General features: G+C 48.3%; 4 protein-coding genes across 6 annotated transcripts in view; 2 read left to right on the top strand and 2 right to left on the bottom strand.

Annotated features, from left to right (window-relative positions):
* Positions 1–1,955: 1,955 nt before the first annotated feature.
* Gsdmd (gasdermin D) lies at positions 1,956–7,006 on the bottom strand. 2 transcript variants are annotated; one of them, XM_051189136.1, is made up of 11 exons: positions 6,910–7,006; positions 5,419–5,639; positions 5,006–5,198; positions 4,331–4,499; positions 3,818–3,920; positions 3,532–3,585; positions 3,158–3,247; positions 2,891–3,063; positions 2,672–2,816; positions 2,510–2,583; positions 1,956–2,374 (listed from the first exon to the last, which is right to left on the bottom strand). In XM_051189136.1, exons 2-11 carry the CDS (start codon positions 5,633–5,635, stop codon positions 2,132–2,134), a joined length of 1,461 nt encoding a protein of 486 aa, XP_051045093.1. In that variant the 5' UTR covers positions 5,636–5,639; positions 6,910–7,006; the 3' UTR covers positions 1,956–2,131. The 2 variants fall into 2 exon arrangements, with proteins under 2 accessions (XP_051045093.1, XP_051045094.1); XM_051189137.1 differs by lacking the exon at positions 2,510–2,583 and having other exon boundaries at positions 2,163–2,374.
* Positions 7,007–22,334: 15,328 nt separating this feature from the next.
* On the top strand, positions 22,335–101,693 carry Zc3h3 (zinc finger CCCH-type containing 3). The gene is made up of 12 exons (XM_051189135.1): positions 22,335–22,437; positions 23,722–25,024; positions 26,567–26,763; positions 53,006–53,156; positions 77,306–77,490; positions 83,041–83,083; positions 83,158–83,316; positions 83,406–83,475; positions 85,849–85,980; positions 98,453–98,637; positions 99,195–99,541; positions 101,211–101,693. The coding sequence occupies exons 1-12, from the start codon at positions 22,359–22,361 to the stop codon at positions 101,240–101,242; spliced, it is 2,883 nt and encodes a 960-aa protein (XP_051045092.1). The 5' UTR covers positions 22,335–22,358; the 3' UTR covers positions 101,243–101,693.
* Positions 101,694–107,511: 5,818 nt separating this feature from the next.
* Positions 107,512–108,670, top strand: Mafa (MAF bZIP transcription factor A). The gene has a single exon (XM_051189134.1). It carries the CDS (start codon positions 107,530–107,532, stop codon positions 108,580–108,582), a length of 1,053 nt encoding a protein of 350 aa, XP_051045091.1. The 5' UTR covers positions 107,512–107,529; the 3' UTR covers positions 108,583–108,670.
* Positions 108,671–139,150: 30,480 nt separating this feature from the next.
* Rhpn1 (rhophilin Rho GTPase binding protein 1) overlaps positions 139,151–139,909 on the bottom strand; it is a 10,114-nt gene continuing 9,355 nt past the window's right edge. The window contains exons 14-15 of one of the 2 annotated variants that reach the window (XM_051189133.1): positions 139,818–139,909; positions 139,151–139,454 (exon numbers count right to left, since the gene is read on the bottom strand). The exon at positions 139,818–139,909 is cut by the window's right edge and continues 73 nt beyond it. In XM_051189133.1, the coding sequence (XP_051045090.1) occupies positions 139,281–139,454; positions 139,818–139,909 (266 nt within the window). In that variant the 3' untranslated portion in view covers positions 139,151–139,280. The remainder of the gene's footprint in view (positions 139,455–139,817) is intronic. The other variant, XM_051189132.1, reaches the window with a different exon arrangement.

The following is a 139,909-nucleotide window of genomic DNA, read 5'->3' as shown; positions in this document are numbered from 1 at the left end:
ACTCAAGCCCTGTCCCATTTGCATCAGTCTCCCCTGCTGTTTTTCAAATTAAGACAGTTTCTACCCTTCAAGGAAGTTCCTTAAGGCAGGAAGTAGGCCAGATTTACTGGGTTCCTCCCTCCCCAAGAGTATACAAGCAGTAAAGACACAAACAGTCACTCCCAGACAAGCCCAGTTTCCAGCAGAAGCAGAGCCCAACAGAATCTCCTAGAAGAAAACAAAGCTGAGTGGCCTGGAAGAGGCACCAACTGGAAGGTCACTCTCCAACCTGTGGAGCCGCCTGCAGGCTGTGCAGTGTGCTCCAGATTCCCAGCTTTTGTGAACTGTCACCATGCTGGCTTGACCCTGCCACTTGGCAGAATGCATTCAGTCAGTACTCTGGTCAGCCCAGGTGCAAAGGACCCCTTTAAAAGAAAGATTCCCTAAACAGGGTGTTGGTGGCACATGCCTTTAATCCCAGCACTTGGGAGGCAGAGACAGGCAGATCTCTGTGAGTTAGAGGCCAGCCTGGTCTACAGAGCAAGTTCCAGGACAGGCTCCAAAACAATACAGAGAAACCCTGTCTCAAAAACAAACAAACAAACAAACAAACAAAAAACCACAAAAACAGACAAACACAAAAGAATGACCCCTCCACACCCAACCCCCTTTTCTCTGTTTTCCGATCCTCTCTCTCCTGTGTTTTTCCAACTGTTCCCCTGGGGCAGACAGGACTTTTCCTATCTCCCTCTTCTGTCCTTTCTCTGTCTCTGTCTCTCTTTACATCTTTTCTCTTTCCTCCCCCTTCCCTCCCCTTTCTAATAAAACTTCTCACTTAAGCTTTGTCTGCCTGACATGACTGCACCTCAGCCTCGGTCACCCTCCCGTGCCATGGAATCCACCAAGGTTCCTCACGCATTATTCATATCAATGATGCCTTTTGGTACTGCAGCTGTCTTTGAGTCATTTTTGCTCCTGTAGATAATTTCTTGCCCATATTCCTGTGAGTAATCCTAATAAAATTCACCAAGTTGGACTTTAGTCCTATCCATGTTTTGGTCTGTTGTGGTTCTCTAACTGGGGCGAGTAGACGCTTGTTCATGTCTTCCAGAGACAAGTCTGTCACAAAACAAGGCTCACTTTGGCCTCACAGGTCAGCAGGAGTGGGGATGATGGCCTTCATATCTATCTTACTTCTGTGTGGGAAGACCCCATCCCTACCCATCCTACTAATGGTCCAGGACACCCCCTCAAAACAAAACAAACAAAAAACCCTCAGTCACATGTGTGGGGTTGCACATGCCTTGGGAGACAGAGGCAGAGGCAGACAGATCTCTGTGAGTTCTGAAAGACAAAAAAGTAGAGTTAAAGAAACCCCCCACTTGAAATGAAGGACTAACCTGGAAACCAATATCTGTTCCTTGGAATTTGCTAACTTCCCCTCACAAGGCCCTGAGATAACAAGATACCAAGAATTCACACTACCCCTCCTTTCCTGTGAGTCAACAGGTGGTGAATTAGGGTTCTTAGGAAACAAAGAGATAACTGCAGCTCCCGTTTGCCCAGACAAAATTAATTAGCACACCCTGAGGCCCTAAGGTCTGTTGACCCTAATAGCAGACCATCCGGCCTCAAAGGGTCTCGTACTCAATGGACAGAGGGTCCCACCTCCTCCCTAAGCTAGTGGTTTTGCCTTTAAAAACACCTGTGCCCGGGGGGAGGGGCTTCTCTCTAGCCTGCATGCTGGAGGAGCCCGTTTGTGCAAACGTTTCCTGTTCATTAAAGCCTCTTTCGTGTTGCAGCACTGGACTGGACATTGAATTCTTGGGGGTACCAACCGAAATTGGGAGACTCCTCATTCTGAGGGTCTTACAGTTCAAGGCCAACTTGGTCTACAGAAAAAGTTCCAGGACAGCCAGGATGTCACAGAGAAACCCAAAACCAACCATCCAAACAAACAATAAAAGCAAACTCAGTTGCTAGTCTTTTCTTTGTACATTTATTGAATTTTCCAACTCCTGGGCCTGCCTCATTTCATTCTAGCCCTGTGGTTGAGTTAGGCTCTTGACTTTCCTAGAGGCTTTGTTAGGCAAGATCCTGCCCTGGCTGGAGGGTAGGACAGGAGGGTGTTGGGGGAAGGGAGGCATGCAGGCTAGCAAGGTTTCTGGCTTAGATTTGACAACAGGGCCAGGGAAGCATAGAGTGCACAAGTGGGGCCCTGAGATTTTGGTTCCCAATGCACCTGGGGGGTGTCCACCTGCAGTGTTAGGCCACATTCTTCTAGCAAGATCCAGGTGGGAGCCTTCTCATCCCAGCTGTTCTCAAGGAGCCTGGGAGGCAGGGGCACAAACTTCTGCTCCTGCCATGGGGTGCTCTGCTCCAAGATATGCTCCACCTACCAGCAGAGGAGGGAAAGGGGTTTCAGATGGCCAAACTGCAGTTTGAGCCCCAGGAATGCAGCACCTGCCCATGTAAATCTTTCTGGATGTACTCAGGACCCCACAGCATCCCCAATGCCAAGCCTTCTCACCAAGTCCAGCTGCTTTGACAGCACTGTTGCCTCCAGGGCCTTAGCCAGCAGCTGCTGCTGGGTTTCACTCAGCACTGGGGAGGGGGGAGAGATCTGGAATGCCCAAGATGGACTTGAGTCATTCCTTCCTGTCCCATACTAACCCGTCCTCAGGCTACTCACCAGTCAGTGCTCCCAACAGGTAGAAGATAGAGGCAGCGAGTTCTAGCACCAGCTCTCCAGAGGGAAGTACCAGATATTCAAGGATGCTGCCTGCTGGGCCATCCAGAGGTTCCACCCGTCCGCCATGGCACAGGCCCTGTTCCAGCTGAGGTAGAGGTGGGGTAAGTGAGGCTGGGCAGACTTGGGCAGGCCTTGCCCACTTCCAACACTCTGACTCACTGAGGCCTCCAAGGCTTCCATGCTGGGTTGGTCATATAAAATTATCCCGATGTCCATCAGTAGCTGCTGTCTTAACTCCATTCCTATGTGCTCCAGTTCTGTGGCGCCAGCCTTCACCTCTTCACGCAGGCCTTGGAAGTCTTCTCTGGTCACCTGTTCCTCATGGATTCCGTCTATAGGGACAGAGGGCAGCACCACCCGATGCTTATGAGGAACACAGGGTAGGGAGGTAGACCCAGGGAGCAGAGGCAGAACCCAGGTACTGACCTGTCAGGAGCTTGAGCCGTTCACCTGCGGATCGTAGTGTGGCAAGCAGGCTAAAGGCATGCTGCTTCTGGCCATCCTCTCTTCTGTGGCCTAGGCAAAGCATGAGTATGGTGTGAGGGGGAAGGGCTGTTCTGTGTAGGGACCCAGGGACCACTGATGCTGAGATTTTCCCTGGGCCCTCCCAGCTTCATCCCTCTCCTATTACTGGAACCCCAGGGGCAGATGAAAGGATAACAGGCCCAGCAACATCACCCACTGTGTATGTGTGTGTGGGGGGGGTGCCCACCTCCATTGGAGGCTGACCACCTTGTGCACTGAGCACAGAACATCTTATAGATAAGGGATATATGGGGCCAGAGGATCTGGGCCCTCACCTGACAGGGGTAGCTCAAAGGTCCGCTTCTTTTCATTGGGGAAGAGAAGGATATCTGGCAGCAGGAATAAGCAGACAGGTCATCAACTCCCTTATCCACAGGCTCCAGGGGCCTCATGAGAGACTGACCCTATCACCCACACATCAGTACCTGGCACATTTGACCATCTTGTCTGGGAGATAATGTAGCCAATGCCCATTGCATCCCTTGGCTAGCTAAAGCCCCCCATATTTCCTGCTTCTCTGTCACATAGTCTGGGCTCTAGAAACAGGCCCCTGCCACTCACCCCATTTAGGGTCAATGAGCAATTGGGCCACCCGGAATGCAAGGATGCTGCCTGCAGGAATGGTCACCATCTTCTTCTGGCTTAGGTAGCCCTTTCCTTCACCCTGAAGGAGGATATAGGCTCAAGCATATAGAGTGAATGATTCTGAGTGAGTGCTGGTGACAGGCCTGGGCTATAGCAGTTGTAGCTCACTGGGCAAATGAGGCTATGGGTTGCTTCTGGAAGGGTCTTTTTTTGTTTGTTTGTTGGTTTTATTTGTTTGTTTGTTTTCAAGACAGGGTTTCTCTGTGGCTTTGGAGGCTGGCCTGGAACTAGCTCTTGTAGACCAGTCTGGTCACGAACTCACAGGGATCTGCTTGCCTCTGCCTCCCGAGTGCTGGGATTAAAGATGTGCTCCACCACCGTCCGGCTCTGGAAGGGTCTTATAAGAGCTGCTGCTCCCTGGCCCCTTAGATTCTTGCCAATGCTATGTGTTCAAATGAGGTCAAGCAGGGGCTAGGGCTAGCCACATACCTGTAAGCATATGGCTCCAGGCAGTGCAAATTGGCCTAAGCCCTCTTTGCTGTGGGTCTGGGTGACCTGCACATCCTTCTCTGTCTGTAGCACCTCTGTCACCACAAACACATCATCTCCACGACTCCGAAGCTGTTGCAGGATTTTGTGTTCAGGCGTCTGTAGTTGCCTACAGAAAGATTGCCAGGGCTTGCCCATGATGGACTAGCTTCCTTTCCTACCACCGTGATGTCAGGTGGGATGAAAAGGCTAGGAAATCCAGGAGTCTGTGGATACCAGACTTGGGTACTTTCCCAGGATGTTCCCAACAGTGTCTAGGAGGTTGGAGGAATATGACAAATTCAAACAGGGAGAGGCTCCATTCTATACTAATCATAAATGTTCCAAGTCCACTTCATTCTTTTCCCAAAGCAGCTGGGAGTTTGGCCTGATTCCAAGGGTCTTGGCCCTGCCTGGATATCATGATCCTCAGGATACAGGCCCAGCAACTGAAGCTTACTGGCCCAAGTGACATCCTTCCCAACCTGCCAGTTGATAGCACTCCCTTCCTCTGGGACTTCTCTTCAGTATCTCAGAGATACTGCTTCAGAACCCTCCTGATGCCCAGTACCTAACAACTTCCCAAGAGCATGGCTGCTCAAGGTCAGAGGGCCCTCATCCCTTCAAAGGGCTCACCTCTCATGCTGCATGACATCCCAGGTGTTCTGAGCCACACGCAGTATACACATGTTTATGGAGGCACTGCAACTGCCAGACACTGCAGCTGCACCAGAAATCTTCCCCTGTCCTGTGCCTGCCAGCGCCACATGGCCCTGAATGTTCCCATCAACGGCATCAGAAACGCAGAAGCGGCCACAGCATTCAGGTTCTGAAGCAAGATGGGCTCTAAGATTTGGTTACATTAGCCACCCACTGCCTTGCCTTTCCTCTGCAGCAGTGGGACCTTTAAAGAACTGTCTCCTCTAGAAACAGGGCCAGAGGAGCAGAGCTGGTATAGTCCAGTAAGAAGGAAGGTTGGGCTTAGCCTACTCCCTTCTATTCAGTCTTTGAGCTCAGGATGGGGAAGAAGGGAGCAGGAAGGCAGATACCTGGTTCTGGAGCATTGGGTTCCAGGATGTCCTTGATTGTCAGGTTGACACACCTATAACGGGGTTTCCAGAACCACGAACTTGAGAGTTTCCTGCTCAGGAGGCAGTAGGGCTTGAAGCTGGTAGAGTTCCGAAGGCTGTCCACTGGGATTAGCTCTCCTCTTCGGTCCACCTCTTTGATCACATTCTTGACCACCTCTTCAAAGGCTGACGGCATGATCCTGAGGGCAGATAGATTGGTCCATACTTAGTTGACTCCAGCACTTTGGGAATGCCATCCCTTCAAAGTGGCCTTGCCTTGCTAGTCCTGACACATTCTGGCTGACCACTACACCAACAGAGACACAGTCTTCACTTTGTGGCTCACTTGTCTGTCTCTCCCTGAAGCCATGGGCACTGGAGACAGGGGGAAGCTTACAGCAGATCCTGTACACCATCAATTCCTGTGTGTAGCCATTGGCCAACTGCTAAAGTCTAGGACACCTTGTTGCACTCCTTGGCTGAGGACCAAGGCTGGAGGGAACACAATGTGGTGATATATTATTTATGATTTATTAAAGCCTGACTGAGGACTCAGAAAGCAAAGCCAGCCACAAGCTATAGAACCCAGGCACACACCTTTAATCCCAGAAGCGAGAAGCTAGGAGGTGCTACTGGTACACACTTTTAATCCTAGCACTCAGGATTAAGAGGTAGTCATATCTCTCTGAGTCCAAGGCCACCCAGATCTACACAAGTCTAAAAGAGAATTATAGCTCACACCTTTAATCCCAGTACTAGAGGTGTATAAAAGACAGGAGGAAGTATTCAGTAGAGGCATTCCTTCTCCAGCCACACTGAGGGGAGGCAGCAGTTTGAGACTTGGTGAAGAGCTAGAGGTGAGAGCTAGTGGCTGGCTTCCCTGATCTGAATACCTGTCTCTGGGTCTTTTATTAATTCGTGTTACAACACAAGCCCCCACTTCTGGGATACTTGGCACAGGAGCCCAAAGCAAAGCCAGTGTTCCAGGTTTGAGTGGTTTCCTTCAGAGCTCTCTCTTGTGCACAACTCCATGAGCGAGCTGTCCTGGATGAACCTTCATGGGTCAGAGGCCAAAACAAGCCAGGGACAGAAAGACAACCTGTGCATTGTGAAGGAGCAGTTCTATCCCTAGGAAACTGGGTTCTTTGGGGCCTGTTGATGGTGGAGAGTGAGCCAGGAAGGCACTTGGGAGTCAGGGAGGAACTTGCGGACCAAGAGATCAGCATGAAGTCCAGAAGCCTGGAAAGTTTCCATCAGCATCAAGCCCAAACCGCCCCACTGTAGGTTAGTGGGCTGCCTTCATAGAGGCTAGGCCCTAGACACTAGGCTTCCTAAAGCTGTCTGGAATAGCCTGGCTTCTGGGTAGGGAGGCATCCTCCACCCAACAAACTGGCATCCAGGCCATAAAGCAGACCAAGTCAGAGAAGGGGCAGCTAGACTCCAGGAGGGTTGAGTAGCAGGGTAGCTCACCTCAATCTTCAGATTTTCACCTCTCCTGAGCTGTCTGGACCCACAAAGCGAATTGAGGACGCGCTGGGGGCCAGGGAGGGGTCTCTCGTCAGTCCAGCCCAGGAGCCACGGAAGCTCACTGCTAGGAGGTGCCAGGATACAAAAGTGAAACTGTGAAGCTGCAGCTCTGGACTGACGCAAGGAGCCCTCCCTCTTTCCCTCCCGGAACAGTGGAGCAACTGAGCAGGCTGCCCCAGACGACTCCTCCTCTCGGGAGCCCACCCGGGCTTCAGGAAGCGCCTATGTTCTCAGTAACTGGGAGCTTCAGGTTCTTCTGGTCCTGGTACCTAAAACTGCACAGCATTTTTTCTTTTTTAAACATCTGGGCTGTAGTAAAAGATCTGAATGGATTTCTGTAGAGATACATAACTGTACAAATTGCCCAATAAGCACTTAATTGGTTATCAGAAAATGCAAATCAGAACTAGATAGCATCAAGGCCACTAGGCTCTTATTCATTCATCCTAAGTAACTAGTAGTAAGAATGTGGAGAAACAAACTGGTGTCCTTGCAGGTGAATACTGCAAATGGCCTGGTGCTGCTTAGAATACATTGGCAGTTTCTCAAACAGGGGTATACTTAGTTTACAGGTGGCATTTGCCACCATGCCCATACACTTGTGAAAACAGTAGAGTACAGAATCACGGACTTTTAAATGGCTGGAGGAAAGGGTATATGAATTGCTGCTAACAACCAACTGTTAACTCCAGTTCCAGAGGTTCCATCGAGTTTTTCTGGCATTCACCAGCACTGCACACAAAGGGTACACAGACACACATGAAGGCATCTTGCTTTGCCAGTGAATTTGTAGTAGTGGCCACACCCTTTGGGCATGCATTCAGGTGCAGACATGACCTATTAAGGTAGAGGAGGGGCTGGCTCACACTCTCTAGAGTTTGAGAGCATCAGAAGAGCAGAGACTGCATCTTCTGGAGCATGAAGGCCATTGCGGTTCTTCCCTAATAAATACCTATTTATCATTTATCTTGAGTCTGGTGAATTTATTTAAACCCCTGCCTTCAGAAGGCAAAACATCTATATATAAAATAAAAATAAAGAAATATTTTTATAAATCTGGAGTTTAGTACAACACTCAATCTAGCTACAGGCTCCTTGGGGCTCTAGTGTGGGCACTTGCTGGTGTGTATTTCTTATTCACATTTTCAGTTCTTTTCTTTTTTCTTTTTTTATTTATTTTTGGAGACAGGGTCTCTCCATTTCTGTGTTGTTTTGGCAGTCCTGGAACTCCTTCTGTAGACTAGGCTGGCCTCAAACTCACAGAGATCTGCCTGCCTCTGCCTCCCGAGCGCTGGGATTTTTAAAAGTGTGTGCCACCACTACCTGTCTCACATTTTCAACTCTTTAATAATAACCCAAACCAAAAGTTCTGGGCTTGTTGCTTGTTGGTTCCAGACAGCTGGTCTGAGAGGGTAGGATGTGAATAAGATAGAAAGAAGGCATTTGTATACGTGCAGGGCCAGTCCCATCCCCTCTCCAGCCCCCATTCAGAGGGGGCCTCTAGTTCCTCTTGAGGGTTAAGGAGTCTGGAACACATTGCTGCAACTTCCAGACACTCTGTGTGACAGGCTTCCTCCTTCTGATTAGGTTATGGGGTTTGGGAGGCGATGGGGGTGACCAAGGCTACCCTAGGCAAGATCTGGAGTTTAGAACCAGACAGACAGGTCTTGGGGTGAACTGTGACCAGGACCTAGGAGCCTTGGATGAGGTGAGCCCTTGTAGGGCTGTGCAAAGAAAGGATTCTTACTGCACAGCCACAGCCTGCCAGGATTGGCACTGGGCCAAGAATAGTGGCACTGGACCAATAACAGCAGTAAACCTCAGGGACCAAGGACCCTGGCTATAGAGCAGGGAACACAGGAAGGACAAGGACAAAAGGGACAGACACAGGACTAGACTAGAGGCAAGCCTCGGGGTGGGGGATGGGGAGCATGGTCAAGGTACTGAGACCTGAGGTCCTAGGATGAGGGAGGAGGTGAGGAGGGGCTTCTATCTTGTTCCTTGGTTTAGCTGCCAGTTAGGGCGCCCCCCCACCCCTACACCCCCTCCCCTCCCCGCCCCGAGCTCTTCAGCTTTTAGCAGGCAGCACTGTGTGATGGTGGCAAAGCTGAGCAGACAGCAGCAATGGGAACAATGGGATAGGCCCTTTGGGTTCTGATGCTTCAGAGGGGTCAGACCCAGGTGTTGGAAGGAAAGAGTTCAGGAAAAGTTGAAGCTGCTGCCCCCTGGAGACAGGAAGTGGAGACGGATGAAGGGAGTCCCTGCTCCCTCATGTAACTCAGGTGCCCATTCCTGGCAAATCCTTCTCATCTTATTTCCTTTTGCGAGGATCAGGCCCCAGTACCAATGGGATGGTTGAAAGGACATAGTGTCTTGTGCCCCCCACCCCCACACCCCAGGATTTCTCCTCGGTCTTTCTACCACACACTGCTTTGGGAGTAGGGCTTGTTTTTCAGCAACTAATAGTCCCTGAGGCCTGGCACTCAGCAGGGGGAAGACAGTACAATCTTCGAAACACAGTGCAATTTGGGAAAAGGTTTTCAGACAACTCTTAGTCCAGCTATAGATGTACAGTAAGATTAATCTGTGACTACATAGAAGCAGCTCCTTTACAGAGTACATGGGACCATGAGGGTGGGTTTCATAGCTTAAAGGTCTAGAATCTAGTGTGGTCTCTGACCCAGAGCATAGAGGGCAGCAGGCCATAAAGTACCTGTGACATCTCTCCTAAGGATGGGTAATGGTCTTGGAAGGGAAGAGTCTGGGGTAATCATTCTGGGGAATTTGGGTGAGATATGCCTCCACAGCAAAGAGTAGGCAAGGTCTGTCTCTACCTTTAGAGAGTGAAAAGTCACCAGGTCATTAACAAAATGCACTCCCAGTCTTCTGGGTGCAAAAACAGGTAGTTTATCTCCTCCATTGAGAAGAGGCCCTGTGTGCTTAACATTCTTGATTTCCATAGTGATCTATGGGCACAAAGAACCCAGTATCAATGTCTATCTTGTATCAGCAGTCACTTTCTTGTGGGTCCTGCACATCCAGTTTATATTGCATAAAGTTAAACAGTCCGGACAAGAGCAGTATCTTGCCCAAATGGCTAGTGTTGCCATATTGAAAAACTCCATAATGAGTTTCTTTGATGTCCATCTTCCTTTTTGATGCAGGTGGTGTTGCCAGGAGCAGTTATGTCTCACTGTCAAGAAAAACCCTAAACTATTTTAAATGCCATATTCTATAGGTCTTTGAAAGGTTTGAAGAATGCCTATCCAATTGAAATATATCTCTGTATATCTAGAAAATCTAACCAACCTAACTATAAGCTTTGACTATCACAGGTAACAATCTACAATCTGTACTTAATTATACATTACATTTTTAAATGAGCTATATAAACACAATACTTAAACAAGAGGAGAAATATGAGCCGGGCGTTGGTGGTGCACACCTTTAATCCCAGCACTCGGGAGGTAGAGGCAGGTGGATCTCTGTAAATTTGAAATCAGCCTTGTCTACAGATCGAGTTAAGGGCTACACAGAGCAACCCTATCTTAAAAACCCATCCAACTAACAACCAACAAACAACATCCAAAGACTTGCCCCTAATTCTGTGAGTTAGTAATCTGGGCAGGACTCAGCAGAGATGGTTCATCTCTGTTTCCTGAGACATTGCTCAAGTTCTGTGCTCAGAAGGCAAGCAGTGGCTTCATATGTATGGCAGATGGTCACCTGTTAGTAAGGTCAGTGGCATTAAACAGGTGTCAGTCAGCTGGGGCTGCTCTAGGGACTCAGACTTAAGTATTTCTCACAGTCCAAGGCTGAAATTCAAGAACAGATGCTGTGCCTACTAGTCTGTCTCTAAAGGAAGAGAACTGATCTAGAAGGCTTGTGGGATTCCTGGAAAGCTGCTGGTCTTCTGTCTACTTTGGAGGCCCAAAGAAATTAATTTTAGTATCAGTGAAGGATGCTGCAGGAACAGGAGAGATGTGAGCTTATGAGGGAGAGTGAGGAAAAGAAGGCAAACAGCCATTTCTTTCTCCCACTTCCTTTCATCTGGGCTGCCAGCAGAAGGTACCACCTAAACTTATGGTAAATCTATTTGCTCAAAGAATCTTATCAACAACCCTGGAAGCAGTGCTCAGATACTTGTGCTTTAGTTGATTCTCAATGCAGTCAAGTTGCCAACGAAGATTAGCCATCACAGGTGCTTCACAGGGCTCTTGCTGGTTTATAAAGAGCAGTCTTCTTGCAATATTTTCACATGGTGGTAAATGAGCTAGCTCTCTGGTCTCTTCTCTTAGGCCAACCATTCATCATCAGAATTTTACCCTGATGATCTATTCACCCACCAAAGATTCTGCTTCTTAACACATCACAAAGGACCAAGATTTCAGCATATGAATTTGGAGGGACAGATACTGAGTATGTGCTGTTTATTTTCCAGTATGCCAGCCCTAACTTCTTCACAAGATAGAAGTTGTAGATTGTGAGAAGACCAGGCTAGGCCAATGCACACGTGCTTCTTAAGACTGCAAGTAGCCAGGCGGGTGATAGCACCCGCCTTTAGTCCCAGAACTCTGGAGGCATAAGCAGATGGATCTCTGAGTTTGAGGCCAGCCTGGTCTACAGAGCAAGTTCCAGAACAGCAAGGGCTAGATAGAGAAACCCTATCTCAAGGAAAAACAACAACAGCAGCAACAACAAAAAAAAAAAAAATAGTGCCTGTAGAGGTCTGGAGAAACAGCTCAGAGGTTGAGAGTACTTGTTGCTCATTCAGAGGACCCATGTTCGATTCCTAGCATCCACACGGCAGCTCCTAAACACGTGGCTAGAGGTCCAGAGGATCCAGTGCCCTTTCAGCTTCCTTAGGAATTGTACAGATGTGGTGCATAGACACACATGCAGGCAAAACACTCATACACATAAAAAAAAAAAATCTTAAAGAAAGGCTGCAAAAAGAGATTCCATTTCACACATTTTGGAGTATTACTCCCCTCCCCTAAGCTTTGTCAATGCCTAAGTCTCTTAAGTGTTGAGGTGTGGGCAGGACTGTTCATGGTCATCGGTTCTGGAACATAAGTCATTCATGGGCTTGTCCCCTTGGCCACTCCCTTGGGTACATCTGGTTGCAAATGGCTGGAAAGAACCAGAAATATTCCAAAGTTCAGCTGAGAGTGTGGCAGTGAGGAGGTTTGGAGGTAGAGAGACAGGACTGGGTAAAGAAGGAAGCAAAGATGGTTTTTGATAGATCTAACCTCTCCATAAAAATGTTCTGTTTGAGAGTGGCTTCTCACTTTGATTTCTGAAGCCTCCATGTGAGCCAGCCTCCTTCCTAGACTCCCTAGCCTCAGGTTGTCCTTCTGGTGTGGAAAGTCAGGCCTTTTTAGTCTTGCATGTTGTCTGTATGTGATCACAGAAGTCCTCAAAGTACCTGTTATTGCATGGAGGTGCTCTGGGAGCTCCTATGGGTGGGGCTCAGGCAATGGGATGTGTCCTTGCCTGTGTGAGCAGATGCTTCATTAGAAGCACAATTGACATAAATCTTTGGCACCGTGGCCAAAGCTATTTACTCATAAGAAACATGAGTTTCTCATGTTTATTCATAAGAAACATGTATTTGTGTGTGAGAGTACATGCCCATGGTATGGCATGTGCCTGGAAGTCGAAGGACATCCTTAGAAATCAGTTTTCTTCTTATACCAGGTGGATTCTAGGGGTTGAACTGAGGTTATCAGGCTTGATGATGAACATCTGTAAGAAATGAGTCATCTTGCTGGCCCTTTATACATTTTCAAATTTTTTTTTTTTTTGCTAAAGATATTTAATTGCTTTTGAGAAAAAAAATGCCTACATTTAACTAGAACTCTTCCCACTCCCTGTGCTTTTTATTGTTGTAGAAATGAGTTCCTATCATGGAATAATAAGAATCAGGAAAAACAAATAGGTTGAATAGATGTTTATTTAGGGAGAAATAACTTACAACAGAGAGAAACAGATGAATGCCAGCAGGTTCCTGATCCCAAGGATTCCTCCGGATGCTCTATGCCCCTATCTAGCAAGCAAAAGAGTGCTGGGGGGGGGTGCTTCCCCAGACCTAGTTCCCCCAGGCCATGTCTGCACCTGTCCCCACCCTCAATGGGCGTGGTCAGTGCAACAGGTGCAGACAGTGAATATCTCACTACAATTCCCCTTTTAGTAAAAATAAAAGATTTAGGCTTGATACAAAACTATATACAAAACAATGAATAACAAGTATGCTCTAAGAAAAGGAAAATCAACTTAAAACCTACATGTCTAGTCCTAGGGTGAAGAAGGCGTAAGAGTTTACAATAGAGTTGTCCTAAGCTGGAAAGCTTAAGTCTAGTACCTAATATTTCTAACTAAGAAGAGAGAATAATAATTGTGATAGTTTAATCTTCAACCTCATCAAAGACTTGAGAAGGAAGATAACAATACTAGGGTAGGCAGGATGGGCAACTTAAATGGTGCAGCGAGGACAGAAACAGCAGGCTACCTGGACAGTCACTGAAGGTCTCCCAGCAATGTTGGTGCAACCATTTTTGGCTAAGGCCTAAAGTATCTGACAGACCACTACAGAAGCAGGGAGGCAGAAAGGCTGCCTTACTCTGACTTGGGAAGGTTCAGCAGTCTTCTATGTTTGTCTCCTGTAAGCACATAGGACAGCACATCCAAATAAGTGGTCAAGGTGGGGGCAACTCTTTGCCAAAGAGGTCATTACCCGAGGGGAGGATGGACTCCAGAAGGAGTGATAGCAGTGCCCAACATATTTTCGGGAAAAGCATGGTGCTGTCAGGAGCAACAGTGTCTCATGTCAACAGAGTACTAATATTAAAACATTAAAATGCCATGTTCTGTAGGTCTATGAAGTGTTTGAAGATTAAGCATCTATGTCTGACTAATCTCATAGGTATAAGAAACACAGGTGAAGATAATCTGTAATACTCAGGAACCTAGCTATAAAACTGGTTGAAACTTCTTGAGTAAAGCAGGGACAAATACTTAACCGATATAACTATGTGCATGTATATATACATGTAAATCTCTAAAACAGAGGTAGAGTAGAAATGTCTTGACCAGAGGTAGAACTGTATAGTGCAGTAAGATAAAAATATCCTAAATTATATTGATATACAAAATGTCTTGAACATAAGTAAAAGTACACATACATAGAATATGGTAAGGATATTGTGCACAAAACCTCGTAAATGGAAATATTTTTTACAATATGACAAAATATAATATACAAATCATCTGGTTACCACATGTAAGAATTTATAACAATGTAAGCTGTATATAACTAATAATTACTAAGATAATTCACAAGAAGACAGGCTAATCTTTGATAGGCTATATTCCATCAAAACCATACCTTTCCCAACCATACCCTATACCTGTCTAAAAGAGATACCTGAGTCTAAGCAACACCTTCCATACCCAACCCTAAGTATCTAAAACCAACCCTATGAAGATGAATATTATCCCTAAAAGCCAAGAGGGTGTCATTATTTTAGGATTACTTCCTGCTGAAATGGGATGATGATTTCTCCATGGGATCCCGTAGGAAGAAAATTTTTAGCTACAAAATTTCTCCATGGGACTGGCTGTAACATTTGTAGCTAATTTCTGCGAGGCAGGAAATGTTTGACTGAGGTTCTATCTGAAACTCTGGCCAGGGTGTAATAAGAAGGTGCACTATTTCAGCCTAGTCTGGAGTTGTCCCAAACCCATTTTAGGGTGATGTTTGTAGCCCAGATACATCAGATTGAGTCAAGTGGAAATGACAAAGTGGGGCCCCATCTTCTTTCCAGAGCGTTCAGAGATTGCTGTTAGGAATTGTTATTATTCCTTGTGGAGAACTTAAACAACGATAGCAATGTAAAAGTTTCAACTTTTAAGATATGCATATTGGGAAAGGCAACAATAAGCATGAAAATGTATATGAGGAAAAATAGGATTTCAAAGAGAAAACCACATATAGGCAAATGACAGTCCCCAGATTTTGTTTTCCTCATGCATTATACCAATTGGCTTCTTGATATAAGGCAGAAACTGAATTTAATCTTGACAACATGCTTGAATTTAGAGAAGGAAAGCCAGATCCAACTCCAAAGCCTGCATTGGTTTACATGAACTTGGACTAAAGGAATACTAGATAGTAAAGAGAATTAGATTTCTGTATAAAAGTAGTTCACTAGAATCAAATATTTTTTACCATATATCAGATTCCTCTTCATTAAATGGTTCTTCCTGGAGAGCTATCTTCTCTTCTGTAGGTACCTACGTGTTTAGTGTCTTTTGGCTGTTTGAAGATGGGTGTTTTCTGTTTTCCTGTAAAGACAAGAACAGAACACTTTCCCTACCTTTGAGAGGTCTCTGCACAACTCATGGGAACTACTTTGGTGGATGACTTGTTATTTCTCTTCATTAAGATGTTCCTCTTCTTCAACTTGGATCTTACCATCAACTTAGATGGTATCTACAGCTTTTTTTCTCCTGTAGATACAAAGGCAAAACCCCTATCCCAACATAACACATATCCTGGTTTCCATGCTGAGGTCAATACATCCTTAAAGTACACTGGCTGGTTTCAATTAGACACTTTTTCTATTGTCCAGTGTCTTTCTGCAGCTGTTTTTCCTTTCTCATTAGCATTAAGCAAGTTTAATATTAATAAAGCATTATGTAATCTGTTTGGATGTCTTTGTTCCCTCTGCCTGTTTATAGAGCATTTCTTTTAAAGTACTATTAGATCTCTCAACTATTGCTTGTCCTGTAGGATTGTGTGGTATACCGGTCATGTGCTTTCTGTTATAATACTCAAAAAACTGTTTCAATTTGCTGGAGACATATGCCAGTTTTTATTTGTGTAGGTATGCCCATAATGGCTATTACCTCTAATAATGATATCAGAATCAACCCTTTCAGAGCTTAGAGCAGTGACCCACTGAAACCCTGAAAATGTGTCTATAGTGTGGTATACGTATTTTAATTTTCCAAATTCTGCAAAATGAAAACACATCCATTTGACATATTTCATTCCTATTTATAGCTTTAGGGTTACTGCCTGGTGGTAAAGGAGTTTGGTTATAGAATGAGCAAATAGGACATTTCCTTACTATTTCCTTAGCTTGTTACCAAGTGATAGAAAAATCCTTTTTAAAATCTTTGTTGTTCACGTGGTGTTTCTTATGAAACTCCGAGGCTTCTAGTACACTTCCTATTTATAACCGATCAATTTCATCATTGCCTTGTGCTAGAGGACCTGGCAGACCCATATGGGATCTGATGTGTGTTATATATATAGGATGACTTGTAACTGTATAAACAATGAAGTTAATTTTGTATGGTCAGGAATAAATTCTGCAGTCTCAATGTGTAAGACGACTCTCTCTGTGTATTGAGAATCAGTAACTATATTGAGGGGTTCTTTAAAATCCATAAGTACCAGGAGAATGATGTACAATTCTGCCTTTTGTACAGAATTATAAGAGCTTTGAACTATTTTACTTATTTTTTTCTGATTTGTTTGCATCGGTGTAGAAGGTAGGAACTCCAGAGATAGGTGTTTTTCTTACAATGTGTGGAAGGATCCAAATTGTTTTCTTTATGAATTTGATTCTCTCACTTTTGGGATAATTGTTGCTAATCGTTCCCAAAAAGTTACTGCATGCTCTCTGCCAATATTCATTATCTTTCCATAAGGAGGAAATTTCCTCATTAGTTAAAGATACTATAATTTCTGCTGCGTCTCTTCCTGTCAGTTGACAAAGTCTTAATTTACCTTTTATAATCAAATCAGAGATCTTTTCTATATGTTTTTAGTTTTTTTATTCTGTTTATGTGGTAGAAATATTCATTGTAACATGATATCTTCCCTCTGCATCAAAATCCCTGAAGTATAATCTCTAGATGGTAATATAACCAAAATACAGTCTAGTTTTGGGTCCACACGAGTCTTTAGCATCCTCTTTTTTAACCATTCTAATATTTTTACTTTAGAATCAGCTAACAATATATCATCCATGTAATGGTAAATTATGGATTGTGGAGACTGTTTATGAAATATTTCTAAAGATTTTTGCACAAAATATTGGCACAGGGTGGGGCTATTTAGCATTCCCTGTGGCAAAACCTTCCATTGATACTCTTAATCGGTTGAGAATTATTGTAATTAGGTACCGTGAAGGCAAATTTTTCTTTATCTTTTTCTTGTAAAGGTATAGTGAAAAAGCAATTATTTAAATAAATAACTATAATAGGCCATTCTTTAGGTATCAAAGAAGGCAAGGGCATTCCAGGCTGCAGAGAGCCCATTGTCTGGATAACTTTATTGATAGCTCTCAGGTCTGTAAGCCTTCTCCATTTTCCAGATTTCTTTTTGATAACAAATACAGGAGAGTTCCAAGGGCTGGTAGATTCCTCGATAAATCTAGCATTTAGCTGTTCCTGAACCAGATTTTCTAAAGCCTTCTCAGAGGTCATAGACCATTTCCCTACTCAGACAGGTTCATCTGTTAGCCATTTAAGGGTAGGGCTTTTGGTTCCTCTGTTTGGTTAGTACTTGTATTCTGTTTTTATACAGCCTGGATATTTGGTGTCTGTCTTGTATAGTACTTTATAGTTTTTTTTTGTACAACCATGAGTTCATTTATGGTTCACATCTAATACTGGAGGAATGTTAATCTGTGTATGAAACAATGTTTTATCTGCTAGCTTGCCATTATCCTTAGACATGGAACAGATTCTATCTGCCAGTCTTTCCATCTGATGTTTCAGTTTTTTAACCTTATTAGTAGCCTCATCTGACCAGGAACGAGCTGTTTCTGCTAGCATTGCATTGTTTTTGTTTTGGTCATTGAGGCAGTGGATATGGAACAAATTCTGTTTCCTAGTTGGTCATTTTTATGTTCCATGTTTTGTATTCTACCTGTCAGATCTCTATTGCCATCTTCAATATTTTGAAACTTTTTTCTAAGCGTTCTGTTTTTCAGCTCTCCATTGTAATTTTCAATATTCTGAACCTTTTGTTTTAAGCATTCTATGTTTTATGTTCTGATTTTTAGCTCTCTACTGCCATTTTCAATATTCTGAATCCTTGTTACTAAGTCTCCTATGGTTTGTAAAAGTTCCTTATTTTTTGCTCCAATTTCAAACCATTTATTTAAGAATATCATTGATCATGAAACCCATTGCTATTACAAAGAAAATGTATATACTGGTTAAGTCATGATTTTCTTCTGCTAAAATTCCTTCTATATATGAAATAAAAGGATTCCTAACATTCTGCATTGTAAGATTATCAGCCACAGGTATGGGACAATTGATCTCAGTTATTATATTAGCTTAAATTGGGAAAGATGTTGCAATTACCTTATCAGAGATGGAAAGTTGTAGGCAGTCTGCCATGTGACTGAGTCCACCACCAGAAAAGGAAGAAATCTCAAGCTACAGAATACTAATTAGAGAAGGCTTTGCATCCTGAACCAATAGGATGGGAATTTGGGAAGAAGGCTATACTAGAAGAGTGTAAATATTTTACCTATCTGGAGTATCAGCCTCCTGGTAAGTAAGGGCAGTCATTTCTCACAGTCAAGGCCTTTAAAAATCACTGTCTTGGACAGCAGTGGTTAAGAGCACTACCTGTTTTCCTAGAGGACTAGGGTTCAATTTTCAGAGCCCACAGGGCAGCTCACAATTGCCTGTAACTCTACTCCTAGAGGTTCCAAAACTGTTTTGGCCTCCCTCAGCACCAGGTATGCATGTAGTGGGAATACATAAACAGAGGAAAAAACACCTATACACACTACTAAAGTTAAAAAAAAAAAAAAAAACCCAACAAATCAATGACCCTCCACTAAAGTTTGCAACAAATCAGCTCACCAGCCATTTTTGCCTTTTCTTTATGCTGGCATCCTTTCTGAAATTCTACGGTTGAGCCACCAAACTCAGTGTTCTGCTCAGTTTTTGGTTAAATTGTTGCAAACTATATCTAATGAAAAAAATGTTTTAGCTGCTTCCAAATGTATACAATTCAGAGATACTATCTCAGAATGTTATGTAACCATCACTACTGTCTCCAAAACATTTTCATTGTTCTGAACAGAAACTCTGTATCCTTTTAAGATATAATTTCTTCTCCTCTCCCACCTCCAGATCAATAGCCTGTCTGATCTTTTTCTTCCTTCCTGTTTTTTAGATCCTCTTACTTTGTAGCTGATTAGCCTGGAATTCTCTATGTAGAATATGTTGGCCCAGAACTCATAGGTCCACTTGCCTCTGCCTCTAGAGTGCTGTATTAAGGGCAGGTCCTACTTGCCTTACTTTTCTACTGTTATGATAAAATACTATGGTCAAGGTTGAAGGGATAGGTATCATCTCAGGACCCCTAAGACCAGTTCTTAGCACAAAGGAGATTTATTTACTCCAGAGAGACAAAGGGCAGGAAATAAGAGACAAAGACAGGAGATAAAGGATATAGGAGAAAGGGACAAAGGGATGCCTCTAGAGAGAAGATAGAGATGGTTCATAGGTGGTGGTTTATAAAGGTAAAACAGGAAACCCCGTGTTAGGATGAAGTATTTAATTTTAATTGGGCATGTTAATTAGGGGAGTCGAAGTGAGCTTCTGATTGCTGGACTTCAATAGCTAGACCTCTGTAGTCAGTTTTGGGAGGAGGAAGTGACCAAATAAGGGAATAGGCCTTGGTGGCTAGCTTTAGGAATGTAATCTAATGGTTTTTAACAAGGCAGAGGGAATGGGGGAAAAGGGCAAGGCCTGCCAGAGCCATGTATGCCATACTCAGGCTGGCTAGAGTCCCTTCAAAGGCAACTTACAATAGCACATATTTAATTTGGCTTATGATTTCAGAAGGTAGCATCCATGATTACAAAGGATAGTGAAGAGCTCATCTCAATCTACAACCATGAGGTTGAGTGATCACTGGGAATCCTGAGTCTTTTGAATCCTAGTGACACACCTCCAAGGCCACACCCCCTAATCCTTCCCTAACAGGGACCACATATTCAAATCTGTGAGCCACCACACCACTTTTCCTAGTTAGAGTTACTATTGCTGTGATGACACACCATGGCTTTTATTTCCACATCACACTCTATCATTGAAAGAAGTCAGGACAGGAGCTTATGCAGAGACCATGGAGGAATGCTGCTTACTGACTTGTTCCCTCTGGCTTGCTCAGCAGGCTTTCTTTCTTTTTATTCATTCTAAGTGTCTTTTACCCCATGTATCTTGATCCCATTCATTCCCCCATCCCTTTGTATCTGCCCTCCACACCTGCACTTAACATCTGGGTCATGGAAGCTGTAGTGTGATACAGTGAGTCATACCATGAACCCCTTTGTCCACTTATCTTTACTTGCAAGTGTTCATTGCAAAGAGCATTGGTCTGGTTTGACGCCTCAGGTTTCTACTAACCTATTGATGCTGGGCCCTCACTAGAGCTCCTGCTGGATATCCTGTTCTTGCCCTCAGCAGGCTATCTGATAGAACTCAAGGCCATCAGCCCAAGATGATAACACCCACAATGGACTGGGCCCTCCCATCAATCACTAATTAAGAAAATGCCCTACAGGTTTGCCTACAACCTGATCTTAAGGAGGCATTTTCTTAATTGACATTCCCTCCTTTCAGATGATTTTAGCTTGTGTCAGGGTCAGGCTGACATTAAGCTCTCCAGCATACCACTATACCAGATTTAATCTATTTCCTCAGTTTTTGCCTGCTTTTTGGCTGGGAATGTAGTTTAATTGGTTGAGCACTTGTCTAGCAGCATACACAAAGCCCTGGGTTCAATCCCTAGCATCCTATAAAACTTGGCTTGGTGATACGTGCCTTTTAAATTGTTTGGGAAATGGAGGCAGGATTATAAGTTTAAGGTCATCCTCACCTACACAGTGAGTTGGAGGGCATCTTAAGCTACATGAAGTCCCACAAAATATTTGTTTACTCTAGATATTTCATACAAGTGGAGTTATTTTTACCCTTTTGTAACTTTCATACATTATAATGTATATTTAAAAACTTTCTTTCTTTTCCTCTTCCTCTTTTGACACAGGGTCTTCTATATAGCCCTGATGATCCTGGAACTCACTAATATATAGACCAGGCTGGCCTTGAACTCTTTTAAGACTGCATGCCTCTGCCTCCCAAGGGCTGGGATTAAAGGCATGCACTACCACTGCACAGCCTGCTTCATTTCTTAATACTGGAGCTTATAGGTGTGCACTACCAAACCCAGCTCTAGACTTCATTTTCTTTTTTCAGGCTTAACAATATACTGTGTAGATATAGTTCCATGGTAGAGTACTTTGCCAGAATCCTGGAGCCTAACACCACAAACAAACAAACAAAAAAACCACTGCATATCTGGGTGTAGTGGCAGCTGCCTTTAATTCCAGCTCTTGGGAGAGGCAGGCAGATCTCTGAGTGTTCAAGGCCAACATGGTCTACATAGTGAGCCCCAGGACAGCTAGAGCTACATTGTGAGACCCTGTCTCAAAACAAAACACCGAATAATATCTCATTTCTCACTTGGGTTGCTTTCAGTTAGCTATTATGATGTACAAATATGTTAGAATCGGTATTTTGTTTTAAAAATTATTTATTTATGTATTTTAAATATATGAGTGCTGTCTGTATGCCAGAGGGCACCATGTAGTAGCTGAGAATTGAACCTCAGGACCTCTGGAGGAGCAGCTAGAGCTCTTAACAGCTGAGCCGACTCTCCAGCCCCTGAAGTCGGTATTTCTTAGTCTTTGATTATACACCTAGACGTGGAATTGCTTGATCACACGGCAACTCTTGTACTGAAACGCCTCCGCTATTTTCTCAAGGTGCAAAAGCCTTTCCTACTAACCCCACTCAAGAATTTTCTCGTCTTAATATCTGTTACCAACCGCAAAAACAGCCTCCGATTCTTTGTTGCTGTTTGTTGCTGTTCTCGTGCTGCTGTAGCAAAGGCGTTAAGAGGGCACGCCTTTAATTCCAGCTCCGGAGGCAGAGGAAAGTGAACTTTTGTGAGTTCGAGGCCAGCCTGGTCTACATAGCGAGTAAATAGTGAGACACTGTCTCAAAAAATAAAGTAATAAAAGGGATTCCTGGATGCAAGAGAACTATTATCTATCTCCTCCAAGTCTTTCTTGGAACTCTCAGCTGCGAAACAATGCCAGGAATTAGTGCGGAAGCCAGGTTGTTCTGCCGCCACACCCGGGCGCTTCAGGATGATGGGGCGTTTCTCGTTGTGCGCATGCGCTCTCGCAGGGTTGCCCGGGCGACGGTGCATCCCAACCTCAAATTCACGCAGAGTGGAACCCAATGTTCTTTCGGCCCCGCCCGGAGGAAACAGTCGCGCAGTGATGACGTCACGGGGGACTAGCCGGACTCCGGAGATGGAGGAAAAGGAGCAGCTGCGGCGGCAGATCCGCCTGCTGCAGGGTGAGGGGGCCGCGGCCCGGGAGCGCGTCCACTTGTTTGTTCTGTCCACCGCGGACCCTTTCAGGAGTGGGCGCTGTCGGTTGCGGTGTCCTGACGGTCGGCTTGGGTGGGGGTATGAGCGGCCGAGGTCGGGTGCGGCCCGCTGGTGACAGACCCTCCAGGCTTCGGGGCGAGTGAGCGGGCCTTTGAGGGCGTACTGGCAGCAGCACGGTGGCCTCCTCGCGGTAGTCGCGTCAGCCGCCGGCTCCGGAGCGTTTCTCTTTCTCTGCCGTTAAGAGCTTGCTCTCGGTTGCCTTAGAGTACACAGCCCTTGTACTCTAAGGCTGACTACCCAGGCGTTAGATTCCACAGCTTAAAATGTTAGACCCATGTTGGTCTTTATTAAATTTTAGAATCCTTAACAAAGTTCCCCCTCCCAAAACACCCCAAAACAAAATAAAACAACAACAACAAAACCCCAAACCACTTAGGGGTCTGTCTGGAAAGCTAGCGCTGGGGAGAGCCGAGGTGGCGTACCCCTTTGGGGCTTCTTGGGTTTCCCTCACACCCGACCAGAGGTGCCTCCCAGTGTGGGCGTGGCCTTCCTGTGAGGGTTGCGGCCGGCCGACCCGGTGTATGGGGGCTGTTGTGAACCCGCTTGCGTTCCTTCATTCCTTCAGTGCTCCATGAGTCACTTCACTGGAAAATCCTTGTGTTGGTAGTATAGGCCTTTTCTGTGGGAGATGCTGTTGTTAGCTGGTGGGTTGTCATTGGCTATATTGTGTGTGTGTGTGTGTGTGTGTGTGTGTGTATGTGTTTGCTGGGTTAAAGAATCGGCGGTTCCGAGGCGATCACTAAGATGCAGTCTGGCATCTTTTTCATAAGTGGGCAAACTAGAGGGCCTCCATGGATACTTGTCCTGTTCTTATACAAGCACTACAGGTGTCTGTGATGGTTTCTGGGGCCTGTTTTTTTTTTTTTTTTTTTTTTTTTTTTTTTTGTTTTGTTTTTGTATATGCCCTCAAAATATTGTGGACCTAGGAGACCAATTAATAGAAACAGTTACACTTCAAAAATTGTGTTTTCAGGATAAGCAGGCAAAGTAAGAATGAAGTAGTAATGATAGGGGGAAGAGTTCATAGAATTGACAAGCCTAGAGATTTGGATTGAACTTTCTATGGTTTCCAGGTAACTTGGGTTGCTCTCAAGTCAGTAAGGGGCTCAGGAAGGAGAATGGGTCTGGGCTGTTTTTATTTAGGAGGTTTTTATTCCTAGGTAACTGAGCCTGTGATTCTGACTTCTCAGGTCTAATTGATGACTATAAAACCCTGCATGGCAATGGCCTGGGCACTTCAGCTACTTCTAGGTGGCAGCCACCCACTTACCAAAGTGGCAGGACCTTTGGTGCCCGCTATCCTCGTCCAAGTCGGAGGGGCTTCTCCTCACACCATGGCCCTTTATGGCGCAAGAAATACTCCCTTGTGAATCAGCCTCTGGAATCTTCTGACCCAGCCAGTGACCATGCTTTACAGGCATCCCTCAGGTCTGGGGACAGTCAGCATCCTGACCCTCAGCAATATGTACTGGAGAGACAGGTCCAGCTCAGTCCTGATCAGAATATGGTTATTAAAATCAAGCCACCATCAAAGACTGGCTCTGCCACTGCCTCAGGGGTCCAGCGGGGCTCCTTGGAAGATGAGTCCTCCTGGAATGACCAAAGACCCCAGGGAAGTGAGGTTGAGCTTCCTGGTGGACAGCTGCAGCCTGCAAGGCCAGGAAGAACCAAGATGGGTTACAGTGTGGATGACCCCCTTTTGGTTTGCCAGAAGGAGCCTGGCAAACCTCGGGTAGTGAAGTCTGTGGGCAGGCTTAGTGACAGCCCCTCGGAACATCGTCGGACGGTCAGTGAAAGTGAAATTGCCATCAAGGCACACTTCCCATCCTCTGTTGTGCCCCAGCGCACTGGTGTGGCCCTGGGCCGGAAAGCAGGCCCTCATTCTGCCAGCTATGCTGAACAGCTCATTGGAGACCAGAAAGCATATACTGACCATGCAGACCAGCCATCTTCCTTGGGTTCTGTGGTGGCTCCAGTCAGACCAGCAACGGGAAACAGGCAGGTCAGGGAGGCCTCACTGCTAGTATCATGTCGAACCAGCAAGTTTCGGAAAAACAACTACAAATGGGTGGCTGCCTCAGAAAAGAGTCCACGGGTCACTCGAAGGGCTCTTAGTCCCAGAACAACTATGGAGAGTGTGAACAAGGCTACTTTTGGCACAGTTGGAAAGACAGAGAAGCCACAGCCTAAAGTTGACCCAGAAGCCAGGCCCGAGAAACTGGCTACATCATCCAAGCCTGGACCCTCTCCCAGCAAGTACAAGTGGAAGGCTTCCAGCCCCTCTGCGTCCTCCTCTTCCTCTTTCCGTTGGCAGTCAGAAGCTGGCAGTAAAGACCATACTTCTCAGCTCTCCCCAGTCCTTTCTAGATCCCCCTCAGGGGACAGACCAGCAGTAGGACCCAGCAACTTGAAGCCCCTCTTTGGAGAAACACCACTCTCAGCTTACAAAGTGAGGAGCCGTACCAAGATTATCCGGAGGAGGGGCAGTACCAGGTGTGCATCTTTCTATCTTGCAATATCCTATCTAGGTGGGTGGGGTAGCGCTTATTAAGGCTTTTTGGCTCCTGAATTAGGGAATTTGAAGCTATTGTGTTACCTTAGCTTGTGATCCCTTCCTGGTTTATAGGTTGGGGAAAAAGAAGGCCCATGTTGGGTCTATTCAGCACCACGGATGTGTGGCCTAAGCTGGGAGCTTCGTGTGTGACTTGGGTCATGCTTCTAGTAGGACTGAGGCTGGAGGGAGTGTTGACATGAAAAGGTGTGGTCAGGTAAAGCTTGAATGATTCAGGGTCTTTGCATGGGGCCTTAGCAGGGATGTAGCGATATGAGCTCTGGCACTGGTAATGCTGGCAGACCTTTCTTCTCTTGGTGAGAAATTAGGAAGTCATTTCAGTTAGTTTCCCTTCTGGTTGGGGGCTGGGTTCAAAAACAGGCTGTCATGCCAGGTTAGGTGCTTAGGGAGCACCACCCCGGTCCAGTGTATAGCAGTGTGTAAATGCTGCATGGCTGTTCTGACCTGAGCAGGGGCTGATGTATGTGAGCTGGGTGGTGGACTAGGGTGCTGGGCTCTGCCAGATGTGCCTGGACTTTCCTGCTGCTTTTATTTGAGAGCTTTAGGAAATCAGGCTTTGTGGGGCAGTTCGTCCTGGCCCAGACAGAAGGATGCACTCTTTGTGTAATATTGGGTGATAGTGAAAGGGACTGGAACACTGCATTCCACAGACTCTCCCAGCTTTGAGCTCTCTAGCCACCTTCAAAGTATGCTGAGATGTTGGGAGGCCATCATTTCCAGAGGAAGCAGATTGGTTTTATATCCTAGCTGGTGGTGGCCAAGTGACTAGGCAGGCTGAACTGCTGCTTTATGAGTGCATATTACCTCTGAGATCACCGACCTTGCATGACTGTGGGAATCTGAAAGATGGCATCGTAGCCCAGAATATATGGTGAGGGGTCAGAAACTTCAAATCAGCTGCTGATGGCAAAAATATTGTCTGCTTACCAGGCAGAGGGCCTGCCTATGCCATCAGACAGTGTTCTTCCAAAAGATACTTCCCCTCCTTGCCATGAATGCCCCTAAGGAAGTTCTTCCTGCTGTTTCAATTTGGTCTTTGATTCTGTGTAAGCTCTGTCCTTCTGGCTTTGTGCTCCAGACATGCTGTTTGTAGTTATCTGACTTGAGTCCCACCCTCACAGTGCCTAAAGGATAGATTTACTCTTATGCTGTGTTGTGAGGACCTTGGAGGGGGAGTTTTGGAGCAGCCTTGAAGATGTGCTAGTGAGTTGGCATGCAGGCCTGAATGCAGCTCCTTTTCAGGAATGCAGTCCTCCATCAGTTTTCCCCTAGTCTTCTGCAGGGCCTCATCTGGCTTGGAGAAGGGCTGGGGCAGGGGCAGGGGCAGGGACGGGTGCTGAAATCACTCTGCTCTACTTTACTTGGAGAGTGTGGTAACCTGTGCTGTCTCCAGATGAGGAAGGTGCTTAGGCAGATCTTCCTAGTGAGCCTGTTGGTAGTTTTTTTGTGTTTTATCTCCATAGCCTTCCAGGGGACAAGAAGAGTAGCCCCACAGCTACCACCACCAACAAAAACCATGTCACCCAGCGACGGAGACAGGCCCTCCGGGGGAAGACTAGCCCCATTCTGAGGAAGACTCCCCACAAGGGTCTGATGCAGGTCACCAGGCATCGGCTGTGCTGCATGCCATCCAGCCGGGCCCACCTCTCCACCAAGGAAGGTATGACGGAGAGGACTTTAGGTATTGTCTGAGGATGGGCTGCACTCTACTACAATGGTTAGGAACCATGTGAAGAGGGTGGGACTCAGAGAAAGGCCAGAGAGCGGGCGGGCTGGACATGACTGGGCTCCCCTTGGGCAGTTGAGAAGAATGGGTGGAAGAGGCTTAACAGCTTTGGGTGGAGAAGATATAAAATCTACTAGTATTGCTTGTATATGAGGAAGGGCACGACTTGCTTGTGTCTGGGTCGAGTGTTATATAAACTGGGGATAGCAAAGGTTGTCTTCTGTTGGCTGACACAGATAGCCAGGGAAAGGTGAGGGGTAAGGGGTTTTGAATTTAGTTTCTCCACCTGTGATGCCTTAAATGTGTTAGGGGCTACTGAAGCTGTTGCTGCTGCCTCCACTAGGGGTGGGGAAGTGGATAGCCTCATAATTGTGGACAGATACAATAACTGCATCATGCCCCTGGTATTCCTGCTGTAGGAAGGACTGTGGAGAGTCTATCTCTTCATTTACCTGTTTACCCACCGAGCATGTGATGGGCACCTTGGGGCCAAGAATCATCATGCTGGTTTCTGGGGATGCTGAGCCATATTCCACTGGATGCAGATGACTGCTTGAGCCCTTGTAGACAGCCTGGACATTTGGCTTTGGGTAGTAAAGGTGTCCCCAGAACAAGAAAGCGAAAGAGTAGTGATGGGCTGCAGGGAGGGTGTAAACACACTGGGCAGGCATTGGGGTGTGATTCTTCTTCCTTCTTCTTTTTTTTTTTTTTTTTTTGGTTTTTCGAGACAGGGTTTCTCTGTGACTTTGGAGGCTGTCCTGGAGCTAGCTCTTGTATACCAGACCAGGCTGGTCTCAAACTCACAGAGATCCCTGCCTCTGCCTCCCAAGTGCTGGGATTAAAGGTGTGTGTCACAGCCACCACCACCACCCGCCTGGGAGTGCTTCATGAGGAGACTTAAGTAAGGAGAGGAAATATCTCTCAGGTGTGCACGTGAAGGCAGTGGTGGAACACAGCAGAAGGAAGTCCACACAGTCAATATACTCTATAGGATCAGAAAAGCGGATGACCCTAGTGGAAAGGACACTAGGTCATGAGGGTAGGTTCTGATTGAGATGTCAGGGAGGGGATAGATAAGGGAGCCAGGAGACAGCTTGTGTTGTTGCTTTCAGGAACATCAGGTGGTGGGAATGGGATAGTGGGCTGGAGTAGACAGTGAGTCAGGATGGCTAATATGCAAGACCTTGCATGTGAGATTAAGGGAGGGTCATCATCTAAAGCAGAAAGCTATGGAAATGAGATGCTGAGCCTGTGGTTGGTATGGCTACTCAGGTAGCAGTCCCAGAGACAACTCCAGATAGATGGTAGGCTGTCTACAGGAGGTAGGCCTGGCCAGGTTTTTTTTTTTTTTTTTTGTCAAGGAGATGAGAGTGACAATAGTAATTTCTCTAAGCTGGAGCCTGGATGGATTTGGCTTGCTCCAGGAGGAACTGGCTTATGGTTTCCTTAGCTCCTTCCTGCAAGGCTTCCTGTCTGCCTCATTTCCTTGTTTGTCCAGGAACCCCAGTCTGAATGATGTTCAAGGCTCTGGCCACTCTTTTTCATTCCCTGGCCTGGGGTCTTGTCACATTGTTCAGTGGAGCTTTTCTGTCTCCAAGTGGGTACAACCCCCAAGCTCATGTGGCTGTTAGAGGTCAGGGACTCCTAATACATGGGGTTAGTGGATAAGGACTGCCCCTTTATCTAGTGCTGTGTCTTCTATTTCTGTTTCCAGCCAAGAAAATGCTTAGTTAGCCCTAGTTACAGATCTCTTCATCCCTAGACACAGTGTCTAGGGAGAGACCTGACTACTCTGTAGACTTTGGGTGCCCAGGAGTACTTCCTGACCCACCCCTTCTCCAGGTCACTACTCAGCCCTACTGTGTGACCTAGCAGCCAGCAGAGGGCGCACTTGCCCCTCTTATTCCCTCCATCCACCTTTTTCTGGTAATTGATTGCCTAATTTCCTCTTTATGTGAAAGAAAGCAGATATCAAGTAATTTGCAGCAATAACCTGCTAATGCTAGGCCAGTATTGAAACTCCCCTGTTCATTTCAAGTGGTAGATAAAACACTAATACATAATTATCCTTGCAAATTGGATTGTTTTAAATAACCAAAAGGCTATGGCCAGAAGAAAGCGATCCCATCTCCCTCGAGTTACTCTTGCAGCGTAATTGCCGCGTTCAATCAATTTCTCTGGCATTAGAAATTCCATCACAATCAACATTAAGCTTTATTCATTGTGATGGCTAAGAGCCGGGCCATTTCTCCTCTTTTTCTTAACTGGCAAAATTAATCAGGGAAAAGATTTTAAACATTTACCCGTGCGAAAGAGGTCAACGCTGCCACTATATTGCTCAGCAGATAAGGGGGCTAATAAAAAGAAAATTGAATTACTAATGATTACCAGGAACTGAGTATATAAAACCTGGCAATCGCCAGTTCAGGAGAAGGAGAATCAATTTTCTTGGGACAAGGTGTGCTCATTTTTTATTTTGGTGCGTATTATCAGCAATTTAATTTGAGAGTGCATAAACAGGAGGAAACAGTTAGGGAATAATGAGCCTGGAGGTGTAAAGTGCCACAGGATATATGCTGTACACAATTTATTTGGCACAACAGATAATCGCTTTAATTGAATTCAAAACTGCATTGTTCAGCAGCAGCCATGGGGCTGCTCATGCCTGGGGACTGGGAATGCCAGGAAGGTTCAGATCTGATGTGATCTCTCCCTTGTGGTCAGCCTTTGGCTGTGGGTTGGGCTGAGAACTCCCCCCTCCCCCAGAGACAGTCCTGAGGGAGCCAGGGAGATGTGTACTTTGTCTGCCTCCATGGACAGATGCTAGAAAAGGCATTTTGGGAGGGATGTGGCGATTGGTAGTTGCCGTGTGATGCTCTGCTTTTGGTCAGTGTGGGGATATAGGACCTGGCAGTCTTGGAGTGAGCTCCCAGGCTTACTCACCTAAGGGCATGGCCTAGGTCTAGTATGTGGCTTGGCTCCCTGAGCTGTGTCCATAGGGTATTGTTTAATCTGACATACCAGCCAACTTTTCACCTGCTGCCCTAAGTTTGGTTGCTTCTTACTATCAGTAAGTTGTGGGCTTCTAACCAATAGCCTCTTGGAAGCACTGGCTTTCCACTGCCTAGAAAGAGCCATTGTGGATAGACAGGCTGTGTGTCATCATCTGTCAGAGATAGGCTTGGATAGGAAGACACTTCTCTTTTATCTTCTGTGTATGTGGCCATTGCTTGTCCTTTTCTGCTTATAACTATGTTTTAAAATTTTGGCCTTGAGACTTAGTAGTGAGGTACATTTACTGCTCTTGTAGAGGACCCAAGTTAAATTCACAATTGCTTATAACTTTAGCTCCAGGGGATCTGTCACCCTCTTTTGGACTCTGTGCATATCTGCATGCATGTGTACATACCAACACATGGACACATATAATATTATTTAAAATAAAATAAAAAATATTTTAAAAAAACAGGGCTGGAACAAATGGTTTAGCAGTTAAGAGAGACTTCTATTCTAGAGTAACCCAGTTTGATTCCCAGCACCCATGTCAGGTGGCTCACAACTACCTATAACTCCAGTTATAGGGGATCTAACACCTCCAGCTTCCAGGAGTGCTCACAAACACCCCCCCCCCCCCCACACACACACATACACAGTTAAAAATAAAATGAGCCAGGCGGTGCACACCTTTAATCCCAGCACTTGAGAGGCAGAGTTTGAGGACAGCCTGGTCTACAAAGTGAGTTCCAGGACAGCCAGGGGCTTTTACACAGAGAAAACCTGTCTCAAAAAACAAAACAAACAAACAAAAAAGCCCACAAAAAAACAAAACCAAAACCCCCCCAAAACCCAAAACAAACAAACAACCCCCTCCAAAAATAACAGCAAAAAAAATCTTTTAAACAAACAAACCTTGGCCTTGCTCTGGAAATAGAGCCTTCTTAGGTAAAGGGTTAGTCTGGTAGGTTTTGGGCTGGAGCTTGCTAGAGGGCTGGATAATAAAGACTAGGTGAATTTTCACTGATATTATGCAGATGGTAGGCTGACCTAAGTGAGACCCACCTGCCTCCTAGGCTTTCACATGATGCTCCTGGGCATAGTTACTGCCTCTAGTGCAGAGTTTTTTGGCATGTGGCAGGAACCATTACTCAGTTCACTGTGGTAGCCCTCTGATATGAAGGAATCACTGTTATTGTTTATAGGTAAGAAGCAGAGTGACCACTCATTTGGGGTCACCAGCAGAAGGATAGGTCAGGGTCTTAGCCCCTTGTCTGGTCTTTTGTCCTGCCTGAGGTGAGAATCTGCTGGGATGGGTGCTCATTTCCAGATTCAAGTTTTTAAGGAAGTGCTCAGGAAGTCCTCCCAGTATAAGCACTATTAGCCACTTCACAGCCCAGTTTCCACTCTGCCCAATACTCACTACAAACTGGGTTGCTCTTTTGCCATCCTCAGCCTAGAGCTGGCACTTGTGGAGGACTAGGAACCCCTCAGATGGTCAGTGTTCTCTGGAGCTGATCCTATTCTCTAGCTTCTAGCCATACTGAAGGCAACCTCATCAGAGCTCTGATAAGTCTCTCTTAGTGCCTGGTGAGCTTGCCTTTATATTGTGATAGGATAGCTTCTCCATTGTTCCTCCTGGCTGTATACTTGCCAGGTAGTTTTGGGCATAGGAGGCTTATCCATACCCTTTTGTAGTCATAGCTTCATGCTTAGTTGGTTCACTGACCTGTGGTACTGGGATTGAACTCAGGGCCATGAACATACCCAAGCAAATGCTCTGCCACTGAATTCTATCTCTCTCTCTCTCTCTCTCTCTCTCTCTCTCTCTCTCTCTCTCTCTCTCTCTCTCTCTTTTTTTTAAGACAGGGTTTCTCTGTGGTTTTGGAGCCTGTCTTGAAACTAGCTCTTGTAGACCAGGCTGGCCTTGAATCCCCAGAGAGCAACCTGCTTCTGCCTCCTGAGTGCTGGGATTAAAGGTATGCGCCACGCCACTACTACCCAGCTTCAGATCTCTTTTTGCTTTTTATTTAGAGACCATGAGCATGGCATTGGACTCATGCTATAACCTAGAAAGGCTTTGAATGTTACTCTGCTTCAGCCTCCTGAGTAGTTTGGCTCAGTTACCTTTCTCGCGTCACGTATTTATTTTTAAAGCCTAGGTTATGTATGGGCCTAGGCTAAATCCATAGTTAAGGATGTTCTTGAACTTTCTGCTTCTGCCTCTGCCTCTCTGTGCTGGGATTATAGGCATGAGCCACCATCCTGGCTTTCACTTCTCCTCCTTATCCAAAGTACTGTGGAGCTCTTGCCTCTGATTAGGCCTGCCTTTTCTTTGGCTAGGTTTGGTTTTTTAAAAGCCCTGTCGCTACCTGAGCGGGTGATGGCACATGTCTTTAATCTCAGCACTGGGGAGGCAGAGTGCGAGTTTGAGGCCAGCCTGGTTTACAGAGCTAGTTCCAGGACTCCAAAGCAATACAGAGAAACCCTGTCTCAAAAAAAAAAAAAAAAAAAAAAAAAAAAGGCCCTGCTCCTTTTAGAAGGCCTCACTCCCTGGCCAGGACCTGTTCATTCCCGGCTAGATCCCACCCCTCCCTAGCCAAACCCCATCTACTCTGGCAAGACACTAAACTTTGCCTCTTTAATAGGTCTTACCTCTCAGAAGGCCTTGCCCATCTCCAGCCTGACTTTTCTTCTCTGTGAATAGGCCATATCTCAACACTACCCATCTGCCTACTTCATGATCTTCTTCCCTCAGATATTCAGGGCCCCCTGTTTTCATTCAGGTAACTGCTAAGTGCCCATCGTCAACTTTCCAAGCCTATCTGCTATAAGATTACCATGACATTCCCAATTCTGACTTTTCTGCCTTATGTGAATTTTTTTTTAAAGATTTTTCTTTATACATTGTTTTGTCTGCATGTTTTCCGTTCTGCAGGCCAGAAGAGGGCACAAGATCTCATTACAGATGGTTGTGAGCCACCATGTGGTTGCTGGGAATTGAACTCAGGACCTCTGGAAGAGCAGCTCTTAACCTCTGAGCCATCTCTTCAGCTCCCCTTATGTGAATTTCTGTGTTTATTGTCTGTATTGCCTCACTAGAAAGGTCCCGCATGAGTCTCTTGGTGAAGGGCAAGAGTGGGTTGGCATATTTTATTGCAGAAACCATAGGAAGCACTGTTTAGGACAGAGTTCTCTTCTGCACAGTATTCTGGGTGAAGGTTGTTCTCTCTGATTCTGTTACTTCATCTGTTGGAAGCCAATTCCTGGTCTCAATGCAGAGCTCTTGTTGGGTGAGCAAGCCCTGCTGGTCTGGGGATGCCTGTCTCATCTGACTTAGGCTGGGCAGGGTTTGGTCTGTACATAGACAGGAAGGTGTGCATCGTGGTGTTTGATAGCTTGTTGAGAACAGCACTGCTCACTTGGGAGATCTCAGGTCTTTCAAGGCCCAGGACTGTTGGAGCATCATGATATTTAGCAACTGAGCATGAGAGAGTCCGCAAGGAACTGACCTGCCAGTAGAAATAGGCCTACCTGATGGGATGTGCTTTGTGGGTCAGGGCCAATGAACATTCCATAGCACTGGTTGGCTATGAGATGGCAGTGTCTCACCATTGTGTCACTGAGGGCAGTTGAGGAAATCTAGGTACAGGAGTGTGGCAGATGAGAGTGCTCACAGGCTGGCTGTACAGCGGCACTGTGAGCTGCAGTTTCTCAGGTGCCCACACCTCTGTTTGGCTCTGAACTATGTGGTTTCTGGAGAGCTGACTTCCAATGGAGTTCAGCCAGAGAGCCTAGACTGGTGGTGCAGAGCTTTAGGAGTGGCAGCTTGGTTGTGACAGAATCTTTCCCTACCTGAGCTGGGCCTGGGCAATAGCCCTTGGTGACCTTGGCTGGCTACTTTCTCCAGTGCAGCCCAAGGCATGGGTCTTATCTTGTAGAGGAGCAGAGAGCTACAGTCAAGAACCTCAGGATAAACAGCTCCTTTCTTTCTAGTCATAGGGGTCAGCTGAGGCAGCCAATGGGTGCTGTGGCGAGGACTATGGAAGTACATTGGAGCCTAGGGTACTTGTAGGGGTGCTCAGGGAAAGCTTGCTGCAGCTGGGAAGGGCTCAGAGCCAAGGATTTGGATATGAGAGACCAAGCTTGATAGGCACCATTTAATGCTGAGTGCTGGGATTAGTCACATTAGCCACAAATTCTCGAACTTGGCTGAGATATTGTGCACACAAAGTAGCTCAATCTATCTGGGTTGGTTGGTGTCATTGTCTTGCTGAGGGCATTTGGACCTTCTTGTCCTCTGCACTGCTGCCTTTTTTTATTTAATCTGAAAAATTAGAGTTAACTGCCCCAGGGTTTCTATGCAGATTAAGGAGCTGGAGCCTTCAGGTGTTTTCAGATCAATGTGGTGTTCCTCTGAGCTGTGTGGTTGCTGCTGCTGCCTGGGAAGCCCTGCCCAATGCCTCAGGGGTCTGAGATTCATTGCTGCTCACTGGCTTGCAGCTGGGCTGTTCTATTTTACTGCAAACACTATTAAAGGGTGTGAGATCAGTTAAATCTGTAGTCCTGCTTTCATAAGGGAAAAAAAGAAAATGCTGAATTAGGCTCTGGGAAAGGCATCCACAGTGATAACTTGGATCTTGCATAAATTAACAGGCATGCTGGAGGCCTCCAATTTTATGTTTGTTGAAACTATGCTAATTAATTATTCCACAAGAAGCTTGCCCCTTCTGGCTCCTGGCTTGGGAAGGTGGTGGTATCAGGGTGGCTAGAGCTTGTGTTTCTGAGACAGCAGGCCTCTTCACCCTCTGACTTAGGATAGTTTGGCTAGCTGCTCTGTGGACTGAAATGAGAATAATTCTCTTGTCACTTTCTTCCTGGTTGAAGAACTGCCTATCTTCTATGTGTCCTAACTGACTTTACTACTTTACTACTGAGCATAGACTGTCTTAAGGATCTCAAGAGCTTAACTTTATACTGAGTGCTCGGCTGCAGAGTTAAGTCTAACTGCATCTTTCTAGGCTTTCAGGGCCCATGGAAGCTACTGATGCCCATGAAGATACACTATGGAGCACCCAGGGGTTTTCCCAGGGACCATGGCACAAGAACTGTCCTGGATATCATCCTCCATGGCCTGGTCTGTTCTCAAGCACAGTCCTCAAGACCTTGAGGCAGCATGTAGATACAATTTATTATACTCATCTGTTGTTTGCTGCCTGACAGTGGGGTGGGTGCTAGTTGCAGGTGAATGCCCCTAATGTATAGTTAGAGCTATTTTGTGGTGGATTTCTGACTTTGGAACATAGTGACAGGGTTCCAGGTAGGCCAGGAAAGGGGCCCATACCCAAACCTGTATTATGAGTATAGATTCAGGGGTCAGGGCATAGCCCATGAGCCAGCTTTAGTGTATAGCTCTCTAGGGCTGGGCTGTGCCCTGGTAGTGGGCAGCTTTCCAGGAACCTTTCCGTGTTGGCTAGTCCCCAGTTAGGTGTTGGTGGTCTTAGGAAGGTCAACAATTTCATTGTAATGGGGAAGGTGACAGAACTCTGTGAGCCTGGAGCACACTCCTCTGGTGGAGAGAGGCACTTGATGAGCTCCACCCAGCTTGTTCCTGTGGGTGCTGTTTTGTCTGTGGCACTATGTCTGTAGTGGGTCCCTGCCTGGTATTTCTTCTTAAGGCATTTGGGGCTAGAACCTGGGTATCTTGCATGGATTTGGCAGACTATGCTGTAAAGATTCAGACAAGTCCTCTAAATCCCCAAGGCCAGATGTTTCACATGATGGAGAACAATGTGCCAGACAACCTGGCTTTGTCACCAGTTTATGACTTTGACTGTTCAAGGGTTCTTCTCAAGTCTACTTGTCCTAAGATGGGGGAGAATCTTCCCTCTGGAACCAGGCAGCAGCACTGTGGTTGGTGCTTAGAGACATGAGTCCTATGGAATGATGTTGAAAGCTGCCTGGCTTAGAAGGGTGTGTTCATAATGGCCCTGAGAGCATTCCATGTGGATTTTTCTCCTGCTTAAGATAGCTGGCCTTGGAAGACAGCTGGGTAGTTGGGACACAGTGTTTTAGGATGGGTAGGGTTCCTCTTATCTTCTTGCCAGGGAGTGAAAGGACCTAACCTGGCCTAAGGACACTAAATAAAAAGGGTATTATTCCCTGTAGAATTGCACTGGAGCTCCAGGGCAGCAGTACCCCAGCTGTGGCTGCTCGAGGAGGACAGCCAGGCCTATGGGGGATTGGAGGTGCCTGCTGAGGGTTCTGGGCATAGGTAGCCGAATGGGGAGCCCCTCTCACTCCATGGGCTGGCCCTGTGGTGAGTAGGATATGGCTCCATGGGGCTGGATGTCAGGCTGCCATTGCTGCTTGAGGGATGTACAGAGACCCTGTTTTGTGCCTGTGCTGGAGCCCAACACTGACTTTCCAAAATTTATATAGCTGGGTGTATCTGACATGAGCAGCCAGCAGGTCTGGGCCATAGATCTGACAGCTGTGTTTATGGTCTATAAGGGTGTGCTTTACTCAGAGTCTTTAAAAACAGTCTTTTGCTCTTTCCTTTATGCCTGGTCTTATTTTTAAAGGGAAACACATGCCTGGGTGGGATTCATCTGGTTCTAGCTCAGGATGACTTCCTATCCCCACAACTCCATTTGGGCATCAGGGCTACTGGGCATGACTAGTGAGTACCTGAAGGCAAGGGCTGTAAGTCACTCTGCCTCCCATGCCAGGGAGCCTGGTCTGTCCTGAGAATGAGGATGGGTTGGGATTAACTTTCAAAAGTTAGTAAGCAGTTTTGCTGCTGCCCCTGCGCCGCGCACCCCGATGTATGGGTGATATACTGCGGTGGCGGCAGCAGGGTGAAGGAAGGCCATATTTGCCGGTGAGGCCCGAGCAGGCGACAACAAAAAGTGCCCGGGCCCCCAGTGGGTGCTCAGACGGGCGCAGGGACATGGGGCCGCCCGGCCCGAGCCTCGGCCTCCGCCTCGCTGCCGCCGCAGCGCTCGCGGCCTGGCCCGGCTCTGCCCGGCGCGCCTGCCGCCTGCGGGGATGTCGTACAAGCCGAACTTGACCGCGCACATGCCCGCCGCCGCTCTCAACGCCGGAAGTGTCCCAATATCGGCAGCTGCTGAGTGACTATGGGCTACCATCACTAGACTACACCCAGGGAACTGGAAATAGCCAGGTGCCTCAGAGTAAATATGCAGAGCTGCTGGCCATCATTGAAGAGTTGGGGAAAGAGATCAGACCCACGTATGTGGGGAGCAAGAGTGCCATGGAAAGACTAAAACGAGGCATCATTCATGCCTGAAGCCTAGTTCGGGAGTGCTTGGCTGAAACAGACCGTAATGCCAGGTCCTAGCCCCTGGGCAGTCTGAAGGGGGCAGTCTTGCTACCCCATGGAGATGAGAGGCTTTGTTCAAAATGGCAGTAGTTTACTACCATGGTCATTAAGCTCTGAATCCACATTCAGAAGATTGGGAAGACATTTTGCAGTTACTGATGATGTGCATTTTAAGTAGTTAGGAACCATCCAGCTCTTTTTTTCTTTCCAAACATTGATCTAAAAGTTGTTTGTGAAGCTACTTCATAGCAAGCTGCTGTTTGCCCCCAAATACCAGTGTCCCTTTGGATACATTTGCCATTTGAATCACCCCAGTTGACTTCCTTTCCCTGAACTCACCTGCCTCTGGGGACTTGAGTGCAAACCACAGCACGTTTGCTTAGTAGCTGGCCCGCCTGTGTACAGTGTAGACCCTGCTTCATGGAGCTTCTCTGCTTAAGCGTTTGCATGACTGAGTGCTTTGAAGTCAATCTTTAAAATGCACAAGTTATAAATATAGAAGAAAGAGCAATCCACTCAAGCTACCAAACACCCTGCAAATGTCCACCCTGAGACTATTGATCTCAGTTCCATGTTTACTGTGAGATGATCACAACATCTGGAAGAAAACGACTGAAACTGTTGCATCTTTGTATTACTTGATGTAATAAAGCTTATTTTCATTAACAGTTTGTATTAAAAAAAAGTTAGTAAGCAATGAGGCCAGATAGGGAGGGGCTCATGTTAGGACCTCATCTACCACAGAATCCAGTATCTGGAGTATCTGAGGAAGCAGTGGGTGGTTTGGAGGCCATACAGATGTCTAAATGTGCAGTCTGTTATAATTTTATTCCAGTTGTAGCTTTTCAAAATTATTACGTTATTGTGTGTGAGTGTGTATGGGGGAGGGTAAGTGTATAGTGTACACACATGTACTATACCATGAATGTGGAGGTCAGAGGATGCCCTCCACCATATGATAGCTCAGGTTATCAGGCTTGATGAGAAGAGCTTTTGTCTGCTGAGCCATCTTGCTGGCCTGCTGTAGCTGTTTTTCATAAATTAATTTTGTTTTTCTCCAAATACTTTATAGTTTTCATGTGGCTTTTTTCCCTTTGACCCATGGGTTATAAAAAGTACTTCTTAATTTGGAAACATGGGATTTTGAAGTTATTTTAACTAATGATTTCTTACTTTGTGTGTGTAGTTGGATTTTAGACCATTTGATGTTTCTGCAGATTTGTGGCTCAACTTGTTGTTTTGGTAAATTGCATTTGAAAAAAGTGTTATTCTGGCTGACCTGAAACTCACAGAGATCCACCTGGCTTTGCCTCCTGAGTACTGAATGCCAGGATCAAAGGTATGCACAACTACACCTGGCTTTTATCTAGTCATATTTCTCAAGAATAAGTCTGGAAGAAAACATGTTAGTACTACTTTAACCACTTTGTGCTACAGATTGAACCCAGAACCTCACAACTGTTTTTCATGCTCTGTGGCACTGAGTGGAGCATTCAGTCTGCCACTGTACTTTCTTTCCTTCCTTCCTTTTTCTTTTTTAAATTTTTATTGATTCTTTGTGAATGTCTCATTATGCACCCTGATCCTTCCATATCTGCCCTCTACCCTCCTATGGAAGCTGCAGTGTGTTGTGGTGTATAGCACAGTATACCCTTTTGCCCAAACAAATATTTACTTGCAAATATTCATTGCAATTAGTCATTGGACTGGCTCAAGGCCTCTGGCTTCTGCTACACTATCAATACTAGATTCTCACGGGGGTTCCTCTTTAGATACCCTGTGCCATGGAGACCCTGCAGTTTTGGTTCTTCTCTGTACTTGCTCATTGAAGAGTTACTGCAATCAGTCTAGATTAGGCTGTCTGGAAGGCCATTTGTTGTGCTCTTGGTTGGAACTCCCTAGATTGAGTCACTTGCTGGCCTTCCTCTTGGCAACTGTAGCCCTCCTGGCCTACATCCTCTTTGGGAACATGTGGCCTAGATGGAGATCCACCCTTTCATGATATCTTGCCCACTGGAATCTGGAACTGAATGCCTTCCTTTTCCTTGATGCTGGGATCCCTCTGGTGGTTCCACCAAAAGAAGGTCTGTGGATACAGGATCTATGGGTGTGGCTGCGATGGGCAGGGCTCTTCGTGCCTTTTCTGCTGTCAGGGCATCTAGATATAGGAATCCCTGGAGAGAAGACAACATTCACTGTGGCCTTCTACTTTTCATGGATTTTCTGATTGCTCATCCCCTCTCTTGTGTCCATGGACATGGTGGTGGCTTAGTATTGCCAACAATAACCTGTTGGCTTGTAAAAGGGCTCTCTCGTTCTCCACAGGAGGCTAATGCCTTGCTAGGAGGAGGAAGAGGAGGTTTAGGCAGAACCTGCTGGAGAGGAAGTCTTCAGGGCCAGAAGTGGTCAAGAAAGCATCACAGTCACAGAGCTGGTTTTTTTTTTTTTTTAAGGGCTCATAGCCTTCTAAATTGAAGATTTAGTCTAAATGCATAGAAATTGATGGAATTTACACAGAAAATCTATAGCTAAATAAGATGACTGTAAATCCAGCAGCTTGTGATCATTAAGTGTCCAGTTATTTGTTGCTTTGTTTGCATGTCTGTCTCTCAGGCCTGACAGGAAGGAACCCTGGCCTTAGAGATAAGCCTCTGGGTTCCAATCTTCATTATGATGCTTTTGATCCATGGGTCTTCTGGAGCTTCCTCAGGGTTCAGCAGCTGTGCATGGCCTGCATGCTTATTTCTACTGTTGACTGATCCCCTGCAGAGTCAGGTAGACTGGCAGGTCATTGCTGCAGGGGAGCCTTCTGACTAGAAGCAAACCACTGTCTTCTGATGAAGGTTATGCTCAGGTGGAGATGTTGACTGTATGCAAGCACTCAGTGGGGCCAGTCTTCTCTCCTGGGGCTGCCATGGATGGGTACCTGTCATATAATCAGTCACAGGCTGCTGCCTGGTTTTCTGCTGGTGTGAGGAGGGAGGAGTAGGCTTAGGGGCATAGCTGGTTCTGGGCCTCCTGTTTCATTGGATCTCTCAGCCAGGTAGATCTGGCTGTTGTAGTTCAACATAGGGCCCGGCTAGAATCTTGCCTGTGTCCTTTCTTCCTCTTCCTTGGGAGTATGGCATCTAATTGGGACACCAGAATTCAGGTAAGGACCCCATTGTCCTGTCACCCACAGAGGACAATTCCTGGGTCATGACCTTGGCTACTTTCTGAGTCCTTGCCACCTGAGAGAAAAGTTTTGGAAAGGGTTGGACATTCTGGTAGCTAGCAGCAGAATCCTCATGTGTGTCTCACAGGATGACCTAGAGTTCTGGAAGGCCATTTGTTGTGCTCTTGGTTGGAACTCCCTAGATTGAGTCACTTGCTGGCCTTCCTCTTGGCAACTGTAGCCTACATCCTCTTTGGGAACATGTGGCCTAGATAGAGATCCACCCTTTCATGATATCTTGCCCACTGGCTTACATGAGTGACTACCTTGAGGCTCTTGACAGTCCCAGCCAAGTATTGGGAAATTTGCTAAGGCTCAGTAGATGGCAGGTTCTTGGGAGTTGCTCTTTACCTGCCATAGCTGTACTGAGGGAGTAGATTTCAGACCCCTCCTCCCTGACCTGCTTAGTGTCAACTGCCCTGCTCCAGGGCCCACTTGGGGCATGCTGAGGGAACCCAGTACTACATAATCACTGGATAAAATGGTGTGCCCAAAGATCTGTGTTCTTGGCACATGTACTCTTACCTTGTGAAAGTGTGGTTGGGGGACCTATGAGATATGCTGCTGTCCTGGATGTCTTTCCTGTGGGACAGTCATCCAGAGTCAGGCTCTTATAGCCAGGGCTGTGAAGGTACCTCAGGTTGCAGAAGGTCCTGTGGTTAGATCCTCCAGCCTCTCTCTCGCCATTCTTTGTGCTCTGTTCATATAAATTAGTGCTAAACCTGTGTGTTTCCTTTTTACAGTGCATTCAAAGCTATATGGGCTGTGATGGGATCTCTTAATTGCCCTTTCTGCATCAGTAGCAGAGTGTATAAGTGGTGGGGTGCATGTCTCAGGTAGAGGCTCTGTCTCTGGCAGTGGGGTGGTTATCTACAAGAGGATAAGTCCCAGGTTGTGACATTGGCCACTTTCTGGAGCCTTAGCCACTTGAGAAGAAGGTTTTGCTTGCTTGTTTTAAAAGGGAAACTTGCCCGTGTGTAACTGAGTTCCCTGCGCAGCCAGGTAAAGCTTGAGCAGCCTGGTAAGTCATGACTAGAGAAGACATGGCCATGAGCATCCCACCCATCATCAGGGGTCGGGGTCAGCAGACTGCTGGTTCCCAACAGGTTGGGCAATCTAGCATCTGGCAGCAGAATCCTCATGTTTTCTCTCTCAGGACGCCCTGTAGTTCTGAGTGGTTCACATGAAGACACCAAGCCTGTCTGAGCTGTGGTCATGCTACCAAGTCTAGTTGTATGTACAGTCATTACTGTATGTCTAGAAGGTTGAATGAAATAAGCTTTGCAGATTTTCTCCTGAGACTTGTTTTCTAGGCCTTGACCATCTTATTTGCCCTTCTCCACTCTGTAGTGCTGTGAAGCCCAGCAGAGGAGCCCAGGCTGGACCTGCCTGCTGGAAAATACATTCTAAAATACACCTTCCACTCTTTTTAGGGCCTCACCTGCCCCGACTCCAGAGGTCTGTGTAACATCTGTTTGTCTCCTGTAGGCTCCTCTTTGGGAACTTCTCCAAGGAGAAGCATACATGGCATTGGGCTATGCCTTCTAGATGGGCAGGGGCAGTGGTAGTTCTGCCCCTATATCTAGCCTTTAGACCCCCCAGGGTGGACCATGGGGACAAGTCTTGGATTGTTGATACTGACTTGGGATGGTTCAGGATTAGTTACTACTGTATAAAACTCCTCTGTGGTGCTCTTAACCCAGAGGAGGCATCACTCTGGAGCCCTCAGCCCTTGGGTACTGTGGGTGAGTTTGAGGGCTGCGTCTGGTGGTGGGTCAATACTGTTTGAAGATATATCCACCAGTCTGCCACTGCAGCTGTCTGCCCTGATTCTTATTGACTACCACCTGGTAGGCTTTGTACCCTTCAGCCCTAAACCAGACCACAGCATGCTCTCTTCTTCTCTTCCTGTTCCTTCATTGCTGGAGGGTCCTATGGCCAGAAGTAAGTATTCCTGGCTTTCACAGATGCTGTGCTGTGCTGTTTTGATGACTCTTCTTCAGGACACCCTGTGCTGGCCTTTTAGAGCATCTATTGTTTTCTGGCCTTAGGCCCTAGCAGGTTCTTTGCTCCTGGGGACATTACCAGATGTTGAGGCAGATGGTGTCGTTGCTATTGGCTAAGAGACTCCAGAGGAAAAGGATGTATTTTTCATGTTTTGAGTGTGATGGTGCCTGTCTTATCAGTGGGCTTCATATGATGTCAGAGAGGGAGCCCTGCTGTCTGCTGAGGGTAATGGGAAAGTTCTTGCTGATTTCTCAAGGTCCCAGTCTGCATTGTCAGCTCTGTGGGCAGGCCTTGCATGTGTGCATCTGTGTGCGAGTGTGTGCAGAATCACAGGTGAGCATGTTTTCTGGAAGCTATGATATGAACTGGATCTTTCTGTTGAGTGTAGTCCTTACCTTGTCATCTTTGACTTGCTTAGTGGGCCTGCCCTTGGTGCTAATTACAGTACAGGCTCAGTGACTAACTCTCAAGGACTCTGGTGATGAGGCCTAGCTCCAAGGGTTCTCCTCTGCTGCTGGCTCACTGCTCCATAGTAAAAGGCTAGGGAGACCAGAAGGAAACTCAAGAGTGGCCAAGAAGGGCCTGATAACACAGTGTTAACAAGAGGCATACAGCTCCCATTTAGTTGTGGCTGATTTTATGGAGTGTGGTTTCCAGGCTTTTTTTCAGAGCATCTTTTCCTGGCTCTGACCTGGGGAGTAAAGAAGGGATGCCAAGAGAAGGCCAGGCTGTGGTGAGCAGGATGCTCATGCCCTCTGGGGGAGTTTATAAGATGGAGTTAGGACCTCAGGCCATCTGGCAGCAGCCACACAGCTTGTGATTTATCCTCTTGACTTTGGAGTCTAGCCAGGCTCCACTGATGGGCAGGTCACATGCAACTCACAACTATGAATAGGAGGGAACAAGACCATTGATGGTTCAATCTATGGCTCTTTAGGATAAGTTGAGACTGTTTTCTTACCTGGCCTTCCAGTAGAATCATTTAATAACTTAAGCAACTCAGGTTCTGGGAGCCTCAGAGATGCAGCCTGGCCTTTGCTGCTTCTCCCACCTTGCCATGAACATCATGCTAACAGGGCCTGGAGTTCTGGGGATGTAGCCAGCTGTGACCAACAGAAAATGAGGGGACCTGAATCTGCATTAAAAGTCACTCAGGCCAGTCCCCTGAAATTGAGGAGGGCCTGAGAATTCTGCCTGTACCTCATTCAGAGCCTGGAGGCGCTGTGCTGACACAGGCAGGCCCTGTCCTCTGGTGTGCATGTGTAGGCGAGGTCTCTAGAGGGCATGGGGCCATAAGCATCTTAAGGAAGAGGGGGAAGATCACAGGGTACCTAATTCACAAGGATGACAGAGCGAGGATGAACCATTGGGTGAGTTGGGATTGTAAATATCCTTAGGGATGGGGCATCAGTGTTGGGAGCAGTTTTTCATCTTTGGTGTGTGTTTCATTACGGTTTGGGGGCTATAGGTAGTCTATGGCACAGAGGGAGCACTGTGCCTCTGCATACTTAGAGCTTGTGTCATAGCAGATCAACAAGGTGAAGTCCTTGTGACCCATAATCTAGCCAGGACTCACAGTACCAAAGAAGGTCCTTTTCCTTATGTGTTTGGGGCCTAAGGGCCTGTAGGATATTGAAGTGGAAAAGGCTATTCCCTAGTCTGCCTGGGACCTGAAGTTAATTGGGTACAGCTGCAAGCCAGTCACGGGATATCTGGGAGGCCTCCTGAGGTGCAAGGCAGGCCTACTTGTACCCTGCTGGTGGCAGCTCTCTGATGGTAGGTGGCACTATCTTCCATTCTTCCTTCACCAGCCTTTAAGGTCAGATAGAGTGATGGTTAGATGGGGAGGGGAGTTCCACCCCCCCTCAATAATCTATAGAGACTGTCACACAGCAAACTACTCCCATTTCATACAGGCAGGTCAGGTGTCCTGCACGATCGATGGCTAGTGCACAATAATTACAGGAACTAGCAGCTTGTGTTGCTTGAGTGACTTTAGGAAGAGTAGGATCTCAATCTTCCCTCTAATAGGGCTCTGACAGTCTGAGGCAGCAGCAGCTTTGGTGGCTGAGTGTTGGGCTGACAGTGTTGTCATTAAACACCAGGTAGTGTGGAACAACAGAGAACACGGATCTTGCACAGGGGGACAAGGTGGCTGACAGCAGTTATTTGTCATCACCAAGCTGCCCACAGTCCTTACACTGCAGTGTGAATGGCTGCTTAGGGTGACTTATGGTCTTGTCTGGGGCTGCTATTGTGATTTGATAATCTGTAAATATTTGTCAAAGATAGATTTCTTGTTCCCATGGTACTGCAATGAAAGCTGATGATAAGCTAGCTGTGGGCTTGGGGATTTGGATAGCCACTTGACCATGTTCACCTTTAGGGACCATAAAGCTGAAGTTTCTGGGTCTCAGTTTGGTACCTGAGATGGGCCCAGGATGTGATACCAGAGAGCCACCTCCTCTCACAGGGCTGGGTCTTCCTGCTATTTTTGTGTTGGGTGAGCATATGTGTATGTGTGTATGTACACATGTGTCCCTGTCTCTTGTACAGATTCTGACTGGAAACTAGAAGGCCTGTTGCTATAGCTGCCTGTATGACTGTAAAGTCCTCCTCTGCTGGTAAGGACTTGAGGCATGGTTTTCTACTATTTTGGGATTCTGGCAGGCCTTTCTAGAGGCTAATGAACTTCTACCTGCATGTTGCCTTGCTGCTGTTCCCTAGGAGCTTGTTGGACATATTGACCTTGTCCTCAGAGTATAGAGCCAGGGTGCTCAGGAAGGGCCTGAGATGCCCCATCATGCTGCTTGTGCCCACGCCCAGACCCAAGGATCTAGCTGCTTGTGGCATGTCTTTTCCCTTTTGATTTGCTGGGAACTATCAAACACAGGAAAAGTAGAGTGATTTATTAGACTCATAAAAATTCATACTTGGAGATTCTAGTCACCCCACATCTGAAGCTTGTTAGAGCACAGTCTCTGGCAGCTCCTGCCGTGCCAGTGTGGCAGCGGGGAGGGTTCATCTGTCGCTCCCTGCCTTAGCTGCCATCCTGTCTTATTTAGAGAAATAGACAAGCTCTGGAAGCACATGAATGAGTCTTTCTCAAAGGAGGGTGATTGGGAGGGCAGGGATTTTGTTGTGATAATATAGCTATAACCTTATGGGCTATTTCTTATGAGTGAGAGTAGGTGGGTAGAGCTCCTTGCTCTAATGACCTGGGCTGAAACTGGTCAGGTATTGGAGCACTAAGTATTAGTAGTCTCTAGAGCTAGTTTAAGTTGGCATTACACCTGTATGCAGACAGACAGCAATTTCCCTATAGTTTGTGGGCATAGATGGAGACGTGAGCATAGGTATAAGTGTGTGGACAGGTATAGGAGATCAGGTTCAAGTGGACAGGCATGATTCTAGCAGTTGTCATGAATAGAGGATGCAATGCCTCTGTAGTTATTGACAGGCTGGTAATAGTAGGAGGTGACCCCTGTGTCTATTTTAGAGACTCCTGCAAAGGCTGTTTGGTCTGGTGCCCACATGGCCTGAGCTGGACCCATGTGCTGAGCCTCTGTGCTAGGTGTTTTAGGCAAGCTCCTCTAGGTTCTTGTAAGTATTGCTGTTGTCTTATCAGTATATTGAAGGGCTGCGGTAACCTTCAGTTCTGCCATATGATTAGCATAGTTTATGATTAGCATAGTTTTTTTTTTTTTTTTGAGAGCATGAGAGGCAGAGAATTCTGCTTCTAGTGACAGAGATGTCTGATCATTTGGCTGTTGCCTCCCTAAATAGTTGAGGGTCTGGGGCATGTAGGAAGCTGGGGGCCAGGAGAAGGGGCAGGCCTTCAGCTTTGCTTTGATATTGCTTCCTCTCACAGTTGTTGGTCTCCACACCAGCAGGGAGGCAGGTGTCATGCATGAGCAGACTGGGATGCAGTACTCATCAGTACTGATTACTTCCTGTACCCTAAGAAGCCCTGATGTTGACCATCTGGCTGCCATGATTGAAGGCTATAGGCAGCACGTATTCTATTTGTGGTGTCTGGAAAAGAAAAGCAGTTAGACCTTCCTTGCTGGATGTCAGGGACCAGAAGGCAGAGGGTAGGCTTCCAGTGGGTCTAAGTAGGGTCAGAACAGTGGACAATCATGGGATCCTGCCAAGGACTGACCTTTCTACTGTCTGGGTGAGATAGTGGTATGAACTAATAAGTAGGAAGCAGTGCTGGTTCTGTACATCCATGGTCCAGTGGAGGGTGTTATCGCTGGGTGGAGTGAATGGGCCTGGTAATGTGCCTAAGCTCTCTAAAAGCAGATGCCACACACTAAAACAGCCAAGCCTAGCTACAGACTTCCTTATATAGACAAGAGGTCATGATGGAGATGGTCAGAGAGAAGATAGATTGAGAGACACATACTTGAGAAAGGACCTAAGTTGTCAGGTACTTGCTAAGTACCTGGCCAGTATGCCCTGATTCTTGGCAATCTTTAGTTTATCTCTCCATTTTTACCAGGGATTAGGGTACCCTTGTCGAGGACTGTCCCTGCTTCTTGAAACCTTGGCACTTCTCTGCTCCTGGCCTGTAGCTGTATTCTGTGACCACTTCTGCTCCTTTAGAGCCAGGCTCTCTGGAAAGTTGCTCTGGAATGTCTGAAATGATGTCTTCTGTTTTGCTCACTGTATGTACATATGGCACCAGACCACTATCTGTTGTAACACAACTAATTAGGCAATTAATTGTGAGAAGTCTACTCTCATGGGAGAATGGCTCTGCCTTGGCTCTGGAGCCCTTCTGCAGCTGTGGAGACTTAGGCACAGCTCTTGAGATATGGGGTGGTAGGAATAGTGTGTAAGGTAGACAAGACAAGATGGATTTTCGGGGAAGGTGGGTGGCCATGAAGGCATGTGGCAGTTTTGGGTCACATTATTAAGGGAGCACTTGCCAGGTCAAGGTAAAAGACATAGCCCCATCTCTGTCAACATGTTCCTACAGGCTCTTGTGTCAGTGAAGGGGTCAGACTGGTTCCCTGTTGGTTGCTGCTCATGTTTCTTCTCCCAGGTCAGTTGTAATAGGAGAGATCCTGAGCTGGACTAGAGCTTGCATCTCATCAGAAACTATTGATAAGCGGGGAAAGACCCTTTAGACTATTGTCACTGACAAAAGAGTTGGGTGTGTAAACTTAGCCAATGCCACTGTGAGCTGTTTAGGGACTGCTCATGCTGATCGTGAGGTGGGGACCATAGAAGAAGATGCTATTGATGGATAGACAGGACAGCTAGCCAATGAGGGGAGTGGGAAGGGAGCATGGGTTATGGAGCAGAGTAGAAGTCATTGTGGCTTCTGGGAGATCTGATCCATGATGATGTCTTAGAGGCCAGGGTAGCTGTTGATAAAAAGCAGATTAGGCAATATACAAAGAAAGTTGAATCATACAGAATTAGGGGCAGCGAGTCTGATTGGGCAGGATACTCTCAGCCCTGTAGGTCTGTAGCTTGGTTGGTCCCTTGTCCTCAACTATGAAGGGTCCTCAATTCAGGTAGTACTATAACAGCTCTAAGAAGTCAGTTCCAGATGGCCTCTTGTCTCTGCCCTCTCTCAATGCATCCTGGAGTGTTGGAGTCTTCTTCTGTGTAGATCTGACCCCTGCCTGCCTGTTCCCCAGCATCTTCACTGTCAAGAACTTGGAGTAATTTTCAGAGTCCTATCAGGCAGCTCATATTCTTTGTAGGCCCCACTTCTTTTCCACTAGCATGTCTGTCTGATGGCTGATCCTGGCACATTCTGTGCTTGGGTGCCAGTTTCTGGACTCCTTCCTAGCTGACCTGGCTGGAACTGACTGCTTTTTTCTTAAGGCAGAATTTACTCTGCTGAAGACGCTAGTGTCCTGTGATAGCCACCACAACAGAAGCTTGCTGCTATTTGTGTGGCCCCAGCTAGGGTTGATGGATGCCGTTCTTGGGCATGGTCAGAAGTCTTTTGGCTCTCTGCTCCTGTGAGTGGGACATGATTCCACCTCAGTATCCTTTGCTTTCCTGAGGGAGCTTGTGTGGCTTTTGTGCCCAGGATGCTTGCCTTGGTTCTTCAGCTGGCTAGAGCAAAAGGTGTGGAAGCAGCTTTTTCCTGGGTTGCTTTAGACATTTCTTGGCACAAAGTGCTAGTTCCCATATCATCCTGTTTACTAACTGGTTGTGAAGTTAGCATTTTCCCCTTGACATTTTGTAGCATCTGAACTGCTTCTCAACTCCTGCCTTAAGACATCATCAGAGGCTTCTGCCATCTGTGGTGGAGCCACCTAGAGAGCAGTGCTGCTGTGACTGACTGCTAGGCCCCCTTGTCAGCCACCTAGAGGCTATTCAGGTTTTCTGGGCTGAGTGTTCTCCCTTCTTCCCTGCTGATAGCATGCCGTTGGGTGAGGGTACAACCATGCTCTTGAGGGTACCTTTGAGCTGCCCAGCCTGGGAGTGAGGGTGTTGAAACTCACAGCCAGAGTTCAGTCTTGGGCAGGAGCTGGAGCCCTGCTGATAGATGGGGCTCATATCCCATTCAAATATGATGCTGGCAGTTTTTTTTTTTTTTTTTTTTTTTTTTTTTTTTGTAGTTTGTCTTCCATTGCGGTAGTAAAGTTTTTAATTAGGAAAGCTAATGAGTTCGATTAGTCATTAGAAGTGACCTCTGGATGGCGGGCGGAGAGGGCTGCATGTGTGGGTCTGATAACACAGCTAGGGCATCGTAGGCAATAAAAGCACAAGGGGCTTGATTTGAGTGAAGTGTGCCACAGGGGATACATCATGAGGAGAAAAATTACAGCCCTGAGAGTCTGTAATGAAGGGAATTAAACCAACATCCTATCTAAATAATATGATTATCTACACAAAACCCTTCAGCCTGCAAGGCCGGGTGGGCTGCCCCCACCTGTGTCCTCTGGGAGGAGGGTCCAAGCTGTTTCTGACAGTGAGTCTGGCTGCCCAGTGGCTCTAAGTCTTTATCCCAAGTCTACTAGGGAGGGGCCCATCCTCCTTTAAGCCTGTCTGGTTCCTGTGTGCTAAGCATAGTCTTAGAAACCCTTATTCCTGCTAGCTACTGCATTTGTTAGTTTGTTTGCTTTTTGTTTGTTTGTTTTTTCTTATTCCTGTAGCCCATCTGTCTGACAATTTGCCCTATATCCCCAGGGTCATTGTCATGAATGATCCTAAGTTGTCTATGTGGAAAAGGCTGGGTACTGGGACCAGACTAGGGGGATGCCGATCCATTTATTGGGTGGACAGGCTTCATAATCCTCTCTGTGAACCCCTCAAATCATTTCACTCTCATGAGAGGTCTGTCTCTTGAGACTAGGGTAGGGGTGATGTTGTGTGAAAATACCCTACCTTGCTTTTGTATTATGAAGTCAGAGAGTATGAATACTTTGTATTTTCTTCATGTGACAGTTGGGCACTAATAAGTGAACTATAGGAAGTTAGTAAAGAAATTTGATCCTAGGCTTGCTAGCAGGAGGAATAAGAACAGCAGAGACCTCAGCCTGGGTGCTGCCACTCAAGTACTGACTGTTTGAACTACTGCATAGGGGGAGATCCTTCCTAGAATTCAGTCCCTAGAGGAGGTAACATCTGCTGGATAAGTGAAGGTTGTGTTAACTGAAAAGATAGTCAGGGAACAGGAGCAGAGCCAATTTGATGTGATGCAAGATGTCAGAGGGCACATGGTTCCAACACAGCCCAGTCCTAGCTTCTGCCATGGAGTATGCTGGGCCGTAGAACTGAACTTTGTAGCTCAAAGCTGTAGGTGAAGTTTAGGGTTTGTATATCAGTAGCTATGCATAGACTTAGAGATCCATGAGCAGAGCTTGAACAGAAGAGGCTGCTGGTTAGTTATTGGGAGCTCTGGAGCCTTTTGTGTACTGACTTTAGCACGGGGAACAAGCAGGTTGATCCCTGAGCATTGCTCTGGCTGACATGCCCCTGTCTGTTGGGAATGCTGGCCTCATATAGCCCAACTGTAGGCTTCTTATAGAGGGAAGGAATGATTCCAGTAGGCCACATTCTCATCTCAGGAAGAAGCAAGAAGCCTGGAGCTGGGCTTATAGGCAGAGAGGTCATTTGGGTTATTGACAACAAGGATGCGTGTGTTCTTGAGCTCTTTGTTGGAACAGGCTCATATTGATTGTTGGCCTCTCCTTGCTTCTAAGACCTTGAAAATTCAATTCAACAAACGTTTATGTATTGATACCCACTGTGTGTATCAGGCTATCCCTTTTGTCCTAAACATGTTAGGTTATAGGGTCAGTTGCTCTGAGTTGCAGATTCACTTTGGTAACTCAGTGAGGATCACAGAATTTCAGGTAAGGCAATTTCTCTTAGATTCATCATAATTAATTAATTAATTTTGAGGCAGGGTTTCTCTGTGTAACAGCCCTGGCTGTCCTGAAACTCCCTCTGTAGACCAGGCTGGCCTCGAACTCACAAGAGTTTTGCTTATCTCTGCCTCCCAAGTGCTGGGATTAAAGGTGTATGCTACTTCTGCCTGGCTAGGTGTATTATTTAGGTATTTTGAGACATAATCTCACTTATGTAGCTCTGGTTGGTCTAGAACTCACTATGTAGACCAAGGTGGCCTTGAATTCAGAGATCTCCTCTGCCTCCTGAATGCTGGGATTAAAAGCATATATTTTGTGTGTGTATGTCTGTGTCTGTGTTTGGGTATGTACACGTAAGTGTAGGTGCTTAAAGAAGAGGCCAAGAAAGTGCTTCAGCGCCTCTGGTTATGAGCTCCCTGATATGGGTGCTGGGGACCAAACTTAGGTCCTCTGCAAGAGCAGATGTATTGTTAACTGCTGAATCATCATCCCTGCTTTAATGCTGCTTCTTGTTTTGGTTTCTGAACTCCTGTTTTCTCCTTGGTCAGACCTGCTGTTCTTAGAGACTTGGAGGGAGACAGACTAAGAGATGGGAAATAGAGTAGACATGAAGAAGAGACAGATTGAGACAGACAAAGATGGGGAACACAGAGAACCAGAAGGGGAAGAAAAGAAAGAGAAAATCAGAAAAAAAAAAAAAATAAAAATTTTTAAAGCTGAGAAGGAGGGAGGGAGAGAGAGACAGAGAGAGAAAGAGAGAGAGAGAGAGATGACATGACTCAGATGGCTCAGTGGGTAAAGGCACTTGCTACCAAGTTTGAGGACCTAAATTTGATCCTTGGGGCCCATAAGCTATAAGGCTCCTTTAAGTTGTTTCTGACCTCCACATGGGCGATTTGACACATATGCATGTGCTCATTCACCTACATGTAAGTAAATAAATGTAATACATTCTTACTGATTTTTTTAATAGAAAAGAAAACTTGTTGAATTATGATGGCAGGTGGAGGGAGTGGCTGAGAGATGAGTCATCTAGATGTTGCTATGGCATCTTTTTTGGCTGGCATCTGCCTCTATTCCTTGGGACCAGATAGCTCTTCCACTGTCACTCTGAGGGTCACTCAGGTCCAACACAACCCAGGAGGACTTTGACCAGGTGACCCTGAGACATTCAGTATATGTGCTGACCGAAGCCCTAGTTGAAGCTGTAGCTCCGGTGCAAGTGGGGCAATTAGTACCTGAGGGAGGGGCTTTTGCTAACTTCTAAATGAGGAAGGAGAGGTGTGATGTAGGCACTATGGGCGTGTGAGCTCATCTTTTCCCTGGCCTTTTTAGAGGCTATTTGGCTGAAGTGCTGCTTCAGGAAACTGAAATGTGGGAGGTCTGCTGGTCTCCAGCAGATTACTCTCAGGAATTGTCACAGCTGCTGGGTCACTCACAATACAGAGCAGGGATAGACAAGTGTCTTTGAGTGTTCCTGGAGCAGGAGGAAGCTAAGCACAGACTAAAGGGAGTCAGACCACCTGAGTATGTTTGACTTGGTTCTGTTTAGGGCCCTGTGTCTCATGGCAGAGGAGAGCAGCCATGAGAGGCAGCCGTGTAAGCTTTAATTATCTGGGCAGTTAGAGCTGTACATTATGAAAGTTGGGCAATTAGGCGTGTTCTTTGAAGCTATGTAAAAATTGCTGGCTATCAAGTGGAAGGGAACTCAGGCAAAAAAGATCCCTGCTAATTGCAAGAAACATTCAGCAAGAAGAAGCCATTGTGGATATCACTCCACAGAATGTTATGAAAATAGTGATTAAGTACATAAATCTATTTGGGCATGGTGTTGGGAGGTGCTGAAGAGGATGTGATTTTTTTTTTCTGGGGCCCCTCCCCTATTGCCTGGGGGTCTGCTTTCTGGGCTTCTTTTCTTACTGAGAACAGTCATGCAGAGTTCCCAACTTGTTAGGATGGTTGTGAGGATATTCTAGGCTCTCCTGGAGGCCACACCAACTACCCCAGAAAAAAAAACCTTAGCTGCCAGACTCTTTGGGGACATCTCTCTCTCTCTCTCTCTCTCTCTCTCTCTCTCTCTCTCTCTCTCTCTCTCTCTCTCTCTCTCTCTCTCTGTGTGTGTGTGTGTGTTGTGGTGTGTAAGGTGGGAGGCTGGAGGCAGGAGGTGATATAGTTTCCTTTAACTCAGAGAATAGTCTGGGGCCCTTAGGGCTTCCTAGACCTGCCCCTGCTGACTTCCTTCTGATGCTAATGCCTGGGTTTTCTTTGCAGCTTCCAGTGTGCACCTGCGGACTCCACCCTCCAATAAGGTGATCAAGACCCGCTACCGCATTGTCAAGAAGACCCCAACTTCTCCCCTCAGTGCTCCATCATTCCCCTCATCTCTACCCTCCTGGCGGGCCCGGCGAATCTCATTATCCAGGTAGGAGGACCTTATCTAGGCTTCTGCAAAACTGGGTACTTGTTGCTGTAGCTTCTGAAACATATATACAGAAGGACATCTCCCATCAGGCACTAGCTCACTGTCTGGGCATTGAGGGGTGAAGATTAAGGCCTAAGGCCTCTGGGATCTCAGCTTCCTCAAGGAGCTTCACGGTGTACAATATCTTGATTGGCAAACAGCCTAAATTTTTTTCATATCCATGGCCAGCTTGCTTATATTGCATGCTCACAAAGATACATACATGCATATGTCTACTGCTGATGTCAACCCTAATAATTTGTGGGACCTCATGCACCATGGAGCTGCCCCAACATATTTGGGTCCTCTACAATGAGCTGTCCATGAGTGTCCCTGCAGAGAAACTTCTGGTGAGTAAAACCACCAACATGTTAACTGTGAAGCATGGTGATGGAGGGTTCCTTATTGCCCTACATAGGCTATCTCATAGAATGCACTGGCCTTGCTGTAGCTACTGTGTCAAACAGCAGCAGGGTGGGGACAGAATTTACAGAAACAACCCGAATATGGCATTCTTGGGTTTCCCTCTGGTCCCAGGAGAGAGGCTGGGTCTTTTGGGACATTGTTTCTCACTCATTTCTTTTTTAGGTGAAACTGTCCTACCTCCAGACACAGTGAGAGGTGGCAGCCCAGTGGATAGGTAGGGAGCAAAGAGTACCATAGCCTTGACCTGGGGGAGATGTGGGTCTAGAGACTATGGACAGGCCTACTTGTAGAACAGTGCATTCCAGGACCTGCCCATAGTGCTGCTTTGTCATTATTCCTACTGGCACCCAGAAGATTCGAGGGTTGAGGCTGATACCAGAGGTACATTATACCATGTGGTCAGCCCTTCCTGGCTCTAGGGCCTATGGCAGGTAAGCCCACTGGCTTCCTCCCTTACTTCTGGCCACAATAGGCTTGGCCTGTTGCTTACTTTTCTGGAGGCAATAGCTGGAAGTATATTTTAAATTAATTTTACTGCACTTTTTGTAATATTTTGTTTTAAATAGATTTATACATATCTTGGGGGCTATTTCTACAAATTTATGAAGATAATTTTTACTCTCACGATAAGGTTAAATTTACACCTGCTATTTCCATATTAATTCACATTGCTAAGTGGATCTAATTTTCTTCCGTTCCTCTATCTGGTGAGCATGGCCTTTCCTAATGCAATTTCCCCCTCACTAAATCACTGTGATCGGGAGTCATGATCGAGCTAAATTAACTTAAATTAATTTACTTAATAAGAGCCCCAGATCATCGTGAATGAGGTTCAGATTTATTGATTCTCAGCTAGTGAGAACCTCCCCCTCCTGCAGCCAGTATTAGACCTGCATCCCTCCTTTCATGGGGCATGGATAGGGCACAAGGTAATGCTACTTGGGGACCCAGCCATCTTCTCCCTCCTATCTTGGAGAGCTAAGCAGGCTCCAGGTTTCAGTTCAGCAGGGCTTCCCAGGAGGGCCCTGTCTTTGGTGGGCTGTTTGTTGTAGACCTAGGGGTGCACAGTCAATGGGCATGTCACACAGTCTCCTGTGGGTACTAGGATGTAAAGCGCAGCCATGTCAACTGGCCTCTTCTCTCTAAACTTCCTGTCCTGCAAAGGTGGTACCTGGTGTGGTTTAACTGTATGGGTGGCCAGGAGGTGGGGTGGATATTACCTTTTGATGGCTCAGGTCCCACTGCCATAGATGTCTGAATTGAATTGATGTGCTAGCTCATCAGCTAGCTAGTTGTGGGCTCCAGGCCTCAGTGTACTCAGAGATACAGTTCAGCTTACTAAGATGGACACTGTAGTTGAGGGACCACTCCCCCTGGTCATTTCTAAGCCATTGTCAGATATTTGGAACTTTTCTGGGGCTAGGGCTGGGGAAGGAACGAAGCTTAGGGGTATCGTTCTCTTCTCATGAGACTCTGGAAAGAGTCATTGCCAGCAGATCCTTACCTGAGGTCACCCATGCCCTGGCTTGGCTGCCTGCTCAGCAGAGTGGCTGCCAGCTAGTTGTTTTACATGCTATTGTATGTTGCATACACTTAAGCTTGGCTTATTGAAGCAGTAGAAAGAGCCAGTGGTGAGTTGGAGGCTAGTGAACACATGTGGTGGTGTGGTTCAGCATGGATATGAGATGGTCTCAGCTCACTCTTTGCATATACTATGGTTAGAGATTTGGTCACTCTAGAGAGGGTAGCTTGCTAAGTGACATTGGTTGGGTAAGCCATTTCTTGCTTGAAACTTTAGTTTCCTAATGTGCCCTTGAATTGACATTATTCATTGTGACATGTCAGAAATGGAATAGCAGGCATAGAAGACATGGATAGTGAGTGGTAGGGAGGCTCTAGGGTTTAGATGGAGCCTCAGAAGCCCAAATACCAGCCTGTTTGCTTCACCCAAAGCAGATCTTGTCAGTGACTGGTACCACCATAACTTGTGTTAGGCCTCCCTGTTACATCCTGGAGCCTCGTGCCTGTGTTCTTTCCTCCCTGCTTTCCTGAGGAGGCAGAAAAAGGCAGAGGTGACCATCTTGTTCCCTTCTGGGAAGTTCTATACATCCCTTCTTTGAAGCCTAAGGTGGCAGTGTAAGGGAAGAACTGTCATCATCTATTGTCTCTGGATAAACTTTATGCTCCGAGGTGATCTTACTTTAAGGTCATGAGAAACTGGCAGGGATAAGCTGACAATGCGCACAGGAGGAACTGGATCCTCCTCCTACTGTTGGCACTTTCTGGGCTGGACTAGTGGCCTCAGATGCTTTTGGTTGGTTAATTCTTAACTTTGTCTAGGCAGAAGACTGGGAGGCTGCTGAGGCACTCTTAGAACTTTGAGTTCCTCCCATTCTGGGTCTCTGAGGATGGACATGCCCATTGAGTTTGTGGTTGGCAAGCTTATCTATTGCCCTAGCCAGGTGAATGCAAAGAGGCCTGTGGCAGAAGGTGAAAGGATCACAGTCCATTCTGGTACAGGACTCTGACTTTGAGAGTAGTATCTGGTACTGATCTCTTCCTTGAGTGCAGGCCCAGGGTCTGCACTACAGGGGCAGAAATTGAATGGCATCTCAGAGAGGAGCCATCCCAGAACAGAGGCACACAACAGCATGGTGGTTGTTTTTTTTTTCCCCTAAGATTTGTGGATTTGCTGTGTCCTTGTGGCTTTCGGTGAGCTCATTAATCTGATCTGAAGCTGAAACATGACTTATATCCCTAAACTGCCTGTCACTTTTTTTCTTTCTCCAAATTCATTTGACATGAAAATACGAAATAAACAGAAGCCACTGTGCTTAAGCAGATGAATCAAGAGCTTTTTCCAGCTCAACTACAAATGGTCCTGTCACAGAGCTGCTGCTTGCTGGTTGCCTTATTTTATTTTATTTTATTTTATTTTATTTTATTTTATTTTATTTTATTTTATTTTGTGCCCGTGCAGTAAATCTTAAGTAATCTCTGTGCAGTTTGATGAGATTTAGGCCAAGATTCTGAAAGGCTCTCAAACGCTTCTCCCAAAGTGACGTCTCATTAAAGAGGATTCAACCAAGGATGGGAGGCAGCTCTACTGCACAGCCTGTTCCTGTGTTCTGTCTCCATGTGTTTCCTTAATGAGCAGGTAAACCCACTAGCCTGGCTGCCAGCAACTGTCCTGCTCTGCCTCTTGCCTGCTCTCTGTGCAGGGGTCTGTCTTGTGACTGCCAGGGCTACCACAACAAAGTGTTACCATGTGTATGGCTCAGAAGCAGGAGGCCAAAGTCTGAGATCAGGATGAAGACAGATTGTGGGGGCTGGGAAGGGCTTGCTGTTTGTTTACTGGGGAACATCTTTACATAAGGGGAGAAGAAGAGAGCTCATGAAGTTTTTACTTCATCCTGTCCTGAGGACTCAATCCTCAGCACCTAGCATTTTTTTTTTTTTAAGGGATTTCTTTTTTAATTATTTATTTCTATTTTATGTGCATTGGTGTTCTGCCTGCATGTATGTGTGAGGGTGTCAGATCTCGGAGTTACAGACAGTTGTGAGATGCTATGTGCATGCTGGGAATTGAACCCGGGTCCTCTGGAAGTGGGGCTCTTAAGTTGACTGGGTGCTCATAACCACTGAGCCATCTCTCCAGCCCCCCCAATCTGACTTTTAATAGCCTCCCAAATGCCCTACTCCAAATAACATTTCTTAGAACTAGGGCTATAGCATTCCATTCATGGCAGCAAATATATGGTTCACTGTCCACTAGAGCTGAAGTTCCTGCAGCTTCCAGACATTCCAAGAGAGTGTAGTAGTGTGAGGTCCTTAAGGGTGACTCTGTGAGGCTAGTGATTCTTCTCTCCAGGATTAATTCCATCCTGGTTTTCTCCCTGGTCTTATACGGCCTTCTGGCAGTTTGCCAAAGCCCTAACTCAGCTCAGTATAGGGTTCTGTTAACACTGATGACCTTAGATGCCAAGAGGCTAAGGATAGTTCTAACTCAGCTCAGTATAGGGTTCTGTTGACACTGATGACCTTAGATTCCAAGGGGCTAAGGGTATATTAGGTTAGAGGCCTGTTGGGACCTAGTTCTAGTAGGGATGGCTGTCAAGAAGCACATGGACAAATGAGGCATGTGATTTTGTGAGTAGCCACTGGTAGGACATTGAGATACTGAAATCTGGCCAAAATGGTAGGTTGGGAAGACCCATCTGAGGGAAGACCCATATGGAAGCAAAGATTTTGGGGTTAGGGCAAGGGCAGCACAGGCCACAGCAGGAGGGCCTTTCTGTGGCCTGGGAAAGAGTTTAGAATATCTGCTAAGAGGAAAGAAGCTGGTTTCCAAGGCAGGACCCATGGATCTGCTCCTGGGCCATCCCAATGTGGGGTATAATGGGGTATCAGAATAGGCATTATTCCTTCCAGGTGAGGAGCAACTTGCTAATGAGGCGGCATTGCTGTAAGCCATTCTTGGGGGTTGCCCCCCTGGCTCTGCAGGTGAAAGGTGTCTCCAGTTCTGGTAGGGTCACTCAAGATAGTCCACCTCCCCCAATGGCAGAACTGGGCTTCTCTGACTGCTGTGTCAGCCTAGGCCTTAGGGTCTGATGCTATTACAGTGCCTCTGACCATCAGACCACCTTGTTCCCCTGTCTCAGGACAACCAATTCTTCTACTGTCAGGCTTCCTTCTCTAAGTCCAGGAGCTTTCTCTGTTGAGTCCCTCAGTATTTGCAGCTTTTGGACTTCAGGGTGGACTTGACTATGAGGACCTCATCCAGGTGGCTTGCATGTTGTCTGTAGGATGAATGGCTTACATTTGAGCTGTAGCTCTGAGCCTCACTTTGTGCCTGATACTCTTGTATTAGTGCCCAGTTCCTATAAAGTGTGGGGAGGGGGACGTTTAGTAGGGGTTGTAAGGAAAGAAGATAGGGGGATCCCTAGGTTGGTGCTGCATATAGTGAATACAGTAGTTAGAAGAAGTGTTGCTGTCCATCTGGGAGCCACTACAGCCTCTTCTGACTCCCTTTCCTCACCTTAGTGTTAGTATTGGGAATGTGAGACAAGACCCCCCCCCCCCCCCCCGGCATATACAAAGGTTGTTAACCCAGGTTAGGAGATCCTAGGTATAAGTATCCCTATGTATAGGGGTTTCCTGACTCACCCAAGGCCAGGCCGACAGGAGAGGAATATTCAATACTGTGTTTCTGAGGGGACAGGGTCTCTGATGGGTAGTATGGAATGGTGACCATGTGGGTTCGGGTATTCACCTGATTGGCACCCATATCTTACTTTTGACTGACCTTTCTTCCAAGCTCCCTCAAATGGGTGTTGTAGGCAGGCCACAGGTGGATGAGGCCTTCCTTCCTGCTTAGGAACTAAAGTACCTGCCAGCCTGACTTACAGCCCAGGTGGTTTCTTTCTTGCTGTCTTGTATCCTCACTTATGGGTTCCCTCACCCAGTAATCATTGAAGGTCCCTGCCTACCTGGAAGCTATATAGCCCAGCAAATGCCAACATGAACACTGTCCCTAGGCTGAAAGGAACAGCTGGACCTAGGTATAGTTCTCAGAACTTCTCTGAAGCTGTGGTGCCTGTTGGTGAGTAGAAGTTTATAGGCATAGCAGAGGCTTCTTGGTAGGAGAAGTGGCACAGCCTAGATTGGGAGATCCTAGGGAACTCGTATGTGAGGCCAGGGAAGTAACAATACAGGTGCTCAACTGGGTCAGTAGCAGAGGAGTCTGGCCTTAGATGATGAATATAGGGCCCTGGCTAAGCAGGCCTGGACAAAGCAAGCCAGCTGCCCCATCCCAACTCTTGCTGCAGAGTGACATGGTGGGTATGTCTGTGGATGGGGTTATGCAGCTACTGTCCCATGCAGGGCCCTTGCTGACATCTGTGCACTGCCCATGGGTGAGGTGGCCTCTAAACGGCTGCCAGCAGGCCCAAAATCCATATTGCCTGGGCTCGAGGTGGCACTGGTCTAGGGCCGGAGCTTTTCTGAATCTGTTCCTTGGCTCTGGTTCATAGGCTGCCTCTTTTTTTTATGTCATTGGTGCCCAGCAAAGGAAGTTGCTTTTGGTTAGTGGCTCATGTGTTCCCTTTCCTAACTAGTTTCTTACTTTTAATTTCTTTGAATAGCTTTTTTTATTTTGATAATTTAGAGAAAAGGTGCAAAAATAATATAGAGCTTTAATATATTTTTTTACCTAAGCCTACCAATTATTTTCATGTTGACCATTTACTACTACATTGCCTTTGTGCCTATTGAACTGCATCAAGGGCTACTCTGGAGTTGATACCTAGAATATTAATTGGTACTTCTGTAATAAATGGTAAAGGTTCTCAGCAGACTGGTTCTTGAGGACTTGTCTTTGTGGTCCTGCACAAGTGTCTAGGCAGGAGGAACATCTGAGGCCCAACTTGATCTCTGTGGTTATGTACTTGGAGAGTAAAGGCCCCAGGTATTGTGTGGAATATCCTTTTACTGGACCTTTTCAATGTCTTTTTGGAATTAAGTGTAGATTTGCCATTGGGCAGGAATGTTGTAGAGGTTCTAATGTATTCTTTGCTTGCTCAGGAGCTTCTGGCCAGCCTATGTTGTACAGGTTACTCTGATCCATCGGAAGGAGAACTTGACTGACTCATGTTCCCTGTTGAGTCGTTGTTCAGTCATCTAGACCTGTTAGTGTTTTTCCAATTCTTCCTTCCTTCTGGTGGGTAACAGAACTCTGCCTGTAAGATGTGACCTCTTGGTTGTGTGTAATGGTGTGGTCTTGAAATTGCACTGTTAAGTAGGGTATAATCTATTTTTATCATTATTTATTTTGGTCTTCAGTCGGTCCTATCCTTCAGGCTGGGTTGGGTTCTTTCAACAAGGTCTCATCGTTCCCTGGATACTTGACTTTCTGTGGGACAAGGTACTCCAGGTTCACCCCAGACTTTCCCTTCCATGGTCCTGGAATCAGACACTTCTTTACAAAAATCCTACTCCTATGGTGTGTCAACACTTAGCCAGTCTTTGCAGTGTGTAGAAAGCCTTCTATGGCCAAGTATTTGTAGTGCTGAAATTCAGTCTTGAGCTAACACACCCTGCCATGTTGCTTTTGAATTTCCTCTGTATCTGCTGGTGCTTAGATGTGTGTTTGTGCACACACCACCACTACCATCGCTACCACCACAGTCTGTGGCTCTTCTCCAACCCAGAGAATCCTCATTCCATCAGCATCAGTCTGTGTGTTCATTTGTTCAAGCCTGGAATACAAGGTTCATTATTTCCAAGCACAGAGAGCAGTGAGCAATCCAAGTGTCATCTGTGAGTCTTGGTGAATGTTGTATGTACAGCACTGGCCTATACAGAGACACATTCGTCTGCCCTGCCCTGCCCTGCCCAGCTCATGTTTCTTTCAGTGCTCCAGCCCCAGTGCAGCTCCCATCCTTAGGCTCATTTGTTTGTTTTGGATTGAGACATATGTTACTGTCCCTCACTTTGCACAGTTCAATGGATCTGTTTTACATTTTTTTTATTTGGGGAGGGGGGGGGTTCCTGGAGACAGAATTTATCTGATGTGGCCTTGGCTGACCTAGAACTCACTGTGTATATCAGGCTGGCCTCGAACTTACACAGAGATCTTCCTGCCTTTGCCTCCTGAATGTTGGGCTTAAAGGTGTGCACTACCACCTCCCAGCCCGTTTTTTACACTTATCCTTGTGGCTTCTCTTTTGCTTATTCTGTGTTGATGCGAATTCTCCTTTGGTGAACGTTTGAGCTGATTCTCATTTGAGAGGTGTGAATGAGTGCTGCTAAGTACCTGTGCTCACTTGAGTTTCCCTTTTCCTCTAGAGGGGGATCACTGGAATGTGGAGAAGACATATATTTAGGTTATATTAAATTGCCTAGTCTTCCTTGCAAAGGGGAGGATTCTTTCTGTTCCTCTTATACTTGATGTTATTAGGTTTTTTGTTTTTGGTTTTTTAATTACTCACAGTGTGTGGTAGTCTCACTGTATCTCCTGGTGACCATGATATTATTTATTCCTAGCTTGGTCAAGGCCCTTTGTCTTTTCATTCTTGAGCTGTGGAATGCATTTAGGTTTTTTACATTACTTGGCCTCCCCTTTCCCCTGCTCTTTCCTTCGTGACTCAGCCTCGTGAATTGGTTGGGGCTCAGGAAACAAGAAAGTTGTGGCATCAGGAGCCTCATTCTGGTGCTCTGGTGCTTTCCCTCCTCTGTGTGTCCCACCTGCCCCCCCCCCCCCACACACACAGTGTACCTGTACATACTTCCCTCTCAGGCAGGCTGTCTGCTAACACCATTGTGCTCCAAGCACTAGTCCCATGTATATCTCAGGGAACCTATTCCCTGCCATCTCATTTGTGTCCCTTCCTAGCCTAGTCAAAGATATAGGTATGAATGTGTCTGTTTGGGTCTTGTCTATACCCACTGTCAGGCTGCTCACTCATATTTCATATGATATTCTGAAATTTGAGAAGTAGGTAAAGAAACCAAAATGGATATTGCCTGTGGGAACAGGAGCCATATTCAAGTTAGCCCCTCTGTCCTCTGTGCAGAAGGAGCTAAGATAGCAGCAGGTGATGTCAGCCAGCAGCAGGAGATCTCAAGGGATCTCTCTGCCCCAAGGGAGAACTCTTGAGGATGAATCCTGGAGCCTTTATTCCTCCTGCTTTGCCACCCCCCCCCCAACTTGCCCACGTGGTGTTGAAGGAGGCCTCTCCTGGCAGGTTTTTTAGAATTTTATTTTATGAGAACAGGCGGTTACAGCTCCCCAAGTGCTGTAAAAGTTAATGTAATGGCCTCCCTGCGCCTGTGCTCATTTTTATAATTTTTTATTTTATGAAACAGGACAGGGAGCTTAGTGACTTATTACTATTCATTTCGTTTCAATGCAGTAAATATTGATTCAGTTGGGGGTTTTCAATTTAAACCACTCGGCGATTATATAAAATATTACTGGCTTCTGAAATTATGCTTACCGATCCCTTTGGCTGCTCATTAAGGAAGGAGTGCAATTTTTAGATCCCTTTGCCTTCATCATTCTAATAAATGGGCTGAGATACGTTTTTGCACAGAAGGTGCCACTGAAGTTCCTAGCAGGGGCTTGACAGCACAAATTCAACTCTTAATTTGGAAGTCATTTCAAAGCATTTCTTGGTTATTTTTTTTTCGGTTTGAGGCAAGCAGGCCTTTAAGCTTGGGTCCTCTGTGGTGCTGGGCTGCAAGGCTGAGTGGCATCCTGAGCCAGACACCTGCTGCTTCCACTAAAGCTGAGGTCCATGCCTTCTCAAAGCTGTTCAGGGAGGGATGGGCAGAAGAGCCATCTTGTAAGGGCAGTAGCTAACCTCTGACCAACACTGAGGCTGGGATATACCTGAGGAATATAGGACTCTTGGGAAGGGAGGATACTTCCTCAGAGATCTTTTTTTTTTTTTTTTTTTTTTTTTTTATTGTTACTTTATTTAAATTTATGTGTAAGGTGCTTTGCTGCATGTATGTGTGTATATCAGCTGCATGTTTGGTGCTACAGAGACCAGAAGGGGGCATCAGATCCCCTGGACCTGGATGTTGTAGACCATTGTGAGCCACTTTGTATGTGCTGGAAATTGAATTCCAGTCCTCTACAAGATCAATAAGGTTTCATCTACTGAGCCATCTCTCCAACCCCTTCTCAGAGATTTTTAAACCCAGCCTTTGCTAACTGGTGGGACAGAGCCAAGACTGAGACTGAGCTTCTGAGGAGGAAGCTCTTGGGTGCCAGAGCCCCCAACTGGTATTGATGGCTGAACTGGTTACTACTGTTCTTACAGGTAGTGCATGAACATCATGGTTTGCCAACAGGTACCTTTCTTAGACTCTGGCCACAGAACAGGAAGCCAGTTGGAGCTTCTGTACACAGGTCTTTTCCTTTGCCTAGTCACTCTACATCTAAGTCGATGGCTTTTGGATAAGCTCCAGAATGGCCCAGGGACCAGGACAAGTATGTTTTGGACTAAGAGTTCCCTAAGAGACATCAGTGTCCCTATGTTCCCAGGTAGGAGTCCTGAGATGTCCCTCAACTGCCTCTCAAATTCTGGAAGAGCAGGCTGTGGTCTACAGGATCCTCTTTCCACAGAGCCACACACCCCTCTGAAGCCTCTTCCAACATTGCCACTGCTGTCTTATTTTACCAGGCTTTCAGGGCTGCTGGCATGAAGCTAAGAAGTGATGGCTGGAGTGTGATGAGGCTGTTTGGGGGAAGATAGGGAAAGGGTACAGGCTAGGACCAAGAGGCTTCTGTACATACAGGCCTAGGGTCTTGGACTTGAATGGCCCCATTTTGAGGCCCTATGGTGCCAAAGGAAGGCAGGGCAGACAGCAGTAATCTGTACCCTGGATTATCTATGGTCTCTTTGTCCCTCTGATAGGACAATGAGCCATCCAAAAGCAGTGCCTACACATCTTCCCTGCTCAGGGCTCTGCACTGATATCCCTCATGGGTTCTGTCTCCTGCTGGCCTTTGTGATGTCTGTGTCTCCTGAAGCAACCTCAGTCTGGTATGCTCTATGACTGCCTGCGAGTTCCATGTACTGTCTTTTCTTTCTTTGCTCTCGTCCCTCTGTGACATGCTCTTTCTGCCTTCACTCTTGCCTCTTTGTGTGAAACTGTCCTTGACCATGAGGCTCCATGGGGAAGTGGGAGATGCTCTCCAGAGTATGCTGCCAGGCACAAGGAGTCTGAGGCCTTCCCAGCAGAGGGGTAATTGTGCAAGGATTCTGTAGTCCCAGATGCTATGCTGCTGCCTTGAGTGCAGGCCTGAGGGATAGCTCCAGTGGGCATACCCTGGTCCTCCTCCAACCTGCCCTGGACTCGACCTTTCTGGAGAAAACTTGCAGCTCAGTGCTTTCCCTTCCAATGGACTGGTCTACCACAGCACTATTGCACATGGACAGACTCCTTGGGTTAGGATGGTGGCAGAATGCTAGCACTTGGGGATGATAGGATCTTCTTTGTACCCACTGAGAAATTTGTGGACTCCAGATGGAGGCTATCTTCCAAGGGATTGGGCATTGCTCCTGTTCCTAAGCCCCATGTGGCAGAATCTGATTTAGAGGATGGATATAAAGGTATTCTGTCTAGTGTGATAGACCTGTGGTAAAGAACATCACAATCACACAGGTATGACCTTACCCCATCCTGGTTTGTGGATGGCTGTCCCTCTTCCTGTTGTTGGTGAATCCTGAGGGGGCAGGACCCATAGGGCCTCAGTGAGACTCTGCCACAACATAATCACAGACCACACCATGAAGGGCTTAATGATAGAACTGGAAGGCTCATCCTTCTGTCTGAGGATGGTTGTAAGAAGGGACACTCAAAGCCTGCAGGCTCTCCTTTCAGCTTAAGGAGCACTTATGCTGGCCCATAATTCACTGCAGTTGGTGTCTGAGCTCATGGGTAAGGGCCAGTCATGAGCAGTCCTGGACATGCATAACAGAAGAAAGTGGAGATGCTTCTCTGACAGGGAGAAACTAAGTGTCTTTGTCACTTAGTGCTACCTGGGTGCCTTACATCATTAAATGCTGTTTTAAATACCTCTTTTACCCAGGTTTAGGGGTGGTAGTAAAATGTCATTCTAATAATCAGTACCATATCTAACTTCCTATATATCAATCCTCTAGCTGATCTTACCTCAAAACATGCTTCACCTCTCAGGGCTGGGCCTGGTGTTGGGGTGGTGGTTAGTGATGGCTTTGCCTTAGAACTTGAGAAACATGCCACTTTTAGGGATAGGTTCCCTCCCATGATAGCTGCTGTCCGAAGGGATCATTCTATTTCTTGGGTTCCCTGCCAGGTGCTCACTTAGGGTCTAGGTAGGCTCACCCTAGGACCCCAATGTGTCATACTGGGGAGAAGGATGGCCAGGGCAAGCATCTCTGTCGTTATAGTAGTTTCAGGAGGAAATGATGCTTCTATAGGGTGTAAGAGTTCCCGTAGGGGCCGTGAGCTCTCAGGTCAGGGTAAGGACCTGCCTCACAGCTTCTCATCTACATTTACCTCCTTATAATGCTCTGTTCTCAGATGTGGGAGTGGATGACACTCTATATCTCTACCCTAAGCCTAGGTGACAGACCTCCAGTGGGAGCTGCCTCCTCCTAGGTCCTTTGGTTTCTGTCCTATACCCTACCCTTCTCTGTCTGGCATTTGCTATGGCTGTTGGAAGTCTCAGTGCTTTGTATGCTGCCTGGGCAGCTGAGGCTTATAGAGACCTGAGGTATGTTTTGCTGGTGACTCTTGACCTGCTGTGTAAATTGGAGTTGAAGTTTGAGAAACCTTATTGTATCAGGAGCAGGTCCAGGTACCCTGGTCAATCTGCAGATGGTGGGCTTGTTGGGACCCCAGCTCCTGCTGAGCTACTGCCAACACCAGGCCCAGGCTCTTGAGGGGCTTTCCCCAAGTCAGCAAGGTGCCTGTATCTGCCTGCCCCTCCCCAGAGCCATAGTCCCTTGTATAATTTGCAGTGGGATATCTGTTAAGATTGCGTCCACTTCCCAAGTCAGCATTTAATTGGCAAGGTGCTTGATTTAACAGCGTGGGAGCCTCCACCGGAAAAATGACTTGAATAAATCTCTTCCTGACTCTAGAAAATAGATATAATCTCAGCATTAACTACATTAAAAGTAGCAGGAGCTGAATTAAGAAAGCCATAAAGCATAGGTGGGAAGCGTAAATTATGTTCCCTCCTTCCCTTCTTGTTTGGGTCAGGGAAGTCGGGCCTGGGCGGGGCAAGGGCTTCACCATAGAGCCTGAGCAGGAGCCTGAGCAAGGAACTGGAGGGACAGCTCTGACATGTCATGATCTATGGGTCTCAAGAGTCTTAGATGTAGGGAGGTTGTCCTAGCCCTTCCCTCCTGGCTCTTGTTTGTCCCAGGTCTGGGTAATCCTGGCAGAGTGGGTCAGCAGTGCCTTGAGTGCTAAAATAGCCCCTGTATGTCATCATTAGGAGTGACAGAGCAGGACTGAGTTTTGTCAGAGCAACTGATTTCAGACCCCATGATGTCCCCTGATATTTGCACCTAAGAAATCTTAAAGGAGGCACCATTCTGTTGCTGGTTGGGAAGCTGAGCTCTGTCTCAGGCCTGACCTGTAGGTCACCATTCTTCATTATTGTTCCTGTGGTCTTCCCAGGGGCACTCTCATAGGGTAACAGTGGCTCTGGCTAGGCAAGTGCTATTGGCTGGGCTGTTTTATGGGTCTGGTGTGGGCTGTTTCTAGTTTTGAGAGACCTAGGGTGGACATGTGCTATAGATGAGGTTGTATGCTGCTATTCCCTGTCTTTGTTACCCACTGTCACTAGAAATGTGCACTCCTGAGTTTTGGTTTGGTCCTCTATTTCATTGTTTATTATTCATTTGCCTCTGATTGCCTGTTTCTCATGGATTCCTAGGATCCTTTAAGTGTTCAGGGTGTCACCTTTGTCATTTATCCAGTTTCAGTTCTGCTTTTCTGTTTAAGGTCATTTGCCAGAAGGTCCTATTTTTCTGTGCTGCAAAGTTTCTCTCCCTCTTAAGACTCCATGCATCAGTTCCTGTAGAAGAACCTTCCCTGAGGCCCCCTTACCTGTTACCTACAACAGTCTGATTTCCAAGGCTCTGACCTGAGCTTCTCCTGGTAATAAAAACATACAGCAGGCCCTAGAGAGTTGTTTCTGTTTGTCTCTTGCTGTGGATTGGAGAAGAGGTGTCTGGGAATGAATGAAGTTAACTGGGGTCTTACATGTTCAGCTTTAATCCAGTCTGACTGGGACTATATAAGAAGAGAAGGAAGAGACATGGGTGCACACCTGGAGAAAAAGTAGGTAAGAACAGCAGGAAGGCACCATCTGGAGCTAGGAAGGGAAACCTCCCCTGAGACCAGTCAGTGGCACTTGGGTCTGGGACTCTCAGCCTCAGGAGGAAAAGCATGTTTCTGTTGTTGAAACACCCATGCTTTCTGTGGGGCAGACAGCCGGAGTTGGGCACCTTACCACAAGTCCTCAGGCTATACAGGGTGCTGTGTGTGGTAGTAGCTTTCTCTCATGATTTGTCCATTTTGCTATTGACAAGGGTTTCAGTTACTTTTTACCTTGGCATCTGCCCACAAAGCTGTTCTCAGCCTTGTTGGACATGTCTTGAGGTGACAGAGAACTTTGATGTTCGTGGAGTTCAGCCTTGGGATGAAAGGATTAGTAGATAAGACAACTAGGTTCCAGTTACAGCATCATTGTATCATTGTTGCAGTCCCTCAGTTCTCTTATTGGAGCCATGATGTTGAGTGGTAGCATCTCAGAGAGAGAGAGGGGGGGGGGAGGGAGAGAAGAGAGAGAGAGAGAGAGAGAGAGAGAGAGAGAGAGAGAGAGAGAGAGAGAGAGAGAGAGTACACAAATGGAGATCAGATGACAATTTGTGTTGTTCTATTTTTTCCTTCTACTGTGTGAATCCCAGGCATTGAACTCAGGTTGTTAGGCTTGGCAGCAAGAGCCTTAACTTGCTAAGCCATTTTGTCAGCCCTTTCACTTTATCTTGACAAGTGAATGATGTTGAGTGTCTTCCATACTTAGCATTCTGTGGTTGTACTTTTTCATGAATTTCTTGTTCAAGTCTTTTGCCTGTATTTGCCTTCTTATTGTTTTGCTGAAGTACTGTATATATTATGGATACATTCTTCTCTTTGATGTCTCCTTGCATTCTATGACTTGCTTTCTGTATTGCTGCTGATGAAGCCAGGGTCTTGTACATGCAAGACAAGTTCTCCACTACTGAGCTACACCAGCATTCTAAGGACATGTTTTTTTAATGCTCTGATTTATCATTCTTTTCTGTTCTCATTTTTCAAGACAGGGTTTCTCTGTGTAGCCCTGACTGTCCTGGGACTCACTCTGTTTGAGGCTGACCTCCAACTCAGAGATCTGTCTGCCTTTGCCTCCCGAGTGCTAGAATTAAAGGCATAGACCACCACTGCCTGACTATCATTCTTTTATGAGTAGTATTCTTAGTTTAAGAAATATTTGCCTATTCAAGGCCATATTTTCTTCCAGCAACGTGGAAGTCACCCCTGAGTCTGTGGTTCTTCTTGAGCTGAGTTTTATTTTATGGAGGTGGATCAGCACTCTTTTGTCTCTCAAAGGAGATAGGAAAGGAGCTCCCTTAATTTACCCAAGTACATGAGTATCAGCTCTCACCCAGACCCTTAAACACTAGGGCTGTTTCTGGTCCCTCCGTTTTCACCAGTGAATGGATTATAGTGGCATCTTGCCTTGCCAGTGAACTTGTAGTAGTGGCCACACACTTTGGGCATGGTTTCAGGTGCAGATGTGACACCTTAGCTGGCACATTCTCTCTTGGGTTGCAGAGAGCATCCGAAAACCAGAGACTGCATCTTCTGGAGCAGGAAGACTTTGGCGGTTATTTACTCTTATCTGTGTAAGTGCTTCCCTAGTAAACACCTTTTTATCATTTATCTTGGGTCTGGTGAACTCATTTAAACTCTGCCTTCAATGGGTTGTTCATTGGAACTGTTCCTTAACCTTTGTTCTTCCAGGAGAACTATAGGAGTACTTTTGTAGCCTTCCTCAGCAACCAAATCAACAGGTTGCACTTTCTTCTTATTGCTTTGTTTCTTGCACAGCCATAAAGGCCCTGCCTTGCTGTGTTTCCTGTTCTCAGTGTTAAGGGAGTGCCAGTGCCACTGCCTCCACATGTGGGCCAGATACATCTGCTATGAAGTTCTTCTGAGTTCTCACTAATTTTTCTTCTCACTAATTTTTCTTCTCACTAATTTTTCTTCTATATGTATTATTCCATCTGGTTTTGCTAACATCTTGGAAGGATATTAATTCTCATATACATTTACTTGTTCATCTGTCTAACTCTAATTTTAGAGTTTTTATTGTTGCATCTTGTGGTCCTTCCCTGGTGTTGGGGCCACTTTTTAACGAGGCTCCCCTCATACAGAGAGCCAGCTGAATTCCCTATACAGCCTTGGAGGGGTTTTTCCATGGCTTAGTGGAAGAGCATTGTTGTGAGTTTACTTAAATAGTATGACCCATGGATACCTGAGGGCCACATTGGTGTTGAGTGAGCCTGGGCTGATATTGTGGGAAAACTGGTGCCCAGTTGCAGAGGACTGTGGACACTGCCTGTGGTATACACTAGCCATTACCACCAAGGTAATTGTGTTGGCCACTGGGCCCCAGCCTCTTTACCCATGTTGCTGAACTCTGCACTCTGAGTAGGGCCATTAAGGCTTAGCAATACCTGTTTTTTGCAGCATACATACAAGACACCAATAGCTTCAGCTGAAATGGATTTTTAAAAGTGTCATTTTATGGAGACTTTTACTTTCCATCTTGTTGTTTATTAGACTCTTAAAGGGAAAGCATGTAATGTATCCATTGATCGAAATACCAATTGAATAGACGTGAGCGCATAAAGTACATAAAATCGCCCAGCCCCTCATAATAGGGCAGCAGCATTTATAATGGAGGCAGTGCAATTAGCCTTACCCACCACCACTGGGCTGGACTGGCAAGGGGTGCTCCTGAATCACTATTGCTCATTCATTAATGAGGGAGGAGGGAGAGAAGGAGGGAGGGAGGGAGGAAGGGAAGGGAAGGAAGGAAGGAAGGAAGGAAGGAAGGAAGGAAGGAAGGAAGGAAGGAAAAGCAGGACCCCTCAAGGAATGATACCCTGACAAGTCCTTGGGTGACAAGTCCTTGGAGTCCTGTTCATAGGGCAAGCTCACCTCTTTCACCAACAGCCATCCATTTACATCCCCTGCCTATCGATAGCCTTACTCTCACTGTGGCCCTTCAGGGCAAAATTGCCCTTTTCTTTTGTACATGGTACCTGTATCCCAGGGATAATAAGCCTTCTTAATTACCCCTGACCTCATGCCACTGCTCTGCTTGTCCCCTTGTGGCCCTGGTGGTAGTCTTCTCCCCAGGTCTGTTTCCATCTTGGGAACCTGAGATGCTGGGTTGTCCAGGTCATCGTGATAAGCCTGTCAAATGAGGCTTCTCTCTTTGAGAGCATTTCATGTGCTGTATTGGTCAAGATGTGCAGGTACTGGGGGAAAGGAGTGTTTATACTGCTTGGTACTCACACACATGCTCGTGTACTTGCGCACACACAGACACACATACTAGCTCACTCTCATAAGCTGAATGGCTGGGGTGGGGCAGTCAGTTTCTGGTGGAAAGCCCTGCTAAGCAGTTTAGTGCTTGTCACGGCAGCTCCGCCTGACCTACTTGAGGATTCGCCGTGCAAGCTGCCTCTTCTGCTGACTGCGCACTCTCGATTGCTCAGCTCCAAGCTTCAAAAACCATGCTCCATTTCCTGAAAAATGCTTTCCTGGTTGTTTTCTCTGCTCCCCAGCCAGCCTGCCCAACTCCTGTTCCATCACCACCAGCTAGGGCAGCCTGGCCCCACATGCTGCCATTCTCTGGGTAGCAGTGTTGGGGTCACTACTCTGCCCTTGTGTGTCCTCTGAGCCTCCTCTTCTTTCTAGCCCATTGCTTCCTTGGTGCTCAGCCTTTGTTGTACAGATGGGTACCTTGTTTGCCAGCTCTTCTTGTTCTGTCTCCCACTATTCGTGCCTGTAACAACCAGAGCTTTCAGACACACCTTGGCCTGCCCTTCCTGAGAGGCCTGGGAAACCCACATTTCCAGAGCTGCCCACATTTCCACACAGCATGGCCCTTGCCCTCTAGGAGTCTTGGATGACAAACAAATGGCTAGAATCCATGCTTTTCCTAGTCAGGGAGTGTCTCACCGTCACTGGGTATTGAAGAAGACTTCCCCAAGGATATAATGCCTAAGCTTGGACCCAGATCCAATCATGTCTTCAGGCAGAGGGACATCATGTGCAAAGGTCCAGTACCAGGGGACACAATACTTTCTAGGGTAACTGGAATTCTAGACTAGAGGGGAGGGTGTTTGAACATGGAGGTGGTGACCAGCAAGGACTCAAGAGCCCAGCCCTATGGACCTCTTGTGAAATACATAGAATGTAGAAATTGGGGGGGGGGGGACTTTATCAGTTGTGTAATTTCAAACAAATGGATGGGAAAGAATAGATGAAGGGAAACTTAACCTGAACCAGTAGAAGCCAGGCTAGGCTCTAGGGTATCAGCAGAGGACAAATGGGTGAGACCTGGGAATGGAGGGAAGATAGCAAGGCCTTCATTTCTGAGAGGTCTGGGAGGCAGAAGAAGGTTCTGAGGATAGAAGTAGACCGATTAAAGGAACAGCATGAGTATGGAGCAGGCAGTAAGTATAGAAAGCAAGCATAAGCAAATGTTACTTGGACTTTGGCAATGAGAGGAGGGAGAGAAACATGGGCTTTTGTTTGTTTCTTGTTAGGGAAAGGTATGTTCATATGAATATGAATGTGTACATGTATGTATGCACATATACATGGAAGCCATCCACCTTGCTTTTTTTGTTGTTATTTTGTTTTGGTTTTGTTTTTCTAGACAGGTTTTTCTGTGTAGCCCTGGCTGTTTTGCAACTTACTTTGTAGACCAGGCAGGCCTCAAACTCACAGAGTTCCACCTGCCTCTGCCTCCTGAGTGCTGAGATTAAAGGCATGTGCTACCACTGCCTGGCCCATCTTGTTTTTTGAGACAAGGTCTTTCACTGGTCTGGAGCTCACAAAGTCATCTAAGTTGGCTGACCAATGAGCCCCTGGAATCTGTCTTCTGTGCCTCCTTAGTACTGGAATTATAAGTATATACCTCTGCACTTGGCTTTTTACATGTATGCTGGAGATTAAACTCTGGTCCTCATATTTACATGTCAAGTGCTTTGCAGATGGAGGCATCTCCCCAGCCACCTGTTTTATTTTTTTTTAACAGGCAAGGCTGGTGTGTGATGGATAGCAGCAGGAGCCAGAGCTGAGCTGGGAGGCACAAGAGGGTTCTGGGTGGGACTCTCACTGTCTTCACTTCAGTGTACCCGTGAACTGTCTATGCTGACTGGCATGCTGAAAGGAAATGGACTTCAGGTCCCACCTCCTTGCCCCAACTGCCCAGGTAACTCTTTTTTCCTCCTCATCAGTCTTTGTAGACACCCAAGCTCTGATCTCTGTAGTTCAATGATGCCATCAGACCTGGTATGTGTGGGCTTCCAAATTTAGAATTACTTGACTGTGGCCTGGGCCTCTGTATGCCACCTTACTGTGCTCTGCCCAGAGCAGAGCCCCTCTTTTTCCAGGGTGCCTGCTCCCTTACCACCTGTGCTGGGTCTGTACTTACTGGTCACTAAGAGAGGGGTATGTTGCATGTCAGAGTCCTATGTATGAGGACATTATAGAGCCAAGAGAATGGCAAACCAAAGTCTGGTTTGCAAAGGTCAGGCTGCCTGGAAGGCTATGCCCACAGGAAGGCAGATGGGCAATTGTTAGGAAGAGCTGTCTGCCAGATGTCTGTCCACTGAGCTTCCTTGCTGCTGCTAACACTTAAGTGTTAGGACATTCTGTTGTGTCCAGACCTATAGAGAGAAGGACCAGGCTTAGCCATCCAAGTACTCTCAACCCCATCACTGCCTCTCTGCCATCCCAGACATCGTCTGGCTTAGAAGTTTCTAGTGCTTATAAGGAAGTAGACACATAGCACTTCTTTCTTTTTCCCCCTTTCTTAAAATGAATGAATGAATGAAAGAAAAGAAAAAGAAATAAACAAACTACTTTTGAGGTGTGTGTCTTTCTCTCCATTATCACTGCTTTTCATTTAAAATGTTATCTCCCCCTTCCCCATCCTTTGTGTCTCCCCCCTCCCCCCAAAGGGGAGAGGGGAGGACCAGCCTCACCCTGGTGTAGTCAAGGTTATGGTGATAAATCCTGGGGCATTGTCACTTCTATTCGGAGTAAATTGGCTGGCCGCTTTCAGGCTGAAGGAAAGATAATTTGCTGTAGTATTTCAAATGGATTAGAAATGGATTTGAAGGGAAAGTTCATGCCTCCCATTACAAAGGCGAAAAAGAAGACTATCTTAAGGCACTATTCCCTCCCTGGCCTTCATTATCCACGCTTAATACCTTTCCTATTTTCCAGCGTTAATGAAATTTCCTGACGGCATGGGCCTGCCGGACGGATGGGAGAAGCCTTTAGATCTGCGGCTCCCGTTGCAGAAAAGGAATTACAGAGCCGTGCCGTGAGGGCAGGCACTTGCAGGGTCCTTGGCCCTGCTATTATCTCATTAATTTTATCCCCTCTTTTCTGTACAGTTCGTTTCCAAAGGCTGTCCTCTCCATTAGGGTAACAATTTACTGGAGTGCTGTGACACCCATGGCTGTAAAAAGCTACAAGGCCCCACCTGGCGCCCTCTGCTGTAGCTTCTAAAGCCAGTGATCTGGCAGGGGTGAGTGTGGGTGGATGGGTAAGGGAAAAAGGCCTTTGCCTTGACCTGCTTAAGCCAGATCTCCTTGAATTCTTATCCATAGCAACACCCAAATGTAGCTTTTTCCATAGAAGGCTCCCAGGCTCTTGGTTGAACAAAGCAGCAGGTAGCACCTGTTCCCATTCCCTGCAGGTCCTGGATCCACAAGCATTTGCACACATAGTCTAGGATAAGAACAGAGGAGCTGCTGTCCTGCATCTTGTCCAAGTAGATGGTCCACAGTCATCACCATCTAATGAGCAGTCTTTGAAGGAAGAAAGAGAAAGGAATGAATGGGTATTTCCTGATCATCCATAAGAATTTGAACATGTCAAGCCAGGTGTGGTGTAATCCCAGCACTCAAGAAGTTGAGGCAGAAATGTCACTTGTTTGAAGCCATGTTGGCCTACCTTGTCTCATAAAAGCAAAGCAAAGCAAAGCAAAGCAAAGCAAAGCAAAGCAAAACAAAACAAAACAAAAACAAACATGTGGGATAACCAAGACCGTCTTGGGAAGAACTATAACCACAGATGAGCCTTTGAGTTCTGAAGACCAGTCAGAAAAACTGGCTTGTTATCTAAGGGTGAAGGTGGTGACAACCAGGTCTTGGCTAAGGCATCCTAGCCCATCCCAAGTCCCATGCTTTCTCTTGACTCCTGATTCCTTAAGGCAGGCCCTTGACAGCCCCCAACTTGGAGCTCCCTCATGTATAAGGGAGGGGCTACAGGCCTCCTTTTTGGGCAAGTGCTTGAAGTTCTGGTTGGACCTGGCTGGGTCTGTGACTGCCTCACACTGTTTTAACCTGTGGCTCAATCTAGGGAGGCCTAGATGGGAATCACATTCAGAGTTCACTGTGCATCATACAGCACCTAAGATGCCTCTTGAGGAAGAGCATCAGATATGTTCTCACAGTCCTGGGCCCCAGATTGTAGTTGAGCATGAGTGCGCTTGTCTTCTTGTCTTCTGACCATCATATTTATAGTGGCTGTGTACTTGCTCACTCACATTATATAACATGGATAGAGATTTTGGAGTGCTTAGGAGAAATATTATGCAATGAGAGCAGCCTGCATAGACCTCGGTCAGGAGTTCTGGTAAGGACCAGAGCTGTCTTCTAGCTTCGGTTGTAGGGTGGCCAGAAGCTAGGTAAGAGGTCCCTGCTGCAGAATGATACTCTCCAGTCCCCTCTTCCTTAGAATGCTATTCTAACTCCACACTGGTGGGTGCAGGAATGTCTTCCCTAATGGATAGTTAGAAAACCTGTCTCATGTTGAACAAACTCCAGCAGCTACTGCTCTAGTACCAGTTTATTTTAACTAAGGATTTGGAATTAAGCCAGATATCCTTTGTAATGTGGCCATAGCACTGATTGGAGGTCAGGGCATACCACAGCCTCTAGGACTGACAGGATTAACATTAGATCTCTCTTGGTTGGGCCTTTCCTCATACACAGTGAAAACCAAGGGTACAAAACCAGGACTAGATCCTGGAGGTCACAGCTTCATAGAATTCCCATCTCTAACCCAGATAGTACCCAATAGAGGACTAATGAAATGTGTGATGGGTGGGGCAGTGAGTGGCCAGGCAGATTCATCACTGCAGCCTGGCTTCTTGGCAGGACTCTTTCCCTCCAAGATTGGTATTTGTGAACTTGAATTTTAATTAAGAGAAACTGGGTTAAGTGCCTTCTGTGGCCTCCCTACCACTGTGTTTGTACTTACTTTGGTCCCCTGACGTCTGGCTCGCTTTGCTCACATTATCTCACTAATGAGCCCTCTGAGGCCACTGGCTGGCAAGAGTTATCCCAGCTTGCAAGTGGAAAGACCAAGGCTCAAAGAGGCTGTGGTGCTGAATGTTAGAATGGTAGCTGAACCCAAGTGCATGGCTGCTGCCCTTCCCCAGTGCTTTTCTTTCTGAGTGGCTCTCCCTTGGTGACAGGGCATACTATGGTGGGCATTGCTTCAGGTGTCTTGGCAAGGCAAGCTAGCAAACACCCTTTGGCTGTTATTCTACAGTTCAGCTCTGGAGATACCTCCTGGCCCTAGTTGGCTGGAGAAGGGTCTGTTACAGTTCTGGAATCCCAAGAGACTTCAGACCTTGTTTCCCTCAGGAGCTAGACTTGAATAGGCCACAGGGCATGGAAACCAGTGGGAGTACCCTGTGGTATCTGGAAGAGAGGAGAGGGATCACAGCTCTGTACCAGGCTAGATATGTTGCCCTCACCTTCCATTTTAGCTGTTCCTTGGAGGGTGGGGACTTATGAAGGCCTCTGTGTAATCTGTGGATACATAGCTAGTGTTCATTGCTCACATTTGTCACTAGAGGGCAGTGCATGCAGGCTGTGATCATGTGATAAATGGTGTCTTATTTACATAAACATTACATACCACCAAAAATGTATTTTGAGGATTGACTGCATACTGAGCCCCTCTGGGCTTACCTGGCTGCTGGGGCACCAAGCCCTCCCTAAGGACAATCTGCTCAAATCACAGACAAAGGGCTGTCACATCAAGGCCCTTCCTCAGCTTGTTTAGTGCTTGAGCCTCCAGGGGTTCTGGGGTATCTGGTAGAACTGAAAGCTTGAAAGGATGGGGAGCAATAGGCCCAAGGCTCAGGTCTGTTCTGCAAGCCACCAATCCTACATACAGTTGCCCTTACCTTTTGAACAGTAATTACTATCCCACCCACACAGTGGGCCTGGTGAGGTTGTGAGATTGCCCTCATACATTCTCAGTGCAAGACTCTCTTAGCAGTGGATGAAGGGGGGGGGGATATGATGAGCAGTAGTACCTGTTGATCCCATGACATCTTTTGTCTCAGGGCAAAGTCTGTACCAGCCTTGGCAAAAACCCAAGTGGGTGTCATATACTGATGACAAGGGGCCAGGGCCCTGCACTGCTTTTCAAAATACAGGTGCCCAGGCAGTTGCCTTCTTGTGTGCTCCAGGGAACATCCCCAGAATGGAGACACTTACTGGTGGCCAGGCTAGGACCGGTATGTGTTGGAGGAAGTCAGTCCTCTCTGTGGCCCTTTGAGGCCACATGAATTTCTAGCCAGTTTGTATAATACTGTGTCTTGGGATTCTTTGTCAGAAGTCCTTGGCTACTGCTATGGAAGTGTGTCTATGAGAGGCAAGAGGACAGAAGTCTCCTGGCAGTTGGACCATAAACACCCAGCAAACCCAGCTATAATGTATCCCATACAGCAAGTGTTTCGGGCTGGGGTTAGCACTGACCACCAAATCTATAGCTTATTCAGTTTGTTGTCTCTGTAGGTCTCTGGTACTGAATCACCTGCGTCCAGCCATCACTGGAGGTGGGAAAGCCCCACCTGGTTCCCTTCAGTGGCGCAACAAAGGCTACCGATGCATAGGAGGGGTTCTCTACAAGGTGTCTGCCAACAAGCTCTCCAAGACCTCCAGCCGGCCCAGTGATGGCAGCAGGGTCCTCCTTCGCACAGGTGAGATGGGATGCTGCAGAGCACTGAATGTCAGTGTTTCTCACTTTGCCTGGGCTCTCAGTTGTGGGCATAGCCAAATAAGGAAACAAGGCTAGGGTCTGAGGGAGTGGATGCACCCAGCAAACTGGATAGGGCTTTAGGGGCTATCCCTTGTGAAACTGAAGGGGCAGCCAGAGTGAAGGCAGTGTTGGGAGATCCTGTAGCCCTAGTGTCCCCTGGGAGTCTGAGTGATGATTGCCTCTTGCTTGGCTGAGCAGCTCAGCTTTTCTGTGGGAGACCATACAGGAGCACCTGTGTTTTTTTCTTGGATAGAGGATGAGCCAGGTAGCAAACATGCCTAGGTGAGTGAACACGTGGGGCCACAGCAACCCTTAATCACATTGGTGGTGCCTTATCAACTGTATCTGGAGGTAGGCACCACCACTGCTGCCTGGGAATAGGCTGAGGAAAAGAAAATGCTTTGGATGTGCTTATTGTACAAATTAACTAGAAAAATATTTTGGTTTCAGTCCAATTTTACTCCCTCCTTTGTCCATCATAAATTATGGCAAGATTATGGGTTGCTGTGGGATTGCAGGGGCCCAGCTGTGTTCAGAAGCCCTAGTCACTCACCAGAGGAGCTGAAAGGAGAAGTCAACCAGGGAGAAGGCAATGCCAAGGGCAATATCCAAGAGTCGTGAATATACAAGGAATATCCCATCTGGGAGAGCCAGCTCCTCTGTGTCCCTGCCAGGCTGTGCTTGAGACCTGTTCTTTAGGTCCAGAGTGTTCAGCAAGAGGCCCAGGAAACTTAGCTCCTGACACTTATTCCTTTGGGGTGGAAGAGCCTGATAAATTCATTTGGGAACTGTGGGAGTATACTGGGCTCCTGCCCTGACTGTTACATGCCCTTAGGTCTCTACTTCCCCATCAGTATCCACTGTAGTCTCCCTGTTCTTGTGGCTTTGCTCTGTCTCATATTCTAAAAACTGTCTCCTATTCCAGGCTTCCTAAGCACGAAGGCTTGGGATTAGTACTGAACCTTGGGCTGGGAAATAAACCCTCTCATCTCCCTAAAGTGACCACCATCATCCAGTGACTGCCACACGGTCCTGTCCTCAGATCCTGGGACTAGCCATCTTGTTTTGAACCCTGATTTGCACTGTGTTTGGCTGGATGGTCCCAGGGCATGAGGCTACACCAACCACCTGAGCTTCTTGCATCCCTCATATCTGAGGGAGGTGGAGATGAGAGATGTAAATTTTGTGAAGGCAAGCAGCAGTGTTGATTTTGGCCTCTCATAGTCAAGTGCCCTTCACTGGGAAATGATGGGCTCTAAGCTACAAAGAGGGCTAGGCTGCTTCCCTGTCACTTCTCACTGGGAAGCTATGTCTGTTCCTGTGATCCAGGGGCCAAGTACCAAGTTCTGTAGACTCTGCCTCCCTGTCTCCCACGTACAGGGCTTCCACGTACTTGTGCTCTGACATTCTATTCCTGATACTCTGGAGTTGGTCTTTTTGCCTCCTTTATTTGCCAAACTAAGAGGGAATCTCTGCTTCCATAAGCCCTTGCAGCTTTGTTTCTCAGTATCCTAGCAGCCACTAGAGCCTGTCCATTCATCCAGCTGTCTAAAGGAACATGTGATGAGAGCAGGTTAGGAGTCTCAGGGGCCTCTCTACCATTACCTCTACCCCTGTCCTTGCTCTTGCCAAGACTTCAGTCTGCTGTCGGTCAGGACTGTCACTGTCCCTGACCTACTCTAGGACCCTTTGGGGCTTGCTCCTTTTTCTCCTGGGGCTGGGATGTGAAGCATATTGAAAGATACAAGCTGGCAAGACCACACCCTTTCTTCCGAGCCAAGGGAGATGACCAGTGAGCTGGATAGCACCTGCTGCCTGGGCCCCCCCATGACCTCCACCCAACATCGAGGAAGGTAGATTGCTCCCAACAGTGCACTAGTGCTGACTGGTCCACTTACGCTAGTCATAATTAAAGAAATAAATTTCCTTCTCTAGTGTCAGCAAACCTTTTACTTCAACAATAACGTACAACCCCTTCACAGGAGGGATGGGGCACCAACTCCTCTCTTGGCCACCCCCCAACCCCAGGCCCTCAAGGATGAAGTCAGCATTAGCCATGGCTTTTCTTGACTTTCTGAGGTTCAGCCCACTTTCCCAAGTGTACCTGGCATTCAGATGGGCCAGTTCTTGCACACTTGCCATGTACTTTTGCTTGGAACATGTGTCTTAGGTTGGCTGGACTTGCTGAGAGCACAAAGAGCCTGACAGTTCCTTCAGTGAAAGACAGAAGTTTCAGACTATAGGGCTATCCCTGGCTTCTTGAGGGCCTTCAGGCCAAAGTGAAGCAGGTATGATCTGTAGTTTTCTGTCATGAACTAGCCACCTCTATATTCCTAGGCAAGTGAGGTCTCTATAACTTTTTCTTTTGTTTATTTGTTTTTTTGAGACAGGGTCCTTCTATTATGTAGATCTGACTGTCCTAGAGCTCACTATGTAGACAGGCCAGCCTCAAACTTACAGAGATCCACCTGCTTCTGTCTCCTGAGTGCTGGGATTAAAGGTGTGTGCCACCACCCTTGGCCTTTTGTAACTAATTATTTGTGCTCTGCCTTCTCCCTGGGTACCAGGAGGTCACATTAGAGGGGCATGCAAAGAAGCCTTGTCAGCTGCATTCTATAAGGGCGCAGAGCTGCCAGGTCATAGAGACTCTACTCATTGCTGTTCCTCACTATGACTTCCTCTGCCATTTTGGTTTTCTTTATAAGATTGGAGCTCTAAATGCCTTTATTGACTGCCCTGCCTGGACCTGGCAGGCTCTCAGCTGAGTAGACCTAAGCCCTTGTTCCAAGTCACTAGGAGCAGCTAGACAGCTCAGCAATGGAACTGAGGATAGGTACCTGAGCTTGGTCCCTTTTTGCCTGGTGGCTCTGCCAAAGTGATAGCTGAGTGCTGAGGAGGCTTTGACCACTCCAAAAGATGAGCTCCCTTTGAGGACCAGGGAGCAGACAGGGTACTAAGCAAGGGTGGAGCTGGAAGGAGCCAGTTTTTATTTTGGGGAACTCCAGGAAGTGAAAGTGCTCCAGAGTGCACAACAGAGGCAGCACCTTGTGCTTCCAGGTCAAGGCTGTGCTGTTGAGCTTTTTGCACCTCTGGTTGCTTCTTTTCAAGCCAGCTACTTTTATGTGTTTAAAAAAAACTCCTACCTTTAGTCCCACACTAATGTGTTTTTAAAAGCAGAAAGTGGAAAGACAAGATAGTTGCTGCTCCTAACCAGGTCCTGACAGGTAGCACGTGATACCCACATGTCCCTAGCTGGGTTCAGATGGTGCCAGTGTCACCAGCAGGCTGGACGACAGCCCGGGAACCAGTGCTCATTGGCAGACTATCACATTGCACGTCATTGGTTACGAAGACTGGCAGGTGTGAGTATGTGTCTGTGCCACCTAGACAGTACTCCACTGCCACCCTAAGGACAGGTGTCCTCAGCTAGAAATAGAGGCCACCCTAAATATTTTTTGCTTCTTCACACCCTAAGACCCTTGCCACCCTTCGTTTTCCTTTTATTGTTTCCTCCTGAGACCTTGCAGTCCTTCTTGTGCTCTCAGTTCCCTGTCCTTACCTTGAGGCTCTAGTTTATGCTCCAATTGCCTGAGACTGCCTGCATAGCTATGTAACAGACCCCCTGCCTCCCATGGGAACCCTATGGGTTCCCTTTTTAAACCCAAGGGCACTGAGGCCTCTGACCAGAGAGTCCACAGAACTCCAGGAGGGTAACATCTAGCCTCGCAGCTCATTGAACAGATAGCTCAGGCACTTCCTAACAGCAGACAGGATTTCCTTAGCAGGCCTGATCTTGTCATGGACCCAAAGTCCCTAAGGTACCAAGGTTTAGCTACCATCCACCCCACCTAGGGAGGATTTTAAAGGGTGTGGGGAGCTCTCAGGGTTAAGTGGATTACAGGATGCCCAGGGAGAGGGTATGAGTTTCCAAGCAGTGAGCCATGAAGGGCTCAGCAGGTCTGGGGCAGGAAGTGAAGAGTGATGCACAGGAGCAGGTCACAGGTGCTCTGATCATAAAAGGGCCTGGGTATGTGCGTTCGGGCACATTAGAACATTCCCTTTTAAAACCTAGATGGCTTTATCACCACCTCAGGTCCTCAGAATTTCTGAGTGATGTCACTTGTGTCTCTTAATGCTGTATCCATTTCAGCAGCTGCTCTGTAGGAAATTGGATCTGGTTTGGGAAGGGTCATGTGTGTATTTGAGGAACCAGGGAAGCCATCCTGAGCAGGCCCTGCCCTGCTGTCCTGTGATCCTGGAGTTGGCCTGTGACTTTAAAAGGCAGGCAAAACTGTGGTGAGCTTGGGCAAACCCCCATGTGGCTGCCTCAAAGTTCTTAGGCAGCCCCATTCCCATCCCATTGTCTTCATGCCACATTGGTCACCTCAGAAAGGTGGACTCTCTGGATTGGACTATGACAGGGAGTCTTCCAGCTTTGAAGTAACAAGCTCCAGCTGGACGCAGACACCCTTATCTGCAGGCATTGTGCAGTGCTGCAGGCTGCTTTTCCAGCTGCACCGACACATTCTTTCTCCTCCTCCCTTCCTCCCCTTCTCCCCTCTTCTTCCTCCTCCTTCCTCCTTCTCTTCCCCTCCTCCTCCCCATCTTCTTTCCTCCTCCCCTCCTTCCACCTTCCTCCCTTCATCCTCCCCTCTTTCTCCTCCTCCTCTCCTCTTCATCCCCCTCCTTCTACTCTCTTCTTCTCCTTTCTTTTACCCCACCCACTTCTTTCTCCCTCTCTTCCCCACCTTCCTATCCTCCCTGTCTTCCTCTTCCTCCTTCCACCATCCTCCCCTTTTCCCTCCTATTTTCCCTCCTCTCTCCTTCCTACATTCCTCCTCCCCCTCCTCCCTCCCTTCCTTCCTTCCTCCCTCCCTCCCTCCCTTCCTTCCTTCCTTTCTTTTAACAACCCTATAAGTCTAAAAAACCAATTTCCTGTACAGCCAGGCCCATATTCCCCACTCTGCTATAAGCAGCTCCCTCTGTTTCCTTCCCAGGCTCTACAAAGTTAGGTGCCATCACCCCTTGCCATTTGTGTGATGGCCTCTCTGGTAGTCAGGCCAAAGACAGAGCTTAGAGAGACATATTCACTACCTCAGCCCAAGGACCTGCCTCATGAGCTACCTGGGCACTGAGAGGGATCAGGAAACTGGGAAGCCAGTAGAGAACCAGAAAGCACCAAGTTGATTTTAGGAAGCCTAGCTGGTTGTAGACATCAGGGGCTGGCAGGCTGTTCCAGTCCTTGCCCCTGGCATGCTGGATCCAAGGCTTCTCACCCTCAAGATAACCCAGACACAAGGCCCAGCAGTGCCCCACTCTTGATGCTGTGTTCCCAGAAGGAAGGGCTCCTGGAAATACCATCTATGCCTGAACTAGTTCCGGGGGGCTCGAGGCAGTTTTGCCAAAATGGTTTAGCAGGAAGAAGGTGTGAATCAGCCAGGGAAGATACAGTTGGGCTGTGGTCTGATGTGACCTGATCTTTCCTTCGTAGGACGACTGGACCCTGCCACCAGCTGCAGTCGTTCCTTGGCCAGGTGCGTCCTTTGAGACTGGGAAGGTAGGGGCTTCCTGCTCACTCTTGTGCTCACAAACCTCTCCCTATGTATAGCCGGGCTGTCCAGCGAAGCCTGGCCATCATACGGCAGGCGAAGCAGAAGAAAGAGAAGAAGAGAGAGTACTGCATGTATTACAACCGCTTTGGCAGGTGTAACCGTGGCGAGCGCTGCCCCTATATCCATGACCCTGAGAAAGTGGCCGTGTGCACCAGGTGCCCTGCCCAACCTTACTGACAATTTGGGGGGTTAGTGGCAAAACCTGGTGCCAGCCCTCCTCAAACCTTCCTATCCCATGCTGCAGATTTGTCCGAGGCACATGCAAGAAGACAGATGGGTCCTGCCCTTTCTCTCACCACGTGTCCAAGGAGAAGGTGAGTGCTGTGTGGTCAGCAGGCCTGCTCTTCCAGACATTCCTGGGTGCCATCCAGCCTCCAGACAGATGGTACTGCATAGTTTTTCTTGGTCTTAAGTTAACAGCTCCTGCCTCCAGTATCCATGAGCTCAAGTACTCCTCTAGCTCATCCCTTCACTCCCATGTCCTGGCTGCATTATGCTACCTCTTCTTCCTCCTGGAAGCAACACCAAACCTGGGGTCCCAACATATCACATATCTCCCTTCTCCCTTCACTGTTGCCCCAGGACCTATAATGATGCCACTACAGGAACAGGGGAGGGAGGCCTCATAAATGCTCCTAGAGTATGAGGCTAAGGTCTTATGTACCTCCTGCCCCAAGACCCAAGACTCATGGATGGAGTAGTGGTCAGAAGAGCCATGGCAGCACAGTCAAGATTGCAGTGCCCAGGTGTGTGCCCCAGCCTGGAAGGACTGACAGCACTGCAGTCAGGGCCACAGACAACCTGGCCTCACCTATACCCACTGACCTCTGGGAAGATGGCCATAAGTGTGAGGAAGGGCCTGGGGCCAAGGCCACAGTGCAGAGGAGGAGGGTGGTTGAGGCCTGCTGCTGCTCCAACAGCTTTTCCCCTTGAGGAGCTTGGAGAGAATCAGCATTTTTCTCCCTAATCGAGCTTCGAAACTCTGTGGTGAGCAATTTGGAAATTCACGTCGAGTTTCGGGTTCATTAAGCGCCAGCTCCAGAGCCTGTGCTCACTCCAAGCTGTCTAATGTGTGGGCCGCACTAGCGCCCTGAATTAATGTTATTGTTATTTGTGTGGACGTGGCGGGGTGCAAACAAGGTTAATTGAAATGAGAATGCAGTTTCCTCTTGGTAACGGCCCTGCTCTGACAGCCAAGAGGAGCTCTGTTTGGTGCAAGAGTTGGCTTTATTATCCCTTTTTATTAGAGCTAATTTGGGCTCTATATCAAAAACCACATTAAGGGAATTGTCTACAGCTTCACCACCGCCAGCCCAAACAGGGCCCCCAGCCCCTCTCCCCTCTGTGGCTGCAGTTAAAAGACAATTAAAAATAAACTCTTGCTCAGTAAATCACCCTTTGTTTCTTTGATTTCCCCTCCTCTCTCTACTCTAGGCCTGCTGCCCCAACCTCATCTTCCTAGGCCTCCCTCAGACAGATTCCTGCCTTCCCTTCTCCTACCTTGCCCCAGAAACATGAATTCCTTGGGGAGGAAAGTACTCTTTAGACCCACTGCTAGTGCAAGTGTGGGACATCTGCCAGCAGTCTAAGATGTGCACTTTAAGATATGAGTGACCTAAAGGAAAAAAAGAAAAAGATAGAGTGACTTTCTGGGGCTGAGGATAGTGCCAATGCTCATTCTCCAAACAGTCCAGGAAGGGCAATGGTTGGCCTATGGAAGGGGAAGGAGCAAAGTTGCCTGGAAAATTCAGAGGTAGCCTCTTCCCTGGTGTTCTGTGCTATAGGTTTTGCTCATCTTGGGGTCGGTTGCCCATCTTCCCCTCCAGGCATACAAGGTGGTAACAAGTAGCAGTTGAAGCCAACAGTCATCAGGGCTCCTTGCTAAATATATATATATATATATATATATATATATATATATATATATATATATTTAGATCTAGCTCCTGGGCTGAATCGCTTGTCCAGGCCTGTCTCCCACAGTTGCCAGGATGGGTCCAGACTTCCTGCTCTGAGACCCAACATACTGATGGCCTAGGCCTTAGTGCTACCATGTGGCCAGTGCCTGACCTGGTGCACTGGATGTCTAGCTTCAAGTCTGCCCCACCTAGATAGCAGGGCTATGTCCCAGGGCTCCCAAGATATACCAGGCCTTGGGTTGGTAGTTAGGAACTCTGTTTACTATGTTCATATGTAGGGAATAGCACACTAGGAAAAGCCACTGCTGCAGACTGCTTAGCTCCATATCTTCATTTGGGAAGTGTTAGAGCAGACAAGGGAAGCAGAGGTTTGATGTGGGAAGGTGGTTCCCTGGATCTCAGCTGCTGATGGCTAACATTGTATGTTCATTCCTTGTAGGATTTTTTGTTTGTTTGTTTGTTTGTTTGCCCCAGGCCCCCAGAATCTCACTATACAGCTCTGGCTAGTCTTGAGCTTACTATGTAGACCAGGCTGGCCTGAAACTCACAAAAATTCATCTGTGTCTGCCTTCCAAATGTTGGGGTTAAAAGTGTGTGCCATTACACCCAGATTTGTGTCCATTTCTCCCTCAAGACCATGGTGAGGGTCTTCAGGAAGGATTTGAATGGCTGTGGGACCCTCTCGGGCCTGCAAGTCCTGGTGTTTTTACTTATAAAATGGATGCAGTGCAAAGGGATAGATTTTCTCACCTTTCTCCCTCCCCACAGATGCCTGTGTGTTCCTACTTTCTGAAGGGGATCTGCAGCAACAGCAACTGTCCTTACAGCCATGTGTATGTGTCCCGCAAGGCTGAAGTCTGCAGTGACTTTCTCAAAGGCTATTGCCCACTGGGTGAAAAGGTGAGTGGGCTACAGTTGGGCATGGAACAGGTTGTTAAGCAGTCTTCATTACTTTTTGCACTGACTTCTGTAGACTTGCACAGCCTTAAAATAAAGGTTACTGTAATTCCATCCATCTCACAAATGACTCAGAAATTGAGCAAAACCCATAGAGGTTGCTGTGGGTTAGTGCAGTAGTGACTTGAAAAAGATGTCAGAGTTTGGAAGCTCGACAGAACTGAAGTAGCTGTGTGGCTACCTGCTTCCCTGGGATGCCCGTTCTCGTTCACTTTCTCTCTCTCTTTCTCTCTCCCTCCCCTCCCCCTCCCTGTGTATGTACCTTCTCTCTCTCTCTCTCTCTCTCTCTCTCTCTCTCTCTCTCTCTCTCTCTCTCTCTGTAGCTCCCACTTTCATCTCACCTATGGTAAAGGGCTGCAGGTAAGGGTGACCCAGGGCTGGATCCCATATCCCATTGGAGGTACCCAGTGGAGTTAGGGTTAAGAAATGGTTAGGAGGACTAACACCATATCCCTGAATAACTAGAATGCTCCCTCTTCCTAGATGTCCAAGACTACCTACCTGGCTGCCCAGGCAGCTCAGTCATACCTGTTAGCTCTTATGGGAAACTCCCCATAGCTGAGCCAACATGATCTTACCAACTGCATAGCTACAGGAGAACCCTGGGGATCTAATTCTCTTTTCCAAGCCTCCCAAACCTGAGCTCCTCATACTGAGGCTCTGTGCCTAAGGTGGGCCTGAGCAGGGCTAGGGACTCTTGGAGAGGACCCTTTAGTCCATGATATCCTAAAGAAAAGCCATGACACACAACTCTGAGCCTCATGGAAAGCTCATTTGCTGTCTTTCCTGTCTGTGGATTCCCCCACCCTCACTCCCAACCTTGTCAGAGAAGCTCAGTCAAAGCCAGCAGGCAGTGTGGGCTATGTTGGTGCAAGGCTAGCCCTTATTCCAAGAACCCTTAAGGCCCATGTGGCAGGCTAGCCCTTCAAGCCTCACATCACAGGGCACCAGAAGCATGGTGTATATGTTCCATCCTACGTGGGTACAGTGCTCTAAAGGTCCAAGCAATGGACCTTTTGATGCTTTCTGTCTTTTATCCTGTCCACCCACCAAAGTGTCTTGAGACTTCTTCCAGGGAGGACACAAGAGTGACTTCCTGAGCCTGCTGATGCTTCTGTATTGCTACTGACAACATGAGCTTGACAGGAGCTATAGGGTCACCTTGAAGGGCACTCATCCCTGGCCAGGAAGCCCTTCCAGGGACTTGGGGACTGGCAGACCCTGGCAGGGGCACTTCTAGGCACTGGCCCAGGTGAGAGGTGGGGCCCCTTGGAGGCTGCAGCGGATTATTGTAAAATATTCCAATTTAAATGAAGATATCAGAGCGATATTTAAGACCTGCTTCTATTAGTGGAAGTGCTTACTGCGTCCCTTTCTGCGTGTCAGCGCTGCGTCCCTGCCGCATGATGGATAGCAGCTTGTAATTATATATGGGGGAAAGCGCTGAGCAGGCCAGATCCAACAGGAAGGGAGGTAGCAGTCTGGGCCTGTGAGGGTTAATTTTATTCTCTAAATAATATAAAAAGTGCTGAGTCGTCACCTTGCGCCTGAAGTAGAAGTCCTCAAATGGGCCCTAGAGAGTTTATAATATTCCACTGAATCAAGTGAAACTGTTAACCTTGCTTCATAAAGCCAGGGCTTGTTAAAGAGGCATGTTCCCTTTCCTTTTGAATAATTTAGGCTGGGACTAAGTCTCTGCTTCTTCCTTTTCTGAGGGCCATGGGGCTGCCCCAGGTCTTACCACTTGGGGTAACCTCTGCCAGCTGGCAGGCCAGCTCTCCTGGATTGAGGACAGATTGGTGATGGCAGGCTGGTAACTGTTTTAAGAATGCCTCTCACTGTCAGGGTCTAGTGTATCCTCACAATAGAGTAGGAAGTGGCAAGTGTGGCACTGTGATGCTTCCTTCCACTCCTGGTTGTGACCTAGGGTACACTTTGATCACTTGACTGATGTGATGCCAGTTTTGCCTCAGCATGTATCTCCTTAGATCATGAGGATTTTGTGTACATGCCCCCCCCCCAGGGCACAAAGGTGGTGAATCTGTGCACTTGGGGTATGTGTGTCCATGCATGCGTGCCTTTGGGCACCATCCATTCATGTGTGCCTGTGTGTGGAGACTGTGTATGTGCATGTGTCCCAGCTTCTTCTGCCTCTCTCCACTATGCAGTCTCCTGCTCTGCCATCCCCTGCCTGTGTTTAGGCCCATCCACGACCCATGACAATTAGGTTTCAACTCTCTGTACTGATTCAACCCTAACCTTCTTGGCTACTGAGGCACCCTGAGTGCTTCCGTAGCATCTTTGGCTTTGCTGCCTGTTGCCACATATTACCTGTGTCTTGTTGGGAGGCGTCCTTCAGTCAGCCTAGATCTTTATTTTTGTGTGCAGGCCTTCCATTTTGTCCATGTTGAAGGGCCTGTCTTCCCTCCATGACCATGTTGAAGGGCCTGTCTTCCCTCCATGACCACAGAGAGCTCTCATATTTGGTACTTCTGACTCCACTAGTTGTGGTGAGGTGGTTGTGGGTAAGGGGTTAGACTTTAGTCCAGCCTGCCCTGCCACTTGTAGCCATGACCTGCACAGGTTTTAACCACTAGGAATGCTTCCTTTTCTAGAGATGAGGGCTCTGCCTCCCACATGGGGCTGTGATGGTAAAAAGAGCCATGTGAATTGCCTCTTGCTCAGGCCACCATGTCCTCTCTGGATTTGCTATTGTTGATTTGCTTATCATATGTGCCTTTATGTAGTGAAGATATTCTTCACATGACATCCTAACCTGTCTTCCTTTCCCTCAGAATGTGGAATATTTAGAAGGAATGGCATTCATTGAGATATAACTCAAAAAGCATGATGTTTACCCACTTCAGTGTCACAGCTCTTGATGTATTAGTTTTTGTTTCTTTGGAGTGCTTGTGCTTGAGCGTAGGGCTTCACACACCACCATAGAAATAAGCCCCCATTGCTCATGTTTGGTTTGGTTTGGCATGGAATGAAAAAGAAAAATTGTGATACAAAGCTGGGATGTGACTCCAGGGTGATGCACCTGCCTAGCATTAAGCAAGGCCCTGAGTGTGAATCCCAGAACTGCGGAGCCAACCTGTGATGTAACAAATATAGCATTGCTCACTGTCTTATCATCCGTTCTTAAGGCAACAACTCTGTCATTAACTGAATTTTCAATATTGAGCCAGAGCATATATACCTTTAGTCCCAGCACTTGGAATGCAGAAGTAGGAAGATCAATACTCAGTTTATACCCAGTCTGGTCTACATACTGAGTACGAGGCCAGCCAGGGTCACACAGCAAGACCTGTTTCAGAAGTAAAGAAATATTCACAGTAATCTGCAATCACTACCACTATAAAAGAGTTCAAAACTTTTCAGCATCCCGAACTAAAATACCACAAATACATTAAGAAGCAACTGTTATCTCCTCCCTATTCAGGGAGGACACAAGACTGGCAGCCTTGTTTTCATGTGATAGTTAGGCAGTGTTAGTTCCTCTGTGTCTGGTATTTAGGTTCTTTTTCTTAGCATAGTGCTTTTAGAGTTCATGTTGCAACATATATAAGAGCTTCATTCCTTTTTATGGCTATGTAATATTCCATCACATGCATGCAGGCATTCTTCTGTTCATCTCTGCATGTCTATAAATAAACATGGGTTAGTGCTACCTTTTGGCTGTTATGAATGATACTATAATGAACACTGGCATACAAATATCTGCTTTTACTTCCTTGCTGGGTTGTATCTCAATCCTATATTTGTCATTTTGTAAATCTGCCAAACTGTGTTCCATGGTGACTGGTCACTTCATATTTCCATAAACAGGGCACTCTTTCCATCTCATGTTGTGAACTCGTTTGTTAACACTGATAATTTTTAATGGGTTCTTTGGGATTTTTAAAACATACAATCTGTCATCTGAAAACAGACAAAATGTTACTGCTCCCATTTCAATCTGAAGGCTTTTTGTTTCTTTTCCTTGCCTAGTTGTTCTGGCTGGAAAGTCAATACTGTGTTAAGTAAAGGTGGTAATAAATGGACATCCCTCTTCTTGTTTTCTGTCACTGAGCATAATGCTAGCTAGCCTTGGGTGTCTTATGAAGTGTGATATTGTGGTTTCAAGGTAACCCTGATCTTATGGGAGAAGTTTAGAAATATGCCCTTCTTTCCATTTAGGAACAATTGAGAAAAATAAATCAATGCTAATTTGTTAAATGGTTTGGTAGACCTTACCAGTGAAGCCTATGGTCTGAAGTCTGAGGCTCTTTCTGGAGAGGTATTTTTACTCAGTGTTCTGGGATAGTCTGTGTCAGTAGAAAGTGTTCCTAGAAATCAATCAGTTTCATCTAAGTTGTCAAATGTATGTGTAATTGAAGTATCTCCTTATTATATGCTGCCATCCAGGGTGTAATGAACATTTCATTCCTGATACTAAAAGTGTGTTTTCTAGAAGTGTGTTTGGTCTTTTCACAGAACAGCTCTGCTGTTTCATTGATATTCTCTCTCTCTCTCTCTTTCTCTCTCTCTCTCTCTCTCTCTCTCTCTGTGTGTGTGTGTGTGTGTGTGTGTGTTTTCACTTTTCAAATTCATTGCTTTTTGTTATTTTTATTTCTTTTTTCTGCCTGCTTGGCATTTATGTTGCCCCTTTCCTCTAGGTTCTTGAAGTGGAAGCTACTGTTAAGTCCCCTTTTTGCCGCATGTTTAGTTAACTGTGTCCCCCAACACTGTGGTACTGTGCTCTCCCTCAGGGCTTCTGTCTCTGTGGCTGCTGCTTTCTGACTCATGGGTTATTCAGAAGTGTGCTGTTATATTTCCAGGAATCTAGAAATGTTTCTTGTTGTTTGTCTGACCTGGATTTGATCCCCTCATAGTAAATAATATACTCTGTATAATTTTAGTATTTCTCTCTGTCCCTATCCCCAACCAGCTTGAACTCAAACCCGTGCTAGGCAAATCTCTACACTAAGCTACATTGCATCCCCAGCTGTTTCAGTTTCTAAGGGCCTCTTTGTTTTGGGTTTGGGTTTTTCAAGACAGGGTTTCTCTGTGTAGCTCTGGCTGTCTTAGAACTCACTCTGTAGACCAGGCTGGCCTCAAACTCAGAAATTGGCTGCCTCTACCTCATGAGTGCTGGGATAAAAGGCACTCAACCACCACCTGGCTCTTTGGGCCTGTTTTATGGCTCAGAGAATGGTCTGTCTTAAGTATTTTTTACCAGATGGGAAAGTGCAAGCCTTGAGACCCAGCTTCCCTTCCTAGCTGCTGTTTTCTGACTAAAACCTTCTACCTTCAGGTAGAAACAGCTTGCGCTTATACCTGTAAATGTAGCCACATTGTCATTTATGTAAGAGTTTTAAATTGCAGGTGTCTGTTTGTTTGTTCGTGACAAAATCTTACTTATGTAGCCAAGGCTAAACTCAAACTTTGCATCTATTTGCTTCCCAGGGGTGAGACTACAGTCTGTCCTCATCTGTGCTTCAAAACATGTCGGACCACAAATGCCAGTTTTCTCATGTTGTGTGAGAACATTAGGCCGCAACAAACATCACCATGTAGGGAAAAAGGAGGTACTGTGGTACCCTAGAAAAAAATGTTTTCTTTCGTTGGTTGAAACATTCTGTGATTCCATAACAGATTTTTCTGTTGAAAGATTTAAAGAATGTTTCCTTTGTTACTATTGTATATATGTATGAGCATATATTATATATGTATATATGCATGTGTGTATATGTATACATACACACACACACACACACACACACACACACACACACACGATGTGGAGGGGTCATGGACATGCTGTGATGCATGTGTGTAAGCTAGAGGACAACTTTGGGAAGGCAGTTTTCCACTTTCACATTGGCTCTAGGAACTGAACTAAATGGCCAGGCTTCTATCATCAAGCTCCTTCATACACTGAACTAACTAGCTGGCTGGTCTTAAAGATCTTTTTGAGTTCTGAATTGTATCCTTTCTGAGTTTTTGTCTAGCTTTCTCTTTTCTTTTTTTGAGACAGTGTTTAATGTAGCCCAACCTGACTTCTACCTCATATGTAGCTATTTAGAGGAGGCTAGTCTCCAACTTGTGGTAGTTCTTCTGCTCCTGCTTCCCAGTGCTGAGATTACAGGCAAGTGCAAGCATGCCAGGTGGGGCATGTGGCACTATTAGGAGGTATGGTCTTGTTGGAGAAAGTGTGTTAATGTGGGGGTGAGTTTTGAGGGTCTTCTATGCTCAAGCTATGCCCAGTGTCATAGTTTACTTCCTGTTACCTGCGGATCAAGATGTAGAACTCCCAGCTTTATTTATCAGTCAATAAGAAAAACATAATATTAACAGCCTACAGTCCCTCTCCTAAATAACTCTAGTTTGTATCAAATTAACATAAAGTAGCCAGGATAATTAGCCCCCTGTCAATTTGGCATACCAATACAATACTGTTGTGTTGGTATGCCAAATAATATATCTTATTCTTCATCTCTAAGATCTCACATTAATATCACAATATAAACATATTATAACTTAATAGTTTCACAGTCTTTAAACTTTCAATATTTTAAAGGTTCAATCTCTTTTAAACATCCAAAGTCTCTTTTAAAGTCCAAAGCCTCTCTAAAATATCCAATTCTCTCTCAAATTATCCAAAGCCTCTCTAAAAAGCCAAAGTTTCTCTAAAATATCCCAGGTCATATAACTATGGCATGAGTCGTCATATATCATTTCCTTAGTAGAATAAATTTTTCTTTCCTGAACAATCCTTATTTTCATTTTTTTTATTTTTGTGGCATATTTTTGAAGATCAAAAATTCTTAATTTTAATGTATGTAGATTTGTTTCATTTTTTGTTATTGCTGTTGAAACAGGATCTTACTGTGTAGTCCTGGCTAACTTCAAACTCACTATTTAGACCAGACTGGCTTTGAACCCACAGAGATCTACCTGTCTCTGCCTCCTGAGTGTTGTGTTAAAGTTGTGTGCCACCACACCCCAGCTAGTTTTCACTATATTTACCCTCATTCTTCCAAAAGTGTATTTTACTCCATTCATTCATTTTGCACATGTTGGGTAGGTGTGGTACCACTGAACCTGGAAGTACAGTTGAGATTCACTTTGTCACGTTAAAAAAGTACCTGGTTGTTTTGTTTGTTGATTCCTTCCTTCCTTCCTTCCTTCCTTCCTTCCTTCCTTCCTTCCTTCCTTAGTATTTGTTATTTCATTTATGTTTGTGTACACACACACACACGTACATATCTAAGTGAGTGAGTGGTGTGTGTACAGCTGATAAGCAGGTCTATGTGCATGGGGGCCAGAAAAGACCAAGGTATTTGGTTCCTAGGAGCCAGAGTTACAGGCATTTGTGGCATGCCTGACTTACATGGCTGCTGGGATCCAAACTCTGTATTCATGATTGCTCAGCAAGTTCTCTTAACTGCCAAGCCCCATGTTTTGTGTTTTGTTTAGAGTCTTGCTGTATTCCTCAGGCTAGCTTCAAGCTCAGGATTCTCCTGTCTCAGTCTGCTGAGTGTGGGGTCCCAGGTGGGTCAGGACAGTGAGAATGGACATAGGCCTTTATCACTTTTTCATGGTGAACTTTTCACCATTACAATGATAAATAAATATTATAAATAGAATATAGTGAGCTGGGGCTATGACTCAGTGGTAAAGCTCTTGCTTAGCATATGTGAAGCCCTGATTCAGTCCCAGGCTCACACACATACACACAAAAGCATTTTTAAGTTTTATGTTTTCACTGTTCATTGGTGTACAGAAAAACCAGTCTTTATGTTGATTTTGTTTCCTGCAACCTTCCTACATGGTATCTGTGATGGTGATTTTAACTAGTCCTTAAACAATCAATGGTGTCTTCATCAGTGAGGGTCTTTGATTTTTAGTCCCAAGTATGGTCCGCCTTTCTTCTTCTTCTTACCTGTCTTGGACGTAGTATATGTAGATTATAGCAGTGGGAGCTCCCAGCCTTTCCTCTCCACCAAGCATGCTTTCTGGAAGTTTGTTTTTTGTTTGCTTGTTTAAAGATTTGTTTGTAACCAGGCAATGGTGGTAAACATCTTTAATCACAGCACTCAGGAGGTAGAGGCAGGAGGATCTTTGTGAGTTTGAGGTCAGCCTGGTCTACAGAGTGAGTCCCAGGACAGCTAGGGCTGTTACACAGAAAAATCCTGTGTCAAAAAAAAAAAAAAAAAGATTTATTTATTTTTATTTTATGTATGAGTGTTTTGTTTGCATGTATTCTGTGCACCACATGTTTGCCTGGTGGCTGCTGATGTCACAGGAGAGTATTAGAGCCCAGGAACTGGAGTTGTGATCCTCAGTGTGAGTGCGATGAACCAAACCTAGATCTTCTGCAAGAGCAGCCAGTGCCTCATATCTCTGAGCCATCTCAAATGAAGCTGGAGAGAGAGGGAAGAGATGAATGGGGACAGCCCCTGTCTTGGGCATCAGTGAGCCACAACCAGAGCATAGTGCAGGGAGAAAAAGAAACCTGTGGTGACCATTCTCAAGAACAATGCATTTGTTCTTACTGGTTTCGTCTTAAGGATTTTGGGGTTTTTGTTTTGTTTTGTTTTGTTTTTTTAATACAGTATTTAGTGCATCTGTATATGTGTATGCACACACATGCCTGCATGCATATTTGCCACAAGAGCAGGTAAGGTGACTATTTGTTGGAGCTGGTTCTCGTTCCGCCCACTATGTGGGTCTTGGAGATTGGACTAAGACCACCAAGGTTGGTGGCAACTGCCTTAACTAGTGAATCATTTCACTGGCTTATGTTTATTTTTGGTTTTGTTTTTGAGATGGGTTCTCACTGTATAGCCTTGGCTGTCCTGGAATCCAACTATATATAGACCAGGCTAGCCTCAAACTCACAGAACTCTCTGAGTCCTTGGATTAAATGTGGGTCACCATGTCAGGCCTGCAAGATTCTTTATTAATAAGAATATGTACCTTTCCATCATTAATTTACCTAATTTCAACTTTGAATTAAGGTTGGATTTTACTAAATAATTAAATTTCTATGGAGATGATCTAAGACTTTGTCCTCTTACCTTTATAATATACCAACTTCTGCTTATTGATCTTATTTTTTTTTTTTTTAAATTTTTATAAACCATTTATTTGTGGATGTGTGGAGGTGCCTTTGGAGGCCAGAAGAGGGCATTAGATACCCTAGAACCTAATTAGAGGTAGTTTTGACTCGATTATCATGAGTTCTGGGAAACCGAAGCTGGATCCTCTTTAAGAGCAGTACTCACTGTGAGCCAACAAGCCATCTCTCCCACCCTGGCTATCCTGGCACTCACTGTGTAGACCACACTGGCCTCGAACTCACAGAGATCTGCTTGCTTTTGCTCCAAGAGTGCTGAGATTAAAGGCTTAAGCCACCATGCTTTTTTTTTTTTTTTTTTTTTTTTTTTAAATAATGCTGTGTCTGTGAAGAGGGTCACACTTGTCATGGCATATATGTGAAAGTCAGATGACAGCTGTGAATTTAGCTCCCTCATTCCAAGCCTTTATGTGGGTTCCAGAAGTTGAACTCAATTCAACAGGCTTTCAGGGTAAGCCCTTTTTACACACTGGACCATCTTGCCATCCCCCAATCTTTCTTTAAACTTTTATCTTTTGTTTAGTTGTTTTTGTTTGTTGATTTCCTTGCGGTTCTGGTCATTTAATGCCTCTTCATGCAGCTTCTTTAGGTTGGCCTAGATATTCTCCTCATGACAAGCCCCCCCCCCCCCCCCCCCGTCTTCTCAAGACTGTTCTGGTCACAAAGACTATGATGAGTCACTGTTTTACCCTTCTATGGATTTGATTTGTTCATGAAGTAGAATTGTGTCTTGTAAGGCTTTGGGATTTAGCTCAGTGGTAGAGCCTAGCAGGCCCTGAGTTAGCTCCTCAGCTTGGGGGGGGGGGTGGAGGTGGGGGTGGGATAAAAAGAATTATGTCTTGTAAGTTCTTTGAGTTGGAACTTTTTTTAGTGCTGATTGAAATTCTTTTATGGCAATAAGAAAATCCAACTTTTGTTGTTCCTTGTCAGTCATTCTGGAACTTGTCGATTTCATTTGTGTATTCAGATTGATTGGCATAAAGCTTGTTCTTGATGTGACAGAGGTCTTTTGTTTGTTTGTTTGTTTGTTTTTCCCTAAGTGCTGGTGCTTGAGGCAAAGGTTTTATACACCCATGGCTTATACTGTACCACTGAGCTGTGCCTTGCCTCATCTCATGTCTCTGCGAGTCCTCAGTCTCTGACTTTATTCCTGTACTAACATTGCCTCTGTGCCTGTCCTTTGCTGTCTGATTGTTAATTATGCGAAGAGAAGCCTTTTGAGTTTCTTGACTTTAGTTCCTGCTATATTTTACCTCTTTCCTTCACATTTCTTTGATTTCTTTGGTTCACTTTTCTGCTTTCTTTCATCTTTGGAGATGGCTCCACTTTTCTACACAAACATCTAAGGCTCTAGGGTTCCAGGGACTGCAATGCTCTCCACTGCCATAGTGCTCCTACATGGCTCCTCACTTGTAGTCCAGCTAGTTATGTAACAGTGAGAGCCTAACTCCACATCCTTGGTTATAATTGCTGGTCAGGCCTTTGCATCAGTGAGTGACCTGTGTCCAAGTCTAGGAGTAAAGTGGGCCTTTCTCTTCTTCCTATGCCCATGTGCAGGTCTAGGAGTGAGGTGGGCCGGTCTGTTTCCTAAGTGCCCATGTCCTAGAGGTTTTGTTATTTTTCAGGAGCATTACACCAGCTTAGCACTTTCTGGGAAGAATGCACACGTGTTTAAAGGGAAAATTGCTTTTCATTAAATCAAAAACTTTAACTTGTAATCAATGGAAAATAGAATTCTATATTTTACATTTTTTTTCCTGTCAAGTCCATCATGTTTGATTTCTTCAATGTATCTGTTTAATTCCACCTCATTTTAGGTGCTTGTGGGCCTAGAGTAGTAGGGTATAGAGTAGTAGGGCCCAGGCTGCCTCTGAGCCAAGCTCTGCTGATTTGTTATAGCTTTGATAAACAAGTTTGTGGGACACTTAGCACTACTTGAGTGCCACTGTTCACAATGTACACACCTGTACTGGCTCATATGGTCACATGCTCACATGTGTGCTGGCAGTAGGTATTCTGTTCTCTGGCCATTCCAGCTTTTATTCTCTGTTTGTCAGGCTGCCATGAGTTTTAAGTCTCATGTTCCTGGCTGGGCCCAGTGTACAGGATCTCACATTCCTTAGAGGAGTAAATAAGTAAATCTGTGAAGGAAGGAACCTTGCCTGCACCTGCCTGCAGATCAGGGGGTCACCCACATCACAGGAGCAAATCACACTAGGGTGCTTACTCTGCCCAGCTCTTCTCCCTACAGGTGGACACCTGCTGAGACCTGTGTGTCACTCTGTAAGACCCTCTGCCAGGCTTCATCCTAGTTGCTGGAAGCAGGCAGGGGACACCTCCCTCTCTCACAAGATACCTTCTAATAGGCAGGTCATAAAGCCTTTGAGGATGTGGCTCTAAGACTGAGTCCTATTTTCCTGCTGGCCTACCATTCTGTAGCCAATGTAAGCATGGGCTGCTCTGGTACCAGGCTGATTTTGAGTTTCTAAACCCTTGACAAATCCTGCAAGTTCAGTGAGGTGTCTCATTTTGACCTGGGGTTTCTTGTTTCCTGGTCCAATGAGAGGTATAGTTTGGATGCCCAACATTAAGTAGACCCTGGTCTGCCAAGCTGTGCCCATCCAAACTATGGGGGAGCAGGAACCCTTTCCTTGGAGAGCCTTAGGATTTGTAGCAGTTAGGCTACACAGTAAAGCTTGGGAGCCCTGAGCACCAATCAACATCTCTGGATCTCCTCTTGGCTGGGCCTAGCCATTGTACACTGGGCAGAGAGGCTCTGGAGTCACTAATGTGGTCTGGTAGACAGAACTAAGTCTAAGCCTTGGCCTGGAACACCTGCTGCCTGGCATGCCCTCCCCCTACCCTCTATACTGGTATAATTAGCCCCATGACAGGTGTCATGGATCAAGTGCCTGGCCCAGCCCTAACCCAGTGATGCCCGGCCTCAGCCGACCTGCCTTGCCTGCTAGCCTGGGCTTTTGGCCCAAACCCTATCCCATGAGGTCCCCTGAGGCCTCAAGCCTTCCTCTGCTCCAAACACCCACTGGAACAGAGACAGACAGGCAGAGCAGACAGGCAAAGCCTCAGCAGTGGCCTGGCCTCAGGCTTTGGGAATCCCCAGGCAGGTGCTAGCCCTGGCCCTGCCCTTAGTGCATGTCCATGTGGACAACCCAAGCCTGGTGGACAGCTTATAGGGTCAGTGGGCTGTCACTGTGCTGCATTTGGCTCTCTTCTCTGTGTGTAGCTATAGCATCTGCTTAGCCCTACCAACTGTTATTCTTCCTCTAGTGCAAGAAGAAGCACACACTGCTGTGTCCCGACTTTGCCCGCAGGGGTATATGTCCCCGTGGTGCCCAGTGCCAGCTGCTCCATCGTAACCAGAAACGAAATGGCCGGCGGACAGCTGTACCTCCTACTCCAGGGCCCAGTGATGGAGCCCCCAGAAGCAGGGCCTCAGCTGGCCATGTACTCAGGTGACAAATCATATGGGTGCTGCATATGTGAGCTTATGTGACCTGGAGGTGGCCCATCCCTGCTCTAAAGACATTTAGGACCCTCTGGGGTAGAGTCTCACCCCAACACTGCGGGCTTTAGATACAAAAGGGAATCTCAGTTGGAGGAAAGAGCTCCTAAAGATGCCTATATTCCAGATCGCTGAATGTGGACAGACTTACAAACACCCCCGTGCATGCAGGCTTTCAGAAACCCATTCCCTACTAACTGGGAGTAAGCCCCTGCAGGGTGGGGATACCAGAGTTGTGCCCATCTCCTGTGGATTGTGGGGACTCCCTGCAGATGAACCCTAGGCCCCAGAAGGTGAGGAATGGAGCTGAATTCCACAGGCATCAGCTTCATCTGCCTCAGGTCAGAGGTCCTTGAACTGTACACCAGGCTTAGATCTGTATAAGCATACCCAGTAGCCTGTTATAAGATAGGTGCCATGCAGATAATTGACAAGCACCCTCTCTCTGATATCTGGGAGAAGTCACCCACCCTCATTTTTTTTTTTTTTTTAATCTCTTTTGTGCAGGAAACTGTCTACTGTTCAGCGCCCTGCCAGACAAATGTCCAGTGGTCTGGCCTCCAGAACTGAGGCCCCAGCCTCTCCACCCCCCTCCCCAAGGGTATTAGCCTCCACCTCTACCCTGTCTTCAAAGGCCACCGCTACTTCCTCCCCTTCTTCTTCCCGCTCTGCTAGCTCCCTCACCCCATCCTTGGACCAGGAAGAAGCCACCTCTGGGACAGGTGGGACAGGCTCAGGAACAGGCTCCAGCAGCCTCTGCAAGCTGCCATCCTTCATCTCCCTGCATTCCTCCCTGAGCCCGGGAGGCCAGACTGGACCCCAGGTCCCCAGGGCCCCCCGTACCAAGGACTCAGGTGAGCAGTCTAACACCTTCTGGATCTTTTTCAATATGCACTTCAGAATGGCATCTCTGGGGCCTGGGAGTCAGTGTACCAGGTGCCCAGGGCAGGCCAGTGAGGAGCAAGCACAGCAGTGGCCGCCTTGAAGACCACCCCAGCGAGGGCTGATTTAATTAGAAAGCACCCATTTCTGTTAATTTGTTCTGGAAGATCACTGCACACTCCTGGAGAGAACAGATGTTCCCTCTCCCCAATGAGCATTTGGGGCTTGGTAAATGGCTCCACTCAGCCTTGTTTAGGAGAGAAAAGAGGATTTTATGACTGCAAACGACCCTTTCTGTAAACATTTTACAGCTCTCTGCGCATTTGAGTGACGATAAACCCCACGCATCTCGGCGGGCTGCAAATTTGCGACCATACGGCTATCATTTTATTGTCATATTTCATGGCCGTAACGTTAATGGAAGATGCTTGCTGCAGGGTTCTCTAACAGCCCCGCTGAGCACACTGAAGCGCCTGCTGGAGGGGCTGCCTCCTGGCTACATCCTTCTTGGGTGCAGAGTGGTTGATACCAGGCCCTTGCCCAACTGGAATCTATATGGGGCAACAGTTCCTTCCATGTAGATGGCCACTGGCTGGTGAGCAGGCTGGAGACCCTGAGGCTTCGTGTGTTTTTAAAAATCATGAACCCAAAGGTTAATCCCAGGACCAGTGGAGCCACAGGGTACTTATACCCTGCATGTAGTTTGGGCCAACTAGAAAAGGACTCCAGAAAGCTCATAAGGCTTGTTCAGCTAGGAAGGGAACTGGAGGGGCAGGTGCAGCTGAGCCTGGGACAATTTCTGGCAGGAAGCCTAGATGTGCCTGTTGAAGCAGCCCAGAAGACAAATGGAGACTAACCTGGCCAAGGCTGTTGAATCTTCAGGCCTCTGCCCAGCTGCTGGGCCTCACTCCTGTCTTTGGCTGCCTGGACAGTTAATGGAATTAACAAACCCGCCATGAGAGAGGTCTTACAGGGGCATATGGGCTATGCCACATAGATAGCCACATTGAAATTGCTGTGGCCAGCAGGATACTGTCACCTAGGAGAGTGGCACAGAACATTTATGAAAAAGTTCTCACCAGGCAAGAGCCCTCACAATATGCTACTCCAGGGACCCTCTTTTTCCTACCCCTCCTCCCTCCAGACCGTGTCAACTTGTATTGGTCTTACTCACCCCACCTCTTTGGGCCTGCCTGCTTGCACACACCGCACTTTTCTATGTGGAAAGCACACCTGCCTTGTCTGTGTCTGGCAGCCCTGCTCCCAGGTGTGAGTGTTGCATGTGCCGGTGTGTCTGCACTCACCCAGTATTTATAGATCAGCCTGCAGAGTGTTGTGGCTTCCACCTGTGGGCCCACCCACAGTACAGGGGCTGCCTGGCTCTCCTAAACTGCACTCAACCCAGGAAGACCTTGAAGTGGCTGAGTCCCCAGGTCCCCTTCCCTCTTTACTCCTGAGGGCCTGGCTGGTGGCAGGGGCTGAAGAGGTAGATGAAGTGAGGACAACTGGCTGCTTGCAGACCCTTACTGGCAGGCGTGGGCTGGTGGTTTCCCTTGTCCTGAGCCTCAGCCAGAAACTTGGAGTGGGGAAGCTCTTTCTGGGCTGGAATGGCTTGATGCTTGACCTTTGCTCTCTATGTAGGGAAGCCGCTACACATCAAACCACGCCTGTGAGGCTCCCTGGGGATCAGCCTGCACCTACCTCAGACCCTCACCCCTGGAGAGGATGGAGGCTCTACCCACCACTGCTTCTGAGGAGAAGCAGCCCGCCACTGAGCCCAGCTGGGGCTGTAAGCAGAGACACATAGTTCCTCCCATTTGGCTTACAACCTTTGGAGACCTTTGTGTGTCCAAGCCTTGTTCTCCCTCAAGCCAAGGTCCTGTCCATTCCCCATTCCTCACGCCACCCACTGGTCCAAGGCACTCAGCCTCACCCTAAGACTTGTCCCTGGCTCCCTACCCATCAGGGTGCCATGTGAGGTTTACCCCAGACTCTCTCCTGTGATGGGTGTGGCGGTAGCCGCAGGACTTGTACTCCAGCCCTCCCTATCCAGGACTGCTGCCCATACTGGCCAGGCTTCTCTGGTGGGCATTTTATGTTGAGCAATAAAGGTTTTATCCTGTGTCTAGTTGGCCTGTCTTGACTACCACACAACCATGGGACCCTGGACATGTAAGGGAGAAGGTCTATTGGAAAGCAGAGCCCTCTGCTACCTTTGGCAGGAGTAAGGGCTGCTCTAACCAACTCTGGTGTGGCTCAGAGGCCTTTCCCCTCAGCCATGTCAACGCAAATGGGGTTTGTTGGATTGCAAGGTGTAATATAACGTTATGTGGGACAAGCTGGGACCAAGGCAGAGGAAGAGAAAGCCTGGCTACCCTGGGAAGGGGCGTGGCTTGGATAAGCCTCCTCTTTGCAGGGTATCTCCAGAAGACTGGGTTGAGATCCTGATTCCTTCCATATAGATGCTGAATAGGGAAAACTGAGCACAGGGTCATTCAAATACCCCTTCCAAGGATGAGGCATGAATCATCAAAGAATTTGTTTACAGGCCTCCAGTAATGGCAAGCCAGCCACCTTTTGGTGTCTGTACTGAATGTTTGTATAGGTCAGCTACTGCCCATGCTGTAGTGTAGTGTGTGAGACCACTACCATGCAGTCTGGACCATGTTCCCCACTGTGACTCAGTACCCCAAACCCCTCAGTCTTTGCTGTACCAAGTCTGTCCTTCAGGATCCTGGTGTCCAACCCGCACACAGGTGGTAAAGACCTCTGCCCTCAAGGTTATAGGAAGTATAGATGTGTGGTTTCACACTCCACCACAGCCCCTGCCAAGGAGATGAGTTTCCTAGGCCTCAATGAGAAAACATGCTTATCCACAAAGAACATCCGGCATAGGCAAGTAGCCATGTGGCTAGACACCGTTATCGATGCCCTACTGTGAAGCGTGCAGTAGAAAAGTGGGCTCTGAACCTGGACCAGTCCAGAAGAAAGCCTGAGACGCCCATCAGTGAATGGGTCAGAGTCCCCTGATACTACACCCCTGGAGCTTGATGGACCTGTTGGAAGGCCAGGGTGGGTTTCCTCCTATTGGCAAGTCCAGCCCAGCCACATGCTCTTGCCTGGCATGCACTGTAGCTCCTAGATGCCTTATTGGGGGGTTGCCCAATGTCATCTACAGCGTTGGCCTTAAGTGGCCAGGCTATTATTTAACTGCCCCTCAGTTTGCCTTCCCTTACTGTTTAGCCAGAGTCCCCATATGAGCACCAGCAGAGGAGATGGGTGTGGGGCATGGAAGAGGTACTTGTTGCTGGACCAGTGGTAAAGTACTTGCCTAGAATGTGGAGGGCTAAGTCCACTGGAATGAAGTGCCACCCATACCACAGCCACCCAGGGCTATTGGGCCTATAGGGCCTTCTATGTATCCTCTTCCTCCTGCTTCTGGAGTACCTACATACAAGACACTATGAAAAGCAAGTCTCTGGCAAACAAATCTCTCCCTCCTGTCCCTGGGTAGAAGGAGGCTCTCCAAGGGTATACCTAGCTACAGCATACCAGGCCGCAGCACTCACCTGTTCCCTACCCACCACCTCTTGCCCTATGGCTGATGCTCCACTGGTTGGCAAAGGGACACAGCTAGCTCCTCAGGCTAGGATCCTTGAGCACTCTGGCTTCTTAGGTTCTAGGCAAGTAAACCTGCATGCTTTGTGCTCTCTTCCCCAGTGAGCATCACTACAGGCAGGTCCTGACTAATCTCTTAGACACCTATACTCAACTGTACTGGCATGGGATGCTCTTCTGGCCTACTTCACTTTCTTCACCACGGCCAGGGCTTAACAAGCACCTGACAGAAGCACATGCAACCCACAGACCATGGTGGATGATGGGCTGGGGGTCTTCCACCTCACGGGAGAGCAGTCAGCATGCAGCTAGTCCTAACATGATCCAAGTCCCAAGGAACTGAATGTAGATATATGGGCAGCCGCCAGTGGTAGGGCCTGCTGGACAGATCTGTGCAATAAGAACTCAAGAGACTCAAAACTGGTCCTCTGAAGCTAGCAGGACAACCTAGCCATCTCCCAGCTGAGAGGAGCCTTCCAGGGATAAGCATGGGGCACAGCAATGGCCAGGCCAAGGACTCTCACTGGAAGCTTGGGATCTTCAAGCCAAACAAGTGTGTGTGTGTTATGGTGTAGTGTTTGTGGTGTGTATGTGTGTGTGTGTGGTATCTTGTGGTATGTGTGGTGTGTTGTGTGTGGTGTAGTATGTGTGATGTTTGTGTATTGGAGTTAGAAGACAACCTCTGACACCTGTCCTCAGATGCCTTTGACCTTTTGCTTGAGATAGGATCTGTTCCCTTATGGGGATCTACCTCTCTCCACTTCCCTCCCATCTGGCCATTTCTGGGATTACAAACATCATACTTTTTGCATGGCTTCCAGGGATCTGAATTTAGATTTTCATGCTTACAAGACACACACTTCACTGACTGGGTCGTCTCCACAGTCCAGTCCCTCTTTTTAAATGTTGATGATCACATTTAGCTGCCATAGGACTGTGCAGACTCCACCTGTGGGACAGAATCTGTTGTTTGGAGACAAGGTCCATCCATCCCAGTCTTGTCTTGACTCGATTTGTAGATGATCCTTCTGCTCCACATCCTGAGGGTTGGAATTACAGCCTGTGCTGGCATGCTCAGCTGACAAGGTGCTGGAGAGCAAACTTGATGTATGGCAGACAAGCACTCACCACCTAAGCCACATCTCTAGCCTAGCATGGTGGCACACACCTGTAACCCCAGTACTCAGTGGATAGAGGGAAAATGGCCTTTAGTTTAAGGCCAGATTGTGCTACATAGAAAGACCCTTTCTAACAAGGAGCAGGGAGAATAGTTTCAGCTCTGTGTAATCTGGCAGTCACAGCTTCACCCAGTAGCCTTGTTCCCATGAATTAAAAGCAACAATGGACAGGTCACATTTGCATATAGGAGTGATATTCAGAGAGTCCACCTACTGTGACTCATGCATGCCCTGTGCTATGACCATATCCCAGCTGGTGCCATCCAGTAGTTGTTGGAGCTGTTGAGCTGAGTATCCTGTACACTGAGCCCAATAGCAAGCAGCAGCATTGGATAGTCTCAGGAGGTAGGCAGTACTGGCTGTTGGGGGTGGCACGATAGGCACCTAACACTTCTCAGTCTGAATCCCCTCTATGCAGAACCCTTAAGGAATCCCTGAGCCACACATGGTCTCCCAGGCTCCTCAGCATCCCTCACAGGTCTGCCCTTGATCCAGCTGCTCTGGCCCTTCTGCCAAGCAGTCCCTCTCAGTCCAGGTTACCGCCCCTGCATGCAGGCAGGGCTCACCCTCACCCCTGCATGCAGGGCTCACCCTTCCCTCTGTTCACATCTGAGGCTCCCCTGTCTCCTTGGCTTTTCTCACACTTCACTCAGCCAACCCAGCAGCCTCTAGCCAGCAGCAAGTCAGCAACTGTCCTAGAGTCAAAAAATACCCTGTCCCCAATGAGACCACAGTTCACTGCAGCCTGGGAAATGCCAACAGAAGCCCTGCCAGGCCCTGCCTATGTTCCTGACCTGACACCCGAAACAGTGAGTGAACACACTTTTTGAGATACTGAGCTTGTGATGGTTCATGGTACACTGGGAGAAGATCAACATTCTTTTGCTTTTATTACTTTTTTTAAATTATTTTATTTTGAGATAGGGTTTCTCTGTGTAGCCCTGGCTGTCCTGGAACTCTCTCTGTTGGCCAGGCTGGCCTTGAACTCAATGATCTACCTGCCTCTGTCTCTGAGTATTGAGACTAAAGGTGTGTACCACCACAGCTGGCTTTTATTTTTCCTTTTTCTTACTGTACACAGGCAAAATACAGGCAGTGGGACCTGGAGGAGACAGTCTGCCCAATGTCAGGATCTTCTTCCTCTGCCCTCTGCTCTCTTTTCCATATGCCCAAGGTCATGTGGGATGCAATGCCAGATTTGTAGTTCATCCTTAAGGCTCTGGGCTTCTGGGACTCAGAGCCCTCTGGTCCCATGCCTTTTGCCAAATTGCAGGAGACAGGCAGGTGAAACACTTGCTCACTTGGTGAGTCCTCATGATCTATCTCAAAGACTCCCCTTTGTACCCAGGTTTAACCCAGTGTGGGTTGTCTTGGGCAAAGGCTGTTTTCTCATCTTTAGAATGGACATGATTATACTGAAATGGCTGTGTCTACCACCGCAGGACTATAGAGCCCAAAATAAGTGTTCCACCAATGTGTCCCTGAAGCCTCCTTTGGGACAGGCTGAAGGGAAACTCTTGTGGGGGTTCTTCATGCTTTTGTTTGTTTCCTTCTGCCCAGAGGAGGAGAGTCAGGACACCACAGGTCATTGTGGGAAGGAGCTGGGAGCTGTTCACTCCTAGCTTCCAGGCATTCCCCTTATAAAATAGCAGGCACCTGTAGAGGGAGCAGGCAAAGCTGCTGTCATCATGGCATCCTGAGATAGGTATCCAGTGAACATCCTTCCAGGCATGTTTCTGTGCACAAAAGATTTACATTTAAGATTTTTTAATAGTTAAATAAGTATAACAGCAATATAGATAACTGAGAGGAGAAAACCCCCATTCTGAGTCATGGAATTTTAGAGGGCCGTAGAACTCTCATCTCTTCTTCACTCACCGTTGTTCCCCCATGGATTTCTCTTGCACAGAGTCTGCCTCCCATAGATATGTAGAGACATTCAGCGGGAGTGACGGTGGCAATCTGTTTCCAACTGTTACCCCAACTCATACCCACCTGGCAAGACACCTCCAAACTGCAGTGGTGGGCAGTAGGGTCTTGGCAACTCTTTGGCAGATGTCCAGACCTGTCAGCTCCACATCATTCAGTGGGCCCTCTACTTTGGTAGCTCCTGAGACCTGCTTGCTCTCTTAGCCCTATGGTGGCCCACAGCCATCTGTCCCTCTCCACACTGGTCAGAGGCCTGCAGTTCCACCGTGCAACCCGCTGCCGCCTGAGGTGCCAGGAACTTTGTTGACAGAATTTCTGAACCCGTCCCAACCACAGGATAAAAATAGCCAGTGCTCCCGGGAAGTCACGGGTGTCAGGATGGTTAGAGGTCCCCGTTCTGGGGACTCCAGGCCGGTCGGGCTGGGTGCGGGACACGGCTAGCTAGGCCACCTAACAGAACCGAGACATCAAGGGAGTCCCCTGGGCGTGGACCTTCTCAGCTTCACTGCACTCTGCCTGTACGATCCTGGGACCTCAGGGCCCAGAGGTAGAAGTCTGACGCCAGGTCTCGCACCTTGCGCTGTGCAGTTCCCCGTGTCGGCCACCAGGGGGCCCTGCCCATTCCTCTTGCCGGCGGCCCATCCTCAACCCTACCCACAGCAATTTCCCGTAGGAGATTGACAGCTGGGCTCCCGGTTGCCATGAGGATAGGCAAATGAAGGCAGCAGGGCTGGGCTTCCGATTGGCCCGGGGGCTCAGACCCCCACCTGGAGAGGCGGGCTCAGGAGCGCATCTCTATAAAGGCTTGCACAGCTGTGTGCCGGGCCGAGGGAGGCGGGGCCGGCCGGCAGGGAGGGTGGGGCGTGGGGCGGGGCAGCCCCGAGCGCGGTAGAGCCCGGGGCGCGGCCTCTGCACCCTCCTGGCTGGGACCGCTGAGGAGCAGGAGGAGGAGCGCAGGATCGGGGCCCTTCGCCCGCCCGCAGCGGGCCTGGGTGGGGGGGGGGGCGCCCGAGAGGTTTGGCCTTCGGCGCTCCCTGAGCGCAGCCCGGAGTTGACTGACGAAACTTTTCCTTTACCCTTCGGCGGCGCGACCAGAGCCTGTGCCCACCGCTGCACGAACCTCGGCCGAGGGGGGAGAGCTAGGGGGAGAGAAACCCGCGGCTCCCCCCCCCACTCCCCCACCGCCCGTCGCGGCGCGGCCAGGTTCGGCGGCGGCGGGGCTGGGGCCCCGGGCGATGGCCGCGGAGCTGGCAATGGGCGCAGAGCTGCCCAGCAGCCCACTGGCCATCGAGTACGTCAACGACTTCGACCTGATGAAGTTCGAGGTGAAGAAGGAGCCGCCCGAGGCCGAGCGCTTCTGCCACCGCCTGCCACCCGGCTCGCTGTCATCGACGCCCCTCAGCACGCCCTGCTCTTCGGTGCCCTCTTCGCCCAGCTTCTGCGCACCCAGCCCGGGCACCGGCGGCAGCGCGGGCGGCGGGGGCGGTGTAGCTCAAGCCGGGGGCGCCCCGGGGGCGCCGAGTGGAGGCCCCGGCACTGTCGGGGGCGCCTCAGGAAAAGCGGTGCTGGAGGATCTGTACTGGATGAGCGGGTACCAGCACCATCTGAACCCCGAGGCGCTCAACCTGACGCCCGAGGACGCGGTGGAAGCTCTCATCGGCAGCAGCCACCACGGCGGGCACCACCCGGTGGCCGCTGCAGCCTATGAGGCCTTCCGGGGCCAGGGCTTCGCGGGCGGTGGTGGTGAGGACGACGTGGGTGCCGGCCACCATCACGGCGCTCACCACACTGCTCACCACCACCACCATCACCACCATCACCACCACGGCGGCACGGGCCACCACGGCGGAGGCGCGGGTCACGGCGGGGGCGGCGCGGGCCACCACGTGCGCCTGGAGGAGCGCTTCTCCGACGACCAGCTGGTGTCCATGTCAGTGCGGGAGCTGAACCGGCAGCTCCGCGGCTTCAGCAAGGAGGAGGTCATCCGACTGAAACAGAAGCGGCGCACGCTCAAGAACCGCGGCTACGCGCAGTCGTGCCGCTTCAAGCGGGTGCAGCAGCGGCACATTCTGGAGAGCGAGAAATGCCAGCTCCAGAGCCAGGTGGAGCAGCTGAAGCTGGAGGTGGGGCGTCTGGCCAAGGAGCGGGACCTGTATAAGGAGAAATACGAGAAGTTGGCGGGCCGGGGTGGCCCTGGGGGCGCGGGCGGGGCCGGCTTCCCTCGGGAGCCCTCGCCGGCGCAGGCGGGCCCCGGTGCAGTCAAAGGCGCGCCCGACTTCTTCCTGTGAGCGCTGGACCCTGGGCCTCGCCGCCGCCGGGGACAAGTTTGCGCAGGTCGCCCCGGCCTCGGCTCGGACTCAGAGACCCGGGACACGCACGCGCGCACGGGGCAGGTGTGGTGGTCTTCCTGTCCGCCCCGTGCGTCCTGCCGCCAAGCCCCAGCTCCAGGTAGCTAACCGCGGTGCGCCTCCTCCGCCGGTCCCCCGGCTCTGAACGTCCTCGGGGTCGCGGTCGGCGCCCCGGGAATGGTGAATATTAGGGAAGCCCAAGCCAGGTCTGATTTCCTCGGCAACGTCCACTTGTAAAGACATGGAGCGCAGTTCTTCGTCCGACCTCCGCCCACCCGCAGCGGGGACACGCGGCCACCAGCTCCCGGTAGCCTCCGCAGGGCCCGCGCTCCTCCGTCGTCTTTCTGTATCTCTTTCCTAGCCCTGTTTTTACTACTACTCCTCCTCCTTTTTAAAGCGGTCTTATTTTCGCAACATTAATATTTATTTTGCTTGGTAATTAGAAAACCCTGAGGAATCCCCTGGTCCCCGTGCGCCCTCGGAGGTCGGCGAGTGCCAGCATGTGCCCTCACTCGCTCCGAGGGGTCTGGCCCTGCCTGCCCTCAGCCTGCTTGTCCCCACTCTGTCCGGTTCTCCCTGTAGAGGAAGCCGAGGAACTTAACTGCGTGTGGGTCCCACTGCCCTGCTATACTCGACTGGGTGAGGGGGGTGGAGGGTGGCCGTGCTCAGCCGGGTGGGGGCTGGCCCGGACTCCCGCGCTGCTATTTCTCTATGCACCAGATCGTATTTATGACTCCTGGGGAAATATATATTATTTTAACCTTCCAGAGAAGCGAAAGAATTTTAAAAGTAATGCACAGTTCTAGAAGAAATTTTTTTAAAGAGGAGGCTTAGGCCTGAACCTCCTGGCATGGGCGGGTGGAGAAGTGTTTTTATTTAACTTAAATTGTATTTCGTTTGTGGGACTTTTTAAAAGCTTGGTCGCTTTTTGAACTAGCCGAGAGAGAGGCCCAGCGGCGGGCAATCTAAGCTGGGCGCTTCTGCACCGGTTGAGATCTGGTTTTCTGAGGCTTGGCTCTGGTGCTCTGATGCTCGTCCTGTCCTCTGCTGCTCTCAGGCGGCTCCTACTGAGCCTTCTAAACAGGATGCTCTTTGAAAAAAAAAAAAAAAGTGTTGCTGGTTTTTGTTATGTTCTTTTTTTTTTTTTTTTCATTTATTACAAAACTGAGGAAGGGAAAAAAAATAAATCTGTTTAGACCCAAAAGTCACTGGAACCTGCCTGGTGTGTTTGTGGCTTTCATTTTTTATGTGTTTCTCCTGGAAGAGAAAAAATATGCAAGTCCCTGGATTCAGTTTTACTTGAGCTGGCATGTCCAGATAGGCAAGGGCAGGGAGAAACTGACAAATGTTTCAGTAACCAAGAGAGCATTCTGTGGCTGGCCTTCTAGGAGTCTGAGCTCCCATCTAGGCAGGGCAGGGCAGGGCTGCAGGCATCCTTGATGGTGAGTTCAAGTGCATTGTAATCGTGTCCTGGTGGCCCAAGCTGTCTTGGCCATTCTTGCCAGCTCTCCCTCTCCCAGGGGTAACCCAGCCTCTGTTCTCCAAAGGGTGCAAGCCCAACCTGATAATAAGACAGATCTCTGAAAGTCTCACCCTTCCAGGCTTTGGGCAGCTGTAGACTTTTGGGTGATGGTGTGGTGTAAAGGTCCATAGTTAGCAAATTTGGAGCCAGCCATACTCCTGCCTACATTGTGGAAGCTCTAGATCAGTTGCACAGCAGCTTTAGTCTTGAAACAACCACTCGAGTTTGAGTCTCAATCCCAGGTCTGAGAGAGGCAGACCACTTTTGTCCTCCTGCTCCTTAGAATAAAACTCAGAGAGGTGCTGTGTAGGACCCCAGGCTGGGAGCAGCTGAAACAACGTTTTTGGGAGAAAAAAAAAATGCTTTGGAAAGGAAAGAAACAGACACTGGGGGTTGAGTTAAAAGAACTAATTCATTGTGAGGTGAGACCTGCAGGTTCCAACTTTTTTGGGAGGGAGTTCACATAATTTGTCTTCCCAAGAAGGGACTCTTGAGTTGAGGGAAACTTAGCTGCTGGGGCCCAATGGCAAAAATACGTTCTAGCCAGGAACTCTGTGTTCACCTTCCATTGCCTGAGCTATTACAGAGCTACTCTCTTGGAGGAAGTTCAGAGTCAGGTTCTGAGTGACCTCCACAGGACTTCTTTTGGGGGGAGATGGCAGCCCAGCACCCTGGCATCTCAGAATCCAGTACTCAAGGTTTTGTCCTCTTTGAGCATCTGGGACTCTACTGCTGCACCACTGGGAGTGACACTTAGGAATCACAGTATGCTGTTAGAGTTTCTCCATGCCCTCACCCCATTTGTGAGGGACTAGATCTGAGCTTACTTACCTTCTCCTCCCTTCTCTTTACTCTGCTTTTTCTTTAGGATGAGTGAGACATACAAATGAATGTGGACCTTTTGGTAGTTGTAGCCACTCACTCTGGAGTTAAAAGATGGTCTTTTCTAGAAGCCTGTTGGGGAGCTTGGAAACCAACCCCATGTGTGGGAAGTTCCTTTGGCTTTTCTTGTCCTGTGCAGGAAGAGAGTCCTGTGTACAGAGTGTGCGGGGTGCTCTTACACAAAAGGTTCCTCTTTTTTTTTTTTTGGTTGTCTGAGACAGGGTTTCTCTGTGTATCTCTGGCTGTCCTGGAACTCATTCCATAGACCAGGTTATCCTGGAACTCAGACATCCCCCTCCTCCATCTGGGATTAAAGGTGTGTGCCAGAACACCTGGCTTGGAACTCCCATTTTCTAAGGAGGTCTCAGTATATCTGGGGTGGGGGTGGGGGTGGGGGGGTGATGCCTTGCTGAGGATAAGGTGGTGAAGGTGAAAGGGCTTCAGGCATCGTGTTTCCTGGCTCAGAGTTTGGGGTGGGTTGCCAGGGACTTTGAGGAACTTAGTGCTCCATTTAAGATGGTCTTGAGAGTCCTGCAGGTGCCAGCATACATGTGTGTGTCTGGTATGCATACTTGTGTGTGGGTGTGCATACTTGTCCAGTCTGTGTTGGTGTGTCAGGGCAATAGCAATACTAGGTATCAGCCATGACCTGACTGGACCACAGGGGCTAGAGGACAATGTCCAGACAATGGAATTAACCTTCACTCAATGCCTTCCTTCTTCATTGTTCATCTAGGGCCTTGCCTGCTCCCTGGGTACTCTGAGAGGCAGCCATGATGTCACCAAGAGGAGCCTGGTGTCTCTGGAGCCTCAGCAGGAAAACCAGAGCAGACTAGGCCAGTCCTTTCCCACCAGTCATTCCGTGTGAGGGCCTGAAGTAGTGTGGGGAGAAGTACCTTGCTGACTAGGTTGTCTAAGAACTACAAGATCTGCCCAGCTTATACCATACACCCTGAAACGAAGTGACACCCCCATACACATACTTCCACCTGCCTCCTGGGAACCAACAGGGACTAAAATGACAAACAACAGATCTAGCAAGAGAGCCCAGCTGTGCCCTGAAGGAAAATTTGAGGCTGTTTGGACTTTTCCTGTGATCTGCAAGGATCTCACAACACAGCATGGACTCCAGCAGACTAAGAACCTCATGGGAAACCTTGCAAATATGGATCCATGAGTCTTACTGTGCTGCAGGTAATACTATCCTGGCCCTGCTGTTGGTTCTAGGTAACCCATTTACAAGCCCCAGAGTTGCTATATATAGAACAACCCCATGTGTCTCCAGCATGTGGAAGGTACACCACAATGCTATGCCCACAAGAACCCCAACCTAACACTCATGGATATATTCACACAGATAGCCACACATGTGGGTGCAGAATGTGTGCATACAGACACCTCCCAACCCAGTACATGCACAAAGCTGACTCAAAGCAAGGGCACAGTACACACTGGCAGATGAAGGTCTCACACAGATGCACAAGGGAAAGGAGCAGGAGTTTTAGGAAGTCATGGTCCCCTGGTGCCAGGCACTGTGCTTATAGCCGCTGTTTGGGCAAGGCAAGTGTGAGGATAAAGCTAGCCATGCCTCAAGCTAGGGGTTTCCTTACCAGAAAGAGCAAGTGTGGGAACCTTGAGCTATCCATGAGAGCCACAGGGAAGGGAAACCAATCCTGCTGGATCCACAACTCTCTTGCTCATCCCTGTCCAAGGTGGGGGGGGGCAGGGGCATCAGCATAGAAGTGACCCCGCCAGGGACAGAAGGAGCCAGGCTGAGGGGCATACCATAACCCATCATCACAATACACCCTCCCTCCCCACCCCCTCACCACCACCACCCCCTGCCTCCTGGGAGGCGTGTCCCAGAGAAAATGGAGAGCCTGAACAGGTGATCCACCTAGAGGTGAGAAGGGAGTCTCTAGAGGCATGATGGGGTGATTGGGTGATTGGGGAGCAGAGAGTGAGAACCAGGATGAAGTAGTCCAGGAAGAACTTCCCATGCTGAAGGAACTGGGGAGCATCAGAAAGTGGGGAATGTATGGGTTATGGGCAGCCTCAAAGGAACAGATGAAAGTGGGGCCCCTGCCTTCATGGCTGAGTGAGACCTAGGAATGCTACAAGTCCAGGAGCCAGAGGAGGAGCAGGGGACACTCATGGATAGTGGGAAAGAAGCCCTGGCTTCCTGGAGCTGCTCTGTGAGCAGAAGTGGATGACTAAACCTCAACTCTCAGGGTATCCTCTGGTGGAGGCTAGTGGCTACTCTAGGAACCCCAAGTATCTTCTAGGGCCCACTGAGGTATGAGGAGTCAGAGCTTCATTCCTGCCACTAGTCAGTGAGGAGCTGCCGGAGAAAAGTAGAGGAGAGGAGGTGAGGCAGATCAGAGCGGGAATGTCTCGGGCAGAAGGGCTGAGGGAAGGTGAGAAAGTGAGGTCCTTGGTTGGCAGGAGAAAGGAGGAAGACCAGCGCTAGCACTCTCTGGCCCTGTGCACCCCTGTCCTACAGTGGAGCTCATACCCACCCATTCAGGGGCCTCAGGAGCCAACATGCAGAGGCAGAGTAATTTGCAACTGGTGGGCTCAGAGGCTGCCTAATGACACTACTCAGCTGCCAAGGGCTTGAACAGTCACAGCCAATTAGCCCAGGGCTGTGGAGGAGTGTGCTGGGGGTGGGTTGTGGGGACCTGCAACTATAGCCAAGGCTGAAGAACCTTTCCTTGATGTGAGCATTGTCACTAACTTCAATGCCCCTCAGCCTGGCTCCTTCTGTCCCTGGCGGGGTCACTTCTATGCTGGCTGCTGTGACTCCAGTGCTCTTGTCCACTGTCACCAAGGTCCAAGGTCCTGGATACAACTAGAATTAGCTCAAACCTGGGGGGCAATTACTCTCCCACACTCAGCATCACCTTGGCCAGAGCTGAGGGAGTCTGCCATCTCTCTGCCCTATGCCCCTTAATGCTGTCTGGTGGGCAGGGGCAAGTCACCAGAGACTTGCCCTACCTCCTCAGCACCTAGTCCTGGCTCACAAAGACAGCCTATTCTCACTCCAAACCTGTCTTCAGAGATGAGCTGGACACTGTAGAGGACTTGCAGTGTCCTGGACATGCTATGGCCTGCTTGGACTCTTTGGAGTGGTCTTGGGATGGCAGCCACTGACTATACTGGTGAGGTTGCAAAGGCAAAGAGGCATCAAGTGCTACCCAAAGCCACCTAGCTAGACTGTTGCCCAGGTAGCTTCAAGGTACCCCTTAGGGATTCCTCTTGGTGGATTAGCTGCCACAGATCCCACCCCAGCTTCCAATTCACTGACCAGACCTCTTTAACCCAAGTTAGACTTGGAGGTCATCCCCAAGTTTCAAAGCTAGGCCATCACTGCTGCAGTGATGGGGCAGTCTAGGCAGTGGTGGAGTGTGGTGGGGGGACTTTTCTGTTGTCTTGCCCAGTTATTACCCTGCCTGTTGGCCCAGTCTTGCCTGGCTGGCATCTTCCACTTCTCTGCTACAGTTGGAGGAGGGGCTATTCTTCATCAAGGTGGGGTGTGACTTTGGCAGATTATGTTGAGAGGTGGCACTTGCAGACACATGGCATATCTTGTGTGTCTTGGTGTGTGAGACACTGACTACCCAGGACCTGGAGTGGAGCAGTGTCACTGAGACCTGATATGTCAGAGTATCAGGCAGTGTTGCACCCAACAGAGGACAGTGCAAGGGGGTGTGGCTCAGCTCAGAGGACAGAATGAAAGGTGCAGAGAGGCCACAAGAGTGAGCAGGGATGTGGAAGGAGGCAGCAAGTCTGGAAGAGAAAAGGGGGTTAGGAGAGATGCGGGGGAGGAAGAAAGGAGAACAGGGGCTTGCTGGGGGAAGGAAGAAAAGGAGAAGGAAGAGAAGGAGGGATAGAGGAAGAAAAAAGGAGAAGAGGCAGAGAAGGGCTAAAAAAGAAAGGAAGGAAAAAGAGGGGCAAGGGAGGGAGTCGGTGGGCCTAGGGAAGAGAAAGGAAAATACGAGAGGGAAAGAGGGAAGAAAGGCTGGGGGGGGGAGAACACAGAAGAAAGGTGGCTGGGAGGGAAGGGGAGGGGGCAGGGGAGGAGGGTAGGGACTAGGGAAAGACAGGCAGAAGAAAGAAAGGGCCCAACAGTGGAGGGAAATGCAGATCAGGTGTCTCAGCTGGGCACCTGCTTCTTACAGTCAGTTTTGAGCGCCCAAAACCGCTTCTAGCCATCTATTCTAGCCAGTTATTCTAAGCTCTGTATGATGGGAGGCTCTACAACTGAGTCCACTTCCCTCTGTGTCATAGCAGACTGAAAGGGCCAAGGGGGATGATGGTCTCAGCAGGGGAGGAGACACATCTTCACCTGCTGCAAAGTCAGGGTAAGCCCACTCTCAGCTCTGTCACATTCTCTCAATAGTAAAATGACATTGAGCTGTCCCCACCACCCTTCATGGAGGGGCATGGTAAGAATCAGCAGGTCTCTCCACAGTCCTTAGTCAGTCTGAAAATCCCATGACCAGAGACATCATGGCTATGTTTATGGTGCAAAGCTAGGGCACAGCTATCTCCTGATGAGAGCTTGACTTTAGGTGCTTGAACCCCAAAATTGCCTGTCCATAGAGATGAAGCTCAGCCTAGCTCTGTCCATATCTATCTTCCTGCACTCTGCAGCAAGGACTGCTATGTCCAGTATGATCCTCTCTCCCATGGGTCTTATGAACCTGTCCCCAGGTTCTATGTAGCAGGCAAAGCCCAAATAACCAGCCCTGAGGATGGTGTTCTGGGGACAATCTAGCCTAAACTCTCAGGTATTATTTCTATTGAGGGTTGAAGATACTTTGAAGCCCTGGACTTGGGGGTCACATGGAGATCAGAATATCTAGAACCCATAGAGAAATAAACACTTTGAAAGAATTCACAGGAAGAGTCCACAGATATCCCCAGACTCCATTGTCTGGCATATTTTAAACATCAAACCTGCACCCACACATTAAATAACATTGTAAATGCATTGTGTGATGGAAAACAAGCATTGCTTATTCCTAGCTAGAAAGGAATCTGGAGAAAAAGGCTTCTGTGGGACTGACTGATCTACAGTCCACAGGACACTAGAAAGGAATCTGGAGAAAAAGGCTTCTGATTTACAGTTCACAGGCTCCTGGAATCTGAGAGGAGAGAGCCATGCAGAAAGACTCCAAAGCCCCTCTGCCTAGAGCTCCACTTTCTTGACAACAGTGAGAAGGGGCAAGAGATGGGCTTCTCCACCTTGAATGAGCAGGAACATATACTCTCCTGTCTTTGGAATTTCTGGCTTGAATTATTTACAGCCCTTTCACATCTCTACTGCAAAAAGCAACAATGCACAGTGAACAATATAAACTCAGATAACAGAGAGATGGATGAACAATGACTCAAACAAAGCAAACAATTTTTTTTTTTTTTTTTGTGATAGGGTCTCATGTATCCCTGACTGACCTTGAATTCTATGTAGCTAAGGATGGCCTTGAGTTTCTGATCCTCCTGCCTCTACCCATACCCCCAGCAGTGGAGTTATAGGTGTATGCAACCAAGCCAGACTGATTTAGATATGGGGAGTGGATCTAGGTCTTTGTTCATTCAAGATAACCCCTACATTTTAATGACACTCCTGCTTTCTGTCTCTGTCCTTTATCTTCTAATTTTGCTGAGGAGCACATTTTCCTATTAAACTTTCTCTTGTTCTATGATTGTGCATCTCTCCTCTCCAACTGCTAACTTGGCCACTCTAGATTTCTTGGACTTTGGGGAGATTTATGTGAATTTATTTGACCTCAGCTCTTCTATAACAGTTCCATTGACTGACATGGGGTTGCATGTGAGGACTGAAGAAAGACCCTTGCATCTCTCCAAGTATTCTCAAGGCCTAGGTCTCAGAGCTCATATTACCCTCATATTCTGGTCCCACGAGCTGTATTTCTCTGGCTATTTGTTCTGTTCCATATAATGAACATTTTTACCTTTTTTTTCTTCTTCTTCTTTTTTTTTTTTTTTTTTTTTTTTTTTTGCTTTTTGAGACAGGGTTTCTCTGTGTAATAGCTCTGGCTATTCTGGAACTCGCTCTATAGACCAGGCTGGCCTCAAACTCACAGAGATCCTCCTGCCTCTGCCTGCCAAGTGTTGGGATTAAAGGCGTATACCACCATTGCACCACCATTTTTACTTTTTAATCCTCTTCAAATTATACTTATGCATGTATGTCTGTGTGGGGGTACATGCACATGAAGGCAGGTGTCCTGGACACCCTCTGAAGCTGGAGTTCCTGACAGTTGTGGAAACTATACTAACCAAACTCAGGTCCTCTGAAAGAGCAGTGTGTATATGCTCCTACTGCTGAGCCATTTTTCTAGCCCCACATAGTGGACATTTTTCATCTGCCTGTGGTCTGCTAATGGCTAACTGAATTAGTTACAAGGAAGACACAGCATTATAGCTCCTCTTGGAGGGTAGGTTTGGTTGGGGCAGGGCCTCCCCAGACTATGGGCTGGGAGCTTCTTGGAAATCATTATTGCAGGTAGCTAGTGGGAATCTCTCAGGGGAGGCTAGTTCACTCCTCTTTCTGAGTGACAGGCTCCTGATGTCCTTGGTGAGAGGAGGAGGGGGCTGAGTCTGAAATGTCACCAAGTCCCTTGTTTTCAATGAGGGCATCCTGCCTGTCCTTGGTAAACCTGGTCCTAGGGTCTCCAGGAGCCAGATGGAGGAGATCTGGTGGCTCAAGCCACAGAGGTCCACCAGACAGAGCCTTGGCATTCTACCCAGGGGCCCTCAGTTCACTGTCCCTCCCTGCCACTCTCAAGACACCTTCCAGTCTACCCTTATTCCCCACATACCACCCCTTTCTCCAGAGTCTATCTTTTTTTGGTGGCATTTGGGGACCCTAGGATCTGAACTCAGGCCACCATGTGTAAAGGATGTCTAAGTTCTTGGGATTTGCAGGACCTCTGGGTGTTTTTCTAGGAGCCTAGGACAGTTTCCTAAGGACTTTGGAGGCTCAGAAACAGAGCTGAGGAATGGAATTCAGCAGAGGCCTGTAATAGGTCTGAGGCAAGCCACCCTTCATGCCACTCTGGGGCAGCCAACTCTGGTTGCTGCCAACTGGCCATCCACTGTCCCCATTAAGGGACAATAGGGAATAAGCACTTTTCGTTCTTCATTTCCCCTGCAGTCTGCTAATACCATCCTGATGATAATTTCTTTTAATGGGCTATTTGTGGTAATTATGATACACTGAGTGAGTAATTGTATGTGACTCTGAGCACCCACCATGGGCAAGAGAGGTCTATAGGCCTCCACACTTCTGCCCTGGAGAGATCTGCCCTAGCCTGCCACCACTCTGGCCCCTTGGCTTTGCTGAGGTTCCAAGCTATCAACTTACTTCTCCGATGAGCTAGGCTGGGGCTATATGCCTGGAAAGAGCAGTGTGCTTCCTGCTGTGTGTGTGTGTGTGTGTGTGTGTGTGTGTGTGTGTGTTTTCTGAGGGTTGGGGATGGCAAAGGAACCATCTTCATAGATAGTACCAGGGGTCTCCTGGCTTTGTAGGATGTGCTCTGGTTAGCCTGTTTGGAGGAACTCATCCCTGCTCTAGTTTAGCTACCAAAAGTACTGACACCTGCCCACTAGGCTGCTTGCCTTTGTGGAGGAAGTTCACCCAGATGGCTTCCAGGCACAGCAGGAGTCATGTTAAACACCTGAGGACTTTCTCTCAGGCCACCTGTGAAGAAGCTGCTCTTGTACCATTGTCCTCTCACTGTGCTTTGAAGCTGATTTCTGCCCACCCCTGAGTCTCCAGTCTCTTCCCTGGGTACTGCTACTTTCTTTGAAGACTATGTTGGTCTTACCAGGTCTCATCACTCACAGGCCACCAACGATTGGGACCTCCCACATGGAAGCTTAAGTAGACCTCCAAGGTCAGCCACAGTCCTGCCTGGAGGTTTTTCAGCCACAGGGTGGGCTGGGGTGGGGGCTCAGGAAGGTCTGGAAAAGCACAAGAACCACAGAAACCATCTAGCCTCTGACCAGGACCCCTGACTTTCAAACATCCTCCAAGAACACTGGGGCCTTCTCTTTGGACAAGGAGAAGCCTTGACACCCCAAACCTATGTTCAAGACACAGACTGCTAGAGTCCCTTAGGATGTCCCTAGACAGATCCCTGTAGGATGGGGTGGGCTGCAAAAGCATCAGTCTCAGCCTCAACTGCATAGTTCCCAAAGCCCCTACAATCCATCTTATCCATCACCACCACCACAACCATCACTACCATTGCCATGCCATCATCACAACCACCACACTACTGCTATCACCACACCACCACCATTACCACTGTTTCCACCATCACCATCATCAATATATGTGTAAGGCCTTGGGTTCAATCAACACCAGCTCCATGGAGCCTTCCATGGCAAGAAAGGGGCTTGGGGCCCAGATTAATATGATGTTAAAACCCAGCCTCAGAGGCAGCTCCTACTTACCATCCTGTGGGCATGAGGAGTAGACACTTAGTTTTCTTCAGAAAATATGATACCTGACAGTGAAGGCAAGCAAGAAGCACTGTGTGACTGTCCCCCATGAGGGTTCATGTGCTAGAAGCTTGGTCCTCACTAAACTATGTGACAGAGGGTCCTCAGATTTTGGGGGGCTTCCTTAGGCAGAAGAGGCTGATGGGTTAAGTAGGGAGTTGGTGGGAGTACACAAGCTCCATGAGCACCAAGCACAAACACACACACACACACACACACACACACACACACAACCACACAACCACACCACACGCATACAACATACCACACAACACACACACTGGGTTAAGGAGCAACTTTGTTTCTGTGCCTACCCCCCCCCCAGCCCTGTGGGCTATGATGTCAGCACTCTTCCTGTGCCTGTTCTGGTCAATAACCATCAGCTCCTGGAAGGAGCTGATGATACTGCCCCCTCTGTCATAATTAAGCTCATGATGCCTAATTAATTGAGTGGTCAGGATACTAATTACCATCTTTATTGAGACTGGAGGAGGGTGAAGGGCAACCTTGGCATTGAGCACCCCCTGCCTGGCAGCTTTGCTCTTGAAGACCTCAGAAAAGACTCAGACTCTGCCATCCCTTGGGGACCCACTCCCACACCCAGGTCCCACCGTGTCCCAGTCCTGAGTCTCAGAATATGTCCTCTCTGGTCCTTAGTCATCAGGTCCACTTGTCCACTTGTGCCTCTCTGAGCTCTCACAGGTAACCACAGATCCAAGAGTGACCCAGACTCCGTGGCTGGCAGGTAACAGTGGCCTTACAACTTGGATGTGGTTCTTTTCTGTTTCTTTCTTTTGTTTGTTTGTTTGTTTTTCGAGACAGGGCTTCTCTATGTAGTTTTGGAGCCTGTCCTGCAACTAGCTCTGTAGACTAGACTGGCCTTGAACTCACAGAGATCCACCTGCCTCTTCCTCCCCACCACCGGGTTTGGCGGAGGACCTTTAAGCAACTCTTCCTAACAGGCTCCAGGAATGCCTGCTGGGGCTGAAGGACTGGGAGGCTGGTGACTGGGGAGGAGCCAGGGGTTAGGGTTGGCTTAGAGCCTTTCCTCCTTTTTCATCCAGCTCACAAGCAGAGGGTTCTATCTCTGCCTGTCGTGGGCTAACTGGGGTCCTGGCCGTCCACACCTCTTCTTTTCTGGGTTCTACATAGGTTGGCCGTACCATTCTGAGATAGTAATGACAAACGTGTTGGGAGTTGTTGGGAGAAGCTCAGTGTAAGACCGCGGCAGCTGGAGGAGGGGACCGGGAGGGAGTGGGGAGTCCTGGGAGAGCTAGAGAGGAATGACCCTGAGAATGCCCTCAGCTGGCCTCTGGGAGGGGGAGTTTGGGCTTCAGGACTCTGGAGGAGCAGCTAAGCGGTGGGGATTAGGGAGTTCTCACACCCTGCGGGGGTCTGGTGGGCTGGGGCAGATTTTAGCAGCCAGAGAAGGCTCAATACCAGAAGATTGGGAGGTACGAGACCCAGGCGAAAGGAAGGCGGGGACCTTGCACTTACTGCTCCCTTGCCCTCCCCCAATCCTTGCAATTGGCAAGCCTTTTCCCCCAGGGGCAGCACCTTGAAGAAGGAACCCACACTCCAGCCTGGGCTCGGGGACAGGGCGGGAGCGCCAGCCTAGCCCAGCTCGTGGCCTGGCGCGGTTCCACTTCCGACAGATGGCAGCATGCGAGGGGGTCCGAGCATAGCAGAGAGGGGGGTCAGGTGGTGCCGCCCGAAGAAGCGCAGGGCTCTGGGATCTGAGCATCTGGAGAGGCTGCGTGCCCGCTGTGCCGGGCAGGTGGCAGGGGAGGTGACACGCTGAACTGCCACCACCAGTGCCCCGGGCAGTCCCAACCCGAGCAAGTGGGATGAGGTGGGAACCGCGGATCGCACAGCTGTCTGCAAGCAGCTGTGCGCCTTTGGAAGACAGCCCTTGCACAGGCGCTCAGGCTTGTGTGCCGGCTGACGTAAAGAGCAAGGAACTAGGACAGGACGTTCGCGGATGGGCACGTGGTGTTCACAGATCCCCTTACCGTAAACTGGGTATTGCCCCGCCCCCACTGTCCACAGTCCACCTACCTGCCTGCAGCTGAACTGGTGACACATACCTGGGACACTAGTACTGTGGAGGTGGAGTTAGAGGTCAGGTCCCAGGAGATTTGGAGGGGGCGGGGGAAGCAATTTAAGTAGCAGGAGCAGAGGGTTGAGGAAAAGTTCCTGTCCCTCAGGAGCACTTTCTGGTCTGAGCTTTGAGTAGCTAACCCAGGAGCCATGACTTGGCCTCTTGTTAGAAAGTGAGAAACTCTGATCTACAGAGTGAGTTCCAGGACAACCAGGGCTGCAACAGAGAAATGCTGTGTGGCAGGGAAGGGGAGACACAAACAAAAAATGAGAAATAATCCCTTCTCTGAAGGTCCTTGTACAATAGTTGGCTCACTGAACATCCTGCAGAAGTGTTTCAGTCTACATTAAACTGAGAGGGAGGGCTCTGCATAATCCAGGCAGAAACTTCCAGAAGACTGGGTTTAGCTCAGCAGGAAGTCCTCCACAGGAGGTCCCTGAGGAGAGCCAGTGGGAGAGAACCCCTTACTCAGGGTAGTGCTCAGCAGGAAGTGGTGACCATATCCCCCTAAAGTCTTAGGTGCTGGACTCCCCATCCCAGCCAGAGGAGCAAATCTCATTTTCTTACAGATCAAATAGAGAGCCTTCAGGTAGATCTGGGGCTCAAAGCACTGGACACTCACTGCACAGGGAGCCATTGCATGGCTGTGGAAGGGAACCATGGGAAAAAGGATGGGAGCCCCAGAACAGTGTTGCCCTTGAGTTGGTGGCTCTAGGGCCTAAGGGGTTTGGCCTTGACTATAGGAGCCAGCTGAATAATTGTCTGCAGCCCTTGAGGTCCCAAGGAGGAATAGCCACTGCCTTCATGGCTACACCCCAGAAAGAGGTGCTAGTGCAGAGAGAGGGCCTGCAGTCCAGGGCTTAGAGTCAGGGAGAGCAGTGCTATGGCCAGGGGAGCTTGAGTAGAGTCCCTGAAGCCTACTCCTCCTGCCCATCATGCTCCTCCACACGGAGGGCAGAGGCTTCTGGGCAAAACTCTATAAGGATAGCTCTCTCCCCAACCCTAAGGGCTCACTGTACAACTCCAGTTAGTTCCTCCTACCTAGCCCAAGAAGCCAGGGAGCATCCCCCACTGGGACAAAGGCAATGGGATGGCAGCTTGGTAGGGACCCCTCCCACAGGCATACTTCCCACCAGGCCTTGCCAGGGGCACTAGTGGCGTCAATGTCAGTGAGTAGAGGGTTAGTGGGGACAAGTCCTAAGGACATTGCAACCTCTGTGGTGAGGGAAAGGGGCAAACTTGTTGGATCAGGTTGCAGAAGAACCATCATGCTGCCCTGGGCTACCATAGAGACTTTTCACACAGTCCTGCCTATAAGAATTGGAGCCTAAGGAGCCCTGAGGTAAAAAGCCTAGCTGGGAACCATAGGACAGGAGCACCATGGCAGGAGGCAGAGCTGGGTTTTGACTACAGAGGGACTACAGCAGGGCAGTGGTCTGGGGTGGCTTTGAGGCCATGAGTTTCACAGAAATCTGTCTCCTCCTAAATCCTGGGATTATATTACTCCTAGTCCCATTATACCTGGCCCCATATGCTTTATTAAACAGGAAAATTTACTCTGCCTGTCTCTCAATGTATTTCTTCACAGTGTGGAAACACACTAGACAGTTTATCCATCAAACCCACAGGGCATTTTGTGGATAAAGGAGAGCCCCAGGGTCTCAGGGTAGGGAAGGCCCAGGGAGGTAGGGTCTTTTTGCCCAGATATCCCAATCTCTCAGGAGAATGTTAGGGACCAAGGGGGATCCTGGGACACATCTTGTGACAGACTTCAAAGGTACCCACAAGCAGGCCCTGAGCACAGAAATGGCCCTGGGTACCTTTCTTGCTCCATTTAGGGAATCTAGGGGCCCATGGAAAATCTGAGAGTCTGCATTTTGACAAACACCCTTGCAATGGTATTGACAGCTCCATGCAGATTTAGTATCAGTTAGGTATATCAGGGTCGATGGGCAGGATGGGAAAGAGGAAAAGTAGAGATCTTGCCAAGGAAGACAGGGTGGGCTTCTATATAGATGAAGAATTCTAATCCCCAGTTGACAACAGGGGTCAGGGAGAACTGTCCAGAATTTGTCTGCCAGGTTTGGCAATGATGCCCAGGGACCAGGCTGACACAGATGACAGAGAGGAAGGACTTTCTGGGGAATGTGGAGCTTTGGGAACCCATGGCAGGCAGAGTCCAGAGTTAGGATAAGCAGATCCCTGACTGAGTGGATAAGGTCCATGTTGTCCTGTCTGGTTATTTAACTCTACCCCTACCATGTCTTCCTCACTGACACCCTACAGGGCTTCTGGGGACATAGAAGACACCCCCCAAACCAGCCTAGCCTCCTTAGTGGGTTAAAGGGAGCAGGGGGGGGCTTGCTCTGCCAAATTATGAATAAAATAGAAAATCAATACTAAAGTTGAACTTAACTCCAGAAGCTATCCCAAGACCTTCCAAATACCTCTCCTCTGCGGTCCAGAGCACTGTTCCCATCTGCCTCTGGTTACTCTGCTGGGTTCTCCATAGGTTATGCACAGAAAGCCAGGGTAGAGGTAGCCTGGGCTGGACATGGGTGGGGATGGCAGCTTGAAGCTGAGGACCCTGTAAAGGGATGTCCTTTAGGAAGAGGTAGGGGTTTCCTTAGGTGAGATCAAAGGTTTTTAGTTGTCACCCAGAGCACCAAGGAGTGGATAAGGCTAAGAACACTGTGCCAAAAATAGAGAAGTGTTTCCTGTAAAGGGAGGTGCCGGGCAGTGGTGTACCCTGGCTTTTGCCGGCAGTGGGGTGACCCCACCAAACTCACACAGAGCATTCTTTGCAGCAAGTGACACATGAATGAACTGCAGACTGGATGGGCTGCAGAATGTGATCCAGCACTGAAAAGACACATCCTGCAAACCTGGAAAAAAAAAAAAAAAAAAACACGTGGATGGTCCTTTCACAGAAGACAACAGATAGCAAGAGTCTAGTGGTGCTGAACAGATCAGCTGTGGCCACTGGGAAGGATTAGATGTTGTCATGCAGCCTGGTCCTGGGGGAGTCAGAGGGACTGAGTCTAAGGTGGGTGTGGCTCAGTGATTGTGACCTGTCACCCTAGGGCTGCAAGTGGTAACCACTCAATCACAGCAATGCAAGCTGCTGCTGACAGGGAAGACCAAGAGGACTTAGAAATCCTCAATCATCTGTCTATAATCTAAAACAGCTCAAAGAAATAAAGTGTAAAAAGGGAAACTGCAAAGAGGCATCTGGGCCTGGCATAGTTCCCATCTCTGTTGGGGGAACACAGGCTTCGGAGCTACCTGTCCCTAGGGTCACAGATAAACAGATCCTGAGTAAGACCTGGTTGGGGGGGGGGGCATGTGGAGCTAGGTTTGTACCTGCCTCCTGCCCCGCCCCCTCTCTTCTGTCCTGCTTTGCCTCCCTCCTCTTTTCCTCCCCTCCCCTTCTCTCTCCATTTCCAGGGCCAGCTCCCTTGATGAGCTGATCAATTGCTCATCACCATTTGTGGAGATTCTAACTCAAATGTGGCATCTCAATCAACACTGCTGCTGTTCCGAAGCCATCGATGAACTGCTTGTGAACAAATGAGCCCTTTGACTAGCTTTTGGCCTCCACAAAGCTGTGCTACCTACCTGGGCTCCATGCGCCTTCTGGTGGCCTTGGGGTGAAACACAGTCTAGAAAGCTGTGGGCAGAGTGGAAGTTAGGGTGGGGGAGGAAGGGGTTCTTAGTGGGCAGCCTGTAGGAGACATAGCAGAAACCCACACTGTGTGGTCTCTGGTCCCTGACCCTCTCCTGTCACACCCTACACAACCCTCCTTCATAAGAGGAGACCACCAAAATGGCGTGGTCCTGCACACTTTAATCCCAATAGCTGGGAGGCAGAGGTATGTGGGTCTTGGTAAGTTCAAGGCCAGCCTTGTCTCTATAGCTAGTTCGTGGCCAGCCAGAGCTACAAGGTGAGACCTTGTCTCAAAAAGCAAAAACAAACAAACAAGGAGCACCACAAACAAGACACAAGAGCATACCATTCCCACCTACACAACAGCCCCTATCTCCACTGCTCTGTAGTGCATCCCACAAAATTCCACCGCCCCCTGGCTGCCCCACACCAGTCTCCCTTGTGTTCCAGATTACTCTGCTGCCCACAGTGCCTGCCTCAGGACTTCTACATATATAGGTCCTTAGGCAGATATTCTCCACCGTATTTGTAGGGTTCTCTGCTTATGACCACCCTGCACCCACCTAACCCTTAACCCCAGCCTTGCAGCCTGCTCCCCAGTCTCTGGGGAGCACCCAGTCACCAGAAGGCGAAGCCCTTTGCTGGCCAATGGCTGTTCCTCAGAAACTGGTTCCAAATAGGGACTCAGGAAGTGTCCACTGTTGAATGAACTCATGAAATCATGAAATAACCAGGAAGTGAGAGGGGGGACGGGAGATCCTGGGGTCACAGATCTGAGCTTGGAGTCAGGTCAGGCCTTCAGGTTGCTGACACCAGCTCCTGCCCTCTAAGGGCTCTCAACAGAGCCTGACTGCTCATCTGAGGGGTATCCCGAGCCATCTGTGGAGGCCAGAGTTCAGGGTTGGGTCCTTCCCAGGGGACACCATGGTGGCAATATTAGAGGAATTTTGGTAGTGCAGGCACAGGGCCCATTTGGCCCCAGGAACAGAGGCCTTCCAGCCCTGTGGCTGAGGGACTTACACCCCACCTCGATACCTCTTCCTTCCCTGATGTAGCAGAGCTGTATGGCTAGTCTGGAGGGGCAGGGATCAGTGGCCTCCTTCACCCTCCTCTGCTCCTCCTGGAAAAGGCTGACAAACTAAGAGGTGAGGAGACTCCCTGGCTCCCTCATCCCCCCCTAACCTCAGATGCTCCTGGGCTCTGGGCCAACACTGCAGTGCCTAGGACCCCTGGCAGCTCCTCTAGTCCACTACTTTATCCACATTGGCTTCTGGACAATCTGGTCGTTTGGTGACTGCCTTCCCCTTCATATTGGCAGCCTGGGATAGGCATGGCAGGTACCCTGTGAGTGTATAGACACTGACTACTAACTCAATTTCTTTGTCTTCTGTCCACTGCATGAGTTAGGCAGTAATACCTGAGCTATCAGGGTTCCACAGTGGGGATATTTTATTTTGTTTTTTAGTGTGTGTGTGTGTGTGTGTGTGTGTGTGTGTGTGTGTGTGTGTGTGACCTGCTACCAGCTCCTTCTCTTTTCCTAGTTTCCACCAAAGACTAGCAGGCCCAAGGTCAGCAGTCTTCATAATTACAGTGTCTGTCCACCCCAGGCTGTTGTGGGGAGTGAGTAGGCTGCTTGGCTTGATAGGGTCCATCTTGTGAGACAATAAATTTAGTCATTGACCCAGCAAGCAGACATCAATAAATGAACAATTAATATAAATATTGTCCTTCCCAAATTAATCCAGGCTGTGGGGGTGGGAAAGTGGGAAGCTGGAATATGGAAGGAGGTAGGAGGAAGGTGGTATCTCCAGCCCCTCTGCCTCCTAACTCATCCTTGTGAGAAGGCAGGATCTGCTTCTCCATGTGCTCTGAGGCTGGCTTCTGCTCCCTGGTGCAGCTATTAGAAGCACACAGGAAAATAGTTGAACCACCCCATCCTAGGTGTGTTCCCCCACTTCTCTCATCCCCAGTGCTACTTGAGATATATGTTTAGTGGACAAAGGGTTCACTGATATTTAAAACACATGTCTTGGGGCTGGAGAGATGGCTTGGAGATTGGGAGCACTGTCTACACTTCCAGAAGACCCAGGTTCAATTCCCAGAACACACATGGCAGCTCATAACTACCTGTAACTCTAGTTCCAGAGGACCTGACACCCTCACACACACAACAACATGTGGGCAAAAAAGCAAAAACAAAACAAAACAAAAACAAAAAAAAATCCCAAACAAACAAATCCCCAATGAACCATAAATAAATGATAGATAGATAGATATATAGATACATAGATAGATAGATAGATAGATAGATAGATAGATAGATAGATACTCATCTTTGTATACCCTAGTATGAAGGGTAGGCTGATCCAACCTGTACTGGTCACACCCACTTTCCAAAGTAGGACCTACAGATCCATGAAAAGTGCTGACATGCTTGATAAATGTGGCTGGCACTACCCTCAGCAGCTCTATGGCCTCTGTGTCCTCTAGGGAGAAGGCTTGTGGTGGTTTGAATGAGAATGGCCCCATAGGCACACATATTCAAATACTTGGTCCTCAGTTGGTGGGACTGTTTGGGAAAGATTAAAAGGTGTGGTCTTGTTGGAGGAGGTGTGTCACTGGAACAGGCTTTGAGGTTTCAAAAGGCTCCCATTATCCCCAGTGTTTCTTTCTCTGCCTCCAACTTGTGGATCAAGATGTGACCACTCAGCTGCCAGGCCTGTGTTCTACCTCTAACTGTCTGAAACCATAGCCATCAAATTAAGCGTTTCCCAAGTTGCCTTGGTCATGGTGTTTTGTCACAGCAACAGAAAAGTAACAAAGACTGGAGGAACTGCTTGCTTGTGGGGCACTGGAATCTGGTTGAGGCAGTACCTTCCCAGATGTCTTCCAAATTTATAAACTGCATCTATGAACAACCACAGCCTAGGTGTAGGCCAGACCAGGCAACATCCTGCATTCAAATCTGCCTGACACCTCTCAGAAGAGTGAAGGGGCCACCAGCTATTCTTAAAGGTTCAGAGAAAGCTCTTGGAAGCCCCCAGAATCTGAGCAACAAGGGTTCAGAGGACACCCCAAGGGAGGCTAGAAGAGCAACTGGCCCTCTTGCTTTGTCTTTTGGCACCCATGGCCAGCAATACTCAGCTGGTCTCTCATGTCCTGTGTAAACTGGGTAAACTAGGCCTTGGGTAAACTGAGGCTCTGAGCTCCCTGGATAGGCTTTGAGGTGTGCGAGGCCCACTCATTAGATAGGCTGCTGGTGACACAAGCAAGTGCCCATAGGTTTTGGTCTTCTTCCAGGTGAGGATGGTGGTAGGGACTGGAAGCTTGCAAGCTACTGGCCCTGCTTCAATATGAAGAGCCACCCCCCCCCATCCAGGTGCTCCCCATCTTGGCTTCCTCTGTGGGAAAGCTCCCCAGCACAGAGCAAGGTGGAGGACACATGATGGATGGGCTTGGCCGGTCCTTATTGGGCAGGTGGGAAGCAACTGTCAGCACCTAATGGGCCTGTGACAAATGGGGTAGGGTTCAGGGGAAGCTTCCTCTCCATCCTTGCACCCAGAAAGGCTCCAAGGGTAGGGTATTTCCAGCCCAGCACATAAGGGTCATCATGTGATTTTTGGGGAAGCACAGGACAGGGCTGTGTCCATTGCCCTGAGTTCTTAGAGGACAGCTTTAGGATCCTCAGCATGGAGGGGAGCAATTGGGTGGGTGCTGAGGCCTGAGGTGGGCTCCCAGTGGCCCATGCCCTCCTGACTGGCCAAAGCAGCTGCTGAGCTCCACTCTGGCTGACCCAGGGCTTTAGGGATTATTAAAAGCATTTTGGGCCACCGACCGCCAGAGACATCAATCTATGCTGGACACTGCCCCGATGCCCTCCCCTCCCCCGTGCTTCCTCCAGAGCCTCTGCTCTCCAGCCTCATTTTGGCCTCTCATGGCTCCTGTCCTCCTAGATGAGGGCCTCTCTGCACTGCCATGCTGAGAGATACCTATCCTTAGAGTCTCAGGGACACACACTGCAGAGAGTTATCCTTGGGAATATTTGGTGTGGGAAGGAGGAGGTACCACTGATAGGAAGCTCTAGAGGAGATACAGGAAAAGGAGGTGCCCAGCCAGGGAGGTGCCATCAGTAGGTCAGAGGACAAGCATGGAAAGTTGGAGGTGACAGCGGCAAAGGTTCCAGCAGCACTATGCTTAACATCACTGACTTTGGCTAAAAAAGTCTTGAGAGGGAACATTGGAGTATTTTCTAATAGGCTGTGGAGGTCCAGTTCTGGCCTGTATAGGCAGGATATGCGGAAGTTGTCTGACTGTACTTCCTGGGCAAGAGTGGGGCCAGGCTGCCCAAACAAGGGCTCTAGAAGTTGAGGAGGCAGTGATGGAGATTTCTGGGCCTAGGCAACTGCTACCTGAAGGGATTGCAGAGGAATAACAAGCTAGGGACTTTTTGGGAGGCTTCTGTGAAAGCTGTGTGTGGTTCCATAGCATGCAACCATCCCAGGCCTGACTTAGGAGTCTTGTGGGCAGAACAGGGCAGGACATTGTCATCCAGTGAGCCACTTCCAAGGAACAAAGCAGTGCTAGGCACAGGGGACAATTCACCCGTGGGAAGGGCACTTCATAGTAGCAGTGTGGGATTCAGTCGCTATGGTCCATGCTTGTGTTTGGTCTGTAGGAGAACTCGGAAACACCATCCGGTGGGTGGGAACAGGCCAGGCCAGCATGATCGCTGGGACACTGGGAGGTGCCAACTGATAAAAGGGGTGTTGACATGGCAAGGATCAAGGCTAAGATAAAGGACCCATTTGTCCTCTCTGCCCTAAGTCTGTGAATGCAAGGCCCCCTGTACACTGGGCTGAGGTTGCTGACCTGGCAGGGGCAGAGGATGAGCTGCCACTGAGACTGTGCTGGGCACTGCCAGCCCAGAGGATTTAAAGAGTAATCGGCTGGGAGACTCTTCTGAGGTGTATGTCTTGTCATGGTCACAAGAATAGTCTTGCTCTGGGGTAATTGATTGAGCCTCCTCTTTAAGACTATTCATAAAACTAGGTTCCAAGAACAGGTAAGTCCTAGGCCCTGGCCAAGCCCCAATCATGAGATAGGGAACAAAGGAGGCAACCTACAGCCTCCACAAAGCAGAAGGCACAGAAGTCCCAGCTCCTGCTGGGGACAGCTGCAGGACAGGTGAAAGAGAGGAGCCTGCCTTCAGGCAGATGCAGTCAACTGCCCTGAACATTCCAGGAGGTAAGGATCGGACCTGGTTGGACCCCATATGCTGTGTAATCCTGGAAGGTCTCTGAGCCTTTCTAGGTGCTAAAACAGGAGTCCAAGTCTAGTCCAGGACCTGTGAAGTAGATCAGTATCCCAGGTACCTTCCCCTCCCCTCTGTCCCTCTAACCACTTCCTCACAGGGGCCAGGTACCATTTTGTCCATAGGTTGTCCTCTGTATCAGGTGAACTGGTTACCTAACATCCTCTCCATCCCACCTACCCACACAGGGGACACCTAAGTTTTCTTCACAAGCCCCTTCCTTCCAACTTTGTGTTATTCTGTCCTGGTGCCTGAGTACCCAGTAGCAGGTACTGACCTTGTCCACACATAGCCCCTTTTACTCCCTGACCCATCAGGATGGAGTGCTTGCCAAGGGAAGCATTGGGCCCCAGCTCCTCCATGATGAGCAAAGACTTCACTTGGGTCAAGTGCACTGGCAGATTACGCGCTTTATAAAACACAGAGGATACCTTCAAATCCACGCTGTCTTAGTATGAGTTTGTCTTGCCCCGACATTGCTGGTAAGTAAATAGAGGTTGGATGTACTGAAGCAGGAGGTGGACATCTCCATTGGAATTGTCTCATCCAGACTCTTGGGCAGTTAGCTTCCTGTCCCAGGAACCAGTTCTGCAACCTGGGAAGCCATCCCAGCCATGATACCTGACAGGTAAAGCCTTCCAAGGTCAAGTCAGTGCCCTAGGTTCTGTATGAGAGTTCTGGCAGTTCTAGCTGCCTTTACCACCATTCACTGATGGTGAACAACACAGGAGCCATGTTGTTACCACTGAGTGTGGTGCAAGCCCACACACAGTCTGTATAAGCCTGCCAACTGACAGTCTGGCCTCTGTGTCAGGATGGCACCCTGGTGTGGCTTCAGGGCCAGGTCAGCATTGCTTGTCCCCAAAGGGCTGAGAGCAGCAGGGGTCCGGGTGATCAGCTATTGATGAGGAGAGCAGGGGGGAGCAGGCCTGGCCTAAGTCAGCAGATCAGCTATGCCCAGGATGTGCCTGGCTATTGATTGGATAAACACAGGCTGGATTGGTCTCTTGAAAGTTAATCCATCCAGACACTGCCATGGGAGCAGGACTGATTCTCCATCAGAAGTGTGTGATGTCTCCCAGTGTTGGTAACAGCGCTTAAGCTAATGCTCCAACAGGCCCCTACACAGAGAATAGCCAGTCCTCAGGCTGTGGCTGTTTTGCTGGTTGGTTGGCCTTGGGTGCCTCAGGACACAGACACTCCCATAGAGATCATGATGCTAGTGACAGAGGTGGGGGGGGCACCCACAGGCATCATGAGATCTATAGGCCAGAAAGGGAAGTAGGAATAGGCATAGAAAGTGGGGACAAGAGCCCCACAGTATTCTCATGAGCCCCGAAGACAGACAGGAGGGGGATGCAAGACAAATAGGACAGCAGATGTGTCAGGAGTGAGAAACATAGCTGCTGGTGACTGGGACTCTGCTTCTGGCCCTGGAAAATCTTCAGAATGGGCCCATGTTCATGTCATACAGGTGGGGCTACTCCTGCCCTGTGTCTGTCTGCATGACTTGCAGCTGGTATATGTGGCCACAGATCAATAGTGGGAAGCTGGTTTACTTGTGGGGTCTGACAGCCTTTTGAGCCACTCTAGATGGCAGACAGGGCCTAGGGCTACCCACATTTCCCACCCAACCTCCACCACTAATGAATTGGGATTTAACCTTCAAGGCTTTGGCAGGCAGTCTGGCTCCACAAGGGACTTGGTGAAGAGTTAGCAGGTGGCTGAGTTCTCCTGTTAGGCTTTGGGGGAAGGAGCCATGAGTGAGCCCCACTGGGCTGTTGGCACCACATAGCACATCTCTCACACTTGGGACTCTGATGAACTGATGGAGCGAGAAAAGAAACCAGGCAACTCATTTGACAGCCTTGGGAGATGAGTTTTCTGGAATGTAAATCTATTTACACAATGTGGTCTGGGCAAGGCAGATGGACTTAAGGCCATGGGCTTGTCTTAGCCAGAGCAGAGTCAGGCAAGGGACCTCCGAGGAGCAGGACTTGGATATGGGGTGGCCCGCATGGCTTCCAAGGGGCACTGAATGCCAGGTAAGTTTTCTTCAGCATGGGATTTCCCCAGAAATGCTGCCCTGCCCAAGGTCAGGTCCAAGGGATATGGATATGGCTGCTTCAGGACGGCAGCGAGCATCTCAAGACAATATCTCATAAAGAGGGAAAGAAGGGGTTTTATTGTCAATTTAATGAAAAAAAAAATCCACCCATTCTGTTGAGTGGGTCCTTTTAGACTCCCAACAGCATGCAATTTGTCCTATGTCTCTCTGGCCTCCCAGATTCCCTACCACCCCTAATATCCATGGCCTTCCCTAGCTTCCTTTGGCTATTTTAGCCTCATGGCTTCCTCAGGCACCCTGGGTCTTTCCAGCTACCCCAGCCTTGCTGACCGCCCTGGACTGTCCATCCATCATGAGGCCTAGGTATGAGGGGGGAAAAGGGCCTCAAAACAAGACTTGTCTTGGGCCCTGGATCCCAGCTCTCTTCCTGTTTGGCTAGAAAGGGACAGGAAAGCCGCCTGCTTTTATAGGCAGTTTGTCCCCAGATGAGAGCTGTTCAGTTCCTCAGGGTGCCCAGCTGCCTGGCCATCTTTATGGCCATCTCCCATTAACAACTTACAATGTTAGCTGGGCAGTGATGGCACATGCCTTTAATTCTCAGCAGAGGTGGAGGCAGGTGAGTTTGAAGCCAGCCTGGTCTAATGAGTGAGTTCCAGGACAGGCTCCAGAGCTACACAGAGAAACCCTGTCTCAAAAAACAACAAAAACAAAAAACCAAACAAACCCCCAAAAAACACAAACAAAAACCTTACAGTGTTATTGCCACAGCTACTAGCTAGTGACCACCAGTCTTACCCCCATCACCCACTGGGTCTGTGTACAGCAGCCTGAAGGGTATTGTAGACCTCGTGATGCTCCCATGACTAAGCTCATAGTCAGTCACTTTACTCAGTCTCATCATTACTTCACGCCATGATCATCTCAGTGGTCACTTAACCTCCATTGTAAGCTCATCCTGTGGTCATCTCGTCCTATGGTTACCTGACACACTTGGTCATGTTTTCCTCACAGATGCCACCGTCTGTCACTAGCAGTACATTTTAATCTGCCTACCTGGCCATTCATGAGGTCTGCACTTTCTCCCTGTGGCCTCCCAGGCTGGTCCTGTTCATTTGGGTGTGTATCAGAAAGCGGATGGCTCACTTCCTGGATGGGGGTCGGGGCCTGGGGCCTCCTGGGGGCTATGGAGTCAGGAGCTCTGGGCTGACAGCAGGGGCAGGTGTCACTCTTAGAAGTAAACACTGTCCATCTATAATGAATGGCGGGCTGCGGGGGAGCCACTGTGATATTTAACAGCCAATATTGGACTGTGCAGCTCAGCCTGGAACAGGCGCATTATGAAGGCTAATGGATTTTTGAGGCCAGATTGATTTTTCATTAATTTGGCAAAAATCTTTTTCCTCTCCCCTATAATTCTGTCTTAAAACGCTCCCCCTGACAGCTCGATAAGTCACTCCTGCCTTAATGCACGTCTGGCTCAACGTCTGGGGCTGTGGGGGAAGGGAAGTCCGAGTGGTTGCCAATCACCCTTCAGGTAAATACTGCATTATGCATGGGCATAGAGCCTGGGCCACCCCAAGATGGACATACATAACGGCAGCCAGTCCAGGCTACTGTGGACCCTCTGAATGGGGTAGGCCTTGGCTTACAGGCCTCCAAGGGCTCCTGGGATGACAGGCGAGTTCTGAGAATCCCTTGTGAGAAGTGGAGTCCCTTCCCTGAAGGATAGGACCTCAGACTTGAGAGGCCTCTTGCTCAGCACTCCTTCCTCTGGCCACAAGCCTAAAGTCCACAACCCAGGGTGGACTCTTGCAACAGGGGGCTGCCATCTCAGTCCTAGGCATGGCTCTGTATCCAGCCCTAGCCTCCAACAGCTGGGCCTGCCTGGGCCGGGCAGAGCTACCTTCCTACCTTCCAACCCACCTTGACTTCCTCCTCTAGATGCTTCCAGTCTCCTCCCTGCAGTCTCTAGGCTGTCCTTTCTTCTCTGACATGTTACTTTCATGTGAACTTCAGATGACACCGGCCTTTCCCTCTAGCCCAAGAACACACTAAGCATCTACTCTATCCCCTTGGTGTCCACTTGCATGCCAGCACCAATAGGTCCAACTAGAGTTGTCTTACCACTCCTAACTCTACTCTGCTTACTGGAGTCATGTCCCCATGGCTGCCTAGGCCCATACTAAACACTTAAGTACCAGAGATGATGAAGATGATTACAGGTGAGGGTGTTTCTTGATGCCAGCAATGGGGGTCAGGTCAGGCTGACAGGAGCCAGGCAGGAGGAAGAGTGCTGCTTCCTGGCATTCTTTCTATGTCTTGCTTGGCTTTCTTTCTTTTGCTGTCAGGACCACATGCCCAGGGATGGTACCACCACAATGATCTGAGCCCTTCCAGCATTAATCATTAATCAAGAAAATGCCCCTACAGACTTGCCCACTGGCCAATCTCATGGAGGAAACAATTCCTCACTGAGGTTCCCTTTTCCCAGGTGGTTCTAATTTGTGTCAAGTTGGCAAAAATGAATCAGCCCCATGGTGAAGCTGATGTCAGTGATGATGAGGTAATTTTGACCTAAGCCACAGTGAACAGGATGGTAGAGGTAGAGTGGTAAAGCTGACCTGTGCAGGTGGGGATGGAGATGGGGTGGAAAACAGGGAGAAGGAGGAGGGAGCCAAGGTGTGGAAAAAGTGAGAGGGGGGAAGGGAGTAGGGTTGGAGTGGAGAAGGAAAGGGGAGTGTAGGGGGAATGAAGTCAGGGATACAGAAGAGGGGAGTGTAAGGGTATGTGTTCTTAGCAGGGCAGTTCTGGGGCCTTAGGGGGCCAAAACACATCCACAGCTGGGGGGGGGGGAGGATGGATCACAGGCTTCTAGGAGTAGATAGTGTCAGGGTTGGGTCTGGTCCTACTCTACCTGTCACAGGAGGACAACACGCTGAAAACTGATTGTGGATGAGGTACCAGGCTGTGGCCTCACCCCTACCCCTCCCCCGCAGCTGAGGCAGAAACCTCAGGAAGGTAAATTTGAGTGATAGTGGCCCAGAGAACATTATCCTGAGCCAGAGCAGAGCCCTTGGTGGGCCTGGCCAGTATCTTCTGCTCTCTGAACAGGGTCAAGGACCTCTCTACCCTTGAGAGGGGAGCCAGGGTCCTGGTCCCACAATATCCCCCAGTATTGTGGCTCTATCCAGCAGTAGGTCTGTATCCCTGGTGGAGAATCATGGCAAGCCACTGTATGATGGCTGCTGTTTGACTTTCCAGAGGTCTAATTGTGGCTTTCTAGCCAGGCTAGTATGATCTGGAGTGATCCAGCTCCTCTGAGGCTGGCAGAAGGTCTTCACTCTCTCTTCCCTATTCTGAGAAACTGAGGCACACATCACTAAGCTGAACTTTGTTCCTTTTACTGTCTTGGCTATCATGTCTCCTCACCTGGGCTACAGCTCTAAGTGGCCCAAGCCCCTGTCATGCCCCTACTTCTGTCCTATACCAGTTGTCCATTTGGAGCCCATACCCAGCCAGACACTTCACTAACCCCTCTACTATGGGCTCCTGACTCAGGTGTCCCACCAGGCAGGCCAAATATCTTGCAGCTTCACCCCACTTTCTTGGACATCCCAAGCATGTAGTCTAAGTTTATTCAAGGATGAATGGTTCAGGGACACACCTCCCTGGGCTGGGAGCTCAGTGCACTGATTTCTCCTGTCTCTTGCTCCCATGCCTGCAGCTGAACTCACAAATCCCTAGCCATTTCAGACAATGGACAAAATAAAATATTGATGGGGTGGGGGTGGCCTCAGACCCAAAGCATGCACATAAGAGGGGCCCGGAAGGCAGAAGCTGGGGCAGAGTTCTGGGGCAGAGGCCGAGGAAGGCAGCGGGGTCCTTTCACCTGGCCATCTTCCCTGGACTATCCATCCCAAACCTCCCATTCCACATGCACCCAGCCCTCACTCTATCCCACCCCCACTCTCTCTGCTGCGCCTCGGTCTCCCACATTAATCTCCAGGCGTCTCACTGCTGATTCAAGCAAAACAGAGTTTGCCTTTTCCCCTCTCGGCAGTTTTTTGTTGGCAAAGCAGAAAGGAATCACAGTATATACATGCCTTGGCCGCCTGAAAACGAAGCACCCCTCTATGGTGTGCAGTGTCGTGGGTTGTATGCATGGTAAATGTGCACAGACACCCCACTTCTATTTGCCTTATGTTCTCCCCACTGGCCATGGACCCTGGGTCTGCCAAGGCTGTGAAGAGACAGGTCCCCATTCTTCCCTCTCAGGTAGCACATGTGTGTGACAATGTCATGTGTCTTCCTCAGGTATTCATGGCCCAAGGGGCCACCTATGACCACAGTAGTATGCATCACGTGGCTGAGCCAGGAAGGGGCTGCAGTTCAGAGTAGTGGTGTGGCTGAGCAAGAGCTGCCCAAGGAAGGGATATGGGCCCTGAAGGCTGAGAAGACACCAGCTAGGTAGGAAGGTCGGGAACAGTTTGGAGCAGGGTGGTGGGAAGAAACATGCCAGGGTAAACGGGCCAGAACCAGGCTTGCTCATATCAGCTGGCCCATTAGGGTAGCTGCCATGTGTTATTAAGATCAGGACCAGTACCCTCCAGCATACATGGCCTCTCTGACTGGCTCCCACAGTGCCGGTCTGTGTTAGATACACCGATTTTCCTGTCTAAAAGAGTTCATACACCGGGCTAGATAGGGCTTCCATTACCATAAAGTCTCAGGTCCCAGACAGAACTCTAGACCCAGGAGCTCTCACCATGGCCACTGGGCCTCAGCCAGGGACCTCCATCCTGCCCACAGACTGTGTGCTCAGGGCACTTGTCTCACACTGGGAGAATGCAAGGATGACCCACTGAGACACAGAACTGTGCTTGGCTCCATCTGGGAGGAGTCACCTTGGCACAGGAACAGCCTTAAGAGAGACCTCTAAAGTGGTGACTTTTGAGCAGGGGACTCAGAACTTAAGATAGAGGGATCAATTAGCAAGGGCCCAGGAACAAAGGCCTGGGCATGGTGATGTCAGCAGAATGTGGAGGCAGGCTGTGGTAGCTTAGAGTCACTATGCAGGTAAGAGGCAGCTTCTTCCCTCCTCATCTTGACAGATCATCCAAGGGTGTGTGTGTGCTTTCGTGCATGCTTGGGGTGGTGGTGGTGGTGGGGTCTCACATTCACTATCCTCCATAGGGCTACCTACCTTGTCATCTTTGACTATCATGCAATGGCCTCCTTGACACACTCAGGCTGAGGAGCCTGAGTGACCTTGGCTCTTCTGCTGTGTTGGAGATTGTCCCAAGAGGGCAGGTAAATGAGGTAAATGGATTGTCTGGGAGCCACTGCTACTTCAGAAGAAGGTGTACTTGGATTACTTGGATCTTCCGGACCCACGAGCTTACCCTCTACATTCACCTGCCCTGGACCTTGATGCATGGGATGATGGGCAGCAGGATCCTAGACTATGGAGCCAGACCTGGAGCATAGAATCTGGTACTCTCACCTGGGAGCCCCAAAGAAGAGGTTGGAGGATGAAAGGGTGTGGGTTGCTGACTCTGGAGCTGGCTGCCTCTCTTTCCTGGGCCTTCCTCAGATTCATGGGGATTAGAAGAGCTGCAGCCTCCTAGAGCTGCATGAGTGGGCAGCAGCTGCCCCCTGGTGGTCCCAGGGAACAAGTTCCTCATCTGTTTGTCTTTTCTAGTTCTGGGGCTTGAAGCTAGGGCATCATGCACAATGGGCAGTGCTCTGCCACTAAGATACAAACAGCTTTTCTGTTTCCATCCTGAACCCTCCAGAGCCTTTAAGGGAGAGCATCTTCATGGACTCTCCATGTAGTTTAGGACTGCTTCCTACATGGAGCTCCCATCCTGTCCCTTTGGAGCTCAGGTCCTGAACCTACCCTTCTAAGGGACCTGCCAGGGTCTGCATGAGAACAGGTGGAATTGGGCAGCAGAATGGCCAGAAGATATGTTTCCTGGGCAGAAGGTGGGATGCTGAAAGCTGGGGTACTATAAGGGGGATGCAGATGAAATACCTTCTCTGGGACCTCACACAGAGAGACTGACCAGCAAGGGGAGGGAGTGCAAGGTGACCAGAAGGGCCCCTATGCATCAGACAGAATCTTACTATTCAGGGTAGGGCCCTGAGCGTACATGCCCAGAGCAACTAGACTTGAGTTGAGAGTCACATAGCAGGAGAGTAGATGGGGCATGGCAGGGGCCAAGAGGCCTGCTGCAGAAGGATAGCTCGGCCTGCTGCTCTCTGCAGGGTGGCTATGTGAGCACTGTGTCTGGAGTGTACTGGGACATATCTCTGGTGTGGGTAAAGTGACCATGGCCCCAGCACTAGGCTTAGACTTATCTCATCTGACCATCATTTTTAATTGACATCTCTAGCTCTAAGCAAGGCAGGGATAGTCTGATGTCCCCCAGAATAGAGGACATAATGTACTAGGTACACCTGGCTAGTTGGAGCTGGTTATAAGGTGATGTACACAGGAAGATGGCCTCCACAGTCACCCTGGGCACACAGGGGTACCAGGTGTCCAATTCAGGGACAGGTGACACACTTCCTGTTTGTGCAGGAGTCAGGGTGGCTCTCAGTCTTGCTTTGTTTGGTCTTGCGGCCCCAGCCAAGGATCGGCCAGGGCCTGGCTCGTGCAGGCATCTGTGTCTCAAAACCACAGTCTCTCTGGCTCACCAGCAGTGCTTGTTGTCGGGGTCTCTATGGCCAGGAGAGAGATAGATGTGGTCAGCCTCACTTCCTGCCCTATCTGTGGCCACCCTGGGAAGAGGTTAGAGCCCTCTGGAGTGGTGGGTATGTTAGGAACATGTTGGGGGCACCCAAAGTGGCCATGTGAGGCTGCTTACCATCACATGGATGTGACCTCTGGAATAGACTGGTTTAGAAGAATCTAGTCTGGGTACAAAATCCCATTGATGTGGGCTGAGGGCTTCATTTGGAGCAGGGCAGTAACCACACTATGGACACTGCAGGAAGCCACCTCCACTTCTCTTTGAGGCCTTTTGAACACCCAAGAGGGAGACCAGGGCTGGGTGGGGCTGGGGGTTGGGGCCAAGGGTTTACCGTGCTATGTGGTGGTTCAGGGCTGGGCAGCATGGACACGACCTGCAGGCTCACGCCTTCCTCGCCCATGCCCCTCAGCTGTGCCACCACTT

The sequence above is a fragment of the Phodopus roborovskii genome, unplaced genomic scaffold, assembly GCF_943737965.1.
Source record: "Phodopus roborovskii unplaced genomic scaffold, PHOROB, whole genome shotgun sequence".
In the NCBI taxonomy this organism is placed as follows: Eukaryota; Metazoa; Chordata; class Mammalia; order Rodentia; family Cricetidae; genus Phodopus; species Phodopus roborovskii.
This window is presented reverse-complemented; position numbering and strand designations above follow the sequence as displayed.

Coding starts and splice junctions, on each gene's coding strand:
- Gsdmd (XM_051189136.1), bottom strand. CDS start 5,635: ATGCCGTCAGCCTTTGAAGAGGTGGTCAAGAATGTGATCAAAGAGGTG. Junction 5,199..5,418: donor ACCCAATGCTCCAGAACCAG/GTATCTGCCTTC, acceptor ATCTTGCTTCAG/AACCTGAATGCTGTGGCCGC. Junction 4,500..5,005: donor GATGTCATGCAGCATGAGAG/GTGAGCCCTTTG, acceptor ATCTTTCTGTAG/GCAACTACAGACGCCTGAAC.
- Zc3h3 (XM_051189135.1), top strand. CDS start 22,359: ATGACGTCACGGGGGACTAGCCGGACTCCGGAGATGGAGGAAAAGGAG. Junction 25,025..26,566: donor CGGAGGAGGGGCAGTACCAG/GTGTGCATCTTT, acceptor TTATCTCCATAG/CCTTCCAGGGGACAAGAAGA. Junction 99,542..101,210: donor CCCCCGTACCAAGGACTCAG/GTGAGCAGTCTA, acceptor CTCTCTATGTAG/GGAAGCCGCTACACATCAAA.
- Mafa (XM_051189134.1), top strand. CDS start 107,530: ATGGCCGCGGAGCTGGCAATGGGCGCAGAGCTGCCCAGCAGCCCACTG.